Below are 144179 nucleotides of genomic sequence, written 5' to 3' on the forward strand. Positions count from 1 at the left end.
TGGGGAGTTTTGTAAAATTTCTAGAGGCTGCACTCATGATCAATTACTTCAGAGTGTCTGGAAGTAGAAACTCTGCATATTAAAAAAAAATCAACAAACCTCACCGGTGATTACAACATGCAGCTAAGGTTAATTTGTTCTCAAACCTGAGGTGAGGCACATCAGACTCCCCTGGAGAATCTGAGAGGCACAGCTTGCCAGGCCCACCTTCAGGGTTTCTGAGTCTGTAGGTCTAGAGTGGAGCCAGGTGATGCTCCTGCAGTTGGTCCAGAGACCTCTCTTTGAAAACCTGTGGTGCAGGGGGCAAGCACTCCCTTTAATCTCATGAGTTTTAACTAATGTTAGTAGCCAGCTTCAGTGGGGTTATTTTCGAATAGCTTCAGTTGTTGTATGCTTTTGAAGTTAGGGTCATCTTGAATCAGATACATTTAGATAGCACTTATTTATTTATTTATTTGAGACACAGACTTGCTTTGTCACCCAGGCTGGAATGCAGTGGTGCAATCATAGCTCACTGAACCTCAAATTCTTGGGCTCAAGCCATCCTCTCACCTCAGCCTCATGAGTAGCTGGGACTACAAGCGCATCACCATACCTGGCAAACTCTCTTTTATAGTAGAAATGAGGTCTTACTGTGTTGCCCAGATTGGTCTCAAGTTCCTCTCATTAAGCAATTCTCCCACCTTGGCCTCCCAAAGTGCTGGGATTGCAGGAGTGGACCACCAAGTCCAGCCTAGGTAGCAGTTCATTTTTTAAAAGGAGATACAAAGGGAGAGAAAAAGGAAAAACATGTTGAACACAAACATGCTGAAGTTTTTGTGTATGTGTACAAAATATATCTTCATCCAATTGGTCTCATTTTCTGAGCTGTCACTCCTAACACTTTCTTCCTTCTTTGAAGCTTGTTAGCCCAATTTTTTGAAAAGTACAAGTTTGTCCAATTTAAGTACCCCACATTTTTATGTGGTTGGCATATTTTTGAATACAGACCCATTTTTTTTTCATGCTGTAGATGGTGTCAAATTCTGAAGGAGGCTAGAAGTAGCTGAAGTGCAAAATTGCATCATTCAAAGTACTTGCACCACATTTTCCTGAAAATCTGCTGGATCTCAGGCTGCATATTCACATCAACCATCTAAACGATTTTTCAAGCATGCTTTTTATTTTATAATCCTGCCAAACTTAACATATGGAAAACCTTGTGAATATTTCTTCGGTCTTGACTCTAGGAGATTTCCAGCAACATGAATTGTCTGGGAAATAAATGTTCTCTAATTTTCAGCTGAGTCTCAAATTTATGTAGCAACACAGTTTAAGCACAATCTAATACATATACAATTCCTGCTTATCATGAACTAATCCCATTTTACAGAAGAGAACACCAAGTCACTGCAAGATTTTTCTCCTGTACTTCACACAGTTGTGTACCATGATCACTCAGGAATTTTACTTACCAGGTCAATACCTCTGGAAGTGAAATCAGTTTGGCTACATTTGCTGCACAGCAATAGGGTAAAACCCAAACAAAATGAGAGTAATCAAGCAGCGATTGCAGACAAGTGCTTCCTTTTCTGTTGGTTAGAGAGCTGATTGTCAGTAGCTGACTGTCGTACACCTGAATCCACACTGGTGGCTCTGCCCACAAGTCATGTGGTGTGTCTAGACACCACGTAGCATGACTAAAGGCATCCAAAGGAAAGAAATGTTGCTTAGTGCTTATTGATAGCAGCTTCTCCTCTCTGAGCAAGGCCATGACTAAGAGATGCCAACAACATCAAGCAAGACCAGGCTCTCTTTTCAGCCATTTCTACACCTCACTGTTCTGGGCAAAGCAGGTGAGTAGCCCAAACGTAAGGAGAGAAGTCAAAGATTTGCTTGGTCAGACACAAAAATTCCCAGTAGCTGACAGGCTTGACAGAACTAGAGTCTGAAAGTGTGGAAAGTCTGCATAGGATATAGGAACATCAGAATAATAACCCATGGGCAGCAGGAATTCCCAAGGGATAGTTGGCCACCCTGCCTTCTTTAAATCAGTAGGTAATAGAAGCACTTGACATGCTGAACAGAATCATCTCAGGAGGAGAGAGAATCCTGAGAATCAGAGCATCACAACTTCAGAGGCCTTTCATTCTGAAAAAAAAGAGGTCCCCGGAAATCCATATTCCATCTGTAGGGCGACTTCCCTAGACTGAGACAGAGAGTGAGAGTAAGAGCAAGTGCAAGAGATTGATTTGAAATATACATTGGGAAAGCCACAGAGAAGTCACGAGGATCATGCCATTGTCCTGAGTCTCTAAATTAATTGTCAGGATCTTACAATCCCCTCTTTCTTCCCACTCAGCACCCAATTATCTACTCTGTTCTCTGGGATGTGAGCTGCCTCTGTCTTGTGATTCTATTCTACATCAGCAGGAAGTAGCCAGGAGCTTTCACGGTAGTGAGGATATTTGTTCTTAGAATAAAAATATCCCCGCAGTAGAGTAGTCAAGCCTGCTATCCAACTCCCAGCAAACCCTGGACTGTTTGCAGGGACACTGGGTCTTTGAACCGCTTCTGCATGGGTGCTTTCTGGCTTGAGTGCCTGCATTTGCACTCCTAGACTGCTTGTCTGGCTGCCAAGCTTACTGCTTTCCTATCAAGTTATGCAACTCCCTCCTCCACTGCCTGTTTCATCCTTCCCCTGCTGACATGTCCAGTAATGCAGTTCTGAACTATCCTCTAACTGGTCACCAAACACTTTTTCTTTCAACTTGGTCACTAGTTCTGGCTTTATAACTTGGTTCTCTGAGAACAGGGAGCATCATGTAGTGTTGCATTTTATTGACTTTGCAGCCTACCTTCGTGGGTTCAAACTCACCTTTGCCACTTACCTGTTGAGTAAGCCTGGTCAGGTTAGCTAATCCCTCGATTTTTCCATTTGTAAAAAAAATCTAATGTTATAGCCCACCGTATAGCGTTAAAGATTAGGTGGTTAGTATCTGCAGAGGCTTTACAGTGACAACCCAAGCTAGCACCACATAAATGGTAAGTACATTGAAATTCCATCTTGGAATTTTACCCTGCCTTTCTCTTATCCCAGAATTACATTCTCATTTTTTATTCTCATTTCACAATCTTCTACTACTTGTGGCAATTATAGTTCAAGCCCATTTTCTGAAGCTTTCAGTTCAAGGAAATCTCCAATACACTTAGTCAAGCACTTTTCCCCTGGAATTTTAAGACCTTGTTAAGAGAACATTCTTTTATTGCACTCTAAGCATATTACACTAAGCTCTTCAAAATATGGCTTTTGGAAAGCTATTTAGAGTCAAAACCCAGATAGGCTGTTCAAGTCAGCCATGCCCCTAACAGTGATGATGTCAGAAGTCTGCATTTGTCTGCAGGTAGCTAAAGTTTATTGAACTCCAAAACTTTTATCAGTGCCATGTAACATTTTAAAAGGAAACTTTGAACTGATTATGAATTCTCAAAGAGAAAGCAAGTTCTAGCTCCTTCAAGGGATGGAGCCAGGTCAGTTGGATGATCTCTCTATATCCTATAAATCATATAATTTGTACCTATTAAAAAGGACCAGGTATTGGATGGCTCAGTGGGTTTGAGTTACGGAGGCCTTTATCTCAAGGTCATTAGTCTGAAGTCAGCCCACTTTGAGGGGAAGCCTGTAAAATCGGCCCTCCTTGTGAGCCAAAAATGTATTTTCAGTAATCAGTGCCTATGTGAGTCTAAAGGATCATGAAAACTATATCCATTCATTTACACAAGGCTAATACAAATTACCCTGAGTGTCCATGTTCATCTATTCCATAAATAGAACAATTTCCATGATGGGGGAAAAAAGAGAAGAAAAGAATGATAAAAAGAGATTTTAAAAATTTGAGAAAGAAAATTTAAAAAGGGGTTCATTTTATGTTCAACTCTACTTAGAATATGTGCATATAGCACTCTTCCGTAAAGTTGAATGAATGGACTTGGGTCAGTGACCATGGAGAAAGATAAAACTGACCCCAGGAGTTTCATCTGGGGAAGCCAGACTCTGATCTGGCAGACCAGTCCCTCTACCCCAAACCCTGCCTCTGGGACACAGACCAGGCAACTCATCTCTACTGTTGTACAACGGCAGCACTGCATCAGAGCATCTCTTCCAGCTTTGAAACACAATGAAGCTGGTTAGTACATTAAATAAATATAGAATGGGCACATGTTACCTGTATTACAAGTAGATATCTATCAATAAATAAATTAGAAATCTGCCATTAATAATGAAATCAGCCTTGCCACATTAGGAAAGCCGATCAGTTGTTCAGTCAGAATGTATTTGGTACCCATTGTATGTTAAGCATTATTTGAATTTTGGGAAGTCAGTACTGTCCTCACATGTAATCAGAATCTCTACCTAAATTCTTACAAGAATTGCCTCTATTGTTAACTTGACACTTGCAGTATATTGCTCTGGGCTATTTTTATGTTGTTACCTTTTATGTGTAGTTACCTTGTCTTTCTTACTAAACTGTAGGCTGCTGATCGATTTAGCTAAGCAGAATAAGCAAACCTTAAATTCTGCCAGTAAGCTGTCACTTCTCCTTGCCTAACAGAATCATCAAAGCAAGGTTTTCAAATTTAAGATAACTCATGAATATATTCTAATGGATTTTGTGGTCTGTCTACTTAGAGAACACTACACGTAAACTTGGTTTTTGTATTATGAATATCACCTTTCGAAAATGATTTAGAATGGTCCTAAAAGAACTTTCTACCTTGTCAGGGACTTATTGTTCCTTCACACTTTCTAATGGCTATGCTTCTACAATATTTATCATGCAAATAAAGCAATGGATCAGCCATGCAATTAAATACTCAGATGACTTGAAATATAAGCAGCAGAAAATCAGATGGCCTTTTCCTCTGGTTGCTTGAAAAATTCCCATCAATTCTCCATGCTATCCAGAGAGGAGAGAATTAAGTTGGAGAGAGTCACTTATACTGGTAGTTAGTAAAAATATGAATGAAATCAAACAACACTGATAGAGGGAAACATGGGCACGCTGGTGGTAAACCTGGGCAGATTGTTAGATATCTATGTCCAGCTACAAAGGTTATTAGTTACATTAACGCCATAAGAAATCGTATCTTGACAGTAAAACCTCGGAGGGCTAACACCAAAAAAAATCAAACAGCAGCTGTTATTGCCTAAATGACTAAATGCCCTTAATAAAAATATCAGATAATCCAAACCCAATTAATTCAGAGCTCATTTTTCTGGTCTCTTGCATTTCAAATTAACAAAGTTTTTACTCTACCTGACTGGTAAATGTTTCCTATCACATTCTATTTGCATCTAATTATTTCTTGAGGCACCAGATTTCAGTGGTCTGTGGAGCATGGGTTATTACAGGCTTTCTCCACAGGTGAAGATACCAAAATTGTCAGACCTCAGCTGCATTAAGGGTCCATAGTATTGGTGTCACATGGTTATCACATTTCACTGCAAAAGACAGATAATTACCTACTAATAAGAGATAATAAGCTTGTGACATGTGAATATACCAGTATATGTGTGTGGAACACTAATTAATCCCATTTGTATTGAGTATTTCCTAGGTTTTATAGGCACACTAAACTACTTTTTGCAGAAGGTTCACAATAACTTCTGCCCTCAAGATCCCAGAATGTGAGTGTGTGTGTGTGTGTGTGTGTGTGTGTGTGTGTGTTTTCAGGGTAAGGAAAACAACAATAACCCACACACCGATACTTGGAATTACATAGTGAAAATTCTATTGCATCGTTATTAAAGGCAAGGGTTTTCTTATTCTTCATTACCTGTGCTGATATCTATAACAATTCCCTGAACATAATAGCAAAGCCATAAACATTTGTTAGCGAGATAAAAACATGAATGAAATTTTAAAATGCTAATTAAAAGCTAAATATCAAGAAGGCTGTAAGGATAAAGAACAGATATATTGCTGCAGGTGAAAATATTCAGAAAAACTCTAGGAAGGAAGAAGAACTTGAACTGGTTCTTGAGACATAAATAGATCTTGGGAAATTCACATATACTCCACATAATTCAGCACAAGGTTCTTATTACCTATTAGACACTGTGTTAAACACTTTTAAAAATGCAAATATGAATTATGCCAGGCTCTTGTTCTCTGTGACCTTATAATTTAGAAAAGGGCATACGACATAAATAATAAAACATGTTAGAAGTGCTGTAATAGAGATAACATACAGTATAATGAGAAGTCAGGAGAAGGCTTCTTGGAGGCTGTGTTGGAGGAAATTATTCAATTGAGTTTTAGTGGATTAACAATAACCAAAAATTTAATAAAAGGAAAAATGGATGGGGAAAAAATCACTCTGGGCAAGAAGAGAAGGAAAAACTGCTTTGTGTTAAAAGCAAGATATTCCAAATTTTAATGTGAATAATGTGCCAAGTAGATTAAATTTTAAATGTGTTTAACAGCACAATCTTTTTATTACTCACTTATTCATTCAATAGACATTATTGAATACTTGTTTTATGCCAGGTACTGCTCTAGGCATCAGGGATGTAGGCAGACTAGTTTCCTGAGGAAAGACAAATAATAATCAGCAAGCATCATCGCAAGATGATGTCAGATAATCAGGAGTTTTCTTAAAAAAATGTAAGAGGGTAAATTATCCTCCACCTTATCTCTATTCCTGAAGCTGTTTGAAATTACTGTTTTAGAGCCTCAAGTTTGCAAAGAGGAATCACGAGACATAGGCTTGAAAGATGGGATGTGGCCTAAGTGTGAAGACTCCAAAATATCACATTAAGTACTTTGCATGGCTCATGGGGAGACACTCATGAGCAAGAAAGTGAAAATAACCACAGCTGTATTTTATTCTTGTGTTCCTGAATCCCTGTAGTTTAGGGCTTGGTCTGACCAATGAACTGTGTGTTATGGGTTCACAGTGTGACTTTGCCCTGACATTCAAGTGAGTGAGCAATGAACCTGTCTCATTAAACAGGGTGTAGAGGTGTTTGGTTGTTGTCAAACTCAAGCATTGAGTTACATGTTGTGTGAGCTGCATACAAGTCAAGCATAGTAGGGCCATAAATCAGTTCATGATGCATTACACATTCAATAAGAAAACAAACTACAAAATGGTCCTTTACCACAGAGAGTTTGAGGAACACTGCTTTATAATAAGGACTAGTGTTTATGATGTATTATGTGTGAAGAACTATTATAAATGCTTTCCATGGATTATCTCATTCCATCCTTCCTGTAAACCTACTAGGTAGAAACTATTTTCCCTATTTTGCAGGCATGGCACACTTAAATTACCCAGGGTCACATGGCTGGGAAAAGTCAGAGCCAGCATTGGAATTGAGCCTCCATGCTTCACCCCTACCCTCCACTGTCTGTGTGTGTGTGTCTCTGTCTCATGCTAGCCTGAGTTCCTTGAAGTAAAGGCACATTATTTTTTCATCTTTGATCATTTAGCCCTGGGGATATAATACAGGTTTAGGAAATGTTGGTTGAATCATTCAGAAAGAATAATTCGGAAAAATTTCGTGGGATAGAATGGGAAGGAAATGCTGGAGGAGAGAAAAACACACTTTAAAAAGTAGTGGATAAATACTAAGGTGGCACTGATAGAAATCAGGATGGAGAAGGCTTATGAGAAACAGTGTCAAGAGAGAATACACAGGATTTGATAACAGGTTGGATGAGGAAGTCAAGGAAAGAGGGGTCAATGATGATACACTGTGGGGAGCTGAGTGATGGGGCAGAGTGAGCCAAGAAAAGGGAAGATTGAGAGAGGTCCATGGGACATCTAAGAGAAGCCATTCAGCTGAGAGTATACAATACACAATGTGTAGTGCTTTATGTCATATGTACTGATTTAAATTGTATAAAGACCTTCTATAATGGCACCAGGATTTCCTCAAGGACTTGACAATATGGAATGAAGGGAAGCACTAGGGGAACAGTCCATAAAACTGAGAAAATGTCAACAATCAGCCATATCACAGAAGTGGGTTTAGGGGGGAAAAGATGCCTATTATAAGGGTGGGGCTAAACCCTCCCAATCCATTGCTTGACTTCACCACCCTGTACCAGGATTGGGGTGGTGAAGTCTTTCCAGAGGAGCTACTGATTACTTACACATATCAGCATCCATGAACTGTTATTTTTAAGCGGAGAAACCATTTTTGTTTCCAAAGCTCAGGGTTTTTCTCAGAGAATTCATGCCTGTCTGAATATTCTTGGCTCTTTCTAGCTAAGAATGAGTCTGCATCAGGTTAAGGGCCCAGAGTGGATAATTTCCCAATATACAACGTCTATGTCAAAGATTTATCTATAAAATGAACAGTCATTTAATTATGTCATGGCCTATGAAAGAACTATGTGGGACTTATCCAGCTTTCTACTCAGTTATACCTGTAATTAGGATGACTCCTGAATTTCCTTAAATTAATCTATTAACCTACTTCATAGTATTTAACAAGCTGATCTTTTTTATTCATTTAAACTCCCCTTAAATTGAGCAGAATTTCATTTTCCTTCACAGGACAGTTGATGTGGCTCTTTTTCACTTTACTATATCATAAATCTTGGCAAGAATGCTCAATGGAAAGGAACAGTCCATGGAAGGAACCTTGGCTCAGAGACCCTAGGGAAGATGAAACCAGCTGACAGAAGCCTGGCCTGCATCTCCAGGGAAATTTAGCTCAATCTTCTAAAGCTTGGAGAGGTTAGAAGAAAATATTTTGTAAGTTAACAGAACCCTTTATTTTTAGGGTAAATTTTCTCTATGAGAACAAGACATTTTAAAAGCTGGAAGGGTCAGAGTAAGAAAAACTACAGTGGCCCCTATATCTAGACAGTAACAAAGAATCTGTGTATTTAATTAGCTGGTGTGCTGGGACTAGAGCAAGATAGCTTAGAAAGGCAATTCCTGAAGGTCAGATTTGGCCAGGGGTGATACTGAATTATAGCCACTGTTTGCTATTTTACTGGGAATCAGGAAACCTAAAATTATGGCTCCTCTGTTATTAGAGGCTGAATGCTTACGTCCCTTCAAATTCATCTGTTGAAGCACTAACCCCCAGTGTGATGATATAAAGAGGTGAGGCCTTTGGGTGGGGCCTCCATGATGGAATTAATGATTTTATAAGAAAATGAAAAGATAATCCTCTCTCTCTTTCTCTCCCTCTCTTCCTCCTTGCACATGCAACAGGGAGGGCCATGTGAATATGCGATGAGAAGACAGCTGTCTGCAGACCAAGAAGTGGGCCCTTGCCAAGAACCAAATCTGCCTGAGCCTTGATCTTGGACTTCCCAGCCTCCAGAACTGTGAGAAGTAAATGTCTGTTGTTTAAGCCACCCAGTCTGTGGTATTTTGTTACAGCAGTCCAAGCTGACTAAGACATACTTTAACTTCTGTGAGTTTGGGTGGTTTGCTTCACCCTTGCTCTCAGTCTACTAATCTGTTATTAAGGGATTTTTTTTTTTTTACTAAACTCTAGAATCTCTTTCGTTTATGATGTTCTCTAATCAGTCACCCTCAGCTCCCTCCACCCAGACCAGACAAACTTCAGGTTAGTTTGTATGAGGGTGCTGGAAGTAGGGGAGCAGGGAGAAAAAGACAAGGAATTGTCTTCATTCCAGTGCACACATGTCTTCCATTATTTTCTTTCCTACTATTAAGCCTCAAGAACAAGCAGAACCACATCACGTTTTGAGGAAGCTTTTTCAAGGCCAAATAATGGGTACATATTTGAACAAGGAAGAACAATAAAAGAGATAGCCTGAGGGTGAGTTTCCTTTCAAATTAAAAATAAAATAATAAAGAATATTACAAAAAAGAAAAAATTAATTTGGAATTCACAGAGAATGATTTCTGAAGGATAATGACTAACATATAATTTTCTGTAAAGGCTTTATCCAAAATACACATTTATTCAGGCATTTAATAAATATTTGTTGAGCACCTAGAATATGATGGGCACAATTCTAGACACTAGATATATGATTTCATATATATGCTCATGAAGCCCACATAACACAAACCGAACATCTGATTTTCTATTCACTTATAAAAACAGTTTTTTTTTTACATTCCTTGCATCTAGAGATGAATGTGTTTAGTATGAGGCATCTAGTGAATTTAGCACAGACGTAATACCTGATGGGTAACACCTGATATAAAACGAAAACCCAGGAAAGTATGGGGCAGTTGCACTCTTCAAAAAACTAATATGTTTAATAGATCAAGAATGCTTCCAACATCTGATTAGGAAAGTCATTCTTGGTGTCTGCCATAACACCCCTCAGACTACAGGAATCAAGTTGCAGAGAAAAGTACCAAGTAGGGCATTTCTGTTCCATTCAGTTCAGCAAATATTTTAAAACACCTTTTCTGGTGCTGCTAGTTTGAGAAAGGTACAAAAATTAGAGGGACAGCAAGAACCTTACAGATTAGCAGGAAAAGTTACATTTATAAATAAGTAAACTCTTGGCAGAATATGCCAAATTCTACAAGAGATGCATAAAGTGCTATGGGAGAAAAATCAAGAAAAATGTTATTTGGTTAAGGATGAACAAAGCTTCATGAAGTAAGTAACATCTGCATTGAGTTTTGCAGAAGTTTTAGAATATCAAGGGGCAAAACAATGGTGATGTTGGGAAGCAAAACAAAATCAAGTTGATAACAGGATTTGGTGGACATTTATTTAGCATTTACACTAGTAAGAAATTGCACAGGACTTTCTTTAAATCTCACAACATCCTCTTACAAAAGCTATATCATCAACTCTGTATCAGTCAGGACCTAGCCAGGGAAACACAGTGCTTCCAATATTTATAACAAAGGACATGTAAAGTAGGAAATGAAACCAGCAAATTTGGTGAAATTGCACCCCTTTACCAAAGCAGAAATTTAATGGGGGATAAAATGGGAGAAGTGGGCTTAGAGGATCTGGGAGCCAGGGTCACATCTTCTAGGGTTATTAAATCACAGAGGAGGCTCAGCTACTCTAGAGATAGCCCCTTAGAAAGGGACAGGAAGAGGAGCCTCCTTGCTTCTCCTTTCCACACATGCTCCTGTCTCCTCCCAGGCTCCTCCTGGAAGCCAATTCCAGTTAGAAGCCAGCTGACCAGACCACCTGGGAATTTCCCACCTGTGGGATCATCGGGGGTGGACCTCTACAAGGTGAAACAGAGAAGGGGAAGGTCAGAAACGTGCCTGTGGAAAAGGAGCACAAACGAGGGTTGACACAGACTCTCCTTATTGATTAAAAAAAAAAAATTCAAGTGCAGGAAGTGGAGATGACCTCACCCATATCACTCAGCAAATGGCAGAGCTAACATTTGGACCCAACACTGACTGTCTCTCTAATCTTTTCCAAATGTCACAGTTGCCAGTTTCATGAATGCACAGACTACTCATCTGTAGCAGACAGGTTTCTTTGGTGAAGGAATTTGAGGCCATTCCAAGGAATCAGAATTCACTTGTATTGTTCAGAAACTTGATGGAGGAAGGGAAGCCATGAGTGGTGGAGCAAGAACATCCTCATTCATGAAAGCTCTAGTGAATGTTAGTGAAAAGGGAAGGAAACTGATTCCACTCCACAGTTCCTCACATCCCCATCACACACTTTCCTGCTTTTGTTCACTGGACAAAACAAAAGGAATCTAGGTATAAAGGTTCAAAAAGAGAGACAGGCAAGGGCCCTTGGTATGGGCTAGTAGAAAATGTCAGTGGGACCAAAATAGCATCCATCATCTCTCTATCCAGATACAATTAAGACTGGGCTACTTGATGCTGTTACACATGTTGGCTAAATCTTTAAGGCCTTCTTCCCCTCCTGGGCAAATAATGACAACAGTGCTTTATACATTAGCAACACTTAGCTTGCTGAGACCTGAGCTTGGCCTGCAGATTCTCTAAACATTATTTTAGCAGAGGCCAGAGGTGAAGAGAGGGAGCCTAATTTGCAGGTGAAGACTACCAGGCACTGAGAGGTTAAATGGCTTGCCCTGGGGTCCCACAGAGACCAAAGAAGGGGGAAACAAGGAGAGGGATTCAAATTTATCCCTCTCTGGGCTCTATTCAGCCACTTTAGAAGACCTCATAACAGGAAAAACAGCACTCCCATGGAGAGCCTCAGCAGCCCCTCATTACAGCCTGGAGATCGATGCTTATTAGCACTTCTCTGGGAGCACCTGCCCAGCACTAAGCAGGCAGGCTGGAGAAGTGCCCTGATCCTCACTAACCCTTTCATCATTGGGTTTCACTTGATTTTCCACTTTCCCTTCTATAGATGATAAAATGTTCGAGTTAGGAAAACCTTAAGTATTGTCTACTTAAATAACAAGCAGAGAGAGACCCTCTAAAAGAAACTTATTTGGGAATAGAGCATTGCAATGAAAATAACACATGCCACAGTAAACTATGTTTATATTCAGGGAGATTAAAAAAAATGCAAAGGTTTCTAAAGGAAAACTGAAGATAATTACATAATTGTTTTGAAATAATTATGTTTTTCTACAAAGATCAATAATAACAGTAATGCCAGTTCAAGTTTAGACAGGCAAATGCTGGGTAGACATCCTCACAGATATACTGTTTTGTATAAGTTTGCAATGGTGCAAAATTTGTGCAAAAATTGTGTTTTTTTGTAGAGTCTTTTGTAATTGTTTCCATTGTCAGGTATACAAGCCTGAGAAGCCTCTCTTTATGGCTTTAACTGGTTGTATTTGTCAAGGTTTTCTCCACATTAGTGACTCTATTTTGATTCTGTCAACTTCTGCAGCATCAGACTCTCTTACAGAGGAGAAAAAGCTATGGACTAGTGAAGGGATTGCTGGAGATCAAATGACTAATTAGTGGATTGTTGTTTATTCTCTTTGCCTGGAACACATCCAGGACAGATTAAGAAATGGCTCTGGGTGGGGTGGAAGGGGCATTCTGAATTGTAGCATTTGATGATTTCCATGGTAAACTCCCTAAAGAACAATTCAATCAAGGAGAGGTCAACCTGCTCACAAAATCCCTGGACATTTAAAAACTGGCTCTCATGAGCCAGTAAGAGCTAGCTCCAACATGCCACCAACTATCATTCTCCAAAGCCCCCAGTCTCATTTTCTGTAGGTCCAAACTCATAGCCTTTCTCAAGGTCCAACTTAAATGCCAAGCACGGTGCCTGGTTGGCTCTTACCAAGTAAATGTTCAAGAAATCAAATGCATGAAATGCCACTGGCTCAAAGGAATCCTGCCCATTCTTCACTGTTCTCCTTGATGGCAAGAATTAAGTTTTGCTTTCTATGACCTTACAGCATATTTCTTTTGTGGAATTATTTTCTACTGTTTTGTAGTTCTGTGTTATTCAACATTTACTCAACACTTACATATTTGGAACATATTTCATCTCCCAAGCTAGACACTAAACTTCTTGAGGTAGGAATCACAAATTACTCATCTTTGTATCCCTGAAGGATTTTTGGATATGCCTTGCACAAAATCCGCTACAATAAAAATTGAGTGAATGAATTCTGATGAATCCAGAATTGCCCTGGGCTGCTTATGGATTTAAAGTAACTCAATGCTTCTCTGCCAAAACTGGAAACCCTTGAAATGTTAATGACTTAGGCTATGATATATCCACAGGAGAAATGAACACAAATTCCTTGTCTTGGTGAAATTGCACTCCTTTACCAGAGGAAGGTAGCAGAAGGTGCTTTTCTCTTATTAAGGACAAGCAGTCCTTGGGGGTTACTGTATGGTGAGAGGTACCTGTATGGCTGCTATACTCCTGCTCTGGTGTCTGCTATATTTCTTTCTTTGTCTTTTTTAATGCCTCCCCACCTTGGCTACTCTCCACTTCTGAGTCTGATGACCAGATGGCATCATAATAAAAGCAGGCAACAGTTTACAGCAGACATCAGTCAGAACATGGGTTCCAATGCTTCTGGCCCAGGAAGTGAGACCAGGGCTCTGGCTGGAATAGACATGTGAAAATTTAAGGTTTTCTAAGCAAATAGTAAGATATTATAAAAACACTTTTGCACTAACATTTTCAAAATTAGTGTGTTCAATATGAAGTATATTCGTTAACATTTTGGACATTATTTTTAGATAAGGAGAATTAAAAGAATAATGATGTTATGTTTCCAAAAATGTTAAATATTAAGTGATTGTAAGTGAACAATTGTCTGCAGAGAGGTAAACCAATACAGTGCAATTGATATCAAAAGGTTTCTGCCGGCACAGTTTGATCTCTGAATATTCAAGTAAATTATTTTTATCTTTAAAATAGAACCTATCAGGGTTGTATTCATTCTTCTTGGTTTTGATTAACTTCTATATAATTTTTTTCCTTAGAAAATTCTTTCTTTGAAGTAATGGTATACAGCTTTTTTTGCTTATTTTTTAACATTGTCTCTGTTTATATCATATAGTGTAATACGAAGTCTCCATTTAATCTCTCTAGTTTATCTTATTTCAAATTCTATAGAAGCAGCACTTCAGGGTGTTGGAAATATTCTACCATGGAATTCCTTATGTCTACATACTTTCTCATTTAAGAATATGTCATCAAACTGCATTTGCTGCATCTTTGACAGTGGGTGTTCCATTTTTATCTATCGCTTGTTATTTCACAGAGTCATATCAACACTAAATGCAAGGCTGTGATATGGAAACAGAAGGTGTTTGAACATTTGAAACCTTTGGTGGGATTGATGATGGTACTGACATCAATGCTGTATGGGTGAGAAAAAGCAGAGAGTACATGCAGAGACTCGGTGGTGCAAAAGATAATTTTTTTAAATGTGTCTGTATGTATCTCTCAAACCCATGGCTTTGATGAGAGCATTCATAAGAGCAATAACAGCAAATAATGCATGGATGCTTCTTGCATTCAAGGGACATACGCATATGTTGAAAGACTTAAAGTGAGTTTGATTTCTGGGTTACTCAAATTGGTTAAATGTCTTAAGTGAAATGATGCCGATATTATCCCTTGTCAATGTTCTGAATGCTGGATAATATTATCTTGTTTTTGAAACATAAATGGGATACTGTGAACTGATGCTGAGAGGGATATGGCTGACAACATTGCCTGGGTTTGTGGCAGTTTTGAAGCAGAGTTCACCAGTGAGTACAGCATGTGTCTCAGACATGGCAGGACCTTCTAATGACTGTAACATCTACAAGAATGCTATTTGTGGCAAGTCTGAGACCTCGACTTGGATAATTTTATGCAATTAATATTAAAAATTCTTCAATAAAATTTTAATTTCTTTTTTAAAAAAGAAATAATTTAACTGGTCTCACTTTCATTTTATATTAGAAGGTGATATGGTTTGGATCTATCTGTTCTCCACCCAAATCTTATGTCAAATTGTAATTTCCAATGTTGGAGGTGGACCTGGTGGGAGGTAATTGGATCATGGGGACAGTTTCTCGTGGATTAGCACCATCTCCCTTGGTGTTGTCATGGTGAGAGTGAGTTATCTTGAGATCTGGTTGTTTAAAAGTATGTAACATCTCCCCGCCCTGTCTCTTGCTTCTGCTCTGACCATGTAAGACCTCCCTGCTTCCCCTTTGCCTTCAGACGTGATTGGAAGTTTCCTGAGGCCACCCCAGCCAAGATTCTCACACAGCCTGTGGAACTGAGAGTCAATTAAACCTCTTTTCTTAATAAATTACCCAATCTCAGGCATATAGCAATGCGAAAACAGACTAATACAGAACCTGAGATTCAGGGAAGTTACCCAATGTCTCTCAATGGTAAGTAGCAGAAATAGGACTAGAACTCAAGTCACTAGCAACTCCATATTAGCAGTCACCTGAACACTCTCCCTTCCATTCTTTATATACAGGATGTCTGTTATATTTTTTCTGCTTCCTCTACAGTCTCCCCAACTTCTTTACTTTGAAGCCATCCCTTCATGGCTCCATGTGCTTCTTTTGGGTCTGCCAGTTAAGGAGTCTTGCTTAGTTGAAAGCCACAGTGAAGGCACATAGCATGGGCTGGCTAATCAAAATACCCCATCACCCTGGGCATGGCAACTGGACCTTAAATGGGCATATGGCCCAATGGGACTAACTGGTTATTTTAAAGAGATTGATATTAATAATGAAGGAGAGAGTGTACTTTATTGCTGTGGTTTGAATGTTTGTCTCCTCCAAAACTCAAGTTGAAATTTGCCATTATAACAGTATTAGAAGTGATACTTTTAACAGGTGATTAGGCCATGAAGGCTCCACCCTCATGGGTGGGAGTGGTTACAATTATATAAGAGTAAGTTTAGTCTCCTCTTTCCCTCCCTCTTGTTCTCTTGACTTCCACCATGTGATAACACAGACAGAGGCCCTCACTAGTTGCTGGCACCTTGATGTTGAACTTCCCAGCCTCCAGAACTGTGAACTAATAAATTTGTGTTCACTATAAATTATCCAGTATCAGGTATTCTATTACAGCAGTACAAAACAGACTAAGATACTTATCTTCTGAAATTGTTTCCTATAACTATTATATAACCTAGAACTTCCTGGCACCATTTTTCTACTCTGGAGAGATCTTGCTGAGTATGAAGGCAATACAAAGGAAATAAAAACCGAGAGAAGATTTAAGGAATCTGAAGATATCAGTTGAGTCTCTGCAACCAGCTACATCTAAATCTGTTCAGTCTTAACCTGCTAGGTTATTGGAGCTAAAAATGTTCCTGTATTCCTCAAACTAGTTTGCTACTTTCTACCAAATTATTTCAATTTTTATATCACCTCTGCATTGAACATCTCTTGTGCCCTGCTTCATATCTTCTGTGTCAAGGCTTTACGCGGCTGTGCCCATCACTTCCAGGCAAGTAAAAACTGAAAGTATCTGAAGAGCATTGCTTCAATTACACTATGGATCTATCACCTTCTGTCCTGAGATTCTCTAACTCTCACAGAGCATTTGGGAACAACAATGCATGAATCTAGAGATACATTGAGTTCCATCCCACGGGGCAAATGGAGCAATGGAGAACTGGAGCTGGTGGGGAAATACTTCCCATTGCCAACCCTCAAGCAATCAATTCAGAGGCATATTCTTCAAAATTCCTCAGAAGCCTTAGAGAAGTCTAGCTCCAGCTGCCCACTGAGGGACAGCTAGACAGTGTGCCCCATGTTGGTTCTCCTCCTTCCATAGTAGTACTTCCCAAAGTAAACTACCTTGGTTCAGGCTGTGCTTCAGAATCTTCTTAGAGAAACGCAGACCATACAACCCTAGTGGTATTGAATAGGTTTCATCATCCCCTTCATGGGACTCCCTCTTCTTTTCACTTTTGAAATATTATTATTCTCTAGTTTTATTTATACCTGTCTGGCTGCACCTTTAGCATTTCATTCATAGGCTTCTCTTCCTCCATTTGGCCTTTAAATGCCAGTGTTGCCCAGGACCCTGTACTCAGTCACCTGCACTCTAGAGCTCATCCACACTGATGGCTTTACCAGCCACTCACAACCATTCCTACATCTCCATCCCCAATGTAGGACCATATGAATGAATAAGTAAATGTGTCTCCTAATTCTCAGAAGAAAGAACAGATTAGACTATGCCCTGCTTATGTTTTGCATTAATTTGGTGCCCACCACTGAACTAGTAATAGAAATGCTAGCCAAATCGATGAATGTATGTCATTAATCTTGTTTACTTGACACACTATACCTTAAGGTATGCGTATATGACCATATACTGCACAATTGCTTACATTTCTGAAGAGATTTGAGAGCCCACTCCATTCTCTACAAGTGTCAATTTATTTTTAGAAAGTTGAGAATTTTTATAGTGCCCTCTAGGAACTGTAAAAGGACAAAGACTTTTAAGAATCATTCTTAGTGGGAATTACACTTGTATTTCCTTGGTGAAGGAAGTTGGGAATTTGAGAGAGGGGAAGAACTTGTGTTGAAATTTTTGCTGATGTACTTGTTAGCACCACCTGCTTAACCCCTGCTGTCTCTCTGAGACACTGGATAGGTCTAAGTTTTGGTTCTTGATCAATTTGCAAAGCCCCTGGATGCTGGAGTCTTGGAATTCCTGCAAGTTATATACAACATAATAGAAATTAAGTCCAAAATTATGAACACCTGAAAGAGAATTATGAGTGTCTAGAAGAGCTTATTTGAGCCCACAGCTTAGTTCTCTTCAATAACCTATAAATATAGAGCCCCGCCCACCAACTGTGTTCTCCCCAGCTCAGCACACCTCCAGACCCCCAGGATCTTTGCCTAAGGGAAGAAAATGAACTGGAGGCCAACTGAGCAGCCAGTGCCTCAGACACTGGTGAGGTGTGTGTTTATGCATCCTGCCAACAGCTCTTTTTTTCCCGCTCCCAAAGTGCTAGTTCCTGAACTTGATCACATTATAACCAATTGCTGTCTGCATAATGCAAATCCAAACCATGTTCTCTAATTAATCTATTGTGTTCTATCCAATTTGCATTGTAAAGTATAGGCGCAATGCCTATAATCGCCTTTCTTCATGGGTAGGCTTATTAGAAACCTGCTTTACACAAAAGATGCCCTGAGTAAGAAGAAGCAGTCACACACTTCCAGTCACATTCTTTGGGCCGCTTTTCCTCTGGCTGTTTAGAAGTTAACAGATTTCTGGTCCTAAGTTAAACTCTCTCTAGCCAAATGTCTGTCTCCTCAGTACTGAGCAAGTAAGTGCAAAGCAGTGGGGAGTCTATTGGAACTGACTACACTTGGATGCTCCAACTTCTCTTCCTGGTGCCTGTAATTGAATTTGGAGAGAGGATATGATTCTGACTCATAATAAAGCATGCATTTGATGGATGTAGATCTCACAGAAGCATCCGGTGAACAAGAAACAGGTGATCTCAAATGGTATTACTTTGGGTTTCATTTTTACACAGCATGTATCTAAAGACTACTATGTACTCTGTTTTATCACCTAAAAGTGGGATCCATGATATTTTTATCTAGGAAAGCTTGGTTCTTTCCTTCTAGAGACAAAACCACCAGAGTGAATAAAGTGGCCCAGTGAACAGTTTATAATTTTCATTTCTGTGATCATCAAGGTAATTCTCACCAACTGTCAAGCACAGGCCAGTTACTCAGATGTTGTAGACACTCTCCCTTGCCCATCTTTGCAGTCCTCTAATACAGGACCCAGGCTGCTCTCATCAGCCCAACCAGGGCCACTTTCCCAAGACCGATGAATGCTGTCTAATGTTGAGGGCTCTTAGATCCACCTAACGGAACTGGCAAGGGAGTTTGCAGGTGAACATGCTAGACCATGCCACCTATCTCTGCCTGTTGCCTCCTAGAATCACAGTCCCACTCAGGTCTTCTTAGGGTAAGAGCAATCACCCCCATTTGTTCACTGTGATGTTGTCTCCAGCCATAGCCATTATTTTCTTTCTTTTCTGCATGCAAGCTTCCCAGATCACCTTTTCCAAGTGATCAAGTTGTGTTGCTGTCTTGTTCCAAAGCCTTTTTTTAAGATGGTTTTTACAATTTTTTGAACTGATATTTTTGAAATCCTGGTAGCTCAACTTGAGGAGAAATAATTTAGAAAGCAGTGATTACAAGTGTAATTGCAAATATAAGTGGACCTTCCAGGGAGGATTTCAAACAGTGAGGCAAGAACAGAGTTGGGGAGAGAACTGGAGCACAAAGCAATTGTCTCTGCTAAAATTCTGCAGGCTGGAAGCCCTTATGCTTGCAACCATTCAACAGTCAATAAAGGAACAAGTTTTCTTTGTCTATGATTTTTAAAGGATAATCTTTGATACAAGGAATAGAATGAACAAGACGCAGCCCCTTCCCTTAAAGACCTTATAGATGAGTCAGACAATCTCTAGAAATAAAGATCAGGCTAATGGGAAACCTGTTGCTTGTAAGAAACCTGAATAGAAAATATTAAGGCAGTGGAGGAACTGATGTGTGGAGGAGGTGAGCAAGAGGCAGAATTTCAACTGTGCCGCAACCCTCATTGAGTTCTGGTGACACAAATGCCTCCCATCCCAATTACTATGTCACAGAAACCTCTGCTTTTCAAACTAGAAATGGAGGAGCCGTCTCAAGGGAACAGACAGCGATGTGTCAAGGGTGTTTGAAGCCAAGGAATATCTTCCTGTAGCATCTGTTTTATACAAAGATTTTAAGTAGAAATGTGTACATTTACAGGCATTACTGAGTAGGAGGCAAAATTCTCTTATATTTTAAAACAAAAGATAAACCCTCAGAGAAATCTTGTGCTTATTTTCAGAAGATTGTCTGAGACTTTGCCCTGAAGCTACAAGTTACCGTCATCTGCCCTTATAAGTCTAGCAGTTAGAAGGTTTGGGGAGCACTCTGCAGAAAAGCTCCACCAAATGACTATATAGACAGGCAGCCAGTTTTCTTGCCCACCTCTAGAGAGGTATCTGCTTCTTGGAGAAAGAATTTAAAGCCAGAAATTTCAAGTTCAGACTTATATGGACCATGAGCTTCTCCTCAGTGTTTCCAAGTATGGCTGATCATAACTGAATATTTACAACCTTTTTTTTCCACTGTATTTTTTTTAATTTCAACTTTTATTCTAGATACAGGGAGTACATGTGCAGCCTTGTTACATGGGAATATTACAGGATGCTGAGATTTGTAGTATGGATCCTGTCACCCTGGCAGTGAGCATAGTACCTGATAGGTAGTTTTTAAATTCAACCCTCCACCCTCTAGTAGTCCACAGTATTTATTGTTCTCATATTTATGTCTGTGTGTGCTTACATATTAGCTTCCACTTATAAGCGAAAACATGCAGTACTTGGTTTTCTGTTCCTGCATTAATTTGCTTAGGATTATGGCCTCCATTTCCATCCATGTTGCTGCAAATGACATGCTTTCATTCTTCGTTTGGTGGCATGGTTTCCATGGTAAATACACACCACATTTTCTTTATCTAATCTACCACCGATGGGCACCTGGGTTGCTTCCTTGTCTTTACTGTTGTGAATAGCACAGCAGTGAACATAAAATTGCCGTGTCTTTTTGGTAGACCGATTTATTTTCTTTTGGGTATATACCCAGTAATGGGATTTTCTGGGTCGAACGGCAGCCCTTTGAGAAATCTATAGACTCGTTTCCAGTGTCTGGATTCATTTGCATTCCCACCAACATTGTATAAATGTCTCCTTTTCTCTGCAGCCTCACCAGCATCTGCTTTTTGACTTTTTAATAATAGCCATGGTGATTGGAGTGACATGGTATCACATTGTGGTTTTAATTTGCACTTCTCTAATAATTAATGATGTTGAGCATTTTTTTCATATGCTACTGGCTGCATGTATGTATGTCTTCTTTTGAGAGGTTTCTATTCAAGTCCTTTGTCCATTTTTTAATGGGGTTATTTGTTTTTCATTTGTTAAGTTCTCTATAGATTCTAGATATTAGGGCGTTGTCTGATGCATAGTTTGTGACTACCTTCTTCCATTCTCTAGGTGGTCTGTTTGCTTTAAATTATGATAATTTCTTTCCTTAAACACGAGAGATTCTGGGGATCCTTTCTCACAGTTTTGGAAGTTGTTGAAAAGTTCTTCTAATACATATTTGTTATATATTGTTTTAAGTTTAGAATAGTTTTAGATTTACTGAAAAGTTGTGAAGATAGTACAGAGAGTTCTCATATATCCACATTGCTTCCCCAATTGTAAACATTTTACAAAACTATGGTACATTTGTCACAATTAATGAACTGATATTGATACATTAACTAGGATCAATACTTCATTCAGAATTCCTTAGTTTTTCTCTAATGTCCTTTTTCTGTTCCAATATCCAACTCAGGTTTCCACATTAAATATAGTCATTGTGTCTCCTTAGCCTCCTCTTGGCTGTGACAGTTCCTCAGACTTTGGATGTTTTTAATATCCTAGACAATTTTGAGGAGTATTGGTCAGTATTTTGTAGAATGTCATGAAATTGCTATTTTTCTGATGTATTTTTTATGATTAGCCCGAGGTTATGAGTTTTGGGGAGGAACACCACAGAAGTAAGGTACAATTCTTATCACATTACTCCACAAGAGGAGTGCACACTGTCAATATGTCTTATTATAGTTGATGTGAGCCTTGATCACCTAGCTGAGGTTGTGTTCATCTGGTTTCTCCACTGTGGAGTTACCCTCTTCTCCCACTTTATATACTCTAATCCTTGGAAGAGAATCACTGTGTACATCCCACGTTTAAAGAGTGAGAGTTTTACTATGTCTCCTTAAGGGTGGAGTATCTACATATATCATTTGAAATTCTTCTGCATATGGAATTTACCACTTCTTCCACATTTATTTCTTCAATCATTTATTTATATTAATATGAACTTGGATATTTATTTTATACTATGGATTATAATTTTCTACTATTGGTTATAATTAGCTACTATTGTATTTCTTTTTTGTTCAAATGTTTTCCAGCATTGGCCACTGTGAGATATTGCAGTTGGTTCCTGTGTCTGTTACTCGTTTCATATATCTCAGTCATTGTAGGATTTTTTTTTTATTGTTTTTTTTTTGTGTGTGTGCACTTTCTGGCTCTACACAATTCTTCAGGCTCCTCTTTGTGTGTGTGTGGCAATGTCTTTCCCCCAGCTTTATTGAGGTGTGATTAACATATAAAATTGTATAAATGTAAGGTGTACAATGTATGATTTAAGTATATTGTGAAATGATTACAACAATCAAGTTAGTTAACACATCTACTACCTCAGTTACCTTTTTTAGTTGGTATGGTGAGATCGTTTAAGATCTACTCTTGGCACATTTTAAGTATACAATCTTGTTAATTATAGTTGCCATGCTGTATGTTAGTCCTAAAGTTGTGAAATGTTATTTCATTGTGGTTTTGATTTTCAGTTGCCTGATGATTAGTGATGTTGAGCACCTTTTGATGTACCTGTTGGCCATTTGTATGTATTCTTTTGGAAAATGTTTATTCAGGTCCTTTGCTCATTTTTAAATCAGCTTGGTTTTTTGCTATTGTATTGCATGAATTCTTAAATACAGTTATAAACCGCATAATGACATTTCAGTCAATGACAGACCCAATATAAAATTATGGCTCCATAAGATTATTATACTATCATGTTTTTACTGTACAATTTCTATATTAAGATACGTTTGGATACACAAATGCCTGCCATTATGTTACAATTGCCTGCAGGATTCAACACATTAACATGCTGTAAATGTTTGTAGCCTGGGAGCAATAGGCCATACCATATAGCCTATGTGTATAGTAGGCTACACAAACTAGGTTTGTGTAAGTACTCTTTGAAGACATTTAGGCAGCCAAAAATCACATGAAAAAATGCTCAACATCACTGGCCATCAGAGAAATGCAAATCAAAACCACAATGAGATACCATATCATACCCGTTAGAATGGCGATCATTAAAAGTCAGGAAACAACAGGTGCTGGAGAGGATGTGGAGAAATAGGAATGCTTTCACACTGTTGGTGGGACTGTAAACTAGTTCAACCATTGTGGAAGTCAGTGTGGTGATTCCTCAGGGATCTAGAACTAGAAATACCATTTGACCCAGCCATCCCATTACTGGGTATATACCCAAAGGATTATAAATCATGCTGCTATAAAGACACATGCACATGTATGTTTATTGCAGCACTCTTCACAATAGCAAAGACTCGGAACCAACCCAAATGTCCAAAAATGATAGACTGGATTAAGAAAATGTGGCACATATACACCATGGAATACTATGCAGCCATAAAAAATGATGAGTTCATGTCCTTTGTAGGGACATGGATGAAACTAGAAACCATCATTCTCAGCAAATTATCGCAAGGACAAAAAACCAAACACCGCATGTTCTCACTCATAGGTGGGAATTGAACAATGAGAACACATGGACACAGGAAGGGGAACATCATACTCCGGGGACTGTTGTGGGGTGGGGGGAGGGAGAGGGATAGCATCTGGAGATATACCTAATGCTAAATGATGAGTTAATGTGTGCAGCACACCAACATGGCACATGTATACATATGTAACAAACCTGCACATTGTGCACATGTACCCTAAAACTTAAAGTATAATAATAATGAAATAAAATAATAAAAAACAAAACAAAAAAAATCACCTAAGGATACATTTCTCAAAACGTATCCTCATCCTTAAGCAACACATGACTGCATTCTTGATACTAACCCCTTATCATATAGATTCTTTGCAAATACTTTTCCCTTCCATAGGTTGCCTTTTCATTTTGTTGATTGTTTTCTTTGCTGTACAGAAGTTTTTAGTTTGATGTAGTTCCACTTATTTTTGCTTTTGTTGCTTGTGCTTTTGGTGTCATATCCAAAAAAAATTGTTGTCGAAACCAATGTCAAGAAGCTTTTTCCCTACGTTTTCTTCTAGGAGTTTTTACCATTTTAGTTCTTACATTCAAATCTTTAATCCATTTCTAGGTAATTTTTGTAAATGATGTAAGATAGGTGTCCAATTTCATTATTTTGCATGTGAATATCCATGTTTATTGAAGAAACTATCCTTCGCCCATTGTGTATTCTTGGCACCCTTGTCAAATATTAGGTGAACATGTATACCTGGGTTTAGTTTGGGGCTCTTGATTCTGTTCCATTGGTTTGTATGTCTGTTTTTATGCTGATATCATATTGTTCTGATTACAGGGGCTTTGTCATATGGTTTGAAATGAGGAATATGATGCATTCAGCTTTGTTCTTTTTTTTCCTCAAGATTGCTTTGGCAATTCAGGTTCTTTTATTGTTCCATATGAATTATGTGAAAAATGCCTTTGGAGTTTTGATAGGGATTACATTAAATCTATAAATTGCTTTGGGTATTATGGACAATTTATCAATGCTAATTCTTCCAATCCATACCCATAGGATACCTTTATTTGCATCTTCAATTTCTTTCATCAATGTCCTATTGTTTTGCATATACAGATCTTTTACCTACTTACTTCAATTTATTTCTAAGTATTTTATAGTTTTTGATGTTATTGTAAATAGGATTGTGTTTTTTCTTTTTCAGATAGTTAATTGTTAATGTATAGAAATGCAACTGATTTTATATGTTATTTTTTTTTTATTTCCAGAGATTTGGGGGAACAGTAAGCTCATGATGCACCCATCATCCGAGCAGTACCCAATTTGTAGTCTTTTATCTCTCACCCCATCCCACCCTTTCCCCCAAATCCCCAAAGTCCATTGTATCGTTGTTATGCCTTTACATCCTCATAGCTTAGCTCCCACTTATGAGTGAGAACATACAATGTTGATTTTCCATTCCTGAATTACGTCACTTAGAATAATAGTCTCCAGTTCCATCCAGGTTGCTGCAAATGCCATTATTTTGCTCCTTTTTAGGGCTGAATAGTATTCCATAGTAGATATATACCACAATTTATTTATTCACTCATTTATTGATGGGCATTTGGGCTGGTTCCATGTTTTTGCAATTGTGAATTGTGCTGCTATAAACATGAATGTGCAAGTATCTTTTTTCCTATAATGACTTCTTTTCCTCTGGGTAGATACCAAGTAGTGGGATTGCTGGATCAAATGGTAGTTCTACTTTTAGTTCTTTAAGGAATCTCCACACTGTTTTTCATAGTTGTTGTATTAGTTTACATTCCCACCAGCAGTTTAAATGTGTTCCCTTTTTACCACATCCATGCCAACATCTATTATTTTTTGATTTTTTGATTATGGCCATTCTTGCAGGAGTAAAGTGGTATTGCATTGTGGTTTTGATTTACATCTCTGATCATTCGCATGGTACTGGTATACAAATGGGCACATAGACCAATGGAACAGAATAGAGAATCCAGAAATAAAGCCAAATACAGCCAACTGATCTCTGACAAAGCAAACAAAACCATAAAATGGGGAAAGGACACCCTATTCAATATATGGTGCTGGGATAATTGGCAAGCCACATGTAGAGGAATGAAACTGGATTCTCATCTCTCACATTATACAAAAATCAACTCAAGATGGATCAAGGACTTAAATCTAAGACCTGAAACCATAAAAATTCTAGAAGATAACATTAGAAAACCCCTTCTAGTAATTGATTTAGACAAAGACTTCATGACCAAGAACCCAGAAGCAAATGCAACAAAAACAATTACATATAGGCGGGACTTAATTAACCTAACAAGTTTCTGCACAGCAAAATAAATGATCAGCAGAGTAAACAGGCAACCCACAGAGTGGGAGAAAATCTTCACAATCTATACATCCAACAAAGGACTAATATCCAGAATCTACAAAGAACTCAAACAAATTAGCACAAAATACCAAACAATTCCATTAAAAAATGGGCTAAGGCCATGAACAGACAATTCTTAAAAAAGATGTACAAATGGCCAAAAAACATGAAAAAATGATTTTATGTGTTAATTTTGTATCCTGCAACTTTACTGAATTTATTTAATAGTTCTAACAATTTTGCAGCGGAGTCTTTAGGGTTTTCTATATAAGACCATGTCATCTGCAAACATATCTGGGCAGTGTGTGCGTTGCTACTGGGGTGCAACTACTACTAGGCCCCCTCAGCTGACAGTGGCCCATGTGTAAACTAGTCCTGTATATAAACATATCCATAAACATTTATATATGTAATCATTTGTATCTGTATTAAGCAAAATATGACTTCATACTGATGTCTCCATCTCTATTCCATTACCACAAATATTATTCTAGCTCTCTCCCATTGCTTATCCATGAGTTTCTACTTCAACAGTGAGAACTCTGTCTCCTACCTCTGTCATCCATTTAATTAATTATTCAATTCCAGTATACATGGATACTGATTTCAAAATTGCTAACCCACGCACCCATGAGAAATAACTATCACTGAGAGAACCCAGTTAAATATGATTCTTTTTGCCTTAAGTCTTACAGTCTCTACTCATTTCCAAAGTTCCTTAGATCAGCACTGTTTTCCCAACATGCTTAAGTTATTTAGTATATTTGCAATATAGTTATTTTGTCAAAGTCTGAATTCCATCTTGAGATCACCCAATTTCCTAAGTGATTATTAAAATTTCCATAAAATAAGATTCATTTTTTGTTCTGTAAGATTCTATGGGTTTTGACAAATGCATAATCTTATTTACCCACCATTGCAGTATCACAAAGAGTCATTTCACTACCCTAAACAAAATCCCAAGCTTCATCTACTCAATCCTCCTCCCTGCTCACACTTCTGACAACCACTGATCTCTTTACTATCTCCATAGCTTTTTCCAGAATTCTGTATCATCGTAATCATACAGCATATTGTCTTTTCAGAGTGGTTTGTTTTACTTTGTAATGTACATTTAAGATTCATTCTCTATGGCATTCTTTGAAGGTATGGAAAATTTTATTCATCTATTGAAGGATATCTTGGTTGCTTCCAGTTTTTGGTGATTACAAATAATTATACGGTACTCTTAAAATTTTTTAAATTTCAAATTCCAATTGACCTATATTCAGGCCCACTAATTCTAGCTTGGCCTGGTATACTAATGAATCCATCAAAGGCACCCTTTATTTCTGTTAGTGTTTGTTCCTAGAATTTCCTTTCGATTCTTAGAATTTCTATTTAGGTTGGAAATTTTTATTTCTCTGCTTCTATTACCCATCTGTTTCTGCATGTTGTCTACTCTTTCCATTATAGACCTTAACATTATTATTTTAAACTTCCTGTCATATCATTCCAACATCTGTGTTATACTTAAATCTGATTGATACTTGCTTCATCTCTTCAGACTGTGCTTTTTCTTGCCTTTTAGAATAGATTGAATTTTTTGTTGTTGAAATCTGGATGTATTGTATGAGATAAGAAATTAGGTAAATAGGCCTTCAGTGTGAGGATCTATCTTAATCTACGCAGAAATTGGTCTGCGTTTGTTTGTTGTAATTACACTTACCAGACTTTAAGTTCCAGTGTGTTTGCTTTTGTGTTTCTTAAACTTGGGGCTTTCCCATACCTTTCTCCTTCGAGCTCTTCCAGCTATATTGCATATTATATTGGACCCTTATTGGTGTGGTGGTTAAGGGTGGAAGTTGGGGAAGTCTTTTGGCTAAGAATTGGTCTTTTAATAGGCCTGTTTCAGGGCTGTGAACTTCATATGTGTTTCTGTTCCTCCTTCGGTGATATAGCTTTTTCCCTCACCCTTATACCTACTCTTTTCTCTGCCGGCAGTACTGTAGACCTATTGCCTTAAAGCCCAGTCTCATCTAGTCTCTACCCAAGAAGGCTAGAGGGGAGCTGGAGTTGAAAATAATCCCTTTCTCCAGTTCCTCATCATGGAAACCTGGCAGGGTTCCTGGAAGAGGACCCAGGACAGTGGGAGAGGGGATGCAGAAGTTTCTTACTCTATGTTACCTCACATTCAGCCCCTAGCTATTCATCAAAATTATTTACATGTTCCTCCTAGGTTATAGCTCCAATGGCTTTGTCTTCAGATAAACAGATCTCAGCTAGGACTGCCTGGATTCATCTGTATTTCAGGATTTCAGGGTGACAGCTTCCCCTGTGATCTCAGTTTTCCAATGGGTCTAAGAAAAGTCATTGATTTTTTTTTTTTTTCAGTTTTTGCAGCTTTTTGTTATTGTAAGGATGGGAACAACAACTTCCAAGCTCTTTGCATGTCACTGCTAGAACCAGAAATGTTTATATTTTGGTAATTTTTGTTATGCTCTGTGCTGTTGATACCTTAGCCTTCCTTGCCAAGTGATGCGATATTGTATTTGGTTTAGTAAAAGAATATTGTGTTAACACTGCATCAGTAGGCTTGTGCTCTAGGCTTTTCCTATGATAGTGCTCCTCCATTTTCAAAATGAGTTAACAACACAGAAAATATGAAATGTTTCATGAGGATTGGAGGAAGTCAAAAGTTTCATATATTGCTAGTGGGAGATTGAATCATCCACTTTTGATAACTGTTTGGGGTAGCTTATTCTAAATTGAAACACATGTACATAGTCCATCATGACGTAGTGACTTTCCTCCTAGGTATATACCCCTAAAAAATGTAAAAAAAAAAATTCCTAGCAACACTATTTATAATAACCATAAACTGGAAACAACCCAAATGTCACTAGAATGGATACATAAATTATGGTTTATTCACACAATGGAATGCAGCATTGAGGATTAGGGATAAATCTCACAAACATAATATGAAGTGAAAGAAGTCAAACATGGAAGAACTACATACTGCATGGTTTTATTTATTTGTAGCTTAAGAACAGGCAAAACTAAGCTATGGTATTAAGAGCCAGGAATGTGACTACCTGGTATGTTGAAGGTTTTAGTGATTAGCTGAGCATAAAGAAGGACATATGGGAAGCTAGTAATGATACACTCCTTGAGCTATTGACATGGAATGTTCAAAATGTGAAAAACCATTGAACTATGCACTTATGTAAATTTTTTTGTATACATGTTATGCTTCACTAAAAAGTTTGAAAAAACATGGGCAATAAAAATTTATTTTGCAATCTTGCTTGATTCTTGTAGATTCTGGTGGCAATGTATGTGAAAATGCTTTGAAAAATCAAAACGCTATAGAGTGACGCAATTATTATTACTATCATCCTCATCACCATTATTATCACTATCATCACCATCGCCATCTACCCTACACACTATTTATATGAAGTAATACATCAAGTGGTTGCCATCTTTCCAAATCAGGAAATATTTTAGCGTTTCTACATTGTTCTTACAAGAAATAGGAAATCTGAATTCAATGTGCACTTTCTCAGTACTCAGAGTCCTAGATTTTCTCTTTTTACTGTAATATTTTATGGAGCCACAGTGTAACCTAAAGCCAACATAAAAAAATGACAATCCAAATTGCCAGACACAAGTTTCCTCATTAGATGAGACCTCATTGGATAAGAAATACAGTCCTTCCCTTCCCTGCAGGTGGAACCCTGCCCATGTGGCCCATTATCATTGTCACTTGTGTTTCTGAGTATTTTTTCTCCATATTTCTGATAGTCTTCCCTTTTGGTTTACTATATAGAAGTTATTTGGGTAGCTTCTGGTTTTCACAGCAATCTTCACAAAACAACTTATTTTTCATCCAGCATTTACCCACCCGTACTTTCACATGTTTTCTAATCCATGTTCTTAAATATTCTTAAAATGGTTTATTCTGTGGACAGAAACCCAAAAAAGAAGAGAGAATACATTAAAAGAAATCTATAAGCAACAAAAGGCACATGCTCTGTACTGGGAAACAAATTAATTGAATGTAAAAGTAAATGATGGAGTCGATAATTTTACACGGTTAAAGCTATCACGACAACACCTTACTAAGCCATTTCCATGGGCAAATATTAGTAAGTAGAGAGAAAAATGGCCAGGCAAAATGTCATGTTTTAAGACAACCCACAGAATGGGAGAAAATTTTACAAATTATGTATCTGATAAGGATTTATATCTAGAAAGTAAAGAACAAGTACAACTCAATAATAAAAAGACAAATAATCTAAAAAAAAGTAGGCATATTTTAACATTTTCCCAAAGAAGATATACAAATGGCTAATAGGAATGTGAAAAGATACTCAATATCATTAACCATTAAAGAAATGCAAATCAAAATCACAATGAGATACCATTTCACACCCACTAGGAAGGCTATAAGCCAAGAGACAGATAATAGCAAGTATTAGTGAAGGTGTGGAGAAACAGAAACCCTCACACATTGCTAGATATAGAACAGTGTATCCACTTTGGAAAACAATTTGGCAAGTCATCAAAAAGTTAAATAGACTTACCCTATGACGTAGTAATTCCACTCCTGGTTATTATATAACCAGGAGAAATTAAAACACATCTTCACAATAACCTGTACACAAATGTTCATAGCAGCATTATTCATAATAGCCAAAAAATGTCTAACAACAGATAAAGGGATAAATATTTTTTGGCGATTTGATAAATGAAATACTGATACATGCTACAACCTGGATGAACCTTGAAAACATTATCACCAGTGAAAGAAGCAGCTGGGCAAGGTGGCTCACACCTGCAATCCCAGCACTTTGGGAGACCGAGGTAGGTGGATCACCAGAGGTCAGGAGTTTGAGAACAGCCTGGCCAACATGGTGAAACCTTGTCTCTACTAAAAATACAAAATTAGCCAGGCATGGTGGCAGGTGCCTGTAATCCCACCTACTTGGGAGGCTGAGGCAGGAGAACCACTTGAACTGGGGAGGCTGAGGTTGCAGTGAGCCAAGACCAAGCCATTGCACTCCAGCCTGGTCAACAAGAACAAAACTCCATCTCAAAAAAAAAAAAAAAAAAAAAAAACACCAAAGAAGCCAGTCACAAAGGACCACAACTTGTATGATTTATGTGAAACATCCAAAATAGGAAAAAGTATGGGGACAGAAAATAGACTAGTGGTTACCTTGGACTGAAAGGCTGGGGCTTGGAAATGTGTGTGTGTGTGGTTTTCTTTTTCTTGCAGTAACAAAGATGTTCTAAAATTGATTATGGTGACAGATGCATAACTTTGAATATACTGAAAGTCATTGAATTGTACACTTTAAATGGGCAAATTGTATGGTTTGTCAATTATATCTGAATAAAGCTATTAAAAATAAATTAAAAGTGTGATGACCGAGACAGGAGAAAAAGCGCTTCAAAGAGTAAAAGAAATTGTCTGGGTGTGGCGTCTCACACCTATAATCCCAGCACTTTAGGAAGCCGAGGTGGGTGGATCATTTGAGGCCAAGAGTTTGAGAGCAGCCTGGCCAACATGGTGAAAAACCAGTCTCTACTAAAAACAAACAAACAAACAGACAAAATCTTCCCTGCGTACTGAGGCACTAGAATCACGTGAACCCAGGAGGAGGAGGTTGCAGTGAGCCAAGACCACTCCACTGCAATCCAGCTTGTGTGACAGAGCAAGACCCTGTCACACACACACACACACACACACACACACACACACTCACACAGAGAGAGAGAGAGAGAAAAGAAAAATACAAAATAACAACAACAACAAAAACAATAAAGAGATGCCACTTTTGGGGTAGGGGGATCAGTTTACAAAAGCAGATGAAAAAATGACAGCAGTAGGCAAGTTCAGATTAAAAATGAAGATGACCTGAATTCAGGTGTGGGACTGTTTTCCTGAGGAGCTGATCTGACCTGAATGAAGTTCTCCCAAGAAATCTTTTCCCTGGGGGCAAAGGCAGCAGCAAGCCAGGCACCTAGGCAGGTGTGAAGAATATGAGTCATGGGCAGATTTGTTTCTCAATTCCTAGAAAGCTGTTTCCCATGGGCCAAAACATAGGGATGGAAATTGGATTGGGTTGAGAAGGTAGGGAAGGAATGGGGGTGGAGACATGGAAAAATAGCTGGACAGTTTTGTGGCATTTTCTTTCATCATACAGACTATTAAATGATGGCCAAGCATGATGGCTCACACCTGCAATCCCAGAACTTTGGGAGGCCAAGACAGGTGGATTGCTTGAGTCCAGGAGTTCAAGACTAGCCTGAGCAATGTGAAGAGACCCCATCTCTACAAAAAATAAAATAAAATAAAATAAACTAGCCAGGCATGGTGTTCTGCACCCCAGCTACTTGGGAGGCTGAAGTGAGAGAATCGCGTGAACCCAGGAGGCAGAGGTTGAAGTGAGCCAAGATTGTGCCACTGCACTCCAGTCTGGGCAACAGAGCAAGACCCTGTCTCAGAAAAAAAAAAAAAAAGAATACAAAAGGTAGTAAAACAATGAAAAAACTCAATGTTATCCTAATTTAGCTGTTTTGACTACAGAGGGCCCCAAATTAATCTTCAAATCTAGAGGTCAGCGTTAGATTACGCCCAAAATTTTAGGCCTCATTTTTTTCAGCATCTGTGCAGCTGTAAATAGGGAAATAAAATGTGGCTAAATCAGGACAGGTAAAAGCAAATCACATCAACAAACCTCTTTCGTGTAGATTCTAATTTAATCAACATGCAAAATTAGAACCTCTCAGTCAGAGAAAAACATTAACTTCTCAGGAGAAAAAAGTCTCCTGGCAGGCCCATGACAATCACATTTCTTTTGCCAGAATGTATTTTCCTTCTCCAGGTAGATCTATCAAATAGCCCTCAAGTGTTCCATTAAGAGCATTTCTCCTTATGCATTCCTTTGTAGTTCAGTCATTGTTACTGATACAATACTAAACAGAGAACTTTCTTTTAAGCTAGTCTTCCATATATTATTAAATCATGAGACAAAGAACAACATGTCTACAAGTCTGACAATTTCTAGTCATTTTTGCAGATGTTTCTTCTGTTGTTTGTTTTGCTTCTTTCATAAATAAAATGTCTACAGAGCTACCATGAAGCATATTTCCTGTCTCTTAGTTCAAATAATATATAACTCCTGGCATTTATTGGAGAACTCCAAAAGCTCATTTGATATTTAGTAAAATCTTTAAAACTTTCCACAAAGATCTATGGAACTTTTCTGCTCTTAAAATGAGAACCTTGTGTTATTATGAAAACCTATGAATTTAGAGGAAAAGAACAATGATTTTGATTGACATCCAGTAAAAAAGATTGCTTAAGCCTCTTGTCTTCTCAGTCTACTCTGCTCTTCTGACAAGGCTTATACAGAAATCTATCCTGATGCTTTCTATTATTGACCCCTACTCCATCTTATGTATAGATACACATAAGCTCTGCATGATAATAAAATAAAGTTGAGAAACTGATGCATAGTGATATTTATTGATACTGTCCAAATAAGACCTGAAGACTGGAAAGTCCCTTAAGCTTCATATAGTATGACCACATCCAGTGACATTTGAATACCCTCCACCAAGCTTATAGTTGAATTCCTCAACCAAAGAGAAGCACCAATTCCATTTCTATATCTCTCTCAATGGTTTAAAGTGCTGTATAAGTAATTAAAATTATTCTATACCCATTATTTTCAAGTTCTATGTAAAAGCAGCCTATATGTTGTATTATCTTACACAGTATCACTGAATCTTCTCAACAGCATGATAAATTAGTTAATATTATCTCCATTTAACAAATGCCAAAACTGAGATTCAAGAAGCTTGGTCAGTTTTACCAGGGCCATACCACAAGGTGTGTCTCAGCCAGGATTCCAAATGTGAGGGTTTACACAGATTTGAATGGGAAAACTCCATGCTTTTCCATTTTGTCTCTTGGGATCCCTGAAACTCTTTTCTTCAAGGCTACTACTCACTTAGAAACAATTCTCCATTCTTTCAAATGTTCTACACCTAAGAATTTTGGAATTCTACACAACAATACCTTCTGAAGGTGTCTCTGATGGTCTATTTCTCTCTTGATGTGCAACATTCAAAAACTCAACATTTCTGGAGTGGTCTTACCAGGACAGAGTAGAAAAAAATCATTACCTCCCTTCTTCTATAATTATACCCATGGAGCATAAGAACACATCTGTTGATTTTTATTGGTGATAGGTATTTTGGTTGTTCTGTTTTTCCAGTAATATTTTAACCTTCACTTTGGAAGTATTCAAAGACCCTTTCAGTTGCTCATTTCACTCTCATTCCCTTGATTTGCAAATCCACCAAGTAAGACAGGGATGGGAGGGCATTTTTAAACTCTATTTTACAGAGCAGCATACCGCAACTGACAGAAGTTGTCATAAAAACACTGAAGAGGTAGAAGTATGGCTCAATTCTGCATCTACCTCTTGACTTCAGTCTAGTGTTGTATTCAGCACGTGCACTGCTAGCAGAAGCTCAGCCAGTGATGGGAGTGAACGAGAAGTGACCTGATTTACAAAGCACTGCCTCTTTTTCACATGTTACTGTAAAGCATATCTCCTCTAATTTCCTTGTGGGAATTTTTTGTTATTGTACTGTTTAACTTAATCTTTCTAGGTTCAATTATTACGATATGTGGGGTTGGCTTCTATGCATTCCACAACACCAAATTGGGTAAACGGCAATGAATGCCAAAGCAGGATAAAATATCAGAGCTTGGTTGACAGTTATATTTTTTCCTTCTTCAGCACTTTAAAGATGTTTATCCATTGACTCTAGCCTTATCTTTATGAGAATTCTACTAACCTTCTTAATATTGCTCCTCTAAGCATATTATTTCTTATTTTTCTAGATCAATGTTTGCCAAACTTTTTACTGTAATTGGGAAGACAGTAAATAATTTAAGCTTTTTAGACTATGATAAAAACTTGAGACTATTATGTAAATATTTGTATAATAATGATATTAAAAAATTCTTAAACCATGTGTAACCACATGCAAGTTCAGCTGCTTATTGCTCAGAAGCCGAAAACTCAACAAGAAATGTGTGGTGAAACGAAGCAACTTTATTCAAATGCTAGCAGTTGGGAAATGGCCAGGCTTATTCCCTTAGAAGGCCATTCCAAACTTTAGGCTGGAGAGAGGGGCTCAAAAAGGGGAACTTGGAATGAGAAGCATGAAGGAGTGGTGCTGGGTACGAGGTCTGCATGTCTTGTTCCAGTGGCTATCTTGGGTCATGGTCCACCTGGGGCACAGGCTGGTGTCATTTCAACAATGGCCAGATCGTAAACTAACCACCTTGAGGTAATCTCCAGAATTCTGGAGCTGTGTCTCTATACCCGTTTTTTCTCAAGATTAGTCCCTGAAACTTCTGATTAACCATGAAATTAGACAAACTAGCAGTACAAGGGAGTGTCTGGTGGGAAGGGAGGGGAACAAAGAGTTTTTAAAGTATGTTTCAGTGCTAAAATCAAGAAAGGAAAACAGTTTCAAAATGCATTTTGAAGCTAGGCTACTCGCTTATAAGTCCATACTTTCAAATTCTATTCTATTTCTATGGAAAGCAGGTGACAGAGTCAGTTTGTCTACTTCTTGCTGAAAAGGGGTGTAGTCAGGGGGTACTAGGATGAAATATATTTCATTGGAGTTGGAAATATTCCCAGGTTCCCAGACTCATAGCAAAAACTTATTGGAGCATTGTGGCATGAGGATCTTTATTTGTTTTTGAGAAAGTCTGTCATGTATCCCCATGTAAAGTGTACACCAGCAACAAAAGCCACAGCAGCCAAAGAGGACAAGGAGAAGAATATCAACCACATTGTGTATGAAAGTGTTAGTATTATTTGTCCTAATTGTTTTACATATTGCTCCACTCTAAAGTCATTTAAGAAATCCAAAGGCTGGACACCTGGTAAAAGGATCTGGAAGGGTCTCCTGTAAATCATTTCAAACGGATTTAACCCAAGCCCACTTCAGGGTGCTACTCTGATGCAGAGCAAGGCAATGGGCAAAACTTTATCCCAGCTTAAATGTTTCCTGGAAGAGTTTTGCCACCGCCTTCTTGATGATATGATTCGTCTTCTCCATCTATCCCATTGACTGGTCTCATGACAAATGTAACCTCCATTTGATCTGCAATGCTTGACTTACCTTTTGGGTAACTACTGAAATAAAATAAGGACCATTGTCACTCTGTATAAAACATGGAAGTTCGAATCTGGGAATTATTTCTTTTCACAAAGCTTTGACTACTTCAGTGACTCCTTCAGACTTAGTGGGGTATACTTCAACCCATAGTGAGAAGGTGTCTACAAACACCAGAAGGAGCCTGTAATTTCCACTGGCCTTGGGCATTTGAGTAAAATCTAGTTGCTAATCTTTAAACAGGCACAGCCCATTGTACAGTACCCCTTTCTTAGGAGGATTGTGTTCGGTCTGAGGATTATTTTTGTCACATAAAATGGGTCCCCATGTGATCTTCTGAACAGTTCTTCAGAGATGTAGGCCCCTATCATGTGGCTGCACAAGGTTGACTGATGCATACCACCCACAGTGTGTTCTTTCATGCAGATGTTTGTAAACTGGGCACACTAGGGCCTCAGGGAGTAGGACCATCCCAGGAGTGTTAGTTTTTCAAGACAAGTTAGAGTTTGCATTAGCAACTCCCCAGTCACAGGCTCATCCTTCAACTTGCTTGGTATAAAGAGGTTTCAAGTCCAATAGGTCTAAGTGGGTATTAAAGCCCCAAGCATTTGTGCTTCTTGAGCAGCCCATTTTGCAGCCTTGTCCACTGCTTGCTTTTCATTGATCACTTGGAAATCATCTCTTTGGTGTCCAGGGCAGTGCATGATGGTGACCTAGGTAGGCGAGGATACTGCTTCTAACAGGGCCAGGATTTCCACTGGATATCTAATGTCCTTATTCTCTGATATTAAAAGGCTTCTCTCATTCCAGATAGCCACATGAGCATGCACCACCAAGACGGCATATTTAGAGTCAGTGTAAACATTTATCTACCTTCCTTGGCAGAGCTCTAAAGCCCCCATTAAAAGCAATTAGTTCAGCTTTCTGAGCAGAGGACCTGGTGGGGCAGGCATAACCCTCTATTACCTTGTCCATAGTCACCAAGGCATACCCAGCTCTATGTTGTCTGTTTTCCATGAAGATCTTCCTATCAGTGTACAGCTCCCAATATGGAACAATTATCATCTGATCTGACAAGTTCAGCCTGCTGGAATAAAACTCATCAAGCATCTCCAGATAGTCATGCTCAGCCATTGGTTAGGCCCAGCAGCCAGGAGCAGGGTTCAGAGCTATGGTGATTTGCAAGGTGATGTTTGAGTCATCTAAAAGGATGGCCTAATATTTGCTCATTTGCCCCATGGTGAGCCAGTAACCTCCATTTTGCTCAAGCAAAGTTAGCACATGATGAGGCACAAGCATGGTGACTGGTTGTCCCATGGTAAACTTTTCTGCTTTGCAAGATCTTGCAAGTGGCAGCAGTCGCCCAGAGACAGGAAGGACATTCCCTAATTGTTTGATCTAGTTGTTTTGAAAAATAGGATATAGGTTGGGGGCATATCCCTCAGTATTTTATAGATAAGCACTCCTGGTCCTGTGCCTTGTTTTTCGTTGACATAGAGCTTAAAATGCTTTGGGGGACCTGGTAGTCCCAAAGGTGGAGCTGATATTAGTTTTCTTTGATGATGTCAAATGCATGCTGGCATTCAGTTGTCCAGGGCAAGGGCTCTGAGTCTAGTCTCTTTAAGGCTTCATAAAGGAGCTTATCCATTACTCCAAAATTAGGAATCCAGATTCAGCAGAAGCTGGCCATGCCCAAGAATCCTCGCAGCTGTCTCCTATTCTCGGGGGCTTCAGTGGCAGCTATTACCTGTTTTCTGCCGGACATCAGACTCCTTTTGCCTTCTTTTCACTTGAATCCAAGATAGGTTTCTCTTTATTTACAGATTTGAGCCTTTGTGGGGACACTTTATATCTGTACGTTGCCAGGTGGTTTAGAACTAGGAAGGTTTTGGACAGGCATTTATCATATTTGGGGCTGGCTTTCAGCAAGTCATCTATGTATTGCAGCAGAACTCCCTCATCTAATTGTATGCATCTCATATCATTTGCCAGTATATCCCCCAAAACAGTGGGTGAACATTTGAATCTTTGAGGCAACACTGCCTAACAGTATTGGAAGGTTGTTTTTGTCTCTGGGCCTCTCTATTCAAAGGCAAATGTCATTGGGACCTTTTCTTCAATTGGAATGCAAAAAAAGGCATCTTTTCAGTATAACACTGAAAACCACCTAATGTTCCCAAGTATAGCAGTTAATAAAGTGTATGGATTAGGCAAAGTCAGATGAATATCTTGGATGATTTTGTTAATAGCACTTAAGTCTTGAGCAAACCAATATTTGTTTGAGTAAGGTGCTTTTTTTTTTTTTTTAAGATGGAGTTGTTTTTTTTCTTTTGCTCTTGTTGCCCAGGCTGGAGTGCAATGGCGTGATCTTGGCTCATGGCAATCTCTGCCTCCTGGGTTCAAGCAATTCTCCTGCCTCAGTCTCCTGAGTAGCTGGGATTACAGGCATGCACCACCATGCCTGGCTAATTTTGTATTTTTAGTAGAGACCAGGTTTCTCCATGTTGGTCATGCTAGTCTTGAACTCCCAGCCTCAGGTGATCTGCCCACCTCAGCTTCCCAAATTGTTGGGATTACAAGTGTGAGCCACTGCACCTGGCCAAGTGAGGCTTTCTTATAGGCAGAATGGTAGTGTTATATGGGGAGCTGCAAGGATGAATTCATCCATTTTCCAGAAACTTTTGTGAAACAGGCTGAATTCCTTCTAAGTCTTCATTTTTCAAAAGATATTGTTTATCCAAGATATTTTAGTTCCCTTTTTTATTTCTATATATACCAGTTTTGCATTTTTAGCTTGTCTGGGGTCTTGTCAGTCTCTTTTAGACCTCTAGGGGAAAGCTCTCTTTCTCTTTCCTCTCAGGGTAAGGGAGCAGCATCTGCAAGTCACAGTGCATTCTCACCTGGGACCTGCAGGTGTAACTGCTATTTTTCTAGGAAAAAAGTCACTCGAGTATTTCACTTACATAGCAGGTCTTGTCCCAATTAGAGGTATGGGGCATTCTGGCATATAGAGGAAACTGTGTGTTAATTCCAGGTTTCCCAATTGACATTCTAAAGGCTGTAAGAAAGCTTCTTATCGTATTCTCCCTGTAACTCCTGTCACAGGTACAGTCACCTCTGTGCTCCTTCTTTCTGGGGTGTTAAGAACTGAATAAGTCACACCCCAGTTGACAGAAAAAAATCAATCCATTTCTTCCCCACTGTCAGTTGTACCCAGAACTACTGTGGGGAAATTTTAATTGGCTCTAGAGATTTAGGGGAGCCTCTGGGTATCCCTATCTACTGCCAGAGCCATAGCTCTGTTCCACCATTTGCCGATGGGCTTTTTCCTAAGTCAGTGCCTCCTTTTTCTGGCTGTTGAGTCCCCTTTTTAGGGGGATTCAGCCTTCCAATGATCTTCTTCTCTGCAATAGCCACAAAAATTGCAGCCCAGAGTCTCTCCCCAACTTTTGTTCTTCTTCTGACTTGGAGGTTTCCTTATCATCTCCATATATACTGTGGCTGGTTTTTGCTTTTTCAGCTTCCTGCCATTGTATCTTTTGAAAGCAATTATCCTTTGAAAGCAATATCATCCATCTGAGAAAGGGTCATTCCTAGGGCAATCTCTGACTTTTCTAGCTTTCCCTTTATACCAAGGGTGCTCTGTGGTATGAAAGTCATGTTTATCATCCTTGAGTTCTCAGGGTTCTTCATGTCTATATGAGTATATCTATGGAAGTCTTGGTAAATATGATCCAAGAATTCGGAGGGGTCCTCATTTGCTTTTTGGGTGATTGCTTGAACTTCCTTTAGGTCTTCTGCTTTGGCAATCCCCTTCTTAGTCTTACCAGAATGCATGTTTAGTAATGTTCTAGTCAGGCTCTTTCTCCTCCCGCCTCCACCTTTTTTTTTTTTTTTCCAGACAGAGTTTTGCTCTGTTGCCTAGGCTGGAGTACAATGGAACAGTCTCAGCTCACTGCAACCTCCACCTCCTGGGTTCAAGTGATTCTCCTGCCTCAGCCTCCAGAGCAGCTGGGATTATAGGGATGCGCCACCATGCCCGGCTAATTTTTATATTTTTAGTAGAGACGGGATTTCACCATGTTGGTCAGGCTGGTCTCGAACTCCTGATCTCAGGTGATCCACCCACCTGGGCCTCCCAAAGTGCTGGGATTACAGTTGTGAGCCACTGCTCCCCCTTTTCATTGGGATTCCAATTAGGGTTCATGGCCAGAACTGCCATTGGTGAGTTGAGAGTACCATTTGGGTTTGCTTTGTGGAGACACCAAGCCTCCTCATTTGCCTTATCTATGACTAGCTTTCTCTCATCTGAGGTAAGGAGCATAGTTAAAAGAGACCAAACATCTGCCTAGATAGGCTGATGGGTGGCAAAGATAGATTTAACAAGATCAGTCATTTTCTGAGGGTTCTCTCTATAAAGGTGGGTTGGAGCTTTTCCAGTTTAATACTTTGGACATTGAGAATGGGATGTAAATCCAGTTATATCCAATGGGCCCAAGATGCCCATGGGCATCCATCTAAGTGGGTATTTGCCTTGCTCTGGTCGTGGTTTTACCCTGTTCAAAGTTGGTGCCCTGCCATGTCTCAGAGGGAAAGACCATTCTAAATCCCTTATCATACTAAGGTGGAGGAGCAGCCCCTTCCCCCAGGTCTGGTGCCTCATAAGGCAATGCTGACGCAGCCGAGACAGGCACCAAAAGAACAGCTGCTGCTGTTGCAACCATGGGAGGGGGTGGCACAGTGGCCATGGACACGACTGCTTGAGCAGCTCCTGGAGGAACCACTAGAGCCACTACAGCTGGGTCACTGCAAGCAGAGTGGCTGCTGGATCAGTTGTAGCCATAGCATCTGGGTCCATTGGAATGGCCAGATTTAAGGCATTAAAAAGGCCTATCTCTTCCTCATCTCTTTCCTTTTGGGTCTGACTGTCTGGTTGGGAAGGGGCCTTTTCCTTCCCTTTACACAGCCAGCAGTTGATGTCCCATCCTGGCCAGAGTCCTGTTAATGCAACAGAATGAAAACCTGGAAATAAGGCATTTCCTCCCATTTTCCAGACCTCTGACAAAACAATTCTAACTGGATTTGAGTGCAGGATTGAGTACTTCTGTTTAGAGACCAACAGTACAATTGGACTTTATACAAAGTCCAAATGGTATTGTACTAAAAAATTCATTTTTCTCTTCGTCATGGGTTCGTAGCTATAGGCCCTCTAGTTACCCAAGATATCTCCCAGGAGACTCCAAGAATGGATTGACACTTTGTCACCCATCTTGGCCCTGTTTTTGTACCTGTACCAATTGTCTCTGTCAACCCAATCTACAATGACAACATCTGTTTTCTCTTACTTCTACACCTGTACCAGTTGTCTTGTGTAACTAGATCACCAGGAGTCAGATGGATTCTCCTGAATTTTCACTTCCAGTTTATATAACATCATGCACAATGCCAATAGGCATGTTTGTGCAAATCTCACCACACAGCTGACAGCCAAGGATGTCAAAAAATGAGCTCCCTGAGCAAGCTGGTGAGTGGCAACAACTAGCACAGCTTATTTGGATACCTCGACCTTTCCCCAAACTCGGGTTCTGCTGTATTCACCACCCTGGTAAACAGTAACAGAATGACAGCTAATAAGATGATGAACCAGGAAGACAAAAAGGGTTAAAGGATTGGAGTTGGGACTGTTCAAGGATTTAGCCCAGGTGTTTTCAGTCTTTTCCTCACATAAACATCATTGAGAAACACAGGCAGAGAGACAGCCCTGCTTAGAAAAATCTGCCAAAGAGTTTTGATGCCCTTTTCCCCCACAAGGTCTGGCATAGTTGTAAGAAGTACTCTGGGGTCCCAGGAAGGACAACTGAACCAAAAGCCAGGGAGATGGAAGTCGTTCCCCTTCAAGGCCAGATTCCTGGATTGAGCAGAGGCTGTGTGAGTCACCTTCAAGTGAAAGAGAGACATAGAAGACGAGACAGAGAGATAAGGGCCCAAATATAGACGCCACACACATACAGCTATATATTCAGACAGCCTGCTGTCAAACTGATCCCCACCAAGGGGACTAGGTAAAAACTCTAAAGCCTCAGAAAGCCCCACGAGCAACTAAGTCCAAACAGAGGAGAGTCCAAGTGGTGCCACAGATGGCATACACACAGATGGCGTCACAAGCAGCTAGGTCCAGAGGAGAGCCCAAGTGACACAACGCAGAGGAGACAGAGGGTTTCTGGATGCACTCTGGTTGACCTACCCAGTTCTGAAGTTCAGTGACTTTTCAGTTGTCACTTTCCTTGCACCAGCGAAGCATGGTAGACAGCTGGTGTCATGATGGGAAGTGAAGGGAGATTCCCCAAGAAAAAAGCATCTCATCTTCTCCTGGGAAAATCCCTAGAGCCCCAACCACAGGGTCAGCTAGCCACAAGCAGCTGGCATTTACGAGGGGCTTTTGCCCCACCTGGTAGCTTGAACAGTTAATTTCTGGAACACTGCCACAGCTAATTGCCTAGCTCATTGGAAACCAGGAAGACAGGCAAGTGGAATCAAAATGCACAGTCCTCACATGGGGTACCAAATTTGTAACCCCAAGCAAGTCTGCTGGCTCGCTGCTCAGAGGCCAAAAACATGAGAAGCAATGAATGGTGAAAAGAAAACTTTATTTAAATGTTAGCAGTTGGGGAAAGGGTAAGCTTATGCCCTGAAAAGAACATTCTAAACTTTAGGCTACAGAGAGGGATTTTATTTTATTTTTTATTAATTTTATTTGTATTTTTAGTAGAGATGGGGTTTTACCATGTTGAGCAGGCTGGTCTCAAACTCCTGGCCTCAAGCAATTGGCCCACTTTGGCCTCCCAAACTGTTGGAATTACAGGCATGAGCCACCATGCCCAGCATGGAGAGAGGGATTTTAAAAGGGGAACTTGGAATGAGAGGCATGCAGGAGTGGTGCTGGGTACAAGGTCTGTGTCTTGTTCCAGTGGCTCTCTTAAGTCATGGTCCACCAAGAGTGCAGGCTGTGTCATCTTAACAATGGCCAGATTGTAGACTAATCACCTCAAGGTAATCTCTAGAATTTCACAGCTGGGTCTCCATGCCTAGTTTGTCTCAAGATTAGCCCCTGGAACTTCTAAGTAGGCATATAATTAGATATGCTAGCAGTGCAAGGGTGTGTCTGATGAGAATGAAGGGAAACCAAGAGTTTTAAAGTATGTTTCAAGGCTAAAAGCAAGAAAGAAACCAAAAATGCATTTTGAAGTTAGGCCACTCAGTTACATGTGGGCTGTTAAAAAATCAGTTTCTGGGCCACATCTAGCCTGCAGACTACAGTTTTCTGACCTCTTCTAAATGCTTTTATGATTTTCTCTTTTATCCTTGATTTTCAGCCTTTTAACTATGAGATATATAAGTGTGTTTTACTTATACTTATTCTGCCTCAGGAGCACTAAACTTCTTGGACCTGAGGGTTGATGTCTTTGGTCAATTTTGGAAAATTCTTGGCTATTATAAGTTTAATTTTTTTCTGCCCCACTCTCTTCTCTCTTTCATTTCCCATATGTTATATTATTTAAAATATCCATGCATATAGTGAGTTCTCTGCTTGGTAATTTGATTTATTTTATTTCTTTGTATTTCAGTTTGGTTATTTTTTATTAAACTTTGTGTTCACTGATCTTGTCTTTTGCTATGTCCAGTCTGCTGTTAAGTCCATCAAATAAACTATGCCTTATATTATATTTTTCAGCACTTACGTTTCCATTCAGTTCTTTTATCTAGTTTCCACTTCAATAAAATTTTCCATTTGTTTATGCAAATTGTTCACCACTTCCACTAGATATTTATAAACATATTTATTACAGTTATTTTAAAACTTTGACTGCTAATTCCAACATCAGGGTCTTCTGTGGTTCTGCTTCTATTGATTGTTTTATATGCTAGGTTATAGGTCTTATTTTTCTGCTTCTTTGTTTCTTGGTTACTTATTTTTATTTTTGTGTAAGCCAGACATCGTATGAAAAAACAAAGAGCCTGGAAGGAATAATGTTTACCCCAAGATAAGATCATACAACTTTTTCTCTCAAATCATAAGTATGAGGCTGACTCACTCTAACATCCAATTAAGCTGGGTTTCGTCTTTGTTGCAGCTTTAGAATGATTCAGCCTACCACTGACTTCAAATGTTTTATGGTGAGAACAGAACTTTCCCTAAGCTGAGCTTAGGATCTGAACACCACTGGGATGATGTACATATTTTTATGCTGCACAGTCAGCCACTAACCTTCTGAACTACAAGAGATCTCTCTCAGCTTTATAGCTCAGCAATCAGCCTTTTTTGGAGTCCCCGGGGAGTTCTCACTCAGAAGCCCTTGCCTGGATTTCAGTGCTTTGGGAAATCTCTCTACTCTGCTGCCCTGTCCTTACCTTTCAGTAAAGACTGAATGCACCTTAGTGCAGCGGTTCTCTCTTAACTCCTCTTTTTCCAACCTTCATCTGGGTATTTCTGTTCTGTTAATAAGGCCCATGCAACTTGTGGAGGTGGGATCTCACCTAGCTCTCCTGTCTTATCCCCTGCCTTTGAGTGTGGCACTATCTTACAGGCATAAAAGCCCTGTGCTCTTTGGGTTAAGGCCAATCTTGCTCAGTTTTCTTCTGCCCTGTTTTGGTTACCTGCTGACTTTCATTTAGAGAAGGCATACTTTGCCTCAGAAATGCTCTGTTTTCCTCCTTTGCCACCAGCCCTCTGTGTGTTATTCTCGTGCACTCAATTAAGGCATCATGAGAAATATTTGAAGATCGGATGCATATTTGCTTTATTATTGTGGATCCTGGGGGTTTCTACTCATCGTGCTTGCCCAGATGTGTGAATTTGAAGTGTGTCAAAAGTTAGGCTGGTTTCTCCTTAGCCCTACCTCTGGGGTCCTTAATTATCTTTCTTCCATGTGCCTAGAAATGAAAATAGACATAAGACCCTTCTTTCCTAGAAAGCATTTATTTCCTCCTGAAACAAAGTTGATTTGTTTTTTTTTGTTTTTTTTTTTTTTTTGAGATGGAGTCTCGCTCTGTCGCCCAGGCTGGAGTGGAGTGGCGTGCTCTCGGCTCACTGCAAGCTCCGCCTTCCAGGTTCATGCCATTCTCCTGCCTCAGCCTCCAGAGTAGCTGGGACTACAGGCAGCCAGCACCACACCTGGCTAATTTTTTGTATTTTTAGTAGAGACGGGGTTTTACCATGTTAGTCAGGATGGCCTCTATCTCCTGACCTTGTGATCCCCCGGCCTCGGCCTCCCAAAGTCCTGGGATTACAGGTGTGAGCCACCACGCCTGGCCAAAAATTGTAATTTTTAAACTTATCTTTAGTTTGTTCTTACTGTTAGGATATGTGACGGTCTCTTGCACTTGGAAACTTTCTACATTCTAATCTGGGTAAAAATTCTGCTCTACCATTCCTTAACTATATAACCTTGAGCAAGTTATTTAAACTCTATTACTTCAGTTTCCTATCCATAAAATGGAGATGATTACACTATCAATCTCATTTTTTATTGCGGATGACAAGAGCAAATACAAGTAAAACATCATGTGCATAGTAGGTGGCAAGTACTAAATCATTAAAGATTACAACAAGCATTATACCAGACATTTTACTTAATTTGCATGCTGGTTCTTCAAAACTCACCAAAAAAATTGCAGAAAAGTTTTATCACCACCTTATAGATGAAGAAACTGAATCTCAGTGAGATAAGTACCTCGCTGAGAACAAAAGTAGTTGACCTATTGGAGAATTTAACCTAGATTTTCCTTATGCACTTTTTACTACCTCACTCTGTCTTCTCATCAATGAATGAGCCAACTAGGGATCAACTAGGCCAGCTAGGCCATCTAAGACAAGTATCCCAAAGGCACAACAAGCTTAGAAATGTGGGCAAGTTTTGGTGTCAAAAATGCTAATCTAGTAATACCATTCAGTCACAACTAAATCACAGTTTAATTTGAGAATAAGCTGGGTATTAGGAGATTTAACCAAAAGTAATAGGATCACAGGTAAGATGTGCTTTACCCAGTCTCCTCCCAAGCCTTAGATCATTTAGACTCCCAGCAAGATAAGATCAGACAACGTATCATTTTAAGGACCTCTCCTCTAACCAGCAAACTTTAAGGGTAGGGTCTATATTACTCAGCTATTACCACAATAATGCTTCCTAAGCAAAAACCCCAAACAAAACTCAGTGTCTGAAACCAAGCATTCACTCTTCATATCCACGAGCCTACAGATTCGCTATGGTAGCTTGGTTTCAGTTTAGGTTTGGTCTGTGTGCCCCCTTCTTAGGCCCGGCTAGAGGAATAGCTACCTGGAGGAACCAACTGAGGAATGTTTTCATGGCTGAGATCAGAGGCCCCCAGAAGGCTGAGCAAAAACTGGAAAGTCTTTTAAAGCTTTGGCTCAAAACTGTCACTTTTGTCTATAGTCCATTGGCCAAAGCAAGTCACATGGCCAAACCCAAAAATCAATGGGGTAAATATATGCCTCCCTCCTATAGGGGCCAGGTGAAGGGAGTAAATACTTCATGGTACTAATGTAATTTGCCACACCCAAAGACTGATACTGTCCTTTAGAGTCAGATTTCAACATCAGAAATTATGCAATTCTCCACATCTACCAGTAACTGAGGGAAAGAGAGTTGGGCTAACGTGAAACTGGCTCAATTGAAATCATAAGCCAGAATGGGAAAAACTCCCTTATAATCATCACCACTTAGTTCTTTTGACATTGCAAACCGTAGATATTCCCATTTTGGTAGGAGTTATTCGAGGAGTGTTACTGTCCTGTGTAGACTGATCATAGCTGTCTGTTTTTTGCATTTCACATGAGCTGAAACCTTTTGAGTCAGAGGCCTTGGCTCGCAAAAATAGTAGGATAGGTATCCAACCTGGAGAATGTCACAAAAAATAAACTGCTGGATTCCATATTCTTTAACTTACATCTTCAGGAGATCATATTTAGTAGATACAAAATTTAGTCATTTTCTAGGAGCAGGGCTGGAAGGGTGTATTTAGTGGCCACATAAAATACTCATCTCTTCACACTAAAACGGTACAACTCCAGTGACCCCTAGACCAATTCACCACCTGCCAACTTAAAATTGCTGATTAAAAAATAAAACAGAGTGTGGGAGATAATTCTATAATTTCAACAGGAAAAAATTGTCATTTCATCATTGACTGTTTGCTCAGTGAGGAGTAGCACTAAAATTTGATTTTTCCTATGAACTTCCTTTAGAAAACACCATTTCTAAAAATTGAGTATGCAAAGCCATAGATCATAAGGGCATACATAATGACTCTTTAGAGTTATATAATGTTTTTTTCTTCTCTAGCAGATTGCTAAAAAGATAGTTTAGCTCATTAGTGACTGCTAAGATATCTCTGGGGTATTATAGCTGAGTATTATAACACAAACAGTTCCCATAATTTGAAATGAATTATTTGGAATATTTAAAGGTATCTCCTTACTGCAGATGCTTTATGGCACAATAAGACCTTAACTATACCTGACTAAATGCATTAGTAAATCAACATTATTGAAAAGTACTTGGGTGACATGAATTATTTTCCAAATTGCCACAGTGGCAAGAATGTGTATTTGGCTATAGCTGCAGAAAAACAGGACCAATTGCAGGTCAGCAAGATTTCCCATGAGACTGCATTGTCTTGGGGGTTATTGAGAAATCCATGAGATGACAGAATAAAATTCAATGGAATGGAACAGCATTATGCATAAATGCAGAAAATGGTGACTCCAAATGTTTTTGTTATCTTTGACTTTTAGAAGTAGAAGAAACAGGGCTGAGAGGCAAACAATACAGAAAAATAAAGACCTTCAGCATGGCTTGTACTATATTATCTTCCGTTTTCTCTTAGTTTCTCTGTATGTTGGTCTTGGATGGAGAACTAGATTTTAAGCACACTAAAAGCCATGCCATACTAGTATAACATTTATGTTAGCACTTACCCTATGTCGGGTGTGGCCCTACATGCTTTATATAAATCAACTCAGTTAATTTCCACAATAACACCATAGAGTAGGTTTTTTTCTTTTTTCCATTTTACTGGATGAGAAAAACTAAGAAACAAAGTGGTAAGTAAAACTTGCCCAGCATCACATACAGTGAGTAGCATAGCTGGGATTTGGATACAGACATTTTGATTCCATAGCCCATGATCCCAATCACCATGTTAGACAGTTTCCTACCCTCCTATATCCCCACTGCTCTTAGCTATATACTGGACAAAGAGGATTTCCTGAATGTGTTCCTTTTGATGAAATTCTTGCTAATAAAATAAATAAAAATGTATTTTTTAATTCATTTAGAAAATGAGAGTTTTATCTCATTTTCTTATAGTTTCTTCCATCACTACCTCAAAGTCTTCTATTACATGCAGATACTCAAATATCCCCTATTCATGCTTGTCAGAAATGTCAGTTATGTTATACATATTATGCTTGGAGGATTGTCTTCAGGAGAATTCTGTGGCTGCATCCTGACTCAACAAAAAACAGTGCTTTAATAAATTAGCAGTATCTGCCCTGGGTATAGAATCAGGGAATAGTAGAGATACACTAGGGTTATATGGTAAAATACTGTTCAGCTCTCCCTCAGAAGGTCCTGACCCCAAATGACACCCCCACTGATCTCCCTCCGATCCTCTCTGTTTGTACTTGCTCTACGTGTAACTTTGCATTGTAAGAACTCCAGGATATTGCAGTGCAATTTAGCAGAATGAATGAAAGCTTTAGAATTACCAGACTGGGGTTAAATCCTGTCTTTTATACTTGTATTAAAAAAAAATAGAAAGCTCAGCTCCTCTATCCTCTATCTGAATAGTGTGTATAATGTCTCCCTCATGGTGTAATTATGATAAGTTAATGACATAAGGCAGAGGGAAGCAAACACTTTCTGTAAAGGACCAGATAGCAAATATTTTAGGCTTCGTGGGCCATAGTTTGTGATCAGAACTAAGGGAATGTAAAAGCATATCTTTAGCAGTCAGGAGCGTTAATTTTCTTCGATGTTTAGAGATTCTTTTTCTTTTTTCAGTATAAAACATTGAAATAGTCAAATTACTTTATTTAAAATACAGACATACCTCAGTGAGCTATAATAAATTATTATGGATAATTAATTCCTTAATATGAATGAGTATGTCAGGTAATAAGAGTAACAAATCTCACTGAAGTGAGAAGGACACATGCTGGTGTCCCCATCTCACAGGTGAAGAAACAAGACTCCAGAGAAAGCCAGGGGCAGAGCCTGGATAGGCTGTGGGGTCTCTGGAATCCTGAGGTGGTACTGGTCCTTCTCTCAAATCCCCATTTCCTAAGAGACAACCCAGTCATGGAGCCACTAACCTGCATTGTCTCTCCACCCCTACAAAAAGGCCCGGGCCCCTCTATTCTCTGACAGCAGAGGGAGAAATTCTAAAACAGTACAAAGACAAACATTCACTGCCTCTGCTGCCCTCTGGCCTATCCCCCTACCCCACTATCATATCCCACTGTCTGCCTAACAGGAGGCTTCAGGGCAGTTGCGTCAAGACTTAAATTCCAGCTCTGCCTTTTACACAGGTGTAATCTTAGATAAGTTACTTTTCCTCCTGTTGCTGCATTTTCTCATCTATGAAATGTGGCCAACAATACCTTTACCAGGAGATCGTGAGAACCAATAAATTAGTTTGTTTTCTGGTGCCATAACAAAGTAGCTGAGACTGGGTAATTCATAAAAAGCAGATTTTTTAAATTCCCAGTTCTGGAGGCTGGGAAGTCCAAGATTACAATACAAGCAGTTTAGGTGTCTTCTGAGAGTCAGGTCTCTGCTTCCAAGGCAAAGCCCAAAGTGCTACATCCTCCAGAGGGGAGAAACACTGTGTCCTCACGTGGCAGAAGGGCAAAAAGAGAAGAAACTCCCTCCATCAACCCCCATTATAAGGGCACCTAATCCCATTCACAAAAGAGGAGCCCTTGTGGCCTAATTACCTCTTGATGGCCCTAGCTCTTAATGCCATCACATTAACATTTGAATCTTAGAGGGGACACATTCAAAGGATAGCAGGTGAGGAATGTAAACACCTGCCTCTAGGCCTGGCACACAGAAAGTGCTCAGTCAATAAATTCTAGTTTTCTTCCATTTCTCCAAGTAAACCTCATAGGACTGGATTCACAATCTCTAGACTTAAAGTCAGAAAAAGCCATTAAAGAGGAGTGTGAACAGGAAACAATTTGCAGCTTAAATTTCCTTTTAAATGATTAGCAAATAAGTGTTTTCTAACTCCATTATTAATATTGCCTTTGAAATAAAACTTGTCGCTTTAATGTGTTACATTGTGCAAAGATAGAACTGCTGCCCTCGAGGAGGAAAAAGGAGAAATTACAACAGATGATAAAGAGGAACACTGGGATGATGCTTAGGAGTTTTCCTCCCCTCTGCCAATAAATAAAAGCTATTTTCTGTGTTTTCTCAATTCTAATCTTATATTTCTTGCCATTTTCACTGAGTTCCCAGAGGGGAGCCATCCTATTGTTGACATTTAATAATGCCAAACAATAATCGAGGGCTCATTAGGCCAGAGGAGGCCGGGAGAAGTGCTCAGCATTGGTGGCTGCCTCTGGGTAGGGTCCCATTCAAATCATTTTAGAGAGTGAGGGCTGATGCTATTTGTAAGGCTGTCATGAGAAAGAAACACCACAGCCACCAATCCAACTGTAAATAAAAGATGATGAAGACAATGACAATGCTGCTTTGTGTAGACTAGGAAGGCTAAATGTGGGGGGAATTCAGAAATTGTGCTTGACCTTGAAGGAAGGATAAGATTCAGATAAGCTAAGATGAGGCAGAGATGCATTCTGCATCGGCACTGAGTGGGTAAAATGTATGTCTTGCTTGAAGCACAGTGAGTGAACTACACAACTCACACCTCAAGTTTCCTTTTTCTAAGTTAAAAGCCTTTTTGGTATAAAGAACAAGGGTCAAAATATGATTTTTCCCTACTTGCAGAGGTGAAAGCATATTACCTAAGAAAGTCTTTTGTCTTTCTTCCATTCAAAATCTTCACCAAGTGGTATCAATACACCTTAACCTAAACACTACCCTAATTCCCCTGTTCCTCTTGACTTGAGTGGGATGGCTTAGCCACTGCCAGCCACAGAGCTACTATCTGTATATCCTGTATACATAGTAGCAGCAAATCACACTGGACCAAAACACTTAGGGAACTGGGGGCCCCTGTTGGTATGTAAACTGAATTTTCTGCTCAACTCAGAATTAACCAGTTCAATGACTGATACTGAAAATCCTTCAGATAATGACTAAATCCATTATCCTATCTCAATGGACAATCTAGTGAAGGAAAATAAACCCTCCCTTGGTGGTTTGGGAAGCTGTAGGTCCTTGGGTTTATCTTTGAGCATTAAGCCTCCTTGCCTCACACAAGAGAATGAAAAGGAGAAAGTGTGCTGGAAACTAGACAGATTGAAAGCTGAGTCCAGAATAATCTCAAGAAATCAAGAGAGACTTACTTATTCTTCTTTAAGCTAAATGGGTAATACCAATTTCTTTCACGTAGCATGTCTCTTTCCCCAAAACGTCAGTAAAAAAGAAAAAAAATAGTTAATATGGTATTCATAAACTGAAGTATGGTTAATCACATTTTTACTATATGTTACAATCTTCTCAAATGTTAGCACTTTATTTTCTATGTATTCACCCTCAACATATGGTGTGCACAGTACACAGGAATAAATGTTACATATTATAGTAATATTTCACTTTATCTGAATATATGAGAATGAGAATGAGTTTTTTCACATAACACTAATCCTTTTTAATGCAACAATTTAAAAAAAAAAAAAACGAAAAGAAAAAACTTGTTTTAGCGGATCCCTTAGTTCCCTGCCTTATAGAACAAACTTCACTTATGCCATAAAACAATGCTGCCTTCCAGAGGCTTCTTGAGAGGAAGGGCTAGCCTCTCTATCACCTATTGGCCATTTAAAATTTGCTAATCTATTGCAAAATGAAAAAGAGATCTAGCCAAGATTATTTGAATTAAATACAAGAGTAAATGACTCTTAATAAAGGATCAGAAAAGATTGCATATGAATAGGGTAACTATATGTTTACTGCCCAACATATTGAGTGAATGGAGGTGTCATCAATGAATATATCAAAGCTGTAAACCAGTACTGTTCCAGGCACACGGGGTCATACTATATGTATGGATAGTACATATATATCGTCCCATAACATTTCTTCTTTGAATTCCAATCTGACTCTTGACAATACTCTAGATAGTTTATTTGTTCATCTATCCATCCATTCATTCTACGGTAAGGGACAATTACCACCTAAGTCCTGTCAATACACAGAGATTTGTACTAGGCACTGAAAGTACACAAAAATGGAAAATAGCAGGAAGGGGGAAAGAAAGAACTCAGGGAAAGAACATGGAAGTTCTGTAAGGTGGGAATTGAACAATGAGAACACATGGACACAGGAAGGGGAACATCACACACCGGGGACTGTTGTAGGGTGGGGGAAGGGGGGAGGGACAGCATTAGGAGATGTACCTAATGCTAAACGAGGAGTTAATGGGTGCAGCACACCAACATGGCACATGTATACATATGTAACAAACCTGCACGTTGTGCACCTGTACCCTAAAACTTAAAGTATAATAATAATAAAATTTTTTTTAAAAAGTTCATACTTCCAGATATGAGTAAGTAAGGTATTTCTGTAGTTGGTTTATTTTCAACTTATAATCAAATTTCTAGGTTGCTGAACTGATCCTAGGTATATAACTTTTAAAATTTACTACAGGGCTTTGATTTACTTTCCCAAACACGCCAGTTAGCTAAAACTTTGGAACTGACTCCAGGCTACAACAAGAATTCGATGGAGACAGTCTTAGCTGAAGGGAAATACAAAAGCAGTGTTAACATTCAGCCACAGAATATTTGGGGGTGGGGGATGATCACCAGAATTCTACCCTTCATTCTTAGGAGGTTCACACTGTCTTGACAGGCACTGAACACCAGGGTCTTTGAGACAGAGGTCAGGAAATTGAGTGTTTCAAGCCTCATTAAAGAGTGCGATAATTATAGAAAAGAGAGAAATGTACTGAAAATAGGCCAGGACACTTATCCCCAGACACAAATGACTACGTAGTTACCTCAACCTCTTAAAAAATAATTACTGGCCAGGCGCGGTGGCTCACGCCTGTAATCCCAGCACTTTGGGAGGCCGAGACGGGTGGATCATGAGGTCAGGCGTTCGACACCAGCCTGGCCAACATAGTGAAACCTCGTCTCTACTAAAAATGCAAGAAATTAGCTGGACATGGTGGCAGGAGCCTATAATCCCAGCTACTTGGGAGGCTGAGGCACGAGAATCGCTTGAACCTGGGAGGCGGATGCTGCAGTGAGCCGAGATCACGCCACTGCACTCCAGCCCCGGCGACAGTGTGAGACTCCATCTCAAAAAAATAAAAATAAATAAATAAAAATAAATAATTACCATCCAGGGAAAAGACTTCGATATGAAGAGCCTTAGTCCTCACACCCAACCCAGCTAATGTTTGCAGAGAGGGCAAGATGTGGAAAGGAGCCCGAGGAGAGGGCTCTGATTAAGAGTCAGTATTCACTCTGCTAAGAGTTCTCTGCCATGGCCCTGGGTGTCTGATTACCATCTCCCCTGAAAGGGAAATTTGCCAGGCCCTCCTTCAGAAGCTCATTCCTGGAAATGCTGCCTTGGGCAGGTCTAAACTCAGTGACAGTCAGATGTCACCAGAGCCATAAAATTACAAGACAATTGAGGAACCCCTGATGATACTCTAAAGGTGCAATGCAGGCTCACTGTCTGACTGTGGTCACTTTGAATTGATTCCTTACAGTTTTTGCTAGAAAAAGATGCTAGACTAGATGGCTTCCAATATCCCTCCATCTGCAGCCAAGGGGGTTTCTTGCCTGTCTCACATGCTGAGGAGGATAAGAGGGGAGGCACCTGATGGCCAAGCAGGTTCTGACTGTCATCCTCTGCGACTGTCTCTTTCTCCATGCAAATTCTAGAGCTAGGATGGTTGCTTCTGCTACCATCTCTCATAGCCCCACTGACCATCACATAGAGAAATCCCCCTTCCTTTCTGTTCAGTAAAGATAGACTTGGAGTTTTAAAAGGGAACTTTTTCTGTGAAATGAAGATGAAAATGAACCTAAAAGAATGAAACACCCACAAAAGCAGAGAAACAGGTAGAACACTGGCTCCCAAACCAGACTGCCCATCAGAATAACCCCTGCAGAATTTATTTAAGTCCATATTTTCAGACCCCAAACCCAATCTATAAATTACACTTTCCAGGGACAAAGCCCATGAATTGGTATTTGTATTAAAATCCTCAGATGATGTTTATGCACCAGCCATCACCATCTTTGGACCAAACTTGGGAACCATTGCTCTAGCTTTTTGATCCTATGTAACTTAGTTGAGCCAAATCATCACTGATACAATTTTCTTTTGTGGTAGCAGGCAGTGTTCAAACCATATTACAAAGAGATGCATGAAACTGCAGATAAGTTGTTACAAGCCAAGTGCCCCTCTCAGTAAATAATAAAACTATTTTGATTATTCCTAAACTCATCATTCCAAAGATGTCTCCATCCACTGACAAATAGCTCAGATTGATAACATTTTCTTTGTTAAGTGGGGTCTATATATTTCTCAGAATTTTTCTGTGTTGGTCTTGTTTCTGCCCTCTAGAGGAACCTAGCACGAGATGACTTCTCTGACAATATTTCTCAAATTTTTGAAGACTACAGACATGATGTAATTTATCTTTTATAGCCATCCTGCTCCCTCATAACTTTTCACATGAACTGCCATCAGTCAAGTTATTCCTTGACGATCCTGAATTACTTTCAGCCTGATTACTGGGCTTTCCAAGTGCTCTCATCTTTAGGGATTTATTTGCAACATATATTCTTTACCTGTCTGTATTAGTCAGGAAAGTCTAGGCTATGGTAACCATATAACCATGAAATCTCAGTGACTTAAAATAACCAAGTTTATTTTTTGCTCACACTGTTTATTCAACAAGGCCAACAAAGGGCTCTCCTCTACACAGTCACTCAGAGGCCGAGGTTGAGGTTGGCTTCAATACTTTGTAGCTGTGCCGTGTAAAATAGGAGCCCTTCACAATCACTGCAACAACATAAGAGAACGACAGCATCTCACACCATTTCACAAGTGTGTTGCCCATAGCCTATTGGCTGGGAGCAGTTAGACAGCCAGCTAATAGCAAATGGTCTAAGTAACGTGGGGTGAATATTAAGTAATAGGTGAACATGTATGTCATTTACCTTTCCCACCTTTTTGCAGTTGAAGTATAATAAACATAATTTCTATATAGATTTCCAAGACATTGATTCAAGTTTTGCATCAGACAGGGTCATGGACAGGATTTAAGAGCACTACTTCAGAGGCTTCTTAAACTTGACTTAATTTCTTTTGGCTGACAATGTCATATGTTGATGGTATAAAAAGCAATATAGGCCAGGCCCAGAAAAAATAATCTAGCACTTCCAGTCTTCCTTTTCTTCACCTTATCCTCCCTAACTTCAAAGTTCACGTAAAATGGTATCACACATAGAAGTTCCTCCAGCCTCCAGAGAGAGCAACCAGCACATGGACATCAAAACCCACCAAACATGAAGTTACTACCCATGCTGTGCAAAAACCACTAAGTATATTCCTTTTAAAATGGAAGAGTAAAGGCCACCTAGATACTTTTGCACCCAAGATCACACATACCACTCCTCTCTCTAGGCAGAAACATTAACTATACACAGGAATTTTGATCATAATCACCATCAATTCTATAGGATTCCCAACAGATCTTAGTTCAAGTAACATGGTTCCTAGAAGTGAGAGCTGGAAAAAGCTTGAGATATGGAGTGGTTTAACTCCTTAATTCCAAATCCTTATGTGTATATATAATACACGTACTGTCTTAGTCCATTTGTTTTGCTATAAAGGAATACATGAGGCTGGTAATTTATGAAGAAAAGAGGTTTATTTCACTCACAGTTCTTTAGACTATACAAGATGCATGGCACCAGTGTCTGCTGGTGAGGGCTTCAGACTGCTTCAATTCATGGTAGAAGGAGAAAGAAAAGTCAATGTGTGCATAGATCACATGGTGAGAAAAGCAACAAGGGAGAGAGGAGGTGGTACCAGGCTCTTTTCAACAACCAGTTCTCACAGGAACTAAGAATGAGAACTCATTTACCCCTATAAGAATGAAACCAAGCCATTTATAAGGGATCTATCCCCACAACCCAAACATCTCCCACTAAACCCCACCTCCCATACTGGTGTTCAAATTTCAACATAAGGCTTGGCACCAAACCAACCATGTCCAAACCATAGCCACAGCCATACACATGGAGTTCACCCATATAGTTAGGCCAAGGGAGGTGGGATGACATAGTACATCGTACAGTAGAACAAGCATCCACGTCTCCTCATCTTTGTTACCATTGTCTTCTTTGTTCTTTCCAGGTAATGGTGATACATTCACCAGGTAATTCTCTACTATCATCCTGCCTCTGCTTATGCTGTTTCTACTGTCTGGAAGGCTTCCCTCACATCTCTGAGTGTTAGATTCTACTTACTCTTAAAGTTTAACTGTGATTTGGCCAGTATCTTTCTATATTCATTGTATTATGACCCCTGTATCCATTAGCACGATAAGGACTTACAACTGTGAAAAATGAAAGAAGGGAAAAAAAACTCTGCAAGGGTCTGAGCAGACTCATTACAGGTGTCACAAGCTAATACGTCAGGGTTATTTTCACTCCCGATTTTATTGCCATGGCGAGCCCAGGAGAAAGTCTCTGCCACTATCAAGAGTGGATAGCTCAGGACGGGCGCGGTGGTCACGCTTGTAATCCAGCTTTGGGGCCGAGGTGGGTGATCACGAGTCAGGATCGAGACCAGGTGAAACCCGTCTACTAAAAATACAAAACTTAGCGGGGTGGTGGGGGGCTGTAGTCCAGCTACTTGGAGGGCTGAGGCAGGAGAATGGCGTGAACCGGGAGGCGGAGCTTGCAGTGAGCGAGACTGTGCCACTGCACTCAGCCTGGCGACAGAAGACTCCGTCTCAAAAAAAAAAAAAAAAAAGACTGGATAGCTCAAAAGCACAGTCTCACCAACTGTGTCCACACAAAGAAACAAACAAGAGAAACATATCATGAGTGCACCTGAGATCCAAACAGTGCCTCTCACTTTAAGGAAAGTCTCACTTGGTAAGATAGATTTTGGAGTATTATTGCTACAAAACATTCTAGAAAGTATATTGTATGCATTCTAAATTCTTTCTAATAATTTTGCCTAAAGTATTCATAGGTGACATTTTGACTGTTCTTTTTCACAAACAGAAATTCCTAGAGAGTGAAAACTCCTACAAATATCTCTTGAACAGCGTTCACTTGGAGAACTCAGCTCCAAATATTGACATGGACTACCACTAGCCTATGTTAAATTTTTAATTACTCTCAAATATTTCATACTCTTAAAACTAAATCAGATACATTTCCTTGTAAATTTATAGTATAAATTTTAAATTTTATAAATTTAAATAAAATAATTTAAAATACCTTCCTATGACTCTAATATGTACTCCCGCATTAGTAAGTTATGAGTGCCACAGAGTTATGCCAAGTTGCCCCTCCAGATAGATTTACTTCCAATTTAAGAAGCAGGATTCAGTAAATTAGTTCAACCATTGTGGAAGACAGTGTGGAGATTCCTCCAAGACCTAGAACCAGAAATACCATTTGACCCAGCAATCTCATTACTGGGTATATACCTAAAGGAATATAAATAATTATATTATAAAGATGCATGCACATGTATCTTCATTGCAACACTATTCCCAATAGCAAAGACATGAAATCAACCCAAATGTCCACCAATGATAGACTGTATAAAGAAAATGTGGTACATATATACCATGGAATACTATGCATCCATAAAAAGGAACAAGATCATGTCCTTTGCAGGGACATGGATGGGGCTGGAAGCCATTATCCTCAGCAAACTAACACAGGAACAGAAAACTAAACACAACATGTTCTCACTTATAAGTGGGAGCTGAACAATGAGAACACATGGACACAGGGAGGGAAACAACACACACTGGGGCCTGTCAGGAAGGTGGAGGGAGGGAGGCATCAGGATAAATAGCTAAAGCATGAGGGACTTAAATCCTAGGTGATGGGTTGATAGGTGCAGCAAACCACCATGGTGCACATTTACATATGTAACAAACCCCTGCAGGTCCTGTAAACGTATCTCAGAACTTAAAATTAAATTTAACTTAATTAAAAAAATAAAATAACTTAGAAGTTAAAAAAAAAAGCAGAATTAGACTAAATTGATCATCTACTTAGTTATTCCTACTCTGTACGTTAATTTTTGAAAGAAGGCAGAAATGGACATGTTCTCCTAGGTTATTTTTCCAAGACTACTTTAAGGGAAGCAGTTTATATGTGTCCATTCTTCTTTTTGCCACCTGAGTTTAAAGTATTTACGGTGTAAATACCAATGATTTTTGCTTGTATTTACCTATTTTTTCTTTTTTGGTTTGCTACACTACATATTTATTTTCAAGATACAATAGAGATCGATAGCAACATTTCTAAGTGTAAAAACCTATTTTATATCAGAAATTTTAAGGGATAAGTAAAGCGTAACATTCTAATTAGTTCTATTTATTTTCTGGCATTGATGTTATAGAAAATGACCATCTAAAACCCATAATAGGTAGATATTTTAAACCAAATCTATAGCAGTGAAAACATTTAGAGGGTGGCACATGACATTCAGGGATGCAACTTTCCAAATATAAAGATTCCTTAGCTTATAACCACTAACTAGGTTAGGAATCAAAGCTAAGAAATAAGGAGATGGCGGCAATCAAAATGAAACTGGTAATCAGAACGGATCTATATTTTCTAAAGGTCTCAAAAGTCAGAAATTATTAACCAGCCTCCTAGCAAGGCTTTTTCCTTGAGAGGCTTAAAATCTACTAGGTGAAGAAACACACATTCTCAAATTAGCACAAATAGAGAAGTACGTAGAGAGGCAAAGAGGACTTGAAACAGTCAGGTGTTTTTAGGAAGCAGTTAGCACTTCAATATGACTGGACCATAGGATGAAAAAGAATGTAGGAAGAGATAAGGCCAGAGAATTCGACAAGGGTTTCATCATACAGGGTTTGGTGCTATCATACAGAAGTGCCTGGACTTTATCCTAAAATGATAGGATCCTATAGAAGAGTTTTAAGAAATAAGAGAGATAATATTAGATCTTAGTATTAAAATAATAACTCATCTATAGTATTCTAAATTGTTAAACTGCATATTGTATAATACCATTTTAAGTAAGTCTACATGTGTTATTATGTATATATGATTTATACACACAGAAAAATAATCATATCTAAAATAAATTTAGTAGTTACCACCATGGAGTGGCTTTGAGGTTAAGAGGGAGGACTTTTAACTTTGTAAATACATTATTTGAATTTCCAATATACAAATCTATTTGCTTTTTAAATTAAAAATAAAGCTCACTCTGGCAGAAGCGTTGACGTGCAAGACTGGAGTTGAAGAAACCAATTAAGAAGCTATTGCAATTTAATTGTCCAAATGATAGACAGTGGGAGTCTAAACAGAAACCGTGGTATCGGGGAAAGAGAAAGGAAGAAGTGGATTTGAACTGTAGTAAGGATGTAAACTAAGGAACTTAGTAGCATTGACTGTGAGAAAACAAAGGAGTAAGAGGTTAGAATAACTTACAGGTTTCTAACTGAAATGACTCAGCTACCAGCCTAGGAAATATAGGGTCAAACATAGACCTTGTGGAAACATACACCTTCAGGTTTGGAAATGTTAAGTTTAAAACATTGATGGGGCATCCAAGTGGGAATGGTCTTGTTGGAGAATCAGGTTTATATGCCTGGAGCTACAGGAAAAAGCTGGGCTGGTTAGTACAGAGCTGCATGTAAAAACCAGTTATGCTATGTACATCAGGTAGTCTCCCGACGAGAACCAGAATGAACCCAGATGCTCCAAATGCAGAGGTGATTAATAACAGCAGTGTGAGAAACAGGAACAAACCAGGAGAATGAGGCACCCAGAATCTAGCAACAGTGGGAAGCTGCTACCACCCCTAGGGCCAAGGGAATGAGAGAAAGAAATAAAGTACTGGAGACTACTGAGAACTGAAACCATGGAGGGAAAATACTTGCTCAAATTTTGAGTGGTAAAGAGAGAGATACCATCATTGCCAAGCAGCCCCAAAGCAGAGATGCAGCAGGGAAGAAATACTCTGGCTTCTCTGTCCTCCATTCTCCTGACTCCTGTTGGCCAAATGCAACCAGAAGGAAGACAGAGGTCAAAGGAGTTTGGATGATATGATTCACAGAGGCCAGCCACCTGGTGCACGGAGGTAGGCAGAGATGTGCTGAGAATGAGTCTGTAAGAGAACAATCACCATCACATGGACTCCTATCCAATGACTGACTCACTCCACTAAGTCATTTCTCTGGGGAAACTACAGTGACCTGGGGGAAGGAGAAGAAACTGATATGAATGAAATAGTTACAAAGAACCTAACGGCAGCACTATTCCATCCTGGACTCGGGAACCATTAAGACTTGGGCTCCAATCCCTACTTTGCCACTTGCAGGCCCTGTCACTGTGGGCAATTTAAATTTCTCTGTCTTCATCTGTAAAGTGAAGATAAAAATGCTGCTGAATTTACAGAATTATCATGAGGATTAAATTAGCTATTTTGTGTAAACATTTAATCCAATGCTTGTTACAAAGTAAGCACTTGGTGAATGTTAAAAGGAGGAGATGACAATGACTGTGAGTGGGATTTGTCACTAATTCAGATCCTAAAAAGAGTAGGATGAGCTAGAGTATACAGAGGCTTTCAAGGCACAGTCTGAATGATAGGTAAGATTTAAGGAAATGCATAGGGAGATACATGAATGCATAATTAAGGACATAGAGTTGGGAGCAGCATATTGTGTGCAGAGGACCATAAGGAGAACTGAGTATGTAGTCTCACTTACTTTCATGTCATTTCTTTTTTCTTTTTTTTCTTTTGAGATGGCATCCTGCTCTGTCACACAGGCTGGAGTGCAGTGGCATGATCTTGGCTCACCAGCAACCTCCCCCTTCTGGGTTCAAGTGATTCTCCTGCCTCAGCCTCCCAAGTAGCTAGGTATACAGGCACACATCCCCATGCCCAGCTAATTTTCCTATTTTTCAGTACAGATGGAGTTTTACCATGTTGGCCAGGCTGGTCTGGAACTCTTGACCTCAAGTGATCCTCCCACCTTGGCCTCCCAAAGTGCTGGGATTACAGGTGTGAGCCACCATGCCCAGCCTCTCATGCCCTTGCTAAGAGTTAGTATTAGAGACACCGCACATGCATGTTATCCTGTCATCTGTGCCTTGTATCCATCAGCCTTCATTTCTATGCTAAGAAATTATTTTTGAATGACTTGATAGGCTTTTCCCTATTGTACTTCAGAAGTGGAGTACAATTTTGCAAGCTGAAGTAACATTAAAAAGACAAACCTGTGGAATAAAAGCTGTCTAAGATTTTTATCAGAGTAAGAAATGTAATTCAGAGAGGCTAGCCCAAGACCTTATTTTCAAAAAGATTTCCTTGACAAAATGTGGTTCCTTAGTATTGTCCAAATGCCTTTAATTTCCAACAGCAAAATTCTAACCTACTCTCTATCTTCTCATGTTTCCTAATATCTGCCTCATCTTATACCATAGTTTTTGCAAGTATAGTCATGTTAACTTCCCTAATGTAGCGTAAGATCATTAGGAGACAGACATGTCCTCCCACCTCCCTCTTATCCATCACAGCTGTGGTTCTCAAATGCAAACCTGCACCAAAATCAGCTGGGACATTTGCCAAAGTTATAGACTGAAAGACCAGGTGCTTCAATTCTGTCAATCTGCAATGAGGCACAGAGGTATAATTTTTAAGTTTTCCAAGGAATTAAGAAATGCAAACATTTAGAGGAAACTCTGATACCCAACTACCAGGGCATCATCTCCCATGCCTATGTGCAATGGCTAGTACGGAAGGAAGGGGAAAGAAGTGCCTCAATTAGAAGAAAGAGGCAAGAGCAACCAATAAATGTGCATTCCAATATGCTTTCTTCTATTCTGAATACACAAAAATCTGACAATGCTTAGGCATGGTAGTGACATAATAAGGTAAATGTCATGCATAAACCATTTTGGCTATCAGAGAGAAGGTGCCCTACCAGAACTGGGAGATAACTTCTGAGGCTGAGCAGTAATTTTTATCAAACTATGAGGTGAGTCTGAATCACAGTGGAGGTGGAGAGGAAGAAAGAGATATGAACATTTTCAGCTAGAATAAGTGACTGGAATTAATAATTAGCTAGATGTATAGAGCAAAGGAAAGAAGAAGTGACAAATAACTGCTGTGTTTCTGACTTGGGGGCAGGAGTGGTCAGAATACAGACAGAGGGATTATAGAAAGAGTAACAGATTTGGGGGTTGGATAAGTCATTTATAGGAAGGATGTTGGCCAAGTGATTAAGTTGACTTTCATTACCCAGTATCATACCCAGGTAATTCTGTATCAATTGATACATGAAACTCAGAAGAAGAATCTGGGCCCTAGGTTTAAATGTGGAGGTTATTGGCATATAGACATAGGTGAAGCCATACTTGTAGCAAGATGCTCCAGGGAGCATATTTCAATAAAATGAAATAGAGTACTAAGGAAGGAAGATACCTGTGGATCAAGTTGAAAATGAACGGTAACCAAAGGAGACTGCGAAAGAGTAACTAGAAAGGATTGGAGAATAAGCCTGCTTAGTTCCCTTTTAAATCTAAATTCTTGGCCAGTGGCTGACGCCTGTAATCCCAACACTTTGGGAGGCCGAGGCAGGCGGGTCACCTGAGGTCAGGAGTTCGAGACCAGCCTGGCCAACATGGCGAAACCCCTTCTCTACTAAAAATACAAAAATTAGCAAGGCATGTTGGGGGTGCCTGTAATCCCAGCTACTTGAGAGGCTGAGGCAGGAGAATCACTTGAACCCAGGAGGTAGAGGTTGCAGTGAGCCGAAATTGTGCCACTGAACTCCAGCCTGGGTGACAGAGCAAGACTCTTTAAAAAAATGAATTGAAATTCTTATTAATACATTCTAGAAGTTGGTAGGGAATTGAAATTAGGTTTCTCCCCCAGTAGTTTGTAAAAGACATTCTTTTTCTCCTTTTAAATTTCAGGACATTTGCCCATCTGGTTTCTGGCATCTATCCCATTCTCTATAATTTCTGAAAGATTACCAGCAGGTTGTATGCAAGCCATCATAATTTTTATAGCAGAAAATCTCTTTTCCTCTTAGGTGAAAAAAGAAGCTTTAATTTTCCCTTACTTAAATGCCACCAAAGGAAAGAAGCCACTTAATTATTTGTCTTTTAAAACATATTTTTCATTGCATTTGCAAAGGTTTACAAGGAATACATCTAGTGCTTAATTGCATATGGCTAGGGAATACAATCATTCTTCTGGAGTTTACCAAGTATTTATTGTGATTGCCTCAGCCTAGGTTTCAGCTCATACCACGAAGACTGAAACAAATTGAACCCAAGCCCCAAAGCCATTAAAGAATGGCAGATTCGTGTTGAAAAACAGGGGTTATGTCAAGCCTTTGACATTGTAGGGGTTTGTTAATGTATTTTTCGGTGTGGCTAGAAAAAAAAAAAAAAGCTGATTGACAGAACTCATTCTTAGCCACATAATTATCTACTTCTTTGTTGACCCATCTGGTCCCCTTAGCAGTGTGCTAATACCATAATAAAACAATCAGGTTAAATTCATCTTCTGGTGATCAGTGGTTAATATGGTTTCATACAAATTATCCTGAGATTGTGAAGCCTTTTCTATTAAAACTGTAAAGAGAGCACTAGCTATTGACAGGGCTTATCCCAATATTTGGGTGTGTGGATAAGAAATTATAAACTCTTGTTTCCTGACTTTTTAATGATGGCCATTCTAACTGGTGTGAGATAGTATCTCATTGTGGTTTTGATTTGCATTTCTCTGATGGCCAGTGATAATGAGCATTTTTTCATGTGTTTTTTGGCTGCATAAATGACTTCTTTTGAGAAGTGTCTGTTCATGTCCTTTGCCCACTTTTTGATGGGGTTGTTTGTTTTTTTCTTGTAAATTTGTTTGAGTTCATTGTAGATTCTGGATATTAGCCCTTTGTCAGACACCAGTTAGAATGGCCATCATTAAAAATTCAGGAAACAACAGGTGCTAGAGAGGATGTGGAGAAATAGGAACACTTTTACACTGTTGGTGGGGCTGTAAACTAGTTCAACCATTGTGGAAGTCAGTGTGGCGATTCCTCAGGGATCTAGAACTAGAAATACCATTTGACCCAGCCATCCCATTACTGGGGATATACCCAAAGGACTATAAATCATGCTGCTATAAAGACACATGCACACGTATGTTTATTGCGGCACTATTCACAATAGCAAAGACTTGGAACCAACCCAAATGTCCAACAACGATAGACTGGATTAAGAAAATGTGGCACATATACACCATGGAATACTATGCAGCCATACAAAATGATGAGTTCATGTCCTTTGTAGGGACATGGATGAAACTGGAAAACATCATTCTCAGTAAACTATCGCAAGGACAAAAAACCAAACACCGCATGTTCTTACTCATAGGTGGGAATTGAACAATGAAAACTCATGGACACAGGAAGGGGAACATCACACTCCGGGGACTGTTGTGGGGTGGGGGGTGGGGGGAGTGGGGAGGGACAGCGTTAGGAGATATACCTAATGCTAAATGACGAGTTAATGGGTGCAGCAAACCAAAATGGCACATGGATACATATGTAACAAACCTACACATTGTGCACATATACCCTAAAACCTAAAGTATAATAATAAAAAAAAGAAATTATAAACTCTTTTGGCATCTTTTAAACTGACAGCATCTTTTACAGAGAACTATTTAAATCCAACAGCTCCTGTGTAACATCTTGCTTATCTCTAATATTTATTACAAATATAAAATTGTCAATTTTTCCCACCTGATCGCTACTTAAAACCACACAGTAGTTCTTATTATCAGAATAAAAATCTTACTAAAAGAGAGAATATAAGGAATTATTTTTAAAAAGTCAATACCTGTAGCTGTTAAAGAGAAGAAAGGGAATAAGTACAGCAAAACCTTCTAGAACTCGGCAGGAAAAGGGCCCTAAGCTGCAAAAAGAGAGCACTTGTCTCTGAGACAAGTGCTATCTTCAGCTATTCTACTTCCTAGATGGATATTGATCTCCATTGTCAATATTCAGATTCAGAATCTCATCCTCTCTTTCTGAAGACCTTACACAGTAGACATTTCAAACTGACTCCTCTTCCCAAACCACAGATCTGATCATATTGCTTCCCTATGCAAGCTTCTTTGATGATTTCCAATTACTTATAAAATTCTGATTTCCTAGAAAGTCATTAAGGCCTTCCATATTCCTGTCCCTACCTACACTTGATACATCCCTCGTAGGCTGGAACCTCCAGCTACCCTAAAAGACTCGGAGGTCTTGGAGCCTGCCTGGCTCCATCATGCCTCAGTGTCTTCACCATGAAAATATTTCTGTCTCCAATTGTCTTTTCCACAGTTTCCTTTGTTAAATCCTATTCAACAATCACTTTGGTGAACAGTTTGACATTATCAAATAAAATTATTCAGATGCATTCATGCCTTATGACTCAAAAATGTTATTCTCAGATATATGATCAAGAAAAATACATACACATGGGCAACAAAAGATAGGTACCTGAAATGTTCATGTCATCATTATTTGCAAGAACCAAATGTTGAAATTAACTGAATTTTCATTAACAGTAAAGTGAATAAGCTAATATATATGAAATGGAATACCACAGTGATAAAAATTAATGAAAGATTGCAATATGCAACAAAACTGACCACTCCTAGAAACAAAATGTAGAACCAAATAACCCAATATGAAAGCATATATACTGTGTGATTTCATTTACATAAAATTCAAGTATAGGTAAAACCAGTCTGTGATGTTAAATATTAAGTGTATTAGTCTGTTCTCATGCTGTTAATAAATACATACCCAAGGCAGGGTAATTTATAAAGAAAAGGGGTTTAATTGATGCACAGTTCCACATGGAGCTGAGAAGAACTCACAATCACGGCAGAAGGCAAATGAGGAGCAAAGTCACATTTTACATGGTGGCAGGCAAGAGAGCATGTGCAGGGGAACTCCCCTTTATAAAACCAGATCTTGTGAGACTTATTCACTATCACAAGAATGGCATGGGAAAAATCCACTCCTATGATTCAATTACCACCCACCAGGTCCCTCCCATGACACATAGGGATTATGGGAGCTACTAATTCAAGATGAGATTTGGGTGGGGACACAGTCAAACCATATCATTCTGCCCCAATCCCTTTCAAATCTCATGTCCTCAGATTTCAAAACCAATCATCCCTTCCCAATAGGACTCCAAAGTCTTAACTCATTTCAGCATTAACTCAAATAGTCCACAGTCCAAAGTCTCATCTGAGACAAGGCAAGTCTCTTCTACCTATGAGCCTATAAAATCAAAAGCAAGTTAGTTACTTCCTAGATACAATGGGGGGTACAGGTATTGGGTAAATGCATCCTTTCCAAGTGGGAGAAATTGGCCAAAATGAAGGGGTTGAAGGCCCCATGCAAGTCTGAAATCTAGCAGGCCAGTCAAATCTTAGAGCTCCAAAATGATCTCCTTTGACTGTCTCTTACATCCAGGTCATGCTGATGCAAAAGGTGGGTTCCCACAGCCTTGGGCAGCTCTGCCTCTGTGGCTCAGCAGGATACAGCACCCCCTGCCCCCTGCCGGCTGCTTTCACAGGCTGGCATTGAGTGTCTGTGGCTTTTCCAGGCAAATGGTGCAGGCTGTCAGTGGATTTACCATTCTGGGGTCTGGAGGACAGTGTCCCTCTTCTCACAGATCCACTAGGCAGTGCCCCAGTGGGGACTCTGTGTTGGGGCTTGCACCCCACATTTCCCTTCACACTGCCCTAGCCAATGTTCTCTATGAGGGCCCCGCCCCTGCAGCAAACTTCTGCCTGGACTTCCAGCCATTTCCATACATCCTCTGAAATCTAGGCAGAGGTTCTCAAACCTCAGTTCTTGACTTCTGTGCACCACAGGCTCAACACCATATGGAAACCACCAAGGGTTGGGACTTGCACCCTCTGAAGCAATGGCCTGAGCTCCATATTGGCCCCTTTTAGCCATGGCTGGGCCACAGGCACCAATCCTGAGACTGCACAAAGCAGGAAGGACCTGTCCCCAGCCCATAAAACCATTTTTCCCTCTATGCCTCCGGGCCTGTGATGGGAGGGGCTGCCGTGAAGACCTCTGACATGCCCTGGAGACATTTTCCCTATTGTCTCAGTGATTAACATTTGGCTCCTCATTAGTTATGCAAATTTCTGTAGCCGGCTTGAATTTTTCTTCAGAAAATGGGTTTTTATTTTCTATCACATCATCAGGCTGCAAATTTTCCGAACTTTAATGCTTTACGTCCTCTTGAACACTTTGCTCCTTAGCAATTTCTTCTGCCAGATACCCTAAATCATTTCTCTCAAGTTCAAATTTCCACAGATCTCTAGCACTGGGGCAAGATGCTTCCAGTCTCTTTGCATAGCAAGAGTGACCTTTACTCCAGTTCCCAACAAGTTCCTCATCTCCATCTGAGACCACCTCAGCCTGGACTTCATCGTCCATATCACCATCAGCATTTTGGTCAAAGCCATTCAACAAGTCTCTAGGAAGATTCAAACTTTCCCACATCTTCCTGTCTTCTGAGTCCTCTGAGTCTCTAGGAAGTTCCAAATTTCTCACATTTCCTATCTTCTTCTGAGCCCTCCAAACTGTCCCAATGTCTGCCAGTTACCTAATTCCAAAGTTGCTTCCACATTTTGGGGTATCTTTACAGCAGCACCTCACTCTCAGTACCAATTTGCTGTATTAGTCTGTTCTCATGCTGCTAATAAAGACATACCTGAGACAGGGTAATTTATAAAAGAAAGAGGTAAAACTGACTCACAGTTCCACATGGCTAGAGAGACCTCACAATCATGGTGCAAGGCAAATGAGGAGCAAAGTTAATATCTTACATGGTGGCAGGCAAGACAGCTTGTGCAGGGGAACTCCCCTTTATAAAACCATCAGATCTCATAAGACTTATTCACTATCATGAGAACAGCATGGGAAAGACCCAGTCATTATCTCCCACCAGGTCCCTCCCATGACATGTGGGAATTATGGGAGCTACAATTAAAGATGAGATTTGGGTGGGGACATAGCCAAACATACCATCAAGACACTGGTTACTTTTAGGGAGGAGGGGTGGATAATAATTAGGACAAGGCAAGATGGAGCTTCTAGATGCTTGAAATGTTTTGCTTCTATTTCAGAATAATTCATCAACCTGTACATTGAAAGTGTGTGCAAATTTCCATATGTATATTACACATCAGGAAGAAGTTTTTTGTTTAATTTCTGTTTTTCAAAGTCAAGATCAAGCAGTATCTTTTTCCATAAAGCCTCAGCTGATCTCTCCCATTTAGAATCACTTGTCCCTTTCTTTGGGTTCCCTTTGGGCCTGATTTTTTCTCTCTCAAGGTATTTAATTAACATGCCTTGAATTTTAAGCATTATTATAACTCATATGACATAGATTAGGTAATTCAAAAAACTCTTATCAAATAAAGCAAAGAAATGGAGATAACTGGAAAGAAAAATGTGGCAACTCCTTCATATCAGCTTTATTTAAATCTGGGTTTTGGTTGATCACTCAGCTTAGCAATGGTGCATAAAACAATTGTCCTTGCTACGTCCTTCTGCTGAAGGGAGTAGCAATGACAATTCGTTTCTCCACCTTTCTTCTTATCCAACTGTGCAATGTTGTTGTTTGTTGTTTTGGTGAAACAGGCTGCAACATGGTGTATGTTTCCAAATATTGGGAAACAATGAGCAAAGCCACCTAGCAAATTAAGAATGTCATTGCTGTGTTTTCAATTTTTTTAAACAGGGCGATGATTCAGGAAATGATTCAACTAAGCCATCTCCAGTTGCTGAGCAATGATATTAAGACCCCAGCCAGAGTTTTTGTGGCATATGGAATAAAGCTGCCAGGTTAATCTATACTTAACAAACCCAGATCTGCAGGAACTCTTTCTATTACTCATATCCTCAGAATCACCTATAATTCTACTAGAAATACTCATCTCACTGCTTCTTGTAGTCCCATGTGACCACTATACTAGCTTCCTAGGGACATTTGTAAATTGCCTTGAAGCCATTTAGATCTCACCCTCTTTCCCAGAGCAAACAGGCTTCCTGAGGCTGAAGTTTTCATAGTCACAGAGCAGTCCTAGATGGTTGCATTCTTAACATTCTGAGCTCAGGTCTGTCTTCCCTCTTCCTGGCTCTACCACACCAAGATTCATATGATACACTCACTGGGGACAAACTGTGTCATTCCCCACAGTGTTTTGCCCATTGTAGGTAGTTGTTTCTTGACTTATTAAATATGGAATAAGGTGAAAATCATTTTTATTTCCCTGGCTCAGTTTTTCAAAGTATGTAAAATGAGCAATTACTCTTCTGAGCTAGAAAGATGCTCTCAGCTTTGAAATGTCCCAATTGAAATTTTTTATTTACTCAATTGCAACTTTTTAAAAATGGAAAGAGAGAAAGAAAGAAAAAGAAAAAAGAAGATTTTCAAAGTTTCTTTCAGCCAGGTTCTCCAAAGCCTGTAAGAATGAGTCCCCATTTGGTGACATGTGACCACCAGCGTATTTAATTAATCCATTAGAAATTTTCATTCAGGCTTTTAATAATATTGTTTTATCTGCTCCTTGCTCCTTACTGCTGCATCACAAAGTCTTCCCTGACTCTTCTTGCCTATTTCCTTTAAACAGATTTAAAGGCAATCTTGATATTTCTTTTCTGGAATACTTTCCCTCAGAAACACTAGAATTTGAATTCCCACTGTTTATATCAGGCTGCTTTTGTTTTCTCCAAGCAACCCTTTGGATAGGACCTCCTAGTTGAAATGCTACATTTCTAATCTACTAAATCCTATTTGTCTAGTCACAAGGCACTTTGCTACACCACTCCTCCATTGTTTTTATTGTTTTAAACAGGAGCCCATCTTCCCTTAGGCAGTACAAGCACTGGGCTTTTTGGTCATGCTAGCTGCTATAACAAACAAATCCCCACTGTTAAATGGCTGAACTCAACAAAGCTGTATTTGATGCTTATGTTGGTGTGTGTTACATAGGGAAGGTGCAGGTCAGCAAGCAGCATTCCTCCAATAAGTGATTCAGAGACCCAGGCACTCTCTGTCTTGGTGAGGTGTCATCTTCTGGGGCCTTGAAAACCTCTGTATCCAATCAGAGGAAGAGAACAGAGTGAAGAAGACATATGACTTTATTTAAAAAAAAAAAAAAAAACAGAAGTCTAAAAGATATAGGCCTCCTCCTGTTCACATTCCTTGGCTGAGTAACTGCCTCCCAATAACACTACCTACTTATGGAAGGGTAAGCATGGAATTTTGTGGAGAGTTAACCAACTCTACCATGGTGCCATGACATTGGTGCCACAAAGGTCTTCTCAATTTCTTAAATGATTTATAACATTCTCTTACAACTTCATCATTAAATGAAATATTTTTTAGAAATTATTATATGACAGGCACAGTACTGGGCCATGGGAATACAAAGATGTGATCTTTGATCTCAAGGATCTCACATTTCATTCTAATGAAAATATAGATATTTAATCAGTAAAAGAATGTGACTGAACACCCATGCTGATGATCATAATTTAGTGAAGAACAGATATTAAATAATTACTTAATGTATAAGTAATTAAAGTATAGAAAAAGAGAAATACCAGGGGATATGGAAGGAAAAGAGGACTTAATTTGGTGGGAAGGTTGAGGAAGTAAAGGATCATGAATAAAAAGATTTTTATAAGGAAATACTATTCACAGATGGGCCAATCCTTTAGTTGATTGGTCTTCAACATTTTGCTCACTTCTCCTCAAAAATAATTTTGAATTAATATACATTCACATTTTAAGTTGAATCTGAAGTTTTTCCATTATAAATTGACATGAGCAAGCTTAACTTTGTCAGAAATGTTTTCTTTCCTCCACAAATTCACATTTTTATTATATTTATTGCTTAGAATTTCAGGTGTTTTATGCTTGAATTTTTTTTTTTTTTTTTTTTTTTTTTGTCGGGGGACAGAGTCTCGCTCTGTAGCCCAGGCTGGAGTGCAGTGGCACGATCTTGGCTCACTGCAAGCTACTCCTCCCAGGTTCACGCCATTCTCCTGCCTCAGCCTCTCGAGTAGCTGGGACTACAGGTGCTCGCCACCATGGCCAGCTAATTTTTTGTATTTTTAGTAGAGACGGGGTTTCACCATGTTAGCCAGAATGGTCTTGATTTCCTGACCTCATGATCTGCCCACCTCAGCCTCCCAAAGTGCTGGGATTACAGGTGTGAGCCACCGCACCCGGCCTGTTGTTTTTTTAAAAATAATTTCTCATCCTATAACACGTCTTTGCAACAACTATACTTTTATAAGTTTGAATTCCATTTTTAAAATATTTTAAGTATTAGATAAAGTGTTAACGGCTGTTTTCTGGATTATTATACTATCAATATGCAATTGATAGAGGTGGAGAACAGAATCACTATCACTAACTATCAGGTTGTGATGAATGTTTTACTATAAAAGAGAGGCATGAGGAAATTTTAGGGGGATGAAGGATTGTTTCTGCATCTTGACTGTGGGGTAGTTACATGACTCTATAAATGTATCAAAATTTATAGGATTCAATACCAAAAAAGAATAAATTTAAAAAATAAATGTACACAAATTTTAAGAGACAATGTTAACATCTGGCCATTTCTCCTTGCAGCTATTTTCTTTGTTCCTTCTGAAACTCCACAGCTTGCATTTTAGCAAAAGTATAATTTATCTCTAAGACCTTCTCTTTGAAAATATTTTTCTCAATATTATATATATTTTTTCTCAAATTACCACTAGCAGCTTACACAGATCAGCAAATCTTGAAAAGTATACTATTGGTATTGCCCAGTTGAAAAGTTTACTTTCCTCTTGTTTGATAGATTAACATTCGCTTTGTTTTTTTGTTTGTTACAGTCCAACATTCTTTTTATTTCCACTTTCACAGGCTTTTTTTCTTGAAATTAAGAATGATTTGAGAACTTGATTTTTAATGACCACTTAGCATTCCATTATATGAATCTAACAATCTATTTAACAAATCCCTTAGTGTTGGGGAATATAAATAAATAGTCTTCATATTTGGTTGTTCTAATATTTTTTGTTATTATATGCAACACTGCTAGGAACCTCCTTGGAAATAAATCTTTGTGAACATTTCTAGCGATTTCCTTAGGATAAATTGTTATAAATGGAATTGCCTTATCAAAAGGTATAAACATAAACCCTTTGATCCACATAAATAAATGACTTTACCAATGGTTGTGACAATTCACACTCCCTCCATAAAGTTGAAGAGTTTATTTTCCTCAGAACCATTGCCAGCCATAAGCACTATGATTTTTTTTAAGCTTAGTTAAGATGACAAGTAAAATATATGTCTCACTCTTTTAATTTTAATTTTTTTATTACTAGTGATGTTGAAATTTTTCATATATTTATGGGGCTGTTTGTAGTTTCTTTAGTTTTATTAAAAATAATTTCAACTTTTATTTTAGATTTGGGGGTACATTTGCCTGCTTGCTGCATGAGTATATTGTATAATGCAAAGGTTTGGGACATAAAGGATTTTATCACCTAGGTAGTGAGAATAATACCTAACAGTTTTTTAACCCTTGCCCCTTCCCCTTCCTTTCCCCTCTAGTAGTCCCCAGTATCTATTTTTGTCATCTTTATATTTGTGAATATCTAATGTTTAGCTCCCACTTATAGGTGAGAACGTGTGGTATTTGGTTTTTCATTCCAGTTGCATCCATGTTGCTGCAAAGGGCATTATCTTCTTCTATCTTATGGCTGCATTATATTCCATTGTGTATATGTATCACATTTTCTTTATCCCATTCACCATGGATGGGTACATAGGTTAATTCCTTGTCTTTGTTATTGTGACTGGAGCTGAGGTGAACATGCAAGTACTGTGTGTTTTTAATAGAATGATTTACATTCTTTAGGATCTATACTCAGTAATGGGATGCTAGGTCAAATGGTAATTCTAAGTTCTCTGAGAAATCTGCAAACTGCTTTCCACAGTGGCAGAACATTACCACCAACAGTGTAGAAGCATTCCCTCTTCTCTGCAGCCTTACCAGTATCTGTCGGTTTTTGACTTTTATTAATAGCCATTCTGACTGCTGTGAGATGGTATCACATTGTAGTTTTGATTTGCATTTCTCTAATGATTAGTGATGTTGTATATTTTTGTGTTTCTTGGCCCCTTGCTGTGTCTTCTTTTGCGAAGTATCTGTTCATGTCTTCTGTCTACTTTTTAATGAATTTATTAATATTTGTCTTTTGCTTGTTATGTTTCTTATAGTTCTGGATAGCAGACCTTTGTTGGATGTACACTTGCACTATTGCAAATATTTTCTACTATTCTGTAGGTTATATAGGCTGTCTGCCTTTTAAGTGGGGCATTTAGACCATTTACATTCAAGGTTAATATTGATATGTGAGGTTTTGACCCTATCAAAAAGTTTTTAGCTGGTTGCTTTGTAGTTTCTATTGTGTGACTGCTTTACAGGGTCTGTGGGCTATGTACTTAAGTGTGTTTGTGGTAGCAGGTATTATTCTCTTGTTTCCATATTTAGAACTCTCTTAATGATCTCTTATAAGGCTGATCTAGTGGTAAAAATTTCCCTTAGAACATGCTTGTCTGGAAAAGATTTTATTTCTCCCTTGCTTATTCATCTTAGTTTGGCAGGATACGAAATTATTGGTTAGAATTTACTTTCTTTAAGAATGCTCAAAATAGGCCCCCAATTTCTCCTGGCTTTTAAGGTTTCTGCTGAAAAGTCTGCTGTTAGCCCGATGTAGTTCCCTTTGTATGTGATATGCCTTTTTTCTCTAAGTGCCTTTAAGCATTTCTTCTTTAGTGTTGACCTTGGAATACCTGGTGACTATATGCCTTAGTAATGTTAATTTTGTATAGTATCTCACAGTCGTTCTATGGATTTATTGTATCTGGATGTCCACCTCTCTAGCAAGATTAGGTGAATTTTCTTGAATTATTCTCTCAAATATGTTTTCCAGGGTATTTACTTTTTCTCCTCCTCTCTCAGGAATGCCAATAATTCGTAAGTTTGATCATTTTGCATAATCCCATATTTCTTGAAAATTTTGTTCATTTTTAAAATTCTTTTTTCTTTATTTTTGTCTAACTGGATTAGTTCAAAAGATGGGTCTTTAAACTCTGAAATTCTTTCTTCTGCTTGGTCCAGTCTATTGATAAAGTTTTTGATTGTATTTTGAAATTCCCTAAGTGAATTTTTCAATTTCAGAAGCTCTGATTGACTTTTTTAAACAAGTTTATCTCTTTCTTTGTTCCTGGGTTGATATAGAAGTTTTTATGTTGACTTTCAGTCTTGTCTTGGATCTTGTTGAGCTTCCTTGCAATCCATGTTGGAATTTTCTGTCATTTCTGAATTTCCATTTCAGTTAGGAATCATTACTGGAGAGCTAATGTGCTCTCCATTGGTGGAGTCTCTATATTCAGATTTTTTTATGGTCCCAGAATTGTTATACTGGTTCCTTCTCATCTGGAGATACCGGCACTTCTGGTTTTTGTAATTATTTTCACGCAGGTAGGAATTTTTTCTTTCTTTCCATATATTATTACTGGTTATTTTTTCTTTCTCTTTCTATTCATCACCCTCCCTAGGCAGTGTGATTGTAGAGGATTTTGGATAGGGTTGTTTGGCTTTGCATCTATTGCTCTATGTACTTCTTTTGTCAGGTTTTGAATTGGGTTGCACAATTTGACCTAGAGGCCAGTAGATGACACTTATGGATAAGAGCCAGCTGCAGCCAATGTGGCTGGTTATGTACTTGATGTTTACTGGGAGAAGTTCTCAGTAGCCTCTGACGATGGGCTGATCCATGGAGTGCACAGTGGCCTGAGCTCCCTGTTTAGTCCCAGGGGGAGGGCAAAAGATGGGTGGGGCCAGACTAGGCAGGCCAACCTACATATCCCTGGCAATGGCAGGCTCATATCTGCAACAAGAGAGAATTTAGTGAGTAGCTACTAAATGCCTAGGCATGGAAATGAGAACCTCCTTGGCCCCAAGTTCTTTGCATCAGTGGAGGGGACAGCAGCCTAAACTCCTAATCCAGGTGAATGAGTATTACAATTGCCTGGAGATCTGCCTGGGCATGGAGTGGAGAGGGCCCCACTACATCACGATCTATGCAGAGGAAGGGTGGGATGGCTCAAGCTGCTGATCTAGGTGAGTGAGTGCTTTGAATGTCTGGAGATCTGCCTGAGAGTGGAACAGAGAGGGCCCCACTGTACTGCAGTCTATGCCCTGGAACTCATAGAGGCTGAGTTTGTATGGGTTCAGATTAAAAATAACACCCTGCTCTTGGTCCTGGGTCTAGTAAAATGTGGCTTTTCCCAGTGTTTTTACCTTACAAGTTGGCTCCCAGGCTTGGGAAAAACAAAGTGCTCTCCCTTGTCTTGGGTTGCTCAGATCTCCCAGTGGAAAGATGAATCACAGAGGGAGGCTCTCTGCCTCTCTCACATCCTGGGGCTTCACTCACTTTTACCAGCTGGATGCTGTCAAGGGGGCTGTTTGCCTGCATTCTCCTCCCTGGTATTTGGGGTGTGTCCTTCATGATTCCAAGGAATTTCCATTTTCCTTTTTGAATTAAAGCTCACAGAGTTGAACTTTATGCACTATCTTGCTATTTCCAAAGCTGAAGAACACTAAAAGCCTCTAATCAGCCATCTTGGGGAAAAAAAATGAACTAGCATTTGAAAAGAAGCTAAGTAGTACAAGTGACACAGGAAATACTATACAATAAAAGAAAAAATAAAGTATGGTTACTTTTCAGTGCTTTTTAGCAAATCAGTCTTTGAAACATTATTTAAATTCTAAGCATTACATTAGGACTCCATATATTTTTGCCCAAGACCTTGATTTAAGCCTGTTTCACCTCAATTGCTCAACTGTTCTTTCCATTACTTTTTATATACTGTAGATCTCAGAATTTTTATAAATAAATAATGATTCATCTCTGAGTTGTTGTACAATGGTGTAAACAAATATTGTGTTTAGATAATATTGTGTTACTCAGCCCGAGGGGTCAACTGTTTCACCATCATGGAGCTGATGTCAGCAGCCATATTAATAAGATGTCACTCCATAATTAACTTACTATTCAACTGATTTGTAAAATATAGTATTCACTGCCTAATTCTATAATCACAACATTTTGGATTGACTGTATGATACCCACATGGCGGCCGGGGCTCAGGTCTCGCATACTTTACTTCAGTTACACAGGTATTGAGAGCTAATTGGCCAGCAACCTCTTTACTGGGGTCCAAGTTCACAGTTCTACAGAACTTCATAGTAGAAATAATTACCTATCAACTATACAATGTGACGTTATAGGATCAATAGAGCTTCTCTGATTATAAAAAACCCTCCATGTTCTACTGTTTGACACTTGCAAGACAAACATTAGAGCTTAATTCCTTTATCTTGATTCCATGTCTCTCTTGAACTTGTGGCTTTTGTTTGAGTTAGGTGGTATTTTGCAGCAGGGTTCTAGCCAGAGGAGACATCGTGAAATAGAATGTAGTGCCCAGTTCTCAGATAGTAGGGGAAAGGCAGACAAGAATGCCCAAGTATTATTAGGTTGGTGCAAAAGTAGTTGCAATTTTTGTCATTAAAATTAATGGCAAAAACCACATTATTTTGCACCAATCTATAGTTGAAGTATTAGCTGAATGAATAAATAAATACATGGGGACAAAGGGAAAACGTGGACAATGGAATGTGAGACGGAAGCAGGAGAAGATGGGGCAGTAGAAGAGTAGGAAGAGGAATGGACATATTCGAAAGTCTAAGGAACAACATGGCTTGAAGATAAACAGCATATTCTATAGTTTATCATTGACATTCCTTAAGGCGCTGGATAAACTTGATTCATCAAGGAGAGATGATATATTCTTTAGTTTTGATTTTTTTGCATCTAATCCATTTTTTATTTTCAAATTAAAAACTCAGGTATAGAAAATGTAATTTTCAATTAAACATAATATTAGGTTAAACAGATACTTGTGACTATTAAAAGCCCACTCTAATGGACTGCTCTATATTAAACACTCACTGAATACTTTCTCTAATAGTGTATTTTATAATGACCAATTATTTCCTCTCTTCTCAACAAATTTCTATGTACCATTGTTTTCTATACAAGTGACTGTACAAGAAAATTCCCCTAAAAGTTATTTTCCCCTTAGAAGCCTGAAATATCAAACAATGAGCATCTCTTCTCTTCATTCTTGCATGCATACTAAAAGAAGTTAAGTATCCTCTCCTTCAGCTTATCTTTTAGGGTTTCATCAATCTTGGCTGCATATCTAATATGAACTTTAGAAGGGAGTATTGTGTAATATTGGTTTGTCAGCTGCTGCCTTGCAGATATATTGTGTTGAACTATAAACTCCCAAATCTTTATTCTATAAGTTTATGTGCCTTGCTGAACATAATATAGACCCAGCAGAAATATTAAATCATGCTCATGTTAAATCCGGTGTCAATAAAGCTGGTTTACACAAACCAGAAACTTAATATATCAGTTTCATAGTGTGGGTAGCAGAGCATGTGAGCCTTGACATGTGTAAGGCAGGACTGGGAATAGGGCGCTGGGCATGGGCAGAACCCAGGGTCGGAAAGAACACTGGCTGGCTACAGAACTGCCCTTCTCTCAGGAATAAAGGACAATTTGCATCACAGCTCACAGAGGAATTAGTTCCAAGCATTACTGATGTTAATGAGGATCCCATCTGCAGGAAAGGAAAAACACCAGGAGTCACTAAGCAAACGCAATATACAAAGTCAGGTGGGTGGCAGCCTCAGAGTTTGGGGTGGTCCATTTAATTTGGAACAAGACCCTGTCTGTGGCTGGAACTAAAGGAGATGGCACCCAGCTGCCAAATTACAGGGGATGTCAAGTGCTAGGCATGTTGACAAAATCCTAGTCAATTGGGCTAGAGTTCAAAGCAAGCCTCCAAGGCCAGCAGGGGAACTAGAATGTGAAGCTGAAGTAAAGAGATGAGACCAGTCATAGAGACCATCCCACATGATTTCACCCAGCAGGCTAAAGGATGGACAGACAGCTGCTCACGGCAGGGAAGCCAGGCTATGACCACAAGACTAACTCCAGACTTAGGTGAGGTCTCTTCAGCTCTTACATGCGACTTGATTGAAATTAGCACAAGAACGTTGTAGAACCGAGACTAGGGGCAAAGGCACAGACCTTGCAGATGAATGGAGCTAAAGAAGACAGAAGTGAACCCTTAATTAGTCATATTTTGTCCCAGCTGTTAAATTTAATCCTTATTCTCAGACATAGAGTCACTCGGGATTCCAAATTAACCAGTTTTCTGGTCCATCAAGTTAATTATGAAACGGTCAGAATTACCTTTGGCTTTTCCTCAGTGGACTCAAACTAAATAAAAGGTTCTTCTGTGTGTCCACAAGCATGGAAAGAAAATGAGTGGGAGAGCCTGAGTTATGTGCTCCTTTCTGAGAGGTGATAATGACCAGCTGTTAATATTTTACATTGAAATGGTGATATTTGAAGGAGGAGATCCCACTATTCCAAAACAGTTCTCAACTAAGCTGCCAGTATCTGCACTTTCATTAGGGTTTAGCGCCTTTGGCATTCTTTCTCTGGGATCTTATCTGAAAGGCAATCCCTGAAGGTAGAAATACAGGTTAATTTGCATGTTACACAATTATCATAGCTTTTCATCCTAAATTAGGGACCTGGCAAAAGGAGAGAACAGGACTTGGGGTTATGAGGAAGCAGTGTTGAAAGAAAGTAAAAGATGTAGAAAAGTAATGTGAAAGGTGCTAGAATTTATCTTGAAGACTGAAGCTGCTCCCTAAGTAATGATAAAGAATAAATGGGAGAAAAGGACAAAGAGAGATACAGAGGGCCCTAAAAACAGGCCGAGGCTGCTCTACGATGTCCCTTGATTTAACCCTGCCTGTGACTTTGAAAGCAGGCAGCATGCCTGGGTGTATGGTGGAAAATATCAAAGGTTGTTACAAACGTCCTGAAGTATGCTTACTCTCTTAGTGATCTGTGCCTAAGGGTACTTCCCTTCAAACATCCACTTCAAAGTAACAGAGTATCCTTCCAATAGGTTTAAATTTTACTTGTTCCCCACTCCAAATATTTTTTCAGAGCCACCCCATTTCTGCATGCCTTTTCTTTCTGAGCCCTCTTTTGTTGCCTGAACGATTGTCACAGCCCCCTGACTGGCCTCTCTTCTACTCTCCAATTTTGCTGCATTGGGTTGAAAAATACAATCTCATTTTGATATTCCTTGTCTCCAAAATCCTTCAATGGCTTCCAGTTTCCCTCAGAATAAATTCCGAGCATCTTAGCATGTCCCATAAGTATGTCCTCTTCTGGCTACTACTGACCTCACCAGCCTCTTTTCCCATCATCAGGTGCCTCTTATTTTACCCACATCAACACCAAACCGCCTGTAGTTTTTCATACACATTATACCAGGTCTTGAATTCTTGAATTTACCAGAACAACTAAATCCATAGTACCGCAAGACCAGGAAGACCAGACAAGTTACATGTGGAAGCACGGACCAGGTTCTGGACTCATGTTTATGTTTTCAATTCCTTTCCTTCTTAGAGGAAATCAGTTTCACAGGAAATAATTAAAACTGCAAAGACGATAGGTTCTTTGGCTATTATCAAGAATTACTGAGCATCCACAGAATACCAAGTTAAACATGCAATATGAGTATACTCATAAAATCATGAATACATAATTGTATTCTACACTGGACATTTCTGAGTAATTTTAACACTATAAACAAAATGAAAATGAAATAATAAACTGTACAAATTATCTCCAGATTAATAGGGGAATCTTTAGATACTGTAAAAGACTCATTAAGCACAAGGAGGAAGCTGTGGGGCTCTTTGGGAAAACCTGATAATCTCCAAGGTCAGAGGTCCTGTATTGGATGCCCACACCTTCATGTTTTCAGAATGCTTTTTGGTTTTGCTATTTTGAGTTTTGGATGTTTTTAGTGACTGAGTAATCCTATCAGGGTTTAACTCATATTTAGCAAGCTCGTGAGACTGATGTATAAAATCAGAGGGAGATTTTTTCGTTTAATTATAAAAAAAATAACTGCAGAAGGAACTAGTCAATTTTAAATGCCAACCAACACATTCTTACCCAGAATGCAAAATATAACCAAGACACCAGTTTATTAACTTGTAATGAGAATCAAAACTGCTGAGACATCAAACCATCTGCCCTCTGCCTAACACATCCCTTCCTATAGGCATAGAGGGAGCAAATGAAGGAGTTTCTTGGGGAGAATAAAATCAAATCAATGGTAGTTAGCTGCATGATTTGAATCTTCAATAACACCGGACTAAGATAACATAGGGCTAAACCTGCTCAAGACCACAATGCTGACTGGACCACCTAAACTCACATTTTTTGTTCATTTTCATAGGTAATTTTATGAATACCATGATTTTTTAAGAATATGGTAATGAATTCAATAATTCAATCAACTCTTGGCAGCCAGGTAGCAATTCTTTTTCTTAAAGCTACCTTTTCATATTTATACTCTATTCTATTATATGTTAATTTCTAAGTTGCATTCTTAGCGACTAAATTTATGTTCACTATTTCCAAATTCTTAGGAAATAGAACAAAATCTTAATATTTCAAGAGCTCTTACAAACCAGAAAAGAAAATTACAAATATCCTGGAAGCAAAATGATTTTTTAAAATGTAAAGAGACAATGTAAAGATAAAAATATATGAAAATCTTCATTCTCTCTAGAACCAAAAGAAATACAAATTTCATCTATGTGCAAATATCTTTAGCTGCTCTGTAAAACCAGTATACACACACAGTCAAGGATTGGTAAGTGTAAAGCAAAATAGGCACTCTGTATTTCCTTCATGATCTGTTATTTCAAGTCTGGTGCATCCAAATAAATATCCCTGAGAGCTTGCTAAAAATGCAGATTTCTGGGCCTTGTCAACACTATACAAAGAGCATCAAAATCTCTGGAAATGGATCTGGAATACTATAGTTTTTAAAAGTTCCCCAAGTAAGTCTGAGGTCACCACAGTTTAGAAATCATCCTTCATGCCCCATTATAAGTTTTTCCAGTTTCTATCCTATTTGCCATTAATAGATTTTTTTAACATCCAAAGCTCTTCTAAAGTGATAATGAAGAATTATATTAATAATTATACTCATATGCTTACAGCTTTATAGCTTTGGGGCTACACAAGATGATAAGACTGCAGCAAACCAAACAAATTGCCCTGTTTTTTTCCCCTCATTCTTGTCGAGCTCTCTGCCAGTTGTATAAACACAGTATTTGCAGGCAAGAATAAACCCATGTTGTTACAGGAATGTCTTGAGTGATGTGATCTGCACAGAGATTGTGCCAGCCTCCTTAGCATCCTAATTAACCTGCTTCAGTTCTTAGGGAGCATTCTTCAAAAGAAATGTGAAGCCAAACGAACTGCAAGAAATTTACCTCCTCCTCATTTATTGGTTCTATTTGGCACCGCTGTTGAGTGGTACAGTGTACCTTCCCAAAAGATGTAAGGGTCAAACCTAAGCTTATGCATGGAGCGTTGGCCTGCCTGCTCACTCCAGCCCACTCTGATAAGCCCCTCCCTTTATATCACATAATCTCTGTATCTCTCAGTTTGGTCTCTAATAGTATTATTCATTCAACCTTTATAGAAAGCTATTTTGTAATGCTATGTATCAAGAAGTTTAAAATGAGTCATACACTTGAGTGAGCATTTCTATTTTTAAGTATTTATCATTCAAAGAATCAGTACTTTTAATAAGCTTAAGTATTTTTAATTGCTTAAGATAACTATGGCTACATTTTTATAAAACCTCTGATTAGATAAAAGGATATGTAATGTTTGTGTAAAAGGATATTTATTGCAACATTATTTATAATACTCTTGAATTTACAAACACCTTAAATATTCCATCATTGGTTAATGATTAAATAAAATCTCAAGAGATATGGAAAACTGCAAACATTAAACTGCATGTTTTTGATTTATAAGATAGGAGGGGAAAATATTCACAACAAGATTTTAGGCATAAAAACTAATGTGATATCATTTTGATTTTATTGTTTTAAAAAGTGTGTGTGTATGTTTTATAAATGACTTGAGGGAATATACCAGAAACAACAGTCCAGTATGGGTGGTAGAATTGGAATGATTTTTCATTTTCTATTTCTTAGACTTCTTATAATTAGCATGTTGCTTTTTCCACTTTTTTCACTTAAAGACTAGATATTAATCTTTATCTCAAAGTAGTAAACATAGCAACAAAAACATTGTAAAAAACTGTCCTCTGAATTAACCCACCCTTACCCTAATCCTGCTCCCAGAGGCAACCACTATTAACTCCGTTTTTTTCTTCTTATATTTATCTTTATATTGCTAACTAATAATTGTATATCATGCTCCTTACTGTTTACCAATTATTATATTATTTTTTCTGAGACAGAGTTTTGCTCTTGTCGCCCAGATTGGAGTGCAGTGGCATAATCTCGGCTCACTGCAACCTCCACTTCCCAGGTTCAAGTGGTTCTCCTGCCTCAGCCTCCTGACTAGCTGTGATTACAGGCACGCGCCACTATGCCTGGCTAATTTTTGTATTTTTAGCAGAGACGGGGTTTTGCCATGTTGGCCAGGCTGGTCTTGAATTCCTGATCTCAAGTGATCTGCCCGACTCAGCCTCCCAAAGTGCTGGGATTACAGGCATGAGCCACTGCTCCCAGCTGGTTTACCAATTTTAAATGTTGTCTTTGCCTTACTACAAAAAGATGTTACTTTACATCTCTTACACAATACACCTTCTCTGGCTCCATCCTCCTAATGTAGTTCTATCATTTTTGGTTATTATAAAAATGTTTCAGTATGACACATAATTTTTATTGACTGCAGAGCCAACTAAGATATCATAAATACATAGTATTTTATTTCTCATTTGACTTTTTCTTTTGTAGTTGCAAGTTCCTTGCCTTTTAAAAAATCTTCCTTCCAATGTGTCCCGTCTAATGTTTTTAGTTCCCTGACACATATTCTATCAGTGCCCTCCTTGTCTGAGAAGTGTCTCTCAGCGTCATTGTCTTTCTGCTTCAATCTGGGGTGGTTGATCTCCAGGCCTGCTCAGGATTGTCATCATTCAGTGCTGTTTCCTGAATATCCTGTGCCATTTTCTTGCTTCTTCACACAAAAACTTCCTAGTTTTGTTTGAGCACACTTTTCAAAAAAAAGGGTTTATAAGAGATAAATGTTATGAACTCTTATAGTTTAAAATATCTTTATAATACTCTCAAAATTGACAGGTTGATTGAGTTTTGGCTTTTTGCTTTACATATTTGAGTTATAAGGTGCATACACATTTAGGATTATGCTGTTCTGTTAGGCTGAGAATTTTAATATGAAATGATACACATGTATTATACTGGATATATTAATTATAGCTATTTTAAAGGCTATGTCTGACAAGTCCAGTAGTTAGGTCACTTGTGGATTTGTTTCTATTGTCTATGTCTTCTTTTGCAGCTCTTTTCATATTTTGATTGAACCCTGTTTATGAAAATTTGTAGAGGCTCTAGTAAATTTTTCTTCCTCCCAAGTAGGTTCATTCTATCTCTGGCAGCAGCAAGAGTGCATATCATTTGTCTAATCTGGTACTGAACTAACATGAGGCTGATTTGTACCCTGTAATGCTCAGTCTACTTCAGAATTGTTCCTACTCCAAGGGAATATCTATATGAGAATCTGGATAGTTTCCTAGGGCTCCTCATTCATGGTGGGTTTTGAACTACAATTTTTGATCTCTCAAGCAACATGACTGCTAAAAACTCCGTGTTATTTTGGGTATTTGCTCCCTGGCTATTTGGCCTTATTCCCTGCTAGAACAAGTGTGTTTTAACTCCCACAAAGCACTTGATATATATTTAAGTGGAATATTAAAATGTTTACGAGATTTGTATAAGAGAACCAGATTATAAGGAGAAAGACAGTCTAAATCACAGGGAACAATATGAGCTAAGAATACAGAAAGCAGAATGTAAGTGGAGGTTCCAAGAGATGGTAATTAAGCAGTCTGATTAGAATTCAGTGTTTGTCCTAAGGAATACTGGCAACAAAATTCTAGGAAGATGAATTGGCACCAGCCTATATACGGTTTTGGAATTCAGAGTGGCACATTTGGATTCTATCTAGGAGGCAATGGAAAACATGAGAGTTTTATAATAGATGAATGAGATTGTAGTAGCAGTATTTTGGAAAGATTATTTCAATAAAACTGAGAAAAAGATTATATGCATTGGACTGATTTTTTAAGGCAAGGAGAAAACTTATAATATTTTGGATAGGGAAATAGCATCCAAATAGACAGTTTGGGAAATGTCACATCAACCAGAGTTAAATATTTGGATGAAATATGGAAGTCACAGAACTCAAAGAAAATAACTTAATTCATGCCTGATGTTAAGGATAGTAATTATTTTGTAAGGTTTTTTTCTTTAGAACAGAATTTATCACAGCCTTCGCCCAAGGTAAAGATCTTCAATTTAGCTCTGATTCCCTCTACTCTCTGGCATTGTACAAATATATAGGAATTTATGGACGGGCTGTGAAGAGGGTGCCAATGGTAATATTTATTTATTCTTCCCTTTAGGGGGAAAAATAGCCAACCATTCATAAAACTCAGGTGTTTCTTATGTATCAATCTATAGCAAAAGAAAATATTATAATATAATCTATTCATTTGAAAAATAATATTTTCTAAACTTATTAAAGTCCAGAGTGCTATAAGTTATAATATTTCAACTCTAGAGCTTGGGGACATCTGTCCAGAATAGGGATATATGCTAATTGCATTGGTTAACAGTTCTGTGTTGGTGAGCTGTCAGCAGGCATGACACAGAGTCTGCTAGAGAATGTGGGGGCCTGAAGAGCTCTTCCAATCACAGCATGGTACTTCTGAGAATCACAGGGTGACTTGCAATCAAAATGTCTGATTAAAAATCTTTGTGAGGAGAGAGTTGCTTTAATATGAAAATGTAGGCCCACCCTCTCCCCCAACCTTCACTTTTTTTCTTCCCGTCTAGCCCCCAAGTCAATAAATAGTTCATTTTAAGACAGAGGCATGGAAATTGGCTCTAGCATTAGCTTCAACTCTACTGTTAGAGTTCCATCAAACCTGTCTAGTGATGTCAACCTCTTCCTGTAATCAACAAATGAAACGTGTATTTTACTTTATTTGCAGCTGTCCAGTAACCACCCATGGGGGCTGCTATATATTCCTTTTCAGCTGGTTATACCATTCTCTTTCTACCGACAGGAATAGTGAAAAGGGTTGCTATGATTGTTCAACAGCTGTTGTGCCTACTCCAGAGGAATCCATCTCTCACTAGTGGAAAATTAGTGCTCATATTTCGTCAGGATAGCACTTTGGGATGCAAGGTGCCTTGTTATGTACATTCAAGCTATTACTACTAATTGTTCAATTAATTTGCAATTGTAGATGGATAAAAATAATGGGTTTGCCTTGTTTGTCAAAATGCCCCCTTAAGCGCAATTACATCGCAATATCTGTGCAAAGGCGGTCCACATGCATCCTTAGGTAATTTTCAGTGGAGAGAGCTGCCATATGCTAATGAATTCTATCACTGAGAGACAAACAATCCTGCAAGACTTCTCTAAGGCACATTTATATGTCAAACTAAGGATAGGCCCTGCCTCATCACAAGAAAAACTGGAAAGCTCCAAGTGCTACATCATCATTTTCAGCTCATTTAAGTCATTAGCATTTTGCCATTATCATTTGTTTCCTGTTACTACCTTCTCCAGTGTAATAGATGTGCTGTGCCCTCAGGGTGCCTCCCACCCACAGACTTCAGAGCATGTCTCCAACCCCAAGCCACAGATGATATAAATGAAGGTACCGATTACAGCTGTAACACCATTAAAACTATCTAGTGGTGGGGAGCAAGGGAGTGTGACCAGAGAGACAGTGACTCTATGATGTGCTCTCATCCCCTCCCCTTTGGGTCTACAGTCGCAGCTAGATGCTGGTAAGAGGCATTTGATTTGCCATATCTTTAGTGGGGACACCTCACTGCCTGATTACAATGAATATAAAATATTATATTAAACTGCTAACAGTGTATTAAGCTCCCAGTATATTGATTCATGGCACAGTGACACCAACTGAGTATGTCATCTGTGATGAACAAAGAGTACTAATTGGCTCAAGAACAAAATTAATATAAATAATGATAATTAGTGGCAATACTGTCCATGTTTTGATAAAGCACTTGAACTATCCAAAGCATTCTCATGAGCTTATGTCATTTTGGTTCTTCTGGCAATGCCTAATGACTAGGATGGCTTTGTTCATTATGGCATGCATTTGTATTGAGCTCCCATTCTGTGTCAAATGCTCTCCTAAGCACAGTGTGTGTGCGCGCGTATTTGTGTGTGTATATATACACCTATCCAAGCCTAATAACTCCTCTACTATGCTCTGTTGCAGAAAATATTAAAGCTCCCCAATTAGTCATCATTTGACTGTGATCACTAGAAAACAAACTGGTCACCTACTGCTCAATGATCAGTTCTTGGAGTATTACATTTTCCTCACCCAAATAGACACTCAGTATCAGACAATATGATCCCAGTAAACCATTGCTTCATAGTGTTGCTGACTGCTCCATACTTCTGGAACATGCTTCTTTTACTAGATTGTGGGCTTTGGGTGAGAATTAACCTACAAGTATTTTAAACCTTCTAAGGACATAGCACAGTGTTATGTGTACATCTTCTGTGTATATCTCAACCAATATTCTCCAAAATTGGCTATGCAACTGTATTAGTCAGGGTTGTCTAGAGAAACAAAACCAATAGCGTATAGAGATATATAGAGCTATATTATGAGGGATTGGCCCACACAATTATAGAAGCTGAGAAGTCCCATGATTTACCATCTGCAAGCTGAAGCCTAGGAAAGCCAGTGGTATAGTTCCATATAAGGCCAAAGGCCTGAGAATTACAGGAGCTTATGGTGTAAGTCTCACTCTGAGTCCAAATACCTGAGAACCAGGAACACTGATGTCTGAGGGCAGGAGAAGATGGATGTCTAATCTCAAGCAGAGAGAGCAAATTCACTGCTTGAAATAGGCCATCCGTCTTCTCTTTAGGCCCTCAAGGAATTGGAGAATGCCTACCCACATTGGTGAGAGCAATCTTCTTTACTGAGTCTAGAGATTCAAATGCTCATTTTTTCCAGAAACACCCTCAGACACTTCCAGAAATAATGTTTTACTAGCTATCTGGGCATCTCTTAGCACAAACAAGTTGACACATAAAATTAACCATCACGAGTCTTCCTTTTGTTAATCTGGCACTATACACATCTCCTTAAACCACACTTAGTCTCTCAATAAAGGCAATGACAAGGTCATAATTCCATCCTAATATGACACAACTATCCTGCATACAACCAAAAATACACTAATCCCTTCCCCATAAGAGAAGGCAGTCCTTGAGTGATATTTACTCTTCTCCTGATACCCTGTAACTTCAGAACTACGATGTTAAATTTACAATACGTAATGAACAAACCTTCATTTCTGAAGATCTGGGCCATTAGTAGTTCTTTGTGGATTGGGTTGTTGTAGTTTTCCGTTGACCTTAATCACAGTGTCATACTAAGCTAAGGGATCTCTCATATTACAAACTCTTCCTCACCTGTCTTGTGGAGCAGTTGTCCATCTTCCCCTTAGCAGTCTGAATCAGTTACCCAGCCAATCCCATAACTCCCTTATTTGCCTGTTGACTCAGAGGCATATAGAACCCAAAGTGGCTGGGTGACCGTCTTTACCCAGTTCAATGGAAGAATTGTGTCTCCTGGTGGAAGAACAGCTTCTTCTAGAACAAAGTCCTCTAGGCCAGGATAACATAAAATTGTGAAAACAAGAAGCCAAAATTCTGCTAGTAGGTTACTAAAAGTAACAGCAAGTGGCCCCCCTTCCATTTTCACTCCTTGAGTACAGTGCATAGCATAGTGTTTTGTGCACCTATTTTGTGCATATCTTGACCAATATTTTCCAAATCTGGCCATGGAACCAAATCACTAGGTGAACTGGTTAAAAATACAGATTTCCAGTACATTCCATATACTCTGAATAAAACTCTAGCAGTGATAGCCTGGAATATGTATTGTTTTCAAACATCCCATGTGACTTTCAAGGCACCGGACCATGGCTAGAGAACTACTGATACCAGTATAAACATTTTCCATTCTTCACTTTTTACCATAACACTCCTGACCTGTGTTCCATTTGCAGCTAACAATTTATTAAACCACAGCTTTGATAATGTGGAAATGAATAGTTATATTAATCATAATCACAACCTTCTGCATATGTGTACAGATTTATATTCATTGGGTTTGTCCTGTTCCCTAGTCCTGAAACCAGATGACAGGGCTTTGGCAACTTGAACTAATTAACTTCTTTCAGTCCTTTTGGACTCTGCCCCAGTTGTACAAACACAGCTTTTGCAAGCAGGAACAAACACCAGTTAGTTGCACCGAAATTTTGCATGACGTTAATCCGCTCAGAAATTGTGCCAGCCTCTTAGCATCTTAATTAACCTGCTTCATTTCTCTGGAAATCTGGAAATACTCCTCAGAAGAAAACGTACAGAAGCAAAAGTTGCTCAGGCACAGTCCCCTCAATTACTGGCTTAATTTGGTATCACTGGTGAGTAGTATTGAGTAAAAGCCAACATCTGTTCCTCCACAAGGCCTGATCTGGTCACTCGAGTCCCCAACATCCCCTTGCCTTGGTATTCTGTAAAACGGATCCTTGGCACCGGCCATTCTGGCATCAGTAATGTGCGGCTCCGTAGTGTTGATGATCAGTGCATATATCTGAAACATGTTCCCTTCACTAGATCATGGGCCTCTAGATTGATTACAATGACTGGCCTACAAGCCTTCAAAATCTTCTCAGTAGATAGCATAGTGTTGTGTGTGTGGTCAAATACTTTCTCACAAACACGTGCATTATTTCATTGCATATACTTACTATTGCTCATTTATTTTGCCAAAACTGAATTCTTCTTTACTAACAGCTTACATCATCTGAAACATCTTATTTGAAATGTACTCTATCTTATGTTCAGTCAACAGAAATTTCTGATTATGAAATAAGAGTTTGGGGTATAATTGCTGAAAGAATATGCTACCTATATTCAATATATTAGGGTGTGAATATTGCATATTCCATAGCCCTCATTCTATATCTAAATATAACTATAGCACTAATCTCTTGCTTAAAAAATAATTGTTATAACCTGTGTCTGTTTGATATGTTAAACTCAACTAACATAAAGCTTACTCTCTAGAGCAGTGATCCTCAGAGGGTAACCTCAGGGTCATTTGGAAACTAGTTAGAAGCTTAAATTCTCTAGCCTCATACATTCTTGGGGTGAGTCCAGCAAAGTGCTTCAACAAGCCCTCCAGGTGAGTCAGATGCACCCAAAGTTTGGAACTTCTGCCCTAGATAATAACTATTGAAGTCTCTATCTACAGTGGGCACTATATTAAACATTTTGAGGTCAATTCCATTTTTAATCACTCATATTGGTTGGTTCCAAGCTGTAATTTCTATTTGACCTGATCATATACTGTCTAATCAATCTGGTCACCAGCTCTACAAAACTGAATTGATCATTTAATTCCTGAGAATGGACCAGACCACCAATCTACCAAGGGCCAATATGACTGAACATAGAGCTTTCATTCATAAATTATCTCAATCTTGAAACAGGGAACTAAGCTGGAAATAAAATTTTTCTTTCTCAAATAATGCCTAGGATATATTTTAAAAGATAATTCCATCTGTTATAATGTACCCACTAAAAAAAGTTTAATTCACCAATATTCACAAATATTATCATATTTAAGGGCCCCGGTGTTTTCTGAGCTTTATGTAAAAATCACTCATTGCTCAAAACTCACACCTCTTCTCAGTTTTTCTCCTCACAAATGCAGTGTAAGCCGTCACAATGGCGTGGTCAATCTCTTAAACATTCTAAAATCCCATATCCAAAATAGCATTCTTGCTTCCAAACTTTCAAATTAGCTCCTGTAAAAGCCTGTACCCTCTTTCCCCCAGTGTTTAAATTCCAGCTCTATAAGGTCTCATTTAGAAGTCTTTCACTGCCCAAAACACATTTGCTTAAAGAACCCATCAGATAATCAATTCTGATATTTGAGGAGTAATTTACTTTCTTAAAAACATCCATTTAGTTATAATAATTCAAATATAGTGAATAAGATTAATAATCCAAATCAGGTGATAGCACTTGTGTATTATAGCTTTTCTTGATATAAATGTGGCTGGTTTTGTATTCTGTTTTGAAATCTGGCTTTAAGGGTCATTCTTACATCATTGGGGTCACATATAGCTTCTGTTAGAGGTGACTTTTGGACTTCTAAGTTTTAATATATTGGTTAAAATACACAATGAATTATTTTAACAAATATTTAAGTTCTGAACCTGACACTGTGCTAGGTGCTGAGCTAATGGCAACCAAGATAGATAGAATACCTGTCCTGGTAGGGCTTATATTATTTTTGGTAAGACCTTTATCATTCCAAGTTTCAGGCAGCCGGAGACTGCTAATATATTTTAGTGACAAATGATGAAATTATAATTGTGCAATTGTAGTCATTCCTCTTTAAGTAAAAATAAATGGTTATAACTCAATCCACTTTGTATTCAGTCATTATGAACACATAGATTCAAGCAGGCTGTCAATCTTTGCCTGGATATCAATGTAGAAAACTAGGTTAATAAAATCCCATGCAGACTTAGGTTTCATGCTGGCCAGTATTATGCTAAGCTTCCTAAACTGGACCATAATCACAAGGGATTAATACAAATAATACTAATAATATCTAAGTGCTTTAGCTACTTTAGATAATTTAATCCTCTATTACAAACCTGAGAGATAATGTGCTATACTAATTCCATTTTACAGATGGAGAAACTGAGGCACAGAGAGTGGAGTAACTTGCCAAGGTCACATAACTAACTAGTGGAAGAACTAAGCTTCCAACCCAGCAGTCTGGCTCCAAAGTCAGTGCTCTTAACTACTAAACAAGCTACTCTCTATTTCCTTAATGAAATGATAATGAAATATGAACATAAAACATTCATAACTAAAATAGCTTATATTACTATTGTCTGCAATTAAATTTGCCAAAAGCCCTCTTAATTCAGGGAACTAGTGCAACAACTGACAGTGTGCTGGCCCAAGAGAACTAGGTCCAGCTTTGCCTTTCATGTTATTGTCCCCATTGTGCTGATTGGTTCTCTTCAACTGCTTTACTCTGTAATGACTCCCGTAGCCTTGAATTCTTGTTTTTCTGATAAATCATTAGCTATCATACCTTTGACCCCACTGGTTCTGTTTGAATCTTTCTATTTTATGGTTTTAGGCTTTAAAGCAAGCCTTCTGCTTATTTTACTTTCTGCAGTGACATTGTCCACCTCGTATACGATCTATTCTAGACTGAGCCTTTCTCTCATTCTACTACTTTTTCCATTTGAATTTATTGTGACAGGAACTCTCTTATTATATCTCAGGTAAATGCATTATTTGGGGAAAAAATGGCTTGCTCACTAGAAGTACTATTAATATGATCAGTCTCCTAAGAAACAAATTCTCCATGCCTATTGTCTCTAGTTTCTAGAAATAGGAAAAGCAGATTTCCTACGACACATTATCTCAAATCCCTAATCCAGAGCAAACAGAGATAACACAATCACCTCAACCTTTTCTAATCCATTAATATACGTGGATTCAATATAATGCAATATTTTATCATATTATATGCACAACTGTGCAATATTACCATGGGAACTATCTTCCAGAGATCTTCATGGCTTGCTCCTTCATTTTCATCAGCTCTCTACTCAAATGTCACGTAGTCATAGAAGCTTTCTTTGTACAAAATAAGAAACTCCTGCTCCAGTCACTGTCTAGACCTGTCACTCACCCTGTTTAATTTTTCTTCGGAAACTATATCACCATTTCAATGCTCTTACCATGTCTCTTCAGCTCCTTGAGGACAGGAATTTGCCTATTTCATTTAGCTCTATATCTCTAGTATCTAGAAAAATTGATATAACATAGTTATTGGTCAACAGATATTTATTTAAATATAATATAAAGAATAAGATATTGTTCTTATCTTCAAGATTAAAAATCTCAACAAAAGTAAGCTTTAGCAATTATTTACTGAGTCCTTCCTATGTTCCTAACGTTCATTTGCTGAGGATGTAAAGGTAGAAATATGAAATTCCTTAACAGGTCAGTTTCTACTAATTTATCAAACTAAACTATTTGAATAATATATATTATAGGAGTTAAGAAATAGAACTAAATTTTTATTAGTTCTAGAATAGGTCAAGAAAGTTTCTTTACAATAAGGTAAGATTTGAATTAGACATTGAAGGATGTATAAATTTTGTGCAGGTTGAGATGGAGATGAGAATGAATGCCCATATGAAGTCAACATTGTAGCTTTTGCCAACACACTCACTCACACTTCCACACACTTACAATGTAGCCAGTGAGATGACCTTTCTGATTCTGAACGACTGAATGAAAGAGGGGACAAATCATATCTCCATGGTCTATTTTCTTTGAAATGTGATTCCAAACAGGGGAGTTGATTCAGTGCTGAATATCCTGCTCTGTAATGAAGATGGTTTTAGAGACAAATACTCCAACATTTAGAAACTTTCTGAGCCACAGCGCTCTGATTTTTAAAGACAGCTCAGTGGTGGTAGTAGAAACCCCCACTTAGGGAACATGCCATAGTAAAAAGGACACTGGTATTAAAATGGAAAGACCCGGGATCTTATTCCAACTGTTTAAGTCCTCAAATGTACCCAATCTATAACTCATTAATAGCCTTCCTCTCTCTCTTTCTCTCTTTCTCACACACACTGTTATTATAATAATTTGACTACATACTCAATAGCATGTAACTTATATACCATATTTAAGGGTAGTTGAATTAGGCCTTCTGCAGAAGACAGAGAATAAAACTTTGGGTTGAAATTCCAGGTGCTGAAAATATACCACCTCCTCTGTGTTTTGGTTTAACCCAACCCTTCTTCGAGAACAAGATCAAGTTTGACAATTCAGCATTCTGCTATACTTAGAACCTAATGCCAAAGTGTATAATATTGGCTTTTTAAAAAATTGTTTCTTTGTAAAATGAGAATAACACCTGTACTGTAATTATACGGTTAAAAGAAAATTTACACAGCATCATTAACCTTAGAGTAATTTGTGGGCCACAGAAACTACTAGCTCAGCATCCTCATTTTACAGAAAGTTGAGAGCCAAAGAGGTCCAGTGACTGGCTCAAAGATCACTAAGCCAGAAAATGACAGAGACAGGATCATGACCTAAGTTTTTAGACATCTAAGAAGGAAGCTTTTGTTTTAACCACATAAGAGTGCTCAATCAAATTTGCTTAAAGATAATTTGACAAAGTAATTTCACATAAATTCACAGCATAATTATAGCTCAGTTCTTGTATAAACTAGATGCTCTAGGAAAGCCATAGAAAATGATCTCATTCTCAACCGGTGTTGGCCCATGTGCATAAAGCGGAACATAATCCTCATGGAGAAAAGAGATGATTCCAAAACAACACAGATTTCTGACTTCTGCCTTGGGTATGTAAAGTTAGGAAGAGCATTATTCTCCTCAAACAAAAAGAGCCATTTATAGTCTAGAAAAATCATAAAATTTCCTGAAGCCATCAAAGAGCTTAGGTTACAGGGCAACCAGTTGTCCTGTCTACTAGGAAAGTCAGATGCTGGCTCACCTACAGCAGAGCATAAGAGGAAGATGGGGCAACCACACAAATGGATATTTTTAAAAATTGGTTAAAACTTTTAATAAATTGCTGGATGTGAATGTGGAATAGTGTGAGGTATAGACACACTGGTTGTGGACAGTCACAAACACAAAGTGAGTTATCATTCACTTGCTGACTTTTCTTTATAGGTCTCCAGTGGGGGCTCATGAAGAAGGCCGGAGGCAGGAAACCAGAGAAAACTTTCATCAGCAGTGTGAATCTCTGGGAGAGGAGAGACCACTGATGTGGGAAAGGAAGAAAATTCCTTCTTGGGCTCTTTTCCCCTCAGAAACTAAAGGTTTAATCTGCTGTGGGAAGAGCATCAAATACTGTGGTCTCAGGACACTGGAACATTTCTAGCAGCTACAGGTAAAGAATAGAAGAAAGAATGGGTAAAAGACAAGAAACTATCCTAGGTTCTGATCATTGACCTCCTATCTGTTTGAGAGAGGCAAGATCACTGGGAAAGGCCTTCTCCAGAGACCCAGGAACACAAGACCTGACTGAGGCTGAGGCTGGAGAACCAAGAAGGCTTCTGGCCCTAATCATCAGGCCAGTGAGCACAAAGTCACAACCAGCAGCAGCCTACTATAGAGGGAGCTCAGGAGAATACAGAGCTCTTCTACGTGGGGAAAGAGAACAAGGGAGGCCTAAAGCTGAGGGCTAATCAGGAACATTGAGGGAAAATCCTCCAGCAGAGCAGACTCCAGCCTAAGTACAAAGCAAAGATTGAAAAATTTAGTCAGTGGTATACTGAAGGTAAGCATAACAACAAAATCTAAATCTAGCTCAACTACCAACTAAATTTAGTAAACATTCCGTAATAGCAGTGAGCAGAAGAAAAGATATATCCAGCTCAGGAATACATATTTATTTTTATTGTTTAAAGACAGTATCTTTCTCTGTCATGCAGGCAATAGTGCGGCGGCACAATCGCAGCTCACGCAGCCTCTCAAAGCACTGGGATTACAGGTGTGAGCCACTGTGGCCAGCCCAGAAATATATATTTCTTACCCCTGTCTCTATTGTTCTACACAAAATACTAGCATTCAATAAAAAATAATACAGACAAAAAAAGCAAGGACAAACAGCCTTCTATTAAGAAAAAAGGAAATTAAAAGAACCAGATTCAGAGATGACCCGGATGTTAGAACCATCAGATATGAAATTTAAAAGAATAATTATTAATATAATTAACTATTATTATGTTAGTGGAAAAGATGGATGACATGTATGAATAAATGGAAAATTTTAGCAGAGATGGAACTATAATAAAGAGTAAAATGAAAATGCTAGGCATAAAAACAACACACAGTAGCAAAGCTTAAGAGTGCCTTCCGCAGGCTCCCCAGCAGACAACACAACAAAGGAAAGAAGGAGTGAACTTGGAAATATAAGCTCAGTAGACACTACACAAACTGAAAAAGAAAGAGAATATGGTATTGGGGGAAACAGAATACAGTATCTAAGTGCTGAGGAACAAGATCCAACATTCACATGTGCAATTAGAATCCCAGGAGAAGAGAAAGAAAATGTTGAGAAATATGTGAAGGAGTCATGGTTAAACGTTTTTTAGAATCTCAGAGAACCACAAGCCAGATAAATACAAAAAAAAAACAAACAAAAACTTAAAGTCTTCATATTTAAGCTGATGAAAACAAAGATAAAAAGAAAATATTAAAGGCAAGCAGAATAAAAAACAGAAAAGAAGAAAGAAGCGTAAGAATGTAGCAAACTTCATAAGACAATGTAATAACTTCTTTAAAGTGCCGAGAGAATTCCAAACAGTGAAAATATCCTTAAAAAATACATTGCCCTTTTTTAGACAAAATTTTAGAGAATTAATTCATTTTTATTGTATTTATTTATTTTTTGAGATGGAGTTTCACTCTTTTTGCACAGGCTGGAGTGCAATGGCGCTATCTCGGCTCACTGCAATCTCCGCCTCCCAGGTTCCAGAGATTCTCCTGCCTCAGCTTCCCAAGTAGCTGGGATTACAGGTGCCTGCCACCATGCTCAGCTAATTTTTTGTATTTTAGTAGAGACGGGGTTTCACCGTGTTGGCCAGGATGGTCTCGATCTCTTGACTTCGTGATCCGCCCACCTCGGCCTCCCAAAGTGCTGGGATTACAGGCATGAGCCACCGTGCCCGGCCAATTTTAGAGAATTTATTATTAGGATATCTATACTACAGAGACTCTGATTTATTTATAATAGAACAAAATTGTAAATATTTTAAAAGAAGCTTTTCCCTACTTTTAATCACTCTAAAAGATAATTGACTACGGCAAAAAAAAAAAAAAAAAAAAGCAATGTGTTTTGGGCATATGGAATATATGAAAATAAAATGCATCATAAGAATAGCAAAAACTTTAAAAGTGGGCAATTGGAAACAAGTTAAGGTTATTATATATGTGAAGTATTATAATAATACTGGAATATACGATGCAAATAATTAAATTGATATGCTACAAACCCCAGGAAAAAACAGCAAAATTTTTTGAAACAGGTATGAATTATAAGCTAATATTGAAGGTTAAAGGGTTATAAAAAATAATCAATCCAAAAACAGGCAAAAGAAAAGAGAACATTTTCTTAATCCAGTCTATCGTTGTTGGACATTTGAGTTGGTTCCAACTCTTTGCTATTGTGAATAGTGCCGCAATAAACATACGTGTGCATGTGTCTTTATAGCAGCATGATTTATAGTCCTTTGGGTATATACCCAGTAATGGGATGGCTGGGTCAAATGGTATTTCTAGTTCTAGATCCCTGAGGAATCGCCACACTGACTTCCACAATGGTTGACCTAGTTTACAGTCCCACCAACGGTGTAAAAGTGTTCCTATTTCTCCACATCCTCTCCAGCACCTGCTGTTTCCTGATTTTTTAATGATGGCCATTCTAACTGGTGTGAGATGGTATCTCACTCTGGTTTTGATTTGCATTTCTCTGATGGTCAGTGATGATGAGCATTTCTTCATGTGTTTTTTGGCTGCATAAATGTCTTCTTTTGAGAAGTGTCTGTTCACATCCTTTGCCCACTTTTTGATGGGGTTGTTTGTTTTTTTCTTGTAAATTTGTTTGAGTTCATTGTAGATTCTGGATATTAGCCCTTTGTCTGATGAGTAGGTTGCAAAAATTTTCTCCCATTCTGTAAGTTGCCTGTTCACTCTGATGGTAGTTTCTTTTGCTGTGCAGAAGCTCTTTAGTTTAAGAAAATGTGGCACATATACACCATGGAATACTATGCACCCATAAAAAATGATGAGTTCATGTCCTTTGTAGGGACATGGATGAAACTGGAAAACATCATTCTCAGTAAACTATCGCAAGGACAAAAAACCAAACACTGCATGTTCTCACTCATAGGTGGGAATTGAACAATGAGAACTCACGGACACAGGAAGGGGAACATCACACTCAGGGGACTGTTGTGGGGTGGGGGGAGGGGGGAGGGACAGCATTAGGTGATATACCTAATGCTAAATGTCGAGTTAATGGGTGCAGGAAATCAACATGGCACATGGATACATATGTAACAAACCGGCACATTGTGCACATGTACCCTAAAACCTAAAGTATAATAAAAAAAAAACAATAAAAGTACTAAAAACTTTAAAAAAAAAAAAAGAAAAGAGAACAAAAAAATCCTCAAGATGGAACAAATAGAAAACAGCTAGTGAGATAATCTATCATCCATTTTAGTAATTACTTTAAATGTTATAACACAGAAGACAAATTTTCAAAATGAATAGATATGCAGCACCCAAGTATTCGCTGTCTACATGAAACCAACTTAGGATAAAAAAACGTAGCTTATAAGTAAAACCATGGAGCTTCTGCACATTGAAAGAAACTATCAACGGAATAAACAGACAATCTGCAGAATAGGAGAAAATATTTGCAAACTTACCTCTGACAAAGGTCTAATATCCAGAATCCATAGGAAATTAAACAAATAAACAAGAAAAAAAACAAACAACCCCATTAAAAAGCAGGCAAAGGACATGAGCAGACACTTCTCAAAAGAAGACATACATGTGGCCAACAATTATACTTAAAAAATGCTCAACATCGCTTAACATTAGAGAAATAAAAATCACAACCACAATGAGATACCATCTCACACTAGTCAGAATGGCTATTGTTGAAAAGTCAAAAAATAATAGATGCTGGCAAGGTTGCAGAGAAAAGGGAATGCTTATACACCACTGGTGGAAAAGTAAATTAGTTCAGCTATTGTGGAAAGCATTTTGGCAATTTCTCAAAAAACTCAAAGCAGAACTACCATTTGACCCAGAAATCCCATTATTGGGTATAAACCCAAAATAATATAAATTATTCTACCATAAAGACACACCATTGCAGCACTATTTGCAATAGCAAAGACATGGAATCAACCTAAACCCATCAATGATAGACTAGATTAAAAAAATGTGGTACATATACACCACAGAATACTATGCGGCCATAAAAAAGAACAAGCTCACATCCTTTGCAGCAGGATCTGGAGGCCATTTATCCTAACTGAACTAATATAGAAACAGAAAACTAAATACCACATGTTCTCACTTATAAGGAGTAATTAAATACTGAGTAAATATGAACGGATACAAAGAAGGAAACAACAGACACCAGGGCCTACTTGAAGGTGGAGAGAGGGAGAACAGTGAGGTTGGAAAAATTGCCTTATGGGGTACCATGCTTACTACCTGGGTAGCAAAATAATCTGTCCACAAAACCCCCACGACATGCAGTTTACCTATGCAGAAATCTGCACATGTACCCCTGAAATTAAAAGTGAAAAAATAAATGAATAAAAACATAAAAATACACCTTTTATTAACTCTAATTAAAACATATCTAGAAAATAAATTCTACTGTCTTTGCTAAATTAATATCAAAATAGATCTGTGGAACACATTCATGTTTGGAAGCCCAGAACAAATATCACTTCTGTAGACTCACTAATCAGATTTTATACCTTCTTCCACTATATTCTTTCTTTTCTTTTTTTTTTTTTTTTTGAGATGTAGTCTCCCTCTGTCGCCCAGGCTGGAGTGCAGTGGCACGATCTTGGCTCACTGCAAGCTCTGCCTTCCAGGTTCACGCCATTCTCCTGCCTCAGCCTCCCGAGTAGCTGGGACTAAGGTGCCTGCCACCACGCCCAGCTAATTTTTTGTATTTTTAGTAGAGACGGGGTTTCACCATGTTAGCCAGGATGGTTTCTATCTCCTGACCTCGTGATCTGCCAGCCTCGGCCTCCCAAAAATGCTAGGATTACAGGCGTGAGCCACCACGCCCAGCCTCTTTTTTGTTTTTGTTTTTTTGTTTTTGTATTTGTTTTTGAGATGGAGTCTTGCTCTGTTGCCCAGGCTATAGTGCAGTAGCATGATCTCAGCTGACTGCAACCTCCGCTTCCTGGGTTCAAGTGATTCTCCTGCCTCAGCCTCCCAGGTAGCTGGGATTACAGGCACCCGCCACCATGCCCAGCTAATTTTTTTGTACTTTTAGTAGAGACGGGATTTCACAATGTTGGCCAGGTTGATCTCGAACTCCTGACCTAAAGTAATCCACCCGCCTCAGTTCCCAAAGTGCTAGAATTACAGGTGTGAGCCGCTGCTCCCGGCCCACTGTATTCTTTCAACACCTAATTTGAACCTTTATCATAGCTCTCATGGCCCCTTTGTGGTTAGGTGTGGTCCTATGACTAATCTTAGCCAATGAATCATGAGCTAAAATAATGTGTCCCTTCTGTCTCTGAGCCCTTAATTGCTAAGGCAAGTGAAAAGCCTTTTCTTTCTCTTGCACAGCATCAACCAATACTCAAGATGATGACAGCTCTATCCACTTGGGTTTCAGAAAGAAATGTGGAGAATAAACCACAGTGATCCACAATGGATAGGTGGCAGGAAAAAAAAATTAACTTCGTTGTTTACACCAGGGGACGGCAAACTATCACTTGGGGCCAAATCAGGCCAGTTGCCTGTTTTTGAAAATGAAGTTTTATTGGAACACAGCCATGCCCATTCACTTATGTATTGTCTGTGGGTGCTTCTGTGCTACATTGGCAGAACTGAGTAGTTTTGATGGGTCTGTGTGGCCTGCAAAGGAGGAAATGTTTACTAGCTGGCCCTTTAAAGCAGGGTTAGGACTAGGATGAGGTAATAAGGCATCTTGGGTACAAAAATTTAAGGCAGCAGTCACTCTCAGGGTCATGAGGTGCTAACCTTGCACTTGGTAACTGAAATTTCCTATTTCAAAGCGATGCCTAGATTTGGAACTGAATGATGAATTGTTCAAATCATGTTTATTATTGTACAGTCCAAAGGGGTAAATCACATGGCAAATATACTACAAAATATTTTAATATCAATACACAACTCACTGTGACTTACATCATGATTTTCACTGTCACTTAAAGCAATGTTTAGACACATAGAATAATGTAAAGAATTGCTATCCAGCTTTCTACTCATAATATGTAAGTTAACCTTAAAATATAAATTGTTCAATATTGAAAGTATTCCATTTCCATTGTGTGTAACTGAAGAAAATGTGTTAATCCTTGAATACTGCTGGATCTACAGATTAGAACAGGAGGAGAAGAAAACGGATGCTTGGCACTCTTGGGAAATGATAGTTCATTATGCAAAAATTTATTGCATTCATGCTGTCTGAGAGAAAGGATTTGACAAATTAATTTATCTTTTCTCTTACCTAAGCACCTCCGCTCAAATCCTTCTTGCATGCCAAAACAGAATTTGTCTATGACACCAGGTATATCACAACTAATAAACCTTCAAATATTCCTTTGCAGTCCCCTTTGTTTTAAAGACATGGTATAAGAGATGTAGAGATACTTTTCTCCTAGGGCCTGAACAGTGATCATCAAAACAGTAGGTGTTTAGAATTATAGGTCATGCTGGACCCTTAATGTCAGAGGTAAGCAGATGTCTTTAAAATATTTACAATTTTTTTTGCATGTTTGTAACTTGTGGATCTCTCGCATGTGCAGTTTCCATGGCAGATGACCCTCTTGCCTGGGTTTAAGGACATCCTAAAAGAAGAGATACAATGCAAAGAACAGTGAGGTTAACCAGGAAGACGTGGGAGGCATCCAGGGAGCAGATCAAACGAGCTGGAGCCTTAGACAAAGGCTTGAGGTCAAATTGCCCACTTCACAGCTTAATAGATCTTGTCCTGGAAGGCTCTAGGAACGGCCCTCTGGTAGCCAGATCTGGATCCTCCAGACTCAGTATCCTTCAAGCTCATATGCAGTGGTGTGGTTTGTAAGACCTCACAGTATAAAGCCTTTGGTGCTGCGTTCTACCCATCCTCCTGTGCCTGATTATACTTCTCCTTTTGCCCTGCCCTTAAAGGAGACAGACTTTAATTATTATTCATTCATCAATTTACTCATGTGTTTTAATCAACAAGGACTATATTCTGCATCTTTCATGTGTAAGGCTTGACTGAAGGCAATAAAAAGACAACAAAATGAACAAAACAGCATTCCTTTTTCTAGGAGGGGGATGAGAACAGACAATTCCTGAGCACCTACCTTGCTTCTTCATGTTGCTATTTTAGTTGAATCCTCATAACAGCCCATCATCTTATACTTAAAGGAAATGAGGCTGAAAGAGGTCAAGGTCACACAAGTAATAAATACAGGCTTTATGGCTTAACTTGAGATCGCTCTGATTCCAAAGCTTATGTTTTATTACATTATATTCATAGTTTTGAAAAAGATTTTTTAAAGGACATATATGCAAATGCCATACTATAAATCTATGTAAGTATTGTAGCCTTTGGATGGTAGAGGCTTGTTTGTAAAAGTAATATTCTTGACCTTCCAAATATCAGTAGTACTAGAAGGAAAGAAAAAGACATTTCTGCCTCACGCCAAATAATGTGATCAGTCTGAGAACAGGCACTGTGTCTTAGCTCACCTTCCTAACTGCTGAACAAATAACAGATATTCCATATGTGATATAGAAATGAATTAAGGACAGGTGTTGTGGCTCACACCTATAATCTCAGCACTTTGGGAGGCCCAGGCAAGGAAGATTACTTGAGCCGAGGAGTTCACCAGCCTGGGCAATGCAATGAGACCCTGACTCTACAACAATTTTTTAAAATTAGCTGGGTATGGTGGCACATGCCTGTAATCCCAGCTACTTGGGAAGCTGAGTTGGGAGGATCACGTGAGCCCAGGAATTTCAAGCTGCAGTGAGCCCTGATTGCACCATGGTATTCTAGCCTGGGTGACAAGCCAAGACACTGTTGAAAGAAAGAAAAGAAAAGGAAAAAAGGAAAGAAAGGAAGGAACAAAGTAAATGCCTAAAGGGCCAAAGGAAAAAGGAAATGAGCATGAGGAAACACCAGAGACAGAGAGAGCTCTGGGTTTTCACCTCTTGGAGCTCAGCAAGCAGAGAAGGAACAAATGTACGGGAAGAAACCCCCAGATGGGCCCTGGGGACAAATTACACAGCTTAATGAGTCTCTTCCAAGTCTCATTTTGTGGTTTCAGTGATTGAAAATCTGCAAAAGGCGCTTCTCCTCCTTCCTTTTAGATGACAGAAATTTCCATCAAAGATATATGACAGTTTATAAATAAGACCTTCTGCATGGACAGGGGGTGACACAGGGGCATGTCCTATTGGGCTCTTGTTGATGAAGTCTTTTGCTGGCAGGAGTGACTTGAGGAACCATCAGCTAGGTTAATTATGGAAGAGCCAACTGCATGCTTCCACTGATCATCTGGGCAAATTGGAAAAGCAGTTGTCCGGAGGTACAGGCATGCACTTCCACTGGAAGCCACACTCATTCATGGGCCAGGCAGAAAGCAGGCTTTGATCTAAAATTCTAGACAATACAACTCGACTCCTTGCTCAAACATCCTTTGGGTCAACCCACTAGGCAAGCCACAATGCAGCTAGATTTAAACGCAGCTTGAGAATCTCCCACTGGGAGTGATCGCTCTACCCTCCTTTTCCATGGTTTTGTTTTATATTTTAGTTAGGTATACACAGTATGTGAGTCTCCACAATCTATTGGATTCTGTGGGGAGGAGGAGTACAAATCTGTGTCCTTACCTCTGTATTCACTTGTGTGAAGCCTGGCACATTGCAGATGTAGAAAAATTATTAAATGAATAATTTGATATGTAGTAGTCATTTTAAAAATAAAACTCAAGTCCTGTGGTGCTCTTAAGGATTACATTTTCAGTATCAATGATACCACATTATTTCAATATGAAAGAGATGACAAATAGAAAACCCTACTAATCAATACTGATCTTTTAAACACACAGACTAATTTTCCCAAAACAAAACTCAATGGCTTCCTCTTTTTTCTTCCCTTTAAAACAGGTTCATATGTCTAACCCTCTATTATATGGGCTTGTATTTATATCTAGGAAAATATTCCCAATATCTAATAATGCAGGTGGTGCCCACCATTTATGAGCAGTGTGACTTTGCCAGGTCCCATTATCTCCATACCTAAAATGAGAATAATAATGGCAGCTCTCTCCAGAAATGCTGTGAAGATCAAATGCAGTAAGGCTATGAAAAAAAAAAACACTTCATAACCTATAATGAGCAACATAAATATTAGTAATTGGAATTAGAGTTTGAATTAAGTTGTGAAGAATGAAGGAAGAAAAGATGGAAAGCAAGGGCAAGGAAAGGGAAGGGAAAAATAAAGTAAATTAGTTTTTATTTCTATGAGGAAACACCATTTCCATTAATTCCTTGCATATTTTTATTATGTTAGCAATGTAGTACTTTAGTCTTTCTAGACAATTAATCTTCATTTAAAGACACTTAAAGAGGGAGCCAACAAAAACACAAGATTACGTATGACTTTCTATTGTCAAGAAGTGAGAAATTAATAGTTAACACCTACTAAAAATTTTTTAGGTGCCAGAAATTCTACTAAGCATTTTGTCTGCATCATCTCATTTAATTCTCACAACTCTACAAGGTAAGGACTATACACATCAAGAAACCCAGGATTTAGGAGGCTTCACAATTAGCCCAAAGTCACACCGTTAACCCACTTTGGCCTGATTTCCAAACCTGCATGTGGAACCACTACCACGTACTACTTTGCTCTCACAACCAGCAAATCAAGAAAACACACCTGCCCCCTACCGGAGTCACCCCTAGCTGTGACACTTACACAATCATTCCATCACCTCCCCATGAGGACTCACTCCTTTCCCCAAACTCCCAAGCTCAATGGCAGGTGTGTCACTGCCCTCACTAATGTGCACTTCAAGGCTGTTATTAACCTCCTGGAATCTGAGCTGCTGCCTCCTACTTGGGCAATTTTCCAACCATTTAGTGGCATAATCATCAGAGACAAGGATGTAAACATTTCCTCCCCACAGCCTGGGAAGAGGGCCAGAGGACTCAACCTTGGTGAATTCTCTATGGGAAGCTGCTCTGTGGGCAACTCCACAGAATCAGGCTTACCAGATGGCAAAATTGGAGAGGATGAAATCATTTCTTGCCCCCCATTTTCCTGTCACGTCAATAGAACTGATATCAAAAGTCAACTAAGATACAGCAATAAAAAGAAGCAAAACAATAAGCTTGCCACTATACAAATGAGCCTCATTACACTAAATGAAACAAGCCAGCCACAAAAGGCACATATTGTATAAATTCATTTGCATGAACTGCCCAGAAAATCAAGTTGATAGAAGCAGAAAGTAAATCAGTGACCATCCAGGGTTTATGGGTTACATATATAAACCACAAACAGGTATGAGGAATCTTCTCGAGGTGATGAAAGTGTTCGAATACTGGATTGTGATGATAAGTAGCACTTTATAGTGTTTACTAAAAATCATTGAAATGTACACTTAAAAGAAGTGAATTTCACAGTATGTAAAAATTATACTCCAATAAATGTATTCTTTAATAAAAATAAACTCGGGCTTTCTAAAATTCCCAAATTGACTTGTTAGCTGGAAATCCTAGAAACAGAGCTGAGACATCAAGTAGTAAATATATACTCCAAAATTCAAAAGACGTCTGATTTTAGAAGTTTTGCTTATATTACCAAATATTCTTTCAATTCAGGAAGTACAAAGAGAAGCGCCTTTCATTTTGCACTATTGCACAGATAGATTCTTCTGCCCACTGACAAATACAGCTGACATCTTTTCCCTGGAATTTCATGGGAATCTAGCTATTTGGAGGCCATTTCAACTCTATCGCTAGTTATATGAAAACTCTAGCTAAGTTATTTCATCCCTCTCGGCTTCAGAGTCTTCATCTGCAGAAGGAGAAGGTTGGTCAATATTATTAACTCTAAGACTCCTTCCATTTCAGACCTTTTATGATATTAATAGTAATGCCTGCTACATGCCAGATACTATGTGAAGCAATATCTATACACATTTAGTCTTCTCAACAACTTTAAGGAGGAAAAATTATTAGCCACATCTTATAAATGAAGGGACTCAGCTTCCAAGTGGTTGTATTTTTTTACCCAAAGTTATACAACTAGCAAACAACAGAACCAAGATTTAAACCAACATGTTTCAACTATAAATCACACTGTTCCCAACTCTCTTCCAATCTCAAAGTAGACAATAGCACTATCTTGATAAGTTCCCCAAATGAGGAGAAATTGGAGACAAAGAATGTTCTCTTTAGAATCCCATATGCATTTCATATAGGCACAAAATACAAATAATACCTCCTAGAAGAGGCACACATACATACTACATTCTATACAGTATTTCACAGACAAATTAAAATGCACATACAGAAGTACCCTAAGCCAGGAATGTAAAACTGTGGTACAGATGAAGTTCTATGGCTAAATAAGAATACATCAAGATGATTATATACTTGTATAAATATATTATATTTGCATGTATTGTGTATGTGCACACACACGTATGTATGGCTAAAGTTAGGAAATACAACTCGATAAATGGTTTTGGTGTTTCCTGCAAGGTGCAAAAGCTGCTTTGGAAAATACAGATTGCCTAGTAAAAATGCAATAATTTTCAAGATTTTGAGTTGGTTTATTATAGACACACATCAGAACTTTTTCACTCATATGTCATCTAGAATGAAGCATGGCCTCATATCTCTGGTTCAAAGATAAGAACTAACTCTACCTAGTAAATACTGAGTCATTCTGATTCACTTCTTTAAGGAAACCTTCTCAAGGGATTTTATAAGAGCATTAAAGTCATCACACATGGTAGAAACTATTTACAAACACTTCCCAGACACCATAACCACCAGCACAATTGTGACCACAACCACCACAAAATGCTTATTCCACAAATTACTCCAGTCCATCTAATGCATTTGTCTACCTCTGACCAGAGCACCTGAGTTTGTTCAGTGAGAAATCGTGGGTACAAGCCTTTGCCAGTACCTGGCTTTCTCAAACTCAATCCCACCAGCTACTGGGCTGTCAGCCACGTGCAGGTTCAATCCACAAGCCTTGAGGCAATCAATGTAAGCCAGAACAACTACCCACTAGTCAGGTGAGTCTAGAAATAATCAATTGGATAGTATGTTATTATGAGCCACTGGGAAAGTCCTAGACCCTGGTAAGGTCATAATCTGTAGCCAGTTCATCTAGTGACAAGAGGATGTGTCCCAACTGCCTACCTGGCCTTTTTTTTTTTCCTGGACCCTGATATGAATTATCTGCATCTTTTGAAAAAATTCAGTCAAAAAGGGAGCATGCTATATTTCAGGCATGGATTTACTCTAGTTTTGACAATTTAAAGAAAATCTACTCATTTTTTCCTGCCAATATCCTCTAAAAAGATTCCATAACATTGCTAACATAAGAATCTCTCAACTTGGGAACAAATTCCCAAATCCTGTGTGAGCTCTCCACTCCTGGTTCTTCTGGCTCTGAGGTTTTGTTCCTTCCTCTAAGCATGATCCAGTTCTGAGCATAAACTGGGCTTTTCTCTTTCCTTCTTGCATGACCTTGGGCAAGTTTATTAAACCCTTTGAGGCTCCACTTCCTATCAAATGGAGGTAACAACTTTCCAATAAAGCTATTGAGGGGCGTACATAAGATAATATGTGTAACATCCCAATAGTGCCTGACATGTATTCAAAAAATTCTGGTGTCTCTTTCTCTGCTCTCTTTGGATTATACACAATTTGAGGACAAGCAGTGAGAATTCACCTTTGATTTTCCCACAATACTTCATGATAGTCTAAAGAAGAAAAACAGGAAATTGGCCCCCACTCAAAAGAAGACATTTATGCAGCCAACAGACACATGAAAAAATGCCCGTCATCATTGGCCATCAGAGAAATGCAAATCAAAACCACAATGAGATACCATATCACACCAGTTAGAATGGAGATCATTAAAAAGTCAGGAAACAACAGGTGCTGGAGAGGATGTGGAGAAATAGGAACACTTTGACACTGTTGGTGGGACTGTAAACTAGTTCAACCATTGTGGAAGGCAGTGTGGCGATTCCTCAAGGATCTAGAACTAGAAATACCATTCGACCCAGCCATCCTATTACTGAGTATATACCCAAAGGATTATAAATCATGCTGCTATAAAGACACATGCACACGTATGTTTATTGTGTTACTATTCACAATAGCAAAGACTTGGAACCAACCCAAATGTCCATCAATGATAGAATGGATTAAGAAAATGTGGCACATATACACCATGGAATACTCTGCAGCCATAAAAACGGACGAGTTCATGTCCTTTGTAGGGACATGGATGAAGCTGGAAACCACCATTCTCAGCAAACTATGTCAAGGACAAAAAACCAAACACCGCATGTTCTCACTCATAGGTGGGAATTGAACAATGAGAACACTTGGACACAGGAAGGGGAACATCACACACTGGGGCCTGTTGTGGGGTGGGGGTAGCAGGGAGGGATAGCATTAGGAGATATACCTAATGTAAATGACGAGTTAATGGGTGCAGCACACCAGCATGGCACATGTATACATATGTAACAAACCTGCACGTTGTGCATATGTACCCTAGAACTTAAAGTATAATAAAAATAAAATATAATAAAATAATAAAAAGAAAAAAAGAAGAAAAACAGGAAATAACAAACATTTGTTGAATACGTAAATAACACTGTGCAATGAACTACAGCAAACTTACCTTTCTTCTACCAAGGATGGCAATCCTAATTAAGCTCCCAAAGCACAAGGCAGTCACATTAGAAACTTTGAGAAAGACAGTATTTTACATCCTTATCTACTACCTGATGATCATAAAACCACTTCACTCATTATATAACAATAATACATATTATATATTCTATTTTTGAGAGCTTTCTGTATGTCTAGATATTGTGTAAGTGCTTTACAGACATTACCTTACACAATATTTCTGAACAAATCTGAGATCACCTCCCACTTGAAAGGTAGAAATGCCAAATATGAATTTTCTCTGCCCCCCACCCCATTTACAGCATGGATAGGTAAGCAACTTTGTATCAGCCATAGGCACCCATGTTGAACTTCAATGGGGAACTCATGACAAAGCATGAAATGCTGTCAAAGAAATTGGTGACAGCAGAAACAACTCTCCCAAGACAGCAGGGAGGGTGCTTCCAATAAGTGTTCCCATATCAGTGGGGCAAGTGGCCTATCCGAGCAATAATAAGACTTTCATCTTGTTTCTAACTGTGACTACTAAGCCTGGTTTCCTGAACCTTCTAAGAATTCTATGAGCTTCCTAGTATTTTTTTAGTTAAGTCTTTGAGGACTTAAATTAGCTTTTATTCATTTATAGTGCTTAAAATTAAGAAACTTAATGGATAAATGCAATAAGGCCTCAGGGAAAAAAGAAAATGGGCCCTGTGGAAAAGATGACTTATAAATATGGTCTGCAGTAAAGAAAGAGAAATTATCCCCTGTGGTCACTTGAAATGATATGCCCACTGAAGGCAAAGCTGGAGAGAACCACATGGCTTCTATTATAAAAACCAAATGAAGAGATTAAGAAATGTTTTTTGCTTATCCATTGTATGTTTATTGATTTGAGGTTACCATGAGGCTTGCAAATGTTATCTTATAACTCATTATTTTAAACTGATGACAACTTAACACTGATTGTATAAAGAAACTAACATACAAGTAACTAATAAAGCAACTAAGAACTAATAAAAGCTACATACTTTATCACCCTGCTTTTTAACTTTTTATTGTTTCTATTTATGTCTTATTGTACTATGTCTGCAAAAGTTGTTGTAGTTAGTTTTGAATTGTTTATCTTTTAGTCTTTCTACTGAAGGTATGAGTACTTTATATATCACCATTACAGTGTTATAATATTCTGTGGTTTTCTGTATGCTTACTATTACCAGTGAGTTTTGTACCTTCGGATAATTTATTATTGCTCATTAATGTCCTTTTTTTCTGACTGAAGAACTCCTCTTAGCATTTCTTCTAGGGCAGGTCTAGTGTTGATGAAATCCCTCAGCTTTTGTTTATCTAGGAAACTTTTCATTTCTCCTTCATGTTTGAAGGATATTGTCACCAGATATACTATTCTAGGGTAAGGTCATGTGTCATGTCACTCTCTCCTGGCCTGTAAGGTTTCCACTGAAAAGTCTGCTGCCAGGCTATTGGAGCTCCATTATATGTTATCTGTTTCTTTTCTCTTGCTGCTTTTTGGATCCTTTATCCTTGACCTTTGGGAGTTTGATTATGAAATTTCTTGAGGTAGTCTCCCTTGGGTTAAATCTGCTTGGTGTTCTAAAAACTTCTCATAAGTGAATATTGCTATCTTTCTCAAGGTTTGGGAAGTCCTCTGTTATTATCCTTTTGAATAAACTTTCTATCCCTATCTCTTTCTCTTCTTCCTCTTTAAGGCCAATAACTCTTAGGTTTTCCCTTTTAAGGCTATTTTCTAGATCTTGTAGGCATGCTTCATTCTTTTTTATTCTTTTTTTGTCTCCTCTGACTGTATATTTTCAATTAGCTTGTCTTCAAGCTCACTAATTCTTTCTTCTGCTTGATAAGTTCTGCTATTAAGACGCTGATACATTCTTCAGTATGCCAACTTTATTTTTCAACTCCAGAATTTCTGCTTGACTTTTTTAGTTATTTGAATCTCTTTGTTGAACTTATCTGACAGGATTCTAAATTCCTTTTCTGTGTTTTCTTGAATTTCACTGAGTTTCCTCAAAACAGCTATTGAATTCACTATCTGAAAGGTCACACAGCTCTGTCTCTCTGGGATTAGTCCCTGGTGCTTTATTTAATTCATCTGGTGTGTTATGTTTTCCTGGATGATCTTGATGCTTATAGATGTTTGTTGGTGTCTGGGCATTGAAGGGTTATTTACTGTATGTAGTCCTCGCAGTCTGGGCTCATCTGTATACGTCCTTCTTGGGAAGGCCATCCAGGTACTTGAAAGAACTTGGGTATTGTGATCTAAATTTTTGGTTACTACAGCCATATCTGCCTTAGGGGGCACCCCAATCCCAGTAACACTAATTCTTGCAGACTCCTAGAGATACCACCTTGGTGGTCTCGGATAAGATCCGGACAAATACCCTGGATTATCAGGCAGAGACTGTTGTAGTCTTCCCTTACTTTCTCTCAAACACACAGTCTCTGTATGTCCTGAGCTGCCTGGAGCTGGGGGAAAGGTGACAGAAGGCCACTCCTGTGGCCACCACCACTAGGACTACACTGGCTCAGACTTGAAGTCAGCATAGAATTGGGTCTCACCCAAGGCCTGCTATTGCCACTTCCTGGCTACCACCTATATTCACTCAAGGCCTTAGATCTCTACAATCAGCAGGTGGTGAAGCAAAACAGGCTTGTATCCTTTAGAGCAAGGAGTTCCCCCAGGCCCCAAGCAGGTCCAGAGATATTGACTAGGAGCCAGGGACTAGAGTCAAAAACCTTAGAAGTCTACCTAGTGCTGTATTCTACTGCAGCTATGCTTGTATACCCGAACCACAAGACAAAGTCCTTCCCATTGTTTCCTCCCGTTTCCACAGGCAGAGGAGTCTCTCCCCATGGCCACCAGCACCACAGGCCAACAGGGAGTACTGCCAGGCTACTACCAATGTTTGCTTAAGGCCTAAGGGCTCTTCATTTAGCTGTGGTGAATGCTGTCTGGCCTGGGACTCACCCTTCAAGGCAGTGGTGTCCCCTCTGGCCTACAGCAGGTCCAGAAATGCCATCTAAAAGCCAAGGCCTGAAATCAGAGACCCTAAGAGCCCACATGGTGATCTACCTCACTGTGAATGAGCTGGTACCTAAGTTGCAAGACAAAGTTCCCTTTGCTCTCCTCCTGGTTTTCTCAAGCAGAAGTTGTCTCTCTTCATGGCCACCACAGCTGTAAATGTGCTGGGTTTCACCTGAAGCCAGCACATCTCAGAGTCTCACTCAAAGCCCATGGTGTGTTCTACTTGGCTATTGCTGCTGATTAGTGATGGCCCAAGGGCTCTTTAGTTGCCAGGTAATGAATCCTGTCACAACTGTGTCCTTCCCTTCAAGGAAAAATGTTCCCTTCTGACCCAGGTTGTGTCTAGAAATGTCATCCAGAAGCTAGGGCCTGGAATAGAGGCCTTATGACTCTACCCAGTGCCCTATCCTACTGTGCCTAAGCTGGTATCTAACCTGCAGAAGAAAGTCTTCTTTACTCTTCCCTCACCTCTCAAGTGGAAGGAAAGGGTCTCTTTTGGAGCTGTGAGCTGCACTGCCAGAGGCTGGGGGAGGGGCACTTGTCTACCTTGGCCACTAGGTTTTGTGCCCCCCAAGTCCACTGGCTCCAAGCCCAGCACAGCATTGGGATCTCTCTAGGAGTTACGGTCTTTATGGCCTAGATTGTCTTTCAAGTTTATTTAGGACCCCAGAGCCCTTCAGCCTGTGGTGGTGAGGCTTGCTGAAACTCAAGTTCTGACTTCTGAGGTGGGTGATTCTCTTCTGGCTAGGGCTGGCCTAAATGCCTTCTCTTTGGGTGCCAGCTGAGCTCTGCCCAGCATTGCTTTCTACTGTGACAGGGCAGGACTGAGTTCCAATGCAAAGTCTCACAATCACTACACTTACCCTCCCTGAAGCACCACACCATACCACGTGGCTGCTGCTAGGGAATAAGGGAGGGTTAGCTTCAGCAATTCAAGACTGTCTTTTCTACCCACTTCAGTACCTCTCTCAGTGATATGAAGTTAAAACCAGGTACTGTGATTGCTCACTTAATTTTGCGTTCTTATGAAGGTGTTTGTCATGTAGATAGTTGTTAAATTTGATGTTCCTGCAGGGAGGATGACTGGTGGAGCGTTCTATTTGGCCATCTTGCTCCACCCTTTTACCCCAGAGCTTGAGAAACTAAAGGACTGTTGATTTGGGGGTAGGGGTAGAGAGGATGCTTTTAAGAGTGTTGGAAACTTAAAGAAATTGTATGTTAAGCTCAAAATATTAGAATCTTGATTCAAGGCACAGGCAAAAAAAAATCAGGAACTCTCTAAAGCTGTACTAAAATAATCTTTTATCTGTTACAGCTGCAGGGCTAAGATAGTTTAAAACAAATCAAACTCAGCATTTCACCCTGCAGTTTTCTGAAATAGTTATAATGTCCAATGAATTCACGTGGTCTGTTGTCCAATGTCCAATGAATTCACCTGGTCTCTTTTGAGAAGTTAAAATATTGGTAGGGAATAATGGCATTGAAATAGGGGAATATTGGAAGCTATGACCCACACAATACCCTGACACTACACATCTACCACGACTTCCCTGGCAGAAGAGGCAAATTTTCTTCCCCAACATTGAAGCCATTTCTTCCTTGCTTGAAAACTCTGTAATGACTCAGGTTGTAGCGTATTTTAAAAGAGGGATCCAGTTCTCATTCTCATCATGTTCCACCCAAGTTCAAACATATAATTAACATGCCACAGGGAATAAAATGAAAACTGAGACCCTGGAAGAAAAGGCTTAGTTACAGAAAGAAACTTGTAGAATATTAATAATTTACAAACCTGAAGAACATGTGCAGGAATGAATTTTGAGAACACCAGACCACAAAAGGAGAAAGTTGATGCAAAATTGGGGTGAACATATAATATGAATACTATTGCAACATCTTGGCATCAGCAGTGAGGAATGGTTGTAATTACTGTATTATGTGCATTAGGGGACACTCCAAGCCCAGTAACACTGTAGTTCTTGTAGACTCCTAGAGATACCACCCTGGTGGTCAGTTGGTCAATGTAAACCTGTATTCAACAGTGGCCCAGCACTTATGAAGTTGAGATGCCATAAATACCTTGACATGTAACATGCAGGAAGGAATGCAGAATCCAAAGAAACAGGAATGTTGGAGTAAACTTATCATGTCTTGTGAGCTACTCATTTAAGAAAACTCAGATGACTGTTTTTCCCAATAATGCGTTGAAAAATATTCTGTTGTGGAGAACACCAGGAACTTGGAAAGTATTTGGAAATTATATCCTATATGCCAGGGATGGTAATGAAAGTCACCACAGTTGACATTGGCTTCCTTATTTCAAAGGAAATGCTGGCATCCCCATGGGGCCAAGGCCAGGTTCATCACTTATCATCTAGAGGCAAGATAAGATAATGGGTGACAGGACCTGAGAAATAATCACAGGTGATTTCCCATGGAAAAGACCGATGCTGTACCACTTTCATCATCCTTGAGGGTTATGTCAGTGATCTGGTTTTTATGCCATAATTTAGTTTGCCAGAGTGCTGATCATTTTACCACACAGGACATCATGGTTGTGCAATAAGGTGATAACTTAATGCTAGCAGATGCTAAAGAAACATAAACTAACAGTCCCCTAAATTTCTTGACAAGACATGATATCAGGTTGGAGTTGATGATCCCATGAAAATATAGGGGCCTGCCATTTTAGCAGACTCTCTGGGGGAATGACCTGGCATATGTCAATACACCTGGAAGAGAAGGACAAGTAGCAGCATCTTGCACACAATACAAACTTAATATCTCTTTGGGTTATGGTGGCAAAATATGCATCTGAACATGATTTTCTGACCCACTAACCAGATGCTACAAAAAACTGACAACTTCCCAGTCTAAACAACTAGAAACTTTTAAACTTTAGCATATATAAAAATCACCTAGAGAGTTTGTTGAGGCAGATTTCTGGTTTAAAAATTTCAGATGCTTCTTACCTTTGGAGTTTGATTCAGTAGAATTGTGCTCAATAATTTCCATTTCAAATAAGTTTTTATATGATACTGATGCTGCTGGTCCAGGAACCACAATTTGGGAACCATTGTCCTAGAATAAGAGAAAGTTATTCAGCTTCTTTGGGCTCTAATGCATAACTTTACTACTTATGATCTAGCAGATTAAGTGATGCTAAAGTATTTGTGTCAAGGTAGATGCCATATAGAACCTGTGGCAACCCATGACTGGAAAAATCAAAGAGTGGCCCCAAGAGTTTGGAGACAAAGACAAGCCCTTTTTGGCATTTAATAATTCCGCCATTGTGAGAAAGCTCATGGGCCCTGGTAGAGACTGTACACTTGATCAAAGGAAGTAACGAGCCTAGAAAAGTTAAGTAATTTTATTTATGTTAATAAGGAGTAAAGCCAGGGCTTAATTCCCAAATGGTTAGATTTCAAATCTATCATCTCATCAGTACCATTTCCTGGCTTTCTAAGATACTGCATGTCAGGCTTGGCTTATATTTGTGGTTATAGTAAGATAACTGGCCTATCACTGCTTCTCTATGATATATTTGACAATGAAATATTTTAGATTTTGTATAATTTCAAAGGATGTACATCCTTGAGTCCAAATAAGAATTTTAGCTCTGGCTCATCTTTGGGCTTCATTTTTCTTACCTGTAAAACAAGAAGCTTGATTTGATATTACAACTTTATCCTACCTCTAAATTTTTATGAGTATACTTAGGTCTTTCATGTATACTATGTATCTATTCCCCCCAAAATCCTAGATTCTTCATCAATATTTGCAATGCTTCCAAATGTTATGAGCACTTTACATTTAATTCTTGCTGTGCCATATTCGGTAACAGTGACAAACTATAAAATAAAAAAGGACTATTTTTCCTGCAGTTTTCAATTGCATTAATCGCCTTTCTTTAAAAGCTCCAGTGAGTTTTCCCATATTTGTACTTAAGATAATTTATACTTTTTTCTTTTCCCATATACTTTATATCTTAGAGCACTAAATCCATTAATCTCTAGACTGCCACAAAAGACTTTCCCCACCTAATGAGCTAAACTTAACACAGCAATGACATGTTCTATTCTATGGGCTGTAAACAGTTGCTAATATTAACAAAAGCTCAGGTGTCTCCACTCAAAAAGTCTCAAGACAAATTCAGATGGTGACATTTTCTTCCATAATTCTTTTATTTCTGTACCCATTTAAGTGATTTTCAGAGCCTGCTAAATGTCATCTAAGTTACCTAAAGCTTGAGGAACTATTTTGAAGAGATTTTTTTTTTAATGCAATTATACCTCTATTTGACAACACCATCTGCTCCTAGCATCTTACTTTGTCAGCTTCCGGTTCAGTTAACTCCTTCATCACTGCAATTATCTGAATGCTGATGGATCTTTGCAACACAAACCAATGAGAGTACAAAAAATTAGGGATGTATATACCTTATAAGCGTCAAAATTACCAGGAACTCAATTACGATAAGCCCAATGTTTCTGTTTCTAGGGTAAGAAGCTAGCAACTTAGAAATCTATTACTTAGTAAGTATGGCATGATTTTACTTCTGCACTTTCTTGGGAGACTGATATATTGTTTTAGGAAGACCGAAATGAAGCACTACTTGTTGTTATGAGAGAACTGTTAAGTTTTTTTTCTTACTTATATCTACAATATTGGGAAGTATGGCAGACTACCACAGCATCACCCTGACAATGAAGAGGGTAATTCTCACTTCACAAAGGAGAGAGAATACCCAGTCTTGTTTTCCCCAAAACACTTCAGACAAAGGGATTTCTGAATCTTCATCCAAACATGGGGATTAAGGGTAGTGCCCAGACTTAAGATTACAGTGTTAAATATCACAGGCCTGTGATGAAGTTATTGTACCTTAAGTAAGACTTTTTGGAGCTAATTGGAGAAATTTGAGTGTGGACAGAATATTAGATGATGTTGGAATAGTATTGTTAATTTTTCTTAAGATGTAATAATGGTAATATAATTAGTCGGGGTAAAGTTTATATTTTTAGAACATTTATCAAACATATTTAGGAAAAAAGTATCAATGTCTACAACATCCTTGTAAATAGTTCAGCAAAAAATAAATAGTTGGTAGGTGGGGAGAGGAAGGGAGAAAGAGAAAGAATGAAGAATGACAAAATGTTAACAATTGCTGATGTTAGCAATTGTTCAAACTACTCTAGTAGGCTTTACAGGTAATAGTTACGAAGAGCTATCCTAATCCTACCCAGGAAATGTCATGACCTCAAGATGATGTTCAGCTCTATTAGGCTAAGAAGCTACCACTGACAGCCTGTACATTGCAGTCTTGACCTTGTACCCAAAAATGTGTATCCTAAAGAACTATACTAAAATATCACTGCTAAAATGAAAGAACAGGGCATGTTGAGACTTCATAGGCAAAATGTTAAACATAGACTCAATTCCTCTTCATAGAGATCCAAGTTTATTTGGTAAAATGGTATAGAGCTTCATCCTTTCTAACAACTTCTGGATATTCAGTCTATTAGCAGCTGAACACCCACCTTAGTAGAAAAATAGCCACCATTTACACCTAACTAGATTTTTTAACATGTCTAACCTGGTTGACACAGCAGAGAGAACTGAGAGCAAGATTAAAATTTGTATACATTATATTCTCCCCAACTATACTGCAATGTGTTCAACTTCAATAATACAATATAGGTATTTTAGCATGTCATGAACGATTCATTCTTTGACCTTTTAAACTACTACATAATTGTGGATCTAAAAGACATTTTGATGTATCCTGAGATCCTGAACAAAATATTGCCAATGTTCATTTGTTATTGTCCTGCCCCCAAGAATGCTAACTCTACACCAAGTTTAAGAAATATATAGTTGATTTAACTCAGATAGAAAACGGAGACACACCATCTTCCTTCAAGATGTCTAGACGGATTCACAAAATGTCACCGCCACCTTGAGTTGATAACCTTCTAGTTCCCTCTAAGGACACTTAATCCTTCCTAAGATTTTCAGGGCATAAATACTGCTTTATTATATATTTTTCTAACTTAACTACTACAATCACTAACTTGTATATAAAAACCTAAGCATATCATTGATCAAAAATATAAAAGATCTTCAGATACTTTAAGGCCAATTTATAACTGTCCCCATTCATAGTTTTTCTGTATATGCAGTTAGACTTCATCATTTATGTAGATTCCTTCTGCAGAGTTGCAGTAGTCATATCTTCCCAATGAGGCAAGGAAAATTACCCACCATGGTTCAGTAGTGTTCTGGTAAACTAGCGATTTATAACTGTCCCCATTCATAGTTTTTCTGTATATACAGTTATACTTCATCGTTTATGTAGATTCCTTCTGCAGAATTGCAGTAGTCATATTTTCCCAATGAGGCAAGGAAACTTACCTACCACAGTTCAGTAGTGTCCTGGTAAACTAGCGTACACACACATCACTTCTATTTGTAATATTTGTTCATTTTTGTGATGTGCCTATCTCCATTATGGCCAGTTTCAAGTTGCCAAGAGTTTAGCCACCTGCTCACAAAATTCCTGAATAATTACCTTTCCCAAGCCAATACACACCACCTCTAGCACCCCACCAGTCCTGAGCCTACTTCTTCTGACTTATCAGTACAGAACCAAACCATATAAGTTAGTAGCTCTTATTAAATATCAAAGCCATATTTTAGATCTGTCTATAACACCAAGCAAGACCCAGCTATCTCAATTCATTTTCTTTTTTTTAGATTTTTTTTATTATTATACTTTAAGTTCTAGGGTACAAGTGCACAATGTGCAGGTTTGTTACATATATATACATGTGCCATGTTGGTGTGCTGCACCAATTAACTCGTCATTTACATTAGGTATATCTCCTAATGCTATCCCTCCCCCATCCCCCAACTCCACAACAGTTCCCAGTGTGTGATGTTCCCCTTCCTGTGCCCAAGTGTTCTCATTGTTCAATTCCCACCTATGAGTGAGAACGTGCAGTGTTTGATTTTTTGTCCTTGCAATAGTTTGCTGAGAATGATGGTTTCCAGCTTCATCCATGTCCCTACAAAGGACATGAACTCATCCTTTTTTATGGCTGCATAGTATTCAATGGTGTATATGTGCCACATTTTCTTAATCCAGTCTATCATTGTTGGACATTTGGGTTGGTTCCAAGTCTTTGCTATTGTGAATAGTGCCGCAATAAACATACGTGTGCATGTGCCTTTATAGCAGCATGATTTATAATCCTTTGAGTATATACCCAGTAATGGGATGACTAGGTCAAATGGTATTTCTAGTTCTAGATCCTTGAGGAATCGCCACACTGCCTTCCACAATGGTTGAACTAGTTTATAGTCCCACCAACAGTGTAAAAGTGTTCCTATTTCTCCACATCCTCTCCAGCACCTGTTGTTTCCTGACTTTTTAATGATGGCCATTCTAACTGGTGTAAGATGGTATCTCATTGTGGTTTTGTTTCACATTTCTCTGATGGCCAGTGATGACGGGCATTTTTTCATGTTTCTATTGGCTGCATAAATGTCTTCTTTTGAGAAGTATGTGTTCATATCCTTCACCCACTTTTTGATGGGGTTGTTTTTTTCTTGTAAATTTGTTTGAATTCTTTGTAGATTCTGGATATTAGCCCTTTGTCAGATGAGTAGATTGCAAAAATTTTCTCCCATTCTGTAGGCTGCCTGTTCACTCTGATGGTAGCAAAAGAAACTACCATCAATTCATTTTCATTCACTAACTCATTCACTCAACAAATAGAGTGTTTGGGTCCCAACATAAACAGCATTTGTAACCAACACATAACTCTGTGAATCATAAGAAAATCTATCAGACACAGGATTTTTTTCTTGCCTGTCAATTTCTATGTATGAAAATTAAATATTCAAATAGCTTATTTTTCAGTTTTATCATCTATAAAATGAAATGGGTATATAGTAACAACTTATCTATACCTGTAGATAATAGACATAATTATAGAAAGATAAAAATAGACTTGAAGAATACTGATATGATTTGCCTCTGTGTCCCCACCCAAATGTCATGTTGAATTGTAATCCCCAATGTTGGATGAGGGACTTGATGAGAAGTGATTGGATCATGCAGGCGGATTTCCCCCTTGCTGTTCTCATGATAGTGAGTGAGTTATCACAAGATCTGGTTGTTTGAAAGTGTGTAGCACTTACCTCTTCATTCTTGCTCTCTCTCTCTTGCCAGCCATGTAAAGATGTGCTTGCTTCTCCTTCCCCTCTTCCCCCTGCCATGATTGTACATTTCCTGAGGCCTCCCCAGCCATGCCTTCTGTACAGCCTGCATAACTGTGAGTCAATTAAACGCCTTTTTTTAACTACCCAGTCTCAGGTAGCTCTTTATTGCAATGTGAGAACAGATAATACAAGTACACATTTTCAAAATGTAATATAATATGTCCCTTGCTACATGCTTGTCTACAATGTGATCTTCCCCCTCAAGATCACGTTGTCAATATGTAGGGTCTTTGTACTCTGCCTTTCATTCTGAACAGACTCTGTGAGCTGCTTGGGCCAATAGAGTATGGTGGAAGTAACACTCTACTCTAGCCTCTGACTAGGTTTTTATTCTTTTCCTTATATTCATCATCATGGGAGACTTTAATGGTTATATTGATAAGTGACAAAAGATATGGAAATCCCATCTATAAGACATTGAATGATTAGTTGTTCAGTAAGTATTGAAATGATTCCACTCTCAAAGAAATTTCTGACACATGTTTAGAGTACATGTCCTTTGAGTCATAGAGCTTCATAAGGACAAGATGGTACATTCCATGTTCACCACTGTATCCCTAGGGTTTAGCATTACATCTGGCAGTTAGTGGGCATTTAAAGTATATTTGGTGAATAAATGAGTGAATACATTGATCCAGGAAGCACATTTCAATAAGATAGAGGCCTACATAAGAACAATTCTCTGTTTTTTTCCTCCAAGATGGTGGATTAGGGGTTTTCAGCATGGCTCAGGCACTTGGAAATTGTGAGACAGTACATAAAGGTCAACTCTGGGAGCTTTAAGTCAAGAAGAAAAACAGGAATTAACCAGAATTGTAAAAGACACCCCAGATTGAGGAGAGGAGAATGATGGCAAGCAGCCCCCATGACAGCACCTAGTTGACAGAAGTGAGTGAAGTCCCAGTATGTGAGAGAGGCAGAGAGCCTCTCTCTGTAACTTAACTTCCCACTGGGGATCTGAGCAACCCAGGCTGAGGAAGAACATTTTGTTTCTCCTAAGTCCTGGAGCTAACTTGTGGAAAGCCCTGGAGACACTGTGAGGGAAAGACACTTAGAAAAGCTGCAGACATTTTCCCAGAACAAGGACCAAGAACAGGATGCCATTTTTTAAACTAGGCACATTCAAATTCAGCTATTACTTGGCAACCCAGCAGTTTGGCTACACAGGCATCTTAGTCAGGGCAGAGATTGGAGCACCTCCTCTGGAATGGGGTGGGGCCCTCCCTCCACAGCCAGAACTGTGGAAAGCACCTCAGCAGTAGAGCTAAAATTGTGCTTTACCCTGTTGCAAGCCTGGAGCAGGAGGAGAGTTGCTACGTCTACAGTTAGAACTAGCTTGATGACCCGGAACAGATCTATGTGTACCATCGCTGGGTACTCCACCCTGCTTTCCTGAGATCGTGGTACAGCATGAGGCCCTATCTATTCCACCCCTAGGCAGAAATCCAGGCATTTGGGGCACCTACTTTCGTGGAACAGTAGCCTGAGCTGCCCCACCCTTCCTACACATAAATCATGATGCAGTGAGACTCTCTCTGCTCCACATGAAGGCAGACCTCCAGGCACTCAGGGCACCAGATCACTTGGATAAGGAGCCTGAGATACCCCATCCTTCCAGTACATAGATCCTGATGTTGGAGGGTAGGATCTCTGCTCCGTGCCCAGGCAGATCTTTAGGCATCTGGAGCACGTACTCTTCTAGATTAGAAGTTTAGATCATCTTCCATCCCTGTTCAGAGAACTTGGAGCTGAGGTAGTTTCCCAGCCTCATAACTAGGCACACTTCTCAGTGCTTGGTGGCTGCCCACTGGATTCTTTCTCAGTGCTGGTGCCTGTGCCTGCCATTGGAGGACCCCCAGGCAGACCTGTCTGGTATGGCTCTGCCCTTCATTGCCCCCACTCCCCTTGGGTCTGAGCAGGGAGCTCAGGCCACTATAAATTACATGAATCAGCCCACTGCCTGAGGTAACAGAGAACTTCTGCCAGTAAATAAGGGTTAAGTATATACCCAGCCACGTTTGCCACAGCTGGCTTTTACCTGTAGGCACCATCTATGGCCTTGTATGTTGAACTCTATAGCCCCATATAAAACCTGCCAAAAGAAATGCATATGGCTATAGAAGCAAATCCAAAACACCCTACCCAGCATTCTCTATAGTCACACTCCCTAAGGAGAGGGGAAAGGGGAAAAAAATAACAACAAATTTATAGGGAAAAAAATAAAAATTTAAAATTCTATGCACAGGGAAATAATTCTAAAACTAGAATTACCAGTGTCTCCAGATGAGAAAGAATGAGTGCAATAATTCTGGCATCATGAAAAATCTGAACGTAGTAACACCGCCAAATAATTGCACTGGATCTCTAGCAATGATCCTTACCAAAATGGAAACTCAGAAATGACAGAATAAAGAATTAACAGCATGGATTCAAGGAAGGTCAATGAGATCTAAGACAAGGTTGAAAATCAACAGAAAGAACTTTTAAAGCAATCTAGGGAATGAGGGAAGAGATAAACATCTTTAAAAGAAATCAATCAGAGCCTCTGGAATTTAAAAACTCACTTAAGGAATTTCAAAATATAACTGAAAGCTTTATCAGTAGACTGGATCAAGCAGAAGAAAGAATTTCAGAGCTTGAAGACCGTTCTTTTGAACTAACCCAGTTAGACAAAAATTTTAAAAAAAAATTTTAAAAAACAAAGTCTTTGAGGAACATGGGATATGTAAAACAACCAAACCTATGGATTATTGGCATTCCTGAGAGAGAAGGAGAATAGTAAACAACCTCTAAAATATATTTGAGAGAATAATCCAAGAAAACTTCTCTAATCTTGTTAGAGAGGTAGACATCCATATATTAGAAATCCAGAGAATACCTGCAAAACACTGTACAAAATGAACATCACCAAGGCATCTCTACTCACCAGACTGTCCACAGCCAACACTGAAGAAAAAAACCTTAAAGGAAACTAGACAAAAAGAACAGATTATGTACAATAGAAACCCCACCAGGCTAACAGCAGATTTGTCAGCAGAAATCTGACAAGTCAGGTATATTAGTCTGTTCTCACAGTGCTAATAAAGACATACCTGAGACTGAGTAATTTATAAAGGAAAGAGGTTTAACTGACTCACAGTTCAGCTTGTCTAGGGAGGCCTCAGGAAATTTACAATCATGGCAGAAGGGGAAGCAAATACATCTTTCCTCACAGAGCGGCAGGAAGAAGAATGAGAGCCAAGTGAAGAGGGAAGCCCCTTATGAAACCATCAGGTCTTGTGAGAACTTACTCACTATCATGAGAATAGCATGGAGGAAACTGCCTCATGATTTTATGTCCCACTGGGTCCCTCCCACCACATGTGGAGATAATGGGAATTACAATTCAAGATGAGATTTGGGTGGGGACACAGCAAAACCATATCATCAGGAGAGATTGGGGGCCTGTTTTCAGCATTCTTTAAAAAAAAAGTTCCAACTAAGAATTTTGTATCCTGCCAAACTAAGTGTCATAAGTGAAGAAAAAGTAAAAGACAAGCAAGCATCAAGGGAATGTATTACAACTAGATGAGCCTTACAAAATATCTTTAAGGGAGTTCCAAAGATGGAAACAAAATAATGATACCTGCTACCGCTAAAACACACATATAAGTAAATAGCCTATCCTATAAAGCAACCACATGATAAAAACTACAAAGTAACCAGATAACAACTTCATGATAGGATCAAAACCTAACATATAAGTATTAACCTTGACTGTAAATGACCTAAATACCCCTTTAAAAGACACAGAGTGACAAGTTGAATAAAAAGTACAACTCCTATCCATTCACTGTTTTCAAGAGACTCATCTCACATGTAATGACACCCATAGGCTCAAAGTAAAGGGTTGGAAAAAGATCTACCATGCAAACAGAAAACAGAAAACATCAGAGGTCACTATTCTTATGTCAGATAAAAGAGATTTTAAATCAACAACAGTAAAACAAAAGGACAAAGAAGGGCATTATATGATGATAAAGTGTTTCATTCACCAAGGAGACATAACAATCCCAAATATAAAATGCACCCAACATTGAAGCATCCAGATTCATAAAACAAGGACTTCTAGACCTACAAAAAAAAGACTTGAAGAACTAAACAGTAATAGTGGGGAACTTCAACACCCCACCGACAGCATTAGATAGGTCATTGAGGCAGGAATCTAATAAAGAAATTCTGAACTGAAACTTGACACTTAGTGAATAGAGTATGGGCCAATGGAGTATGGTGGGAAGATCACATACAGGTACAGAACAGACATGTACATAATACTCCACCCATCAACTACAAATACATGTTCCTCTCATCTGCACACAAAACATACTTCAAGATTGTCCCCATGCTCAGCCATAAAGCAATTCTCAATGAATTTTTAAAAATCACACTAACCATACTCTTGGACCACAGTGGAATAAAAATAGAAAACCAATATCAAGAAGATTTCTCAAAAATCACACAATTACATGGAAATTTAACAACTTCCTCCTGAATGACTTTTGTGTAAACAATGAAATCAAGGCAGAAATTTTAAAATTTTTGAAATAAATGCAAGCAGCAACACAATATACCAAACTATCTGGGATGCTGCAAAAGCAATGTTAAGAGGAAAGTTTACAGTGCTAAACACCTACCCCCAAAAGTCAGAAAAAATCTCAAATTAATGATGTAACTTCATATTTAGAAGAACTAGAAAAATAAGCACTAGCCCTAAAGCTAGCAGAAGAAAAGAAATAACTAAAAACAGAGCTAAACTGAAAAAAAATGAGACTCAAAAATCCATTCAAGGAATCAGAGAAACTAAAAGTTGGTTTTTTGAAAGGATAAATAAGATTGCTAGACTGCTAACTAGACTAACAAAAGAAAAGAGAAGATTCAAGTAAACACAATCAGAAACTACTAAGATAACATTATAACTGATCCCACAGAAATTCAAAAGATCCTCAGAGATGATTAGGCAGCACATTTATAATTACAAAAACACTTCTATGCAAACAAACTAGGAAATCTAGAGGAAATAAGTAAATTCCTAGAAACACAATCTCCTAAGATTGAATAAAGAAGAAATTGAAACAATGAACAGACCAATATTGATTCTGAAATTGAATCAGTAATAAAAAATCTACCAACCAAGAAAAGCCCTGGGCCAGATGGATTCAAAACTGAATTCTTCCAGACATACAAAAAAAAACTGGTACCAAATTTACTGAAACTATTCCAAAAAAATCAAGGATGAGGGATGCCTTCCTAACTCACTCTATGAAACCAGCATCACCCTGATAGCAAAACCTGACAAAGATACAACAAAAAAAGAAAACTACAGGACAATATCCCTTATGAACATAGACACAAATATCCCCAAAAACTATTAGCATACCAAATTCAACAGTACATCAACAAGTTGATTCACCACAAACAGGCTTCATTCCTGGGATGACAAGTTGTTTCAACATGAGCAAATCAATAAATATGATTTATCATATAAACAGAATTTAAAACCATATGGTCATCTCAAAAGACATGGAAAAAAGCTTTTAATAAAATCTAACATCCCTTAATGATAAAAACCCTCAAGAAATAAGGCGTCAAAGGAACCTACCTCAAAATAAGAGCCATTTATGACAAATGCACAGCCAACATCATACTCAACAGGCAAAAACTGGAAGCATTCCCCTTGAGAATTAGAACAAGACAAGGATGCCCACTCTTACTACACTTAATTGAAATAGAACTGTAAGTGCTAGCCAGAGCAATCAGGTAAGATAAATAAATAGAAAAGCAGCCAAATTGGAAGAGAAGTCAAATTATTTCAATTCATTGATAAAATGATTTTATACTTAGAAAACCTTAGGGACTTCACCAAAACGCTATTAGAACTGACAAATGATTTTAGCAAGATTTCAGGATACAAAAATCAATGTACAAAAATCAGTAGCCTTTTTATATACCAATAACATTGACAGCCAAAGAAAGAAAACAGTCCCATTTTCAAAAGCCACAAAAAAAGTAAATACCTACGAATACATCTAAACAAGGAGGTGAAAGATCTCTGCAAGGAACACTACAAAACAGTACTAAAAGAAACCATAGATGACACAAACAAATAGAAAAAAAATCCAAGCTAATGGATTTGAAGGATCAATGTCATTAAAACGGTCATATTGCCCAAAGCAACATACAGATTCAATGATATTCCTATCAAACTTCCAACATCATTTTTCACATAATTAGAAAAACTATGCTAAAAGTATATGGATCAAAAAAAGAGCCCAAATAGCCAAAGGAATCCTAAACAAAAAGAACAAAGATGAAGGCATCACATTACCCAACTTCGACTATTCTATAAGGCTACAGTAACCAAATCAGCATGGCACTGGTACAAAAACAGACATGTAGACCAATGAAATAGAATAGAGAACCCAGAAATAAAGCCACACACCCACAGCCATCTGATCTTTGACAAAGTCAACAAAAATAAGTAAAAGGGAAAGGACTCCCTGTTCAATAAATGGTGTCAGAATAGCTGGTGAGTCACATGAAGATGAATGAAACTGGACACTACCTTTCACCATATGCAAAAATTAACTTAAGATGGAGTAAAGATTTCAATATAAGACCTCAAACTATGAGAATCCTAGAAGAAAACCTAGGAAACACCATTCTGGACATCAGCCTCGGGAAAGAATTTATTACTAAGTCCTCAAAAGTAATTGGAAACAAAAACAAAAATTTTCAAGTGAGACCTAGTTAAACTAAAGAGCTTCTGTGCAGCAAAAGAAACTACCAACAGACTAAACAGACAACCTACATAATAGGAGAATAGATTCATAAACTCTGCATCCAACAAAGGTCTAATATCCAAATAGTCTATAATAAAGTACAACTGAACAAGCAAAAAAACAAATAATTTAAAATGGGCAAAAGACATGAACACTTCTCAAAAGAAGACATACAAGCAGTCAAGCATATGAAAAAAAATGCTCAGCATCACTAATCATCAGAAAAATACAAATAAAAACCACAGTGAGATGCCTTCTCACATCAGTCAGGATAGCTATTACTAAAAAGTCAAAAAATGACAGATGTTGGTGAGACTGCAAAGGAAAAGGGAATGCTTATATACTGTTGGTATGAATGTAAACTAGTTCAGCCACTGTGGAAAACAGTTTGGAAATTTCTCAAAGAACTTAAGATAAAACTGCCATTTGATCCAGCAGTCCTTCTAACTGAATATAAACCCAAAGGAAAATAAATCAAAAGACATATGCACTTGTATGTTCATTGCTGTGCTACTCACACTAGCAAAGACATAGAATAAACCTAGGTGCCCATCAATGGTGGATTCGGGAAGGAAAATTTGGTAAATATACACCACGGAAGAGTATGCAGCCATAAAAAAAATGAAATCATGTCATTTGTGGTTATCTTTTCCCTTCTTTAGAGAAAGTGCCATGATATCATACTCAGGAACATGAATAACACGTATCTAATATTAAAGCATTTTCTTTACATTTTTGGAAGTATGTTTTAGATAATAAGAGGAAAAATTCCTTGATCCCAAACTGAAGAGTTATACTCTTATTTACCCAACTCAATTCCCTTGCCTGAAATGTAAAAGGGGTTCCTTCTATTACTGCTTAATGCAAAGACATTGAAACAACAAATAAATTATATACCTTTTATTGGGACTTGCTGGTTTTCCTGTTTATACCATCCTAAGCTATCATCATAGGAATTTACACCTCCATCCCCAAGCTTATGACTTCATCAACTTCACCACAAATCTTCCAAAATAAGTGCTGACCTTTCCCTTTGCTGAAGTATCTTCAAATTTTAGTAGAATGAGATAGTAAGGATTGTCAGAAACACCAGAAAAACAAGTAGAAGGGACTACCAATGAAAATACAACACAGACTCTGAAAGATGTGAATTAATGAATAATTACTGTGTAGCAGACTCCTTTTCCAGGACTCTGTAGGTATTACTTCATTTATCCTCACATGAAATCTACAAGGTAGTTCTGTTAATAAATCCATCTTCAAATAAAGAAATTGAAAAATAGAGAAGTTAAAAACTTGCCCCCCTTTCACCTATCTAGGGAAAAGGAGCCAAGTTTTAGAACCAGCTTATCTCATTCTAAATTATCTGCCCTTTACTAGTAAGCATAGCCATAAGCAGCAATACAAAATTCAAGTCTCCAATACAGCAACCAACAGTTGTCTACTTATTTTCCCTTTTTGATTCAACTAAGTAGAATTTAATTCCAAAACTTATTAATTACCCTGTTATAAACATGTATTATCTTTCCATGAAGATTAACTGGTTTGAAAAATGATCCAGAATTATTATATACTCCACTGATATCTAGAACCATCTACGGCCCTGATGGGTACTTGACAAATTTTTATTTAATTAAATTATTAACAAGCTTTGATTCAAAAGCTAGCAGAACGCAAGAAATATCTAAGATCAGAGCAAAACTGAAGGAGATAGAGACACAAAAAACCCTTCAAAAAATCAATGAATCCAGGAGCTGGTTTTTGAAAAGATCAACAAAATTGATTGACTGCTAGCAAGACTAATAAAGAAGAAAAGAGAGAAGAATCAAATAGATGCAATAAAAAATGACAAAGCGGATATCATCACCGATCCCACAGAAATACAAACTACTATCAGAGAATACTATAAACATCTCTATGCAAATAAACTAGAAAATCTGGAAGAAATAGATAAATTCCTTGACACATACACCCTCCCAAGACTAAACCAGGAAGAAGTTGAATCTCTGAATAGACCAATAACAGGCTCTGAAATTGAGGCAATAATTAACAGCTTACCAACCAAAAAAAGTCCACGACCAGATGGATTCACAGCCGAATTCCACCAGAGGTACAAGGAGAAGCTGGTACCATTCCTTCTGAAACTACTCCCATCCATAGAAAAAGAGGGAATCCTCCCTAACTCATTTTATGAGGCCAGCATCATCTTGATACCAAAGCCTGACAGAGACACACACAAAAAAGAATTTTAGACCAATATCCTTGATGAACATTGATGCAAAAATCCTCAATAAAATACTGGCAAACCGAATCCAGCAACATATCAAAAAGCTTATCCACCATGATCAAGTGGGCTTTATCCCTGGGATGCAAGGCTGGTTCAACATACACAAATCAATAAATGTAATCCAGCATATAAACAGAACCAAAGACAAAAACCACATGATTATCTCAATAGATGCAGAAAAGGCCTTTGACAAAATTCAACAGCCCTTCATGCTAAAAACTCTCAACAAATTAGGTATTGATGGGACGTATCTCAAAATAATAAGAGCTATCTATGACAAACCCACAGCCAATATCATACTGAATGGGCAAAAACTGGAAGCATTCCCTCTGCAAACTGGCACAAGACAGGGATGCCTTCTCTCACCACTCCTATTCAACATAGTGTTGGAAGTTCTGGCCAGGGCAATCAGGCAGGAGAAGGAAATAAAGGGCATTCAATTAGGAAAAGAGGAAGTCAAATTGTCCCTGTTTGCAGATGACATGATTGTATATCTAGAAAACCCCATCGTCTCAGCCCAAAATCTCCTTAAGCTGATAAGCAACTTCAGCAAAGTCTCAGGATACAAAATCCATGCAGAAAAATCACAAGCATTCTTATACACCAATCACAGACAAACAGAGAGCCAAATCATGAGTGAACTCCCATTCACAATTGCTTCAAAGAGAATAAAATACCTAGGAATCCAACTTACAAGGGATGTGAAAGACCTCTTCAAGGAGAACTACAAACCACTGCTCAATGAAATCAAAGAGGACACAAACAAATGGAAGAACATTCCATGCTCATGGGTAGGAAGAATCAATATCATGAAAATGGCCATACCGCCCAAGGTAATTTATGGATTCAATGCCATCCCCATCAAGCTACCAATGACTTTCTTCACAGAATTGGAAAAAACTACTTTAAAGTTCATATGGAACCAAAAAAGAGCCCGCATTGCCAAGTCAATCCTAAGCCAAAAGAACAAAGCTGGAGGCATCACGCTACCTGACTTCAAACTATACTACAAGGCTACAGTAACCAAAACAGCATGGTACTGGTACCAAAACAGATATAGACCAATGGAACAGAACAGAGCCCTCAGAAATAATGCCGCATATCTACAACTATCTGATCTTTGACAAACCTGACAAAAACAAGCAATGGGGAAAGGATTCCTTATTTAATAAATGGTGCTGGGAAAACTAGCTAGCCATATGTAGAAAGCTGAAACTGGATCCCTTCCTTACTCCTTATACAAAAATTAATTAAGATGGATTAAAGACTTACATGTTAGACCTAAAACCATAAAAACCCTAGAAGAAAACCTAGGCAATACCATTCAGGACATAGGCATGGGCAAGGACTTCATGTCTAAAACACCAAAAGCAATGGCAACAAAAGACAAAATTGACAAAAGGGATCTAATTAAACCAAAGAGCTTCTGAACAGCAAAAGAAACCACCATCAGAGTGAACAGGCAACCTACAGAATGGGAGAAAATTTTTGCAACCTACTCATCTGACAAAGGGTTAATATCCAGAATCTACAATGAACTCAAACAAATTTACAAGAAAAAAAAAACCCCATCAAAAAGTGGGTGAAGGATATGAACAGACACTTCTCAAAAGAAGACATTTATGCAGCCAAAAAAGACATGAAAAAATGCTCATCATCACTGGCCATCAGAGAAATGCAAATCGAAACCACAATGATACCATCTCACATCAGTTAGAATGGCCATCATTAAAAAGTCAGGAAACAACAGGTGTTGTAGAGGATGTGGAGAAATAGGAACACTTTTACACAGTTGGTGGGACTGTAAACTAGTTCAACCATTGTGGAAGGCAGTGTGGTGATTCCTCAGGGATCTAGAACTAGAAATACCATTTGACCCAGCCATCCTATTACTGGGTATATACCCAAAGGATTATAAATCATGCTGCTATAAAGGCACATGCACACGTATGTTTATTGCGGCACTATTCACAATAGCAAAGACTTGGAACCAACCCAAATGTCCAACAATGATAGATTGGATTAAGAAAATGTGGCACATATACACCATGGAATACTATGCAGCCATAAAAAAGGATGAGTTCACGTCCTTTGTAGGGACATGGATGAAGCTGGAAACCATCATTCTCAGCAAACTATTACAAGGACAAAAAACCAAACACCGCATGTTCTCACTCATAGGTAGGAATTGAACAATGAGAACACATGGACACAGGAAGGGGAACATCACACACTGGGGACTGTTGTGGGGTGGGGGTAGTGGGGAGGGATAGCATTAAGAGATATACCTAATGCTAAATGACGAGTTAATTGGTGCAGCACACCAACATGGCACATGTATACATATGTAACAAACCTGCATGTTGTGCACATGTACCCTAAAACTTAAAGTATAATAATAATAATAATAGTAATAATAATAATAATAATAATACAAGCTTTGAAGATATGTTTTTAAATTCTAATTTTTAAAACTAGGAATCACTCAGAATCTTAAATTCAAAATTTTTGATCTTGGAAACACCTGACAGAATAACTAATCACAGAAAGGAGATAAATTGTTCAAGGTCACATAGCCACTTAGTATAAAGCCAAGAAAATCACTGGAGGATCAAGCTCCTTCAGCAAGAGGTGAGCAATTTCTCTTCCTGCAGATAATGAGAGGAGGGTTGAAAGGACATCGGAGCAACGTAGTGTGCAAGCAAGTAAGTGTTTGCAACTGGGAGCCCTTGAGGAAAGACAAAATCAGGGACCTGGAGGAAATGTTTGATAACTGGCATGCCCCTGTCATGGAAGCAGTAAAGTAACACAAGGAAATGACAAACTAATGGGAGCCCTGGTGGGAAGCAGCTGGCACATGTTCTTTCCTGAATTGTAGCTTAAATGATCATTGCCATTATTGTCAGATGGTCTGGTGTATTTGGACAGCAGCAATCCCCAGATTTCTACTGCCCTGAGCAGGGGTGGAGTATGTCCCAAGCAAAGTTGAATCAATGAAGACAGCTGAGAGAAGAGCTTTGAAGGAACAGAATACATTCTGACACAGATTCCAAATGGGGATAAAAACCACTGTGTGGCTGTCACAGGAAAATAGGTATCAGCTCACAGACAAGAATGTTCTAACAGGTAAAATGTGCATCACCAGGAGTTTCTTTGAAGAAGAGCAGAATGACCTCCCAGTCACTTAAAGCATTTAAGCAGAGGCTGAATATCAGGAATGTGGTGAAGAAAATTTCAATATCAAATAAGTTCTTGGACTACATAATTTTTAAACTCTTTTCAAATTCACAGATTCTAATATTATAAATTAGCTTATATTACAAAGTGTATTTCAAAGTTAAACAGGAGAATTCTACATCACTGTCTTGAATCCAAAGCAAAGCTCTAATCTGGATTCACCCTAGACCATAGGCTAAAGGTACCAATACTTCACATTTGGACATAGTACTTGATAGTCTACGCAGAATTTTTTCCTCCTAAGATCTAATATGATTCCCACAAAACACTGAGGACGGCAAGGCAGAGGCATTATTTCCCATTAGATACAAAGAAATGGGGTCCCTAATTTAGATAATGGTTATGAACCTCCCATGAGATTGAGAGGTGACAGCGTGCTGGCAGCCCTCGCAGCCCTCACTCACTCTTGGTGCCTCCTCAGCCTCGGCACCCACTCTGGCCACACTTGGGGAGCCCTTCAGCCCACCGCTGCACTGTGGGAGCCCCTCTCTGGGCTGGCTGAGGCCGGAGCCAGCTCCCTCTGCTTGTGGGGAGGTGTGGAGGGAGAGGCGCAGGCAGGAACTGGGGCTACATGAGGCACTTGAGGGCCAGCATGAGTTCCAGGTGGGCATGAGCTCGGCGGGCCCCACACTCAGAACGGCCAGCCAGTGGCACTAGCCCCGGCCAGTGAGGGGCTTAGCACCCAGGCTAGCAGCTGCGGAGGGTACACCGGGTCCCCCAGAACTGCCAGCCCATCGGCGCTACGCTCGAATTCTCACTGGGCCTCAGCTGCCTCCCCATGGGGCAGGGCTCGGGACCTGCAGCCTGCCATGCACGAGCCTCCCCCCCGCCTGCTGTGGGCTCCTGCACTGCCCGAGCCTCCCCTATGAGTGCCGCTCCCTGCTCTGCGGTGCCCAGTCCCATCGACCGCCCAAGGGCTGAGGAGTGCTGGTGCATGGCGCTGGACTGGCGGGCAGCTCCACCTGCAGCCCCAGTGCGGGATCCACTAGGAGAAGCCAGCTGGGCTCCTGAGTCTAGTGGGGACTTGGAGAACCTTTATGTCTAGCTAAGGGATTGTAAATACACCAATCAGCACTCTGTGTCTAGCTCAAGGTTTGTAAACACACCAATCAGCACTCTGTGTCTAGCTCAAGGTTTGTAAATGCACCAATCAGCACCCTGTGTCTAGCTCAAGGTTTGTAAATGCACCAATCAGTGCTCTGTGTCTGGCTAATCTAGTGGCAACTCGGAGAACTTTTGTGTCTAGCTCAGGGATTGTAAATGCACCAATCAGCACCCTGTCAAAATGGACCAATCAGCTCTCTGTAAAAGAGACCAATCAGCTCTCTGTAAAATGAACCAATCAGCAGGATGTGGGTGGGGCCAGATAAGGGAATAAAAGCAACCTGCTCGGGTCCCCTTCTACACTGTGGAAGCTTTATTACTTTGCTCTTTGCAATAAATCTTGCTGCTGCTAACTCGTTGGGTCTGCACTGCCTTTATGAGCTGTAACACTCACCACGAAGGTCTGCAGCTTCACTCCTGAGGCCAGCGAGACCACTAACCCACTGGGAGGAATGAACAACTCCAGACGTGCCACCTTAAGAGCTGTAACACTCACCGCGAAGGTCTGCAGCTTCACTCCTGAAGCTAGCAAGACCACGAACCCACCAGAAGGAAGAAACTCTGAACACGTCCAAACTTCAGGAGGAACAAACTCCGGACACACCATCTTTAAGAACTGTAACACTCACCACGAGGGTCTGTGGCTTCATTCTTGAAGTCAGTGAGACCAAGAACCCACCAATTCCGGACACAAGATCATAGGCACTTTTCTAGGTACTGGAGATAGGATGGAGAAAAGAAGTTCTAGACTCACTTCATGAAGTTTACATTCTTGTGGAGACAGACACTGAAAAACAGTATGTATTCTGTCCTGAGGGGCTAAATGCTACTGACAAAAATGACCTAGGGTAAAAGGATGAAGATCAATGATGTAGAAGGTACTATTTTATATAGAGTGGTGAGGAAAAGAGTATAATAGAGGGAATGGAAAGCACAAATGCTATGAGATGAAAGCATTTTTGTGCTTTCAAATAATGGAAATTAGGTAAGCATGGCTAGAATGGAGTGAAAAGGGCAGGAAAAGGTAGGGGAGGGATGAGATTGCATGGGACATTGCAGACTGCTCCATGGACTTTGGCTTTGTTCTAGGTGAGGTGAAAAGCCATTGCAGGACTCTAAGCACAGAAGCTTGTGATGGCCTAGAATAGGCCAGTAGTGGTGGAGGCAGTGGGAGGTGGGTTAGATTCTGGATTTATTTTGCAGGCAGAATACTTAACTGGATGCTGGCTGAATAAACATTTTAACACAAGTCTTTCAGTTTTAATCAGTAACATGACATCCTAAAGCATTGACTTTGAGCAAATCATTCCACTCTGTGTGCATCTTCATGTTGCAATTGGGAAGTTCATGACACTTGCAAACTTAATGTGGTACTTTTTAAGTTTAACACATTTTTAGGTGCTACTATGGATGTTCTTCTTCTGTGACATGGGGATGAAAACACTGGGTTTGTTTTGTACACAGGACCTGTTCCTTTGAGATTTATGAAGCCCCGCCTGTTTAGAGAGATGGTAACACATCCCACCACCACTCACATAGCAGTTAGAGGCACACAATTACACACAGAGCTCACCACATGCTCTTGGCATTGACGTTTCCTGCTTTGGTCTAAATATGTATCTGAAATACTCACAGGATCCCTGGGAGGTAACTGACTCACAGAAAGACTGAGGCAATGAGACATGAAAGGCTGGCCTACGGTCACAGAGATTTCGGTGGAAAATGGTTTTAGTCTCATGTTCAATACTATCCTTAGTCACCCAGCAGCTCTTTTCCTAAAATGCTCCACAAAAGTATTCATGGAGAGGGCCAGATGGATTCATCAAAACTGACATTTTTGGGTTTAAAAGTAACAGAGACAGTTTACACGTTCTAGAAAATGAGGGGGCATTGGACTTGACAGTCATGAAATGCTTTGCTCGTGCCATTTGCTTTCTATGCAATTAGAAATTGTTTTTATTGTTGCAAGTGAGATTTACAATATGTACTTCTGAATACAGTTTCAAAAAATTATGCAGGCCTGAATGCAATTTAGAGCTCATGTTAGCAAACTGGAAGGTAGATTTTTTCACTGGGTAGTTAACTGCTTCTATCCGCTTCTGTGAAAGCTTCTCAGTAGAATATATTCAGTAATACCCTTCTCCAAACTACAGATTAATTAAAATTTGTGCGCAATTTCTTCCTCCCATCTGCCTTTTCTGTGTCTCATCTTCATTTATAGCATTCTTTTGGGGTTTCTAGGTTGCCATTATTCCAGGAAACAGCCCCAAAACACATGCACAAAATGTCTTCCCTAGGTACATTGGATTGTTAAAAGAGGAGTCTAGAAAAATTAATCCTGAACCCTAAAGAATAAATCTTAAGTGGTAGATACATGGGTTGAATAGTGTGCTCCAAAATTCACATACACTTGAAACTTCAGAAAGTAGCCCTATTTGTAAATAAGGTCTTTGCGGGTGTAATCAGTTAAGGATCTCAAGATAAATTCATCCTGAATTATAAGTAGTCCTTAAATCCAATTACTGGTATCCTTACAAGAAGGCGAGAGGAGACAGAATAAAGCCATCTGAAAAGGGTCAGAAATTGGAGTGATGCTGCCACAAACCAAGCTACACCTGGAGCCATCAGAAGCTGGAAAAGGCAAGGAATGATTCTTCGCTAGAGCCTTCAGAGGGAGTATAGCCAGCCATACCAGCACCTTGATTTGGAACTTCTACCGTCCAGAACTGTGAAAGAATACATATTTATAGTTTTAAGTCAATAAGACTATAGTAATTTGTTATGGAGGCCTGTAACATAAATACAGAGGGATTTGAAGCATGATGGCACTTGCAGAAGAAAGAAAGATATGGGCAGGCGACCTTCACTGAACCCATCAAATCACACCAGGGTGTGGAGAATGACTCAGATGCCTATATTCAAAGACACACAGTTCTGGTTAATGGTACAGTCTCTGTTGGCAGCAGAATGCCTGGACCGAATCCTAGCCCTCCACTTCCTAAATGTGGGGCTTTGGCAAATAACATCTGTATTCTCTAGTTTCTTTATCTGTAAAATGGCGTTAATACCATACCTCCCTTAAAGAGACATTGTGGTAATTAAATGAGAGATTGCACATTGAACTCAGAACAGTGACTGGCACATAGCTCTCAATCGGATATATATATTTTTTAAATTAAAAGAGGCCATAGCCAGGTATGGTGGCTCATGCCTATAATCTCAGCACTTTGCGAGGCTGAGGGAGATGGATCACCTGAGGTCAGGAGTTTGAGACCAGCCTAGCCAACATACAGAAACCCCGTCTCTGCTAAAAATACAAAAATTCACTGGGCATGATTGCACACACCTGTAGTCTCAGCTACTCGGGAGGCTGAGGCAGGAGAATCACTTGAACCTGGGAGGCGGAGGTTACAGTGAGCCGAGATTGCGCCACTGTACTCAAGCCTGGGCGACAGAGCGAGACTCCATTTCAAAAAAAGAAAAAAAAAGGCCAGGCACTGACCTTTCCAATTACTCCAATTACTAATTTTGATCTCTAGAATCACCTTGTTTGAAATGAAACATTGTTTATTAGATATGTATCCTTTTGTCTTAAAATTAAAAAGTAGAATCATACTCTGTGTTCCCTTCAAAGCATGACCACTAAAGGAAAATGAACAATGGAGAAATTTCCTGAGAGCCAAATCCAGAAATTCCAGACTAGCTTAGTCACCCAGTAAGGCCTCTTGCCTCCCTTTCCACGAGGGAGGCTTGGGCCACCCTGCTGTTCGTCTATTACATCACAGGTTAGTTTTCAATGCAAGCAGTAGTTGAAAATTCAGGTGGATACAGAGAGTTTCAACTCTGTAATGATTAATCTATTAAAAAAAAAGTGAAGCAAACATAAGTGTTAATACTTAATAGAACATGTGCCTGTTATATATTCCTGTGTCAGAAGTATTTTTTACATAATTACTTGAAATAGTGATCTAAGTGAAATTTCAAAAACAACAATGAAAACGCGTGAACCAACATGAATCAGGATAAAAATACTAAGAGTCATGACAAACTTTAAGGTCAAAGTTCCAGTTAGGCAGTAAGAAAACAGAACATGGAAACAGGCTGGGCAGAAAGAAGTGGGCAAGAGAAAAAAAGAGCCTCTATCAGTGCCAAGACCACCTTAGATTTCCCAGTGAAAAAATTGCCATGAACACCTTTCTTGAATGGAGATTACTCATAGAATGGGGCATTTTAAAGATAGAATTGGCCAGGCACGGTGGCTCACACCTGTAATCCCAGCACTTTGGGAGGCTGAAGCAGTCCGATAACCAGAGGTCAGGAGTTCAAGACCAGCCTGTCCAACATGGTGAAACCCCGTCTCTACTAAAAATATAAAAAAAAAAAAAAATTAGCTGGGCATGGTGGCACGCACCTGTAATCCCAACTACTAGGGAGGCAGAGGCATGAGAATCACTTGAACATGGGAGGTGGAGGTTGCAGTCAGCTCAGATCGAGCCACTGCACTCCAGCCTGGGTGACAGTGAGACTCCATCTCAAAAAAAAAAAAAAAAAAAAAATAGAATCAGGAAAGAGATGGACTACAGGGTCCTGTTTTCAGAGAGTATGTCTTGTTCACTTGGGCAGTTCTTAGGACATAGTTGGTCCTATATAAATGTTCCTTGAGTTGAAATGATGAGTACCTTTGAACATGGACAGCAAAGTGAGACACGGACATGGGGCCTAATGATGTTGACTGTAACCAATGCCTCACCACTTTCTTCAAAAGGAACTTTTCATATCTGCTTATTCTAGACTGAGGGTAGGCTGGCTGCTGTTGGAGTTTGGTAGCAGGATGGCACAAGTCCCATTGCTGGCTCATAGGTCTTTAAAGCTATCTCCTGCCCCCAGTTCCCACACTTGGGATCACACTGAGCAGTTGTTTGGGTTCCTGCTATCACTTCTCAGAGTAACAGTTCTGCAGACTCGAGTGTAGTGAGAGGCACAGGCTCAAGGAATAGTTCCTGACTCCAGCCAGGGCTCTGACTAGCAGAAATCCCTTTGTGCCATATCCTGTTAAGCATAACTTATAAGTGATGCTGTTGAAATTGCTCCAGAGTCCAGATGGGATGTCTGTAGCCATCAGAAACCTTCATTTCCAGAACTCAGCCAACTGGGGGATGGCCCTGGGCCTGGCAGCATGGATAGTTCTTTACTCACCAAGCTTAACCACATGAAGCCCATGCATATACTGACAATCAGCCTCTCTCTGCCCTTCAGTGTGAAAGACAAGTGTTTCCCCTCTCTTCCTTACACTGCGACTATATTTCAGGTGTAAAGCTGCCCTGGTGGTCACTTGGGTTTTAGTTCACTGCATGAAATTCTGGGCCAAGAAATATATGGTAAGGAGCCTTTCATCCTGCTGTCAGAACCACTTGCAGATGTGAGGATCTGAGAATCTATAGGAAGATGGACACTATCAGGGCATCATATCCCTTCAGTCTTGTACAGAGCAGGACCTGGGAAGCTGATTTTCTCCATGGATCTCCCAATGTACCATGCAGAATCCAGAGATGCTCCTCCCAGGATAGAGCAGGAGCAGAAGGGAGAGAAAAGAACTTCCCTCACATGATAGGGAGTGGTCGATATCCCTCACATGGTAGGGAGTGGCTGATGTCCACTGCCTCAACAGCTTTCGTGGCTTCCTTATCTTACCTGGCCATTTCCTAAAAGTTGGAAGATTTGACTTGCCTTCAGATTTCTGGGTACCCAAGAATTCAGAGTAAGATATATGACCAGACCTCCCTCCTAGACAGATGGCTAGAGCAAACTTCTGTGGAGTGATTGATGATTCAATGGCACTTCTGCCTGGGCCAACACTGAGGCTGGGGGATCTGAAGCTGCAGGGCCATCCTTGTAAGCAGACAGATTTACTCTTTGTGAGTCAGGTTTGTAACCAGCTCAGAGCACCCTTCCACAGGACTACCTCAGGACCATCTGCTTTCTGCTGGATGTGCAAACTCACATCCACACACTTGCCTTCTGCTTTGCCATGGCTGGGATGGAATGACACATTACTCTCCCTCTCACAGAACTCTGTAACAGAAAGCATCTCCCTTCAAGTCACTTCAGTCCCACCACTTGAGCTCAGAAAAGTGAGGATGGCTTGTCAAGACTGAAAAATTTTTATTCCTGTACATCTTCACCGTACTGTGATGAGTTAGTTACTAGTAGTTTATCTGTTTACTAAAGCAAATTCAGTGATCCTCCTGGCAGGAGGTGGGGAGGGTGCACTTTAAGTTACAAAAGTTGAGCAGAATACAGTGTTTCAAATGTGCATCTTACACCTGACCCCTGTTCTTAAATCAGAGTGCCTTTGTCCAAGGTATCGACATGTTGGTTCTCACTTGAGTATCTCCTGGACTACATATGAGCTTCCCCCTGTGCTATATTCTTTGTGAGATCAAGGACAAGAGGTACTGGTTTATTTATATAATACTATGCCTAATACATCTTAGCACTCAAATAGGTGATGGATAAAGAATAAATGCATTATAGAATAAAGTAACGGTCTCATAACCCTAGGTTGAAATACAGAGTTTGGCTGCTGTTTGCTTGTTTTCCAGTTTTGTTTTGTTTCATTATGGAATCTTATGGCAAAACTGCACCAAATTGGAAGTTCTTTAAGTTTGGGAGGAAAAAAAGCCTGTAGAACTGAGGCCTGTCTGACTACAGCCAGAATTTGCCTGCCAGAAGCTGAATCAAAGCTGCTCCCCTGCTCTGCCCTCCTCCTGAGAAGACATCCAAAAATAGTTCCTCTGTGAGGGTCCCGCAATGCCCCAGAGGCCCTTGCAGCTGTACTTCATCAAAATACCATGACCAGCCATGAAGCTTCTTCCCATGAAGCAAGGCTCATTTCTACACCCCTTCTTCAAATGCCAAGGGAACATACTCCTCTAACCACAACTTCAGAGTTTCCTGCATCACCACTTACGTAGCCCCAGCCTGGGAGTTACTGGCAATGTCCCCCAAAATAGCCTTTATTAGACTTTGGCATTTTTTAGTAACTTTAGTCAGAAGGTTCTCTGGCCAGAGAAATCTTGAATAGGTCAAGCCCCTCTATGAGAAAGGGACTCTCTGTCACATGTGCACAGGCACAGGATCCAGATGAATGCAGACTTGGGGCAGCTGCTTCTCCAAATGCACAGCTGGCTGGTGGCCCCAGTTTGTTTACCAGGATCAGAACAGGGCAGTTTGTATGAGACACAGAGGAGGTTCGACTCCTCAGCATAGGCCAGCAGGTTAATTACGTTCTGACCCCCACCCAGTGGTATGCAGCTTGCTGCTAGCACGTGTGTGGGCAAGACAATTAGACAAGCAGACAATCACCTGAGGTTCACAGGTGATTCTCTATTTAGATAGAGCCTCAACATATCCATTTGGAGTACCTGACAATCACCTGAGGTTCACAGGCCAGCCCTCCTGGGCAACTTGACAGAGACAATAACTGACGTTGAAAAAGCCTCTGGTGGGAGAGAGAAAGGGGAAAACCATGACAGAAGTAGAAATGCGTGAGTAGAAGAGGGAAGTGAGGGAACGAGGGACAGAGAGAAAAAGAAAAGGAATTCTCAACATTGTACAACCTGCTTCTCTGGCCCTTTCCCTCACCTGCATTACAGGTTCTAAGGGCATTCCCCACCTAGAAATGCCCCTGAGGAAATACCTACCAATTTACAATAAGGCTTATTCTGTTAACTCCCATCTTTCAACATCTGTGTCAACCCATGGGTGAGCCACATTCTCTCACCAGTATTCATGATAGATACTTCAGATGTGCTGTTCTCTATCATAGCACTTCCACGTGCTTTATGTCATTGCATCCTCACAACCATCTTGTGGAACATACAGAACAAGCATCTCCATTGTAAAGATGGAGAAACTGGAATTCAGAGACGTATGTTCTCCTCCAAGATCACATAGTAGTGGCAGAGTGAGTAATAAAAGCCAGGTTTCCTGGACCAACTTGGACCAGTCTGCATGATGTTTATAGAGAGAGAGGGGAGCCCATTTGAATCTGTGCAGGAATCCTCCTGAGATTATTCAAGTACTTGAGACGTAGTAATCCGTTTCTGTCATTTATCTATTTGGCTTAGACCACGAAGGTACCTGCTAAATCACTTGTCACCTTGGAAAGGGGAGGAAAGATATAGCAGCCATCTCTTCTCTTGCCCTTACCTTCTGACACTGATGGCTATATTAGTGGAGCTACACTGGTGCCTTGGATTATTCAAACAGCCTAGAAAAGTACATTTCTTTGTCAAGGTCTTGGGTCAAGGTAGGATGAGGGTATTCCAAATGGATATGTTGAGGCGACATCTAAAATAAAAAATCCCAAGTATGGGAGGCCAGGGAGGGATCCTGTCTAGAGGGAGGGTAAATGCCTCAGTAGAACCTTGCTGTTCTGCCTCTGATCTGTAAGCAGCTGTATTGAAGAGAGGATCAGGGCACATTCTAGTTTTTCCCCCTCTCCCATCCCCTGGCATACATTCACTGAATATTAAACTTTTATATTTAATTATATTCTTTACTACTTACATCCGTGTGTGAATATTAAATATCCTACAGAAGGGGCACCAAAGAAACAGTTTAAATGACATGCTCAGGTGCATTCAGCGTATTCAGTGGTATTGCAGACATGAATTTTTGTTCTTATAGACACTATACTATGTTTCTTATTCCGTCTTCCCAATGACACCAAAAGGAATTTAACACCAGGCTGTAGGCCATATCTATCCGTACCCTGCTGCCTCAGGAGTATGGGACAAAGAGCTCTCACTGGAGTAAGAGTAAGTGGACTTCTACTAGTTATGTGACCATGGGCCTAGCATGTCAGCCTGTGGACTCCAGCTTTATCATCTCTAAAATGATTAGACTCAATTTCAAAGACCCCCTTCCAGCTTTAACATTCGATGATCTCATTTTTCCTTGGCCCTCCACTCCCACCTGTCTGCAGAGCACAGCCAGTAATAAGCCTCTTTTCCACATAACCACTCAGCTCCCTCCCTCCATGGGCAGTCTGACCCCCAGTGCTTCAGTGGACCAAGACAAAGTTGATTCTGAGAGATGCATCGTCTGCCTCCCCATCCCTGATCCCCTCTTCCCCTCCACTTCTCCCATCCACACCTGTCTTTAGGCCTCAGCTTCCTGGGTCACAGCAGGGAATCTCCCACCCACCAGCTGGGTTGATTTTATTTTGGAGAAGAGAGAACAGCTGGGTGATTTTAAAGATGGAACTTAAGATCCACTTAACTAGTCAACTCCAGTTGTCAGGGCCCCGAAGCTGCATTTAAGGACAGGAGTTGTGGATGTGATGGGAAAGCAAAGAGACCCAGATGCTTTGTCCTCCCCTAGCAGGAGAGGCTGTATACTTTATGAGATTTTCCCAAAGAACTTCTGCTACATTGCTTTGGTTTTATTCTTCTCTTTATAAAAGGTATTCACTAGTGTCAGATCTTTTGAGTCTTTTGGCTTAGAAAAGAAAGAGGGTCAGCAAGTTAACAAATTAAACATATTCCACCTGGCCAGGCCAGCAAACGCTAATTTTACATGGTCTCAGCCTAACCCATCCCCAGATCCTGATATGTATCTAAATGATGGAAAGCCCTGTTCAAATTCATAAAATATTTTACAGCAGAGTAAAACAGATCTAATAGATCCATTTCTCATTAAAAAGGTCAATGCCAGGAACATCTGATGCTATATAACTGTCTGATTCAATTTAGCCAGCCAAGCCTGACTAATCCTGTCTTCGAATTGGGGTGAATTCATTTCCCCTGAAAAAAATAATTCCCCCACAAGCTGGCATATAACATACTCCGAACCTATATTGTTACAAGGCATTACTACAATATTGATCAAAACCAACCAGTCCGCTAAACCAAAACCTTGAAAAAGTTCCGTGCCATAAATTAGTATTTAAGAGCCATAAGCAATGAAATCTAAATCCTATTAGGAGCTGCATAGTATCTTCGGCGTAAGAGCAGATTCCGAACACTTGGAAGCAAACCTGTTCAAAGTTCACCTATTCTGAATCCACAGCTGCTATCAGGAAAGAGAATCTGATTTTTCAAACTTTCTTAGGAATCAATAGATTAAGACAAACAATACTATACAACACAAAGACCACTAGACCCTGAGTCAGAACCAGGGTCTATTTTCAGTTCTATCTCTTGCTCACTGTGTGACCCTGGGAAAAAAACTCCTTCCCCTCTCAGGACTCTAATTACTTCTTCTATCATGCGAGCGTTTTAAACTTGTCTTTTTGA

The sequence above is a fragment of the Nomascus leucogenys genome, chromosome 4 (genome assembly GCF_006542625.1).
Source record: "Nomascus leucogenys isolate Asia chromosome 4, Asia_NLE_v1, whole genome shotgun sequence".
NCBI lineage: Eukaryota > Metazoa > Chordata > Mammalia > Primates > Hylobatidae > Nomascus > Nomascus leucogenys.